This window comes from Leptonotus elevatus, chromosome 12 (genome assembly GCF_054856555.1).
Source record: "Leptonotus elevatus isolate MCC_2025b chromosome 12, RoL_Lele_1.0, whole genome shotgun sequence".
Classification (NCBI taxonomy): domain Eukaryota; kingdom Metazoa; phylum Chordata; class Actinopteri; order Syngnathiformes; family Syngnathidae; genus Leptonotus; species Leptonotus elevatus.
Window position 1 is genome coordinate 11228574 of NC_141250.1, and position 141846 is coordinate 11370419.

Consider the following 141846-nt stretch of genomic DNA (forward strand, 5'->3'; position numbering starts at 1 on the left):
TTAAGTGGATACTGCATCATCTAGAGTTTAGATACAGCGGCAGGGTAAGCAAACAGCATGTAGCTATGTTTGTGTTTGTCAATTGGTGATTACATTTGAGAGCAGACTGAAGGTCACTGCAACAAAGTGGAGACTATGGCTTATAATGTTTCAGCATCCAAAGCCATGCCTATAGCAATGGGGTAATAATATGCTGGTATGTGTGTTTAGTTTGGTCATTTTGGATTTTTATTCAAGAGGAGATTGAGGGCAAGACAACGGAGCGCTGCAGCAAAGTAGAGAACGTGGTGTGTAAATACGACGACGTCCAGAAGTAAGGCACAGTAATGTTATATAGCTGTTGATAAGGAGACATTTCCTTCAAGAAGAGACACATATCATAGCAACTGGGTAAGCAAACATTAGCATATGTTTATTTTCCATTATTTTGACTTTGATTGGAGAGGAGACTGAGGGCAACAAGGAATCGGAATGCTGCAGCAAAGTGGAGACAACGGAGTGCAATACTGCACAGAGGAGAATGGGGGTGTTAAGAAAAAGGACCACTTCAGTAAAAGGGAGACTGTGGAGTATCATAAGCGAAGTGCGCATCTCAGACCGCACAGTGCATTGTGGGTAGGGGGCGGGGGGCGTTACCCTGCTACCAAACAGTAGTCATGGAAAGCCATGGAGACGATTTCAACCGCTTGAAAGTTGATGATTTAAAGCGTTTTTTGTAGTCGCCGTGGATTGCCTGTTACAACGAGGACTGCGTTCGGCAACAGACAGAAACGGAACGACGAATGGCTGCCCTTGCGTATACTGCGTCGATCCAAAACCTACTGGTCTTTCTGACAAAGGAGGAAGAGAGAGACGCTGTAAAAAATGACTACATCATTGTTAATCGTTGGAGACAAAGTACTTTCTGAAGACAAGTGACGGACGGCTGGTCGGCCCATGGTTTGAAACTATGGCCACCTTGCATGTCAGCCGATATTTAGCTGAATGTGTGCACGTTACCGGGAGTTGGATCAAGCACACAACACCGGGACACGTTCAAGAGACGGGTAGGATCTTTCTTCACTGAAGGGGTCAATTGGGGCTAGAAGCAGGTTCTTAAATGACCGTCACTCCGTTAGTTTAGTCACATGTGCGTCCGCTGGCAAGCTTCGTGATGCTTCCGTCTGCTCCCTCGATTTCAGGGTATTGACCAAATAAATGTGTGAAAGAAATTTTCCATTTTAGCTTCTTTTACGTTCATTTGGATCTTTCTTTTCTGTCTGTGAACGGAGGTTTACAAACGTACACTTCCGTCCTCTCGAGCTCTCGTGGTTTTTTTTTTGCCTATAAACTCCATTAGGACAGTTAAAAATGGCACTCCATTCGCCACCATTCAAATGACGGCTTTGTTTGGTAGCCAGTTTTTTTTTTTTAACTTGATTTTCATGCATGCGCAAACGTAATGTGGACTTCGCTTATAATGTAGTGTGCACAGCTAAGGCGCAGCAACTTGGCAACCTTATGTTAGCATGTGTTTTTATTTTTGTCTTTTAATCGAGATGCTTTTTCTCAAGAGGACACTAAGGGCGCCAAGGAATCTAAGTGCTACAGCAAAGTGGAGACTGTGGGGAGTATAATACATTATTTTGATTTGTTGTTTTAGTTTTTATTTGAGAGGAGATTAAGGGCTACAATAAGACTGTGCAGACTATTAGGTTCAATACTGCACATTGTTGATATGTGGGAGAAAGTACCCCAAACCTCCGAACAGTGAGGCAGATTTGCTAACCACTAGTCCACCGTGCTCTCACCGCCAGTAACAATGTTAGTTCCGCTGTCTTGCCTTTTTGTGCGGAAACGATTACAGCTGGAGTGCGTTAAGGTTGCAGGAGATTCTCAATTTGGGTGTCAGCAACCTAAATATGAAAATATGTTTTTCCATGCTTGTGTCCATGGCGGCATTTGGGAACGAAGCCAGAGTGGAGGAGGAGGAATCCTGCATGATCTGCTCGCTGCATTCCTCCTGACGTAAAGGAGGGGTGGGGGGCGAGAATAGCTAAAAAGCAACAGGCTACTGGTTGTCTCACATACACACACACCACACACTTAAAACAATAACAACCCCTGCCAGGGACAAAACACACACGCAGACAAGACACCCACACATATAATAATAATAATGACTAGGCACACATAAACACACGCACGCACACACACGATCCAGATGCATGCAAACAATTCACACTGCAGGACCACTTCGGGTTTCATCATCTTCTTTCCCTTTTTTTCTTCCTCGGTTGCTTTCTTTCTCTTGAGAGATGGGGAAGGGAAAAGGGGGAGTAGAGAGGAGTGGAAAGGGGAGGGGAGGGGAGGGGAGGAGGGGTGTCTCATTCCCCATCTTTTGTTGCTTCTCGAGAGGGAGAGAGGACATATCCACACACTCTCTCCAGCCCCCCATTCTCACTCACACACACATACACGTTTGCGCCACACACACTCTTCAACGTTTCTCTTGTGGAACCCCCGCCCCCCTTCGCCGGGCCACACTTGGTACGCTCCGAGCATTCCTGCCAAGTAGCTTTCACACACAGAGGCAAAAAGCTTGTCTCAGGCAATTGCTGACAAGCTACAAACAAGGAGAGCCGCCTTTCCTCCCCTCTCACCCTCGGCGACCCGTATGTGTGCAACCCATCCTCGCTTTTTATATATATATATATTTTTTTAACCCTAACCACCCCACCGCCGCCTCCTCCCCCATCCTGTTCCTCCTCCTTCCTACTGAGAATGTGGGGGCCCCAGCAGCATAAATTGTCAGCTGTTCCTGGGCGTACTCGCTGTAAGCCCACATATGCAGGCGCTAGTGCTGCGGGGGTAACCCGAGTAAGCAAGACCCTGCTGGTTTCCGAGACTTGAAAAAGTAGACGGAGGCCCCCCAATAATGCGCCAGTGTGAAGGCACTACTTGCACTTGGAGTTAATGGTGCCATTGACTGTCGTTGAGCAGTTCGTGCAACAACAACAAAAAACACATTAAAATACTGACTACAATGATGAATACAGTATATCACAATACTTGCATCTTAAAAACTCTGTGCAAACTGAAATGGAATGCCATTATAATGCACTAGCCCCTCAAAGAACAAAAACAAACACATCTTTATAGCAGTCTACAGGAGGGCGGAACGTTTTTGAAAAATAATCTAATTGCAATGTCTATTTGAATTTATTTGTTCATTTCTACATTGTACGTTATGAAAACACACAATAACAATTATAACTTAAATAATTCAACACTTTTTGTATAATATTTAATGCTTCAATTAAATGGACATTTGTGCTGCTCCTTGTAGTGTGCGCACATTGGCCACAAGAGTGCAGTATAATACTTCCGTAAGTAAACGATTCGTCGTCCCACAGAGGGTAACTAAATGTGACCGAGTATTGTTATATGGTTGGTGCTGATGCACCGTTTGTGTTTGAATATCAGTTTTTTTTTTAGGATTCTAAGTAACGTGATGTTGATGCTAGTTTTGTTAGTTTTTTAGTTTTAATTTTGACTTGACTTGAAAAATGAAGTAACATGGTACATTAGCATCTGTAGGCAAAGTCAACCTCATCAGTAAAAAATGTAAAACTAAATAAACCACTGTATCATACATTTAATTTATTTTAGGCTTTTTATTAACTTGACTAATTTATCCATTTTCAGCAGTAAAAAGAGACTCTTGTCTATAATTTATTCGCTTACTTCAGTATTTTTTGTACAATAGCTTAAAAAATAACATTTTGCTACTTGCTGTTGACGGAAAATGACATCACAGGTGCTCAGTAAACAAGTAACGACCAATCACGGCTCAGCTGTTTTCCGGGTTTGGTAATGTGACTTTAGCAAACTGCACCATGATTGGTCGTTACCCGTTTCCTGAGCAAGCGTGATGTCATCTTCAGTCAATAATATGTGGCAAAATGTGTTTTTAAAGCAGGTAATAATTGCACATGACAAATAATGGTTATCACATTAATTATAGACAAAATGTCTTCTTACTGCTAAAAATGGATAAATGAGTCAAGTATCCCTTTAATGATTCACTCTGTGATGACGAACGGCCATAAAGAAGATGACATATTCACAGTTAACATGTTTAACTGTTATGGAAGTTTAAAGTTTAGTTGAGTAACCTAACCAAACAAGCAAACCATTGTGCAATAATAAAACAAAAATCCACTGGCTCACTTGCACTTTGAAACTATAAGAGAGCGCAATCATGAAGGTGTTTACAAAGCGATACTGCCACCTAGTGGCGTTTCACAGAGATGGCTCTATTTACATTGTAAAAATTCTTCACGTGAAATATTGGATTGCCAACCAACAGCTAAGGAGGACCAAATTTCCCAATAACAGGAGGTAATGCAAAGTGAATTATTTCTTTCCAGCGCCATCATACAATTGAAACAGTATAATTTAGCAAACATTTTAACTCCATTCAAAATAAAACCATGCTAACTATAGTCTAATAAAACAAAGTAAAACTACTCACTCCTTGATGACAGATGCAATGGGTGGCACACTGAAGGAAGTTGACCTCTTGCATTCACTTTTATTGTTCTTAGCTGTCATACAAATGCAAAATCATTAACCACTGAATAGTAAAACAGAAAACAAAAGTCAAATTATTCACCTCTTGACGAGTTATTTGCAGCATGACAGTGCAGCATGGATGTGACTTGTAAAGGAAGGAGTTCAGTTTAACTGTAACATCCTTAGAAGCCTAAAAATAAGTTAGCCACTGTATAGTAAAACTAAACTCACCTTTCGAAAGAGCCTGGCTGAAGTGTACAAGAGCGCAAACAGGAAGGTGTCTGCAGAGTGATACTGTCGTCATGTGGTGTTAAGCCAGGTATTATTTGAATTTGAACGCGTTTGGTAAAGGAATTAAGGTATATTTAATGAATTGTATTCATTGTAGTGTTCTGTGCATCCAGACTTCTATTGCAAGTTATTATTGCAACGTCACTGAAACAAACCACTACACGGATTTTGAGATGTTCGTGACTTCGTTTGTCCACATTCATTTCACAATTCTGTATTATTTTATTTTAAATTAAATTCATGATTGGAAAGAGAAACAAATTGGCCACATTGCAATCTGATGGTCGCGAAGCACCTTCTTCCAAGCAATGCCATGACATCATTTTCAATACCATTGACAATATGCCTGGCGTGGAACGATTGGCTCAATAGTTCCACACCAGGTATAGGCTTAACGTTTTTGTTTTTCTTTAATTCCACTCTAGATTAAGACCTGATTGGTCAGGGGAATCTGACGTGATGAACGATTTATTATTCACGTGAGCCTCATTGTATGGCCATTGAGGACCGACAGCAAACACCGCCATTGGCCATTGAGGACCAACAGCAAACACCGCCATCAAGTGTACGTTTTAGGTACTGCTTTGATCAATGACGTTAGGACATCTTAGTGCCTTCAAACAGAGTACAGAAGTATTGTTTCTATTTTTAAGATTCTGGGTTTCAGTCTCAGCTCTGGAATCCTGTATGTGCGTGGCATGTCCGTGATTCCTTCCACATTCCAAAAACATGCACGTAAGGTTCAATGACAAACTATTACAAGGGTCACCTGACCTGTATCCACTCTTGGGTGCACACTCTAGGATCCAACTCACCTGCAAACCTAAAGACAACTACTGGTATAAAACATGGATGGATATTGTTTAATAAAAATATCCAACAGGATCAAACAAATCAAGACTTTTTGCTTTACAAAGGCAAAACTTTTGAGACGCTCAATGTTATATACTCAGATTTATTGATCAAATTAGAACATCCCGGAGCAAACATGTAACCCTTCCCATCACAAAAAGCACAGGAATGCATTATTTTAAAATCTCAATTTCAATAAAACTCGCAATCACTTACTTGCCCGACAATAACACGTTAAAGGTCCCAGCATTTTATATAAATACTCTCGTATTTTTGTTAAATATCCTATCATTTGTCATGCTGGCTCAACACGTGAGGTCAAGACTATAACAAAAAGAAAAAAAAGGTAATTAAAGCAAGTGTAACAATATAAAATTCAAAAATGTATTCAGTCTTTACAGACAGTACGATTTTTCAAAATCAATTTGTGAACCATAAACATCTCTATGTGCACACATTGCATTTATTCAGTAGGAAGGAAAAGGGTTTGGATTAAGGTGGTGGACGGGATGGATCAAATTGCCATCATGAAGCAGTCACGTTGCGAAAAATCCATGTACGTACTGCACATATACATGCAGTGTTGTCGAAACAATCGCGCACCCATCCCCATCTCCCCTACGCACAGATTATTATTATGTGAGACGAGCAGATCAGAACAAAGGGCGGCGAGTGAAGTTATTACGAAGTTGAGCACATCAAAACGGACACTGAATCACCCAAAGGACCGCCTCGACTACACTACCCACCCAACAAAACACTTCAAGTATTCCCACCCTTGGCTTCAAGTATTCCCGCCCGACCTTCAAATTCATCACCAGCTCTTCGGTTTACAACATAGGCTAAAGATAAACCAACTCCAAATTCAGCTATACACATAGGATTGATGACACCATGTAACGGTAACCAGTTAAAACAATCCCGTGTTTCATTTTTTATATACAAGCATGTTGATGATGTGGGATCGACGTTGCACGGCGGCGTCATGTTCCCCCGCCCCCTGAGTGTAATATTCAAGTTTTTTCGATTTTGGGGGGAAAACGGACACACGCCGCCCTTGGTTTGGTTTTTAAATACAACCGGGATTAGATTAGAATCAAAAGAACAGTCACTTGTCCTTACAGACCCCGTTGTGCTTGAGGGTGACGGCTCCATTATGTACAAGCTTCTGATTGCTCGTGTGACTTCCTCGTCACTTGCTCTGTCGGACTCTAAGGGGAAGTAAAAATAAATAAAACAAAGAAGATATTATTCCACTTGGGTGTAGATGACCACAATGTAATCCAATTGATTCTAATACCGTTAACTGCATATGTACAGGGAACTCCTCAGTTTTACGACAAATACGTAAACTTGTAGCCGAGCAGGACAAGGAGGAATTCAACAAACATTAGGGAAAAATTGTCCAACAAAGTCACACAAAACAGGTTGAATTGCCAAGGATTGGAGCACAGCGTTATCCCACATCAAAATAGTAAAGCAATAATCACATTCAATCTATATGAGGGGGGGGAAATCAAAGACGCAGTGTAACATTTTGGGTTTACGTTTATATCTTAAGTGGTACTTTACAGTCCAGAAGAAACTCCATAATATTCAGCTGCATCTCAGCCACCCACCTCAACCTTGATTCAGCAGACGCTTTGGCCTCAGGAGCCAGCGACAATGCAGCTCCTGCATTTGTACAACTTGGGGTCATGGGTGCGGATGTGGTTCCGTACATTCCTCAGTCGAAAGAATGTCTTGCTGCAAAGCTGCAGAGCAGAAGGGGTCAGACAACATATATCAAGCAAACAGTAAAAAATACTATTTTAATTATACCCTACTACAGTGGACCTTTGGAATTGATGAATTGATTTTTTTACCCGGATTGCAAATGTACTCGATTGGAAGTAATTTCAATCTATGGGTAGTGATTAGCAGGCCACCATTCTTACGGGAGACACTCAAAATCAGTGGTCCCCAACCACCGGGCTAAGTACCAGTCCTGGGCCGCAGAGTACTGTACTTCCGGTTAATTGATTAGCCAAGGCTTAAAAATATTTTATTTTGAAACATGATTGGATTCTCTCGACGGACTCTTGACGCATGTCAAGATGCTAATTATCTCAGTGGCGTACGGCTGATGCCAATCAACAAGTTGGCAAAATGAGTAAAAAACAGAGATATTTGGAAAGTTTCTTTGCAACGGAGAAAGACGTGGACTTTTATGAACCGGTCCGTGGTGGGAAAAAGATCGGGGACCACTCCTCTAAATGATCATCAATTTTGATCCCATGCTCGGCCCTCGTGTTAAGTAGGGATGGACATAATTGATTAACAGATAATTAGGAATTCTGTCAATTCACGACGGTTGTGAAGGGACCAATATATTAGCCTTGTAGAGGTGCAATGTTTAACTGACAACAATTATTAAACTAAATGAATAATTATTTTGATATCCAATTTCTGAGGGTCCAATATACATCCCTGGTTGAGGATGAAGTGGGCCTGGACTTACCAGACACGGCCAGTGCTTGCCCTCGATGTGCCGCAGGCGATGCATGATGAGAGCATCGCAGTCCCGGTAGGAGGAGGAGCATTGCGTGCAAGAGTGGGCCACCTTCGGGGCTTTGGGGGCCTGGCTGCGTGGGCCCCGCAGCTGCTTTAGCCTTGCTCGGCGAACAGAGTCCAATACGACACAGCCCCTGCTGCTCAAGGGGATGGCGGTAGGCTCTTGCTGATGGGTTTCAAGACAAAAACAAAGATTGTTTGTGGTGAGGTTTCACTCAAGCAAGATTGTACATACGCAAGACTCAAACGAGGGCTAAACCATTTTAGGAAAAGGTTATTTGCAATTTTTCTGACAGATATTGTGATTTTGATTCAATTCACAATTTTCTTAATAGGATAGGCCTCAAGTAAATGTTCACTATGTAAAGTAACACTTACAACAATGACAGAAAATTACATCCTATTATCAAAACTAACAGCTATTACTCTAAACATGCACGGATACTGCAAGACCTACTGTTAGCTCTCAAACATAGAGATATGCAATTATGTGGAATACTGTACATAAAAATAAAATATTAGAACAAAAAAAAATTGGTTAATGTACATGTTCTTTGTACACAGATTTAAGATGATATAAAATATTTTTCCGTATATTTGTCAGAGGCTTAACTGCTTCAAACGAAGTCTGAAGACTGAAATTCGGTAGGGGTGTGAATTGCCTAGTATTTCGATTCGATCTGTATCACGATTCATAGGTCACGATTTGATTCGATTCCAATTAATACATATACGAATCTATAAGTCAATTATTGTGATTTAAAAAAAAAACAAAACTCAAATTTCAAAAATACTAATCAGTAATCTTGTACATTTGTATAAAAAATGTACTTCAGGTTTATAACTGTGAGCCACTGTATGTAACAAACAGGTCTGTTTTATGTTTGAACAGCATTGAAATCAAATTTTAAGGCTTAATGTTCCATTAATATAACATTCTTCCATGCTTAAAGTGTGAACCCTAACCCTAATTAAGACATTTTGTTGAATATTTCTATAAAAAATTGATCTTGGCTGCATATTGAATCGATACGAGAATTGTGCGCTGTAATATCGCGATATATAGCCGAATCCATTATTTTTTTTTTAACACCCCTATACGGTATAAAGTGAATTCCTTCATCGTAATGGTGAGTGTAAAAATGTTTTCATAATGGAAGCCTCTGATTTTTCACATTTCATGTGAAAGGTAAATATTTCATGTTAAGTTTGGCTCCGCTGAGCCGTCCAAGATCCTAATACTATATAAAAGTATTGATCTGAACCAACGGCAACCTCCCCACCCCCCACCCCCCACCTACCTTTGGTATGATCTGCGTAGCCTTTGTCCCTCTGGATCTGGCCAAAGGAGTGTTGTTTCGGGAGCTGGACCTGAGTCTCTGAACACTAGCCTGGCTCACACTCCTCTCCACCTTCTCTTTCTTGACCACCGACAAGGTGGGTGGCGGTCCTCTGGCTCTCAGTTCCCTGTGGTTGGACTGACCCATTCCAAATTTCTCGCCGACTTGTGACACAGAGCGCGTCAAACAGATATCCACACTCTCTTCCTCTTTCTTGATGGCCGCCATGGGTGCCCCGGATGGCCGGCAGAAGCTGAACAAAAAGCCTGAGTCCAGTAGTTTGATGGGGGGCTTGCTCTGGCGCTTACCCAGGTCTGGTGAGGGCGGATCCAAGAAAGGGCTGCCAACTGGCACAGGATCTGCCGGTTCCTCTTTGATGACTTTGTACAAAGGATGGTTGTAGATGGCCGGGGCAGGAGAGTTCTCGGAGAACTGGAACCCATCACCGGGTTGATCGCCTTTTACTTGTCTGTCAGTGTTCATCTCCTCCTTCAACACTTTCCTGGGCCTGCCCCGTGGCTTTGCCTCCTCTTTTGTGCCACCCGGCCTGGGCTTTGTTTTTGTCCCCGGACGGCTGCTGTTGTAGCGAAGTGTCTTGACGGTAATGTTATTCCTGGCCTGTGCTCTCTGAGAAGGTTGATTGATTGATGCAAGAGAGAGACCTGAGACTGAGTATTCAGTTGGTTCTGATTTGATCCTGACTTTGTTCCTCACTGGAGTTTTGTTGGAGATACGTCGCAGGGGCTGGTGGACAGGAGGATGGACACGAGCACCGTTCCTCACAGACCGTCGCAGCTCTCTCCCACTGAAGCCAGGCCGGGATCCCGCTCGGAACATATCAGGTAAGACTCCTTTACTTCGCATGCTCCTGTCGCTAGGAGGGACTTGTTTATTAGGCTTATGTTTCTTTCGAATTCCTTCAGGGACAGGTGGGCCACTGGACTTGGCTTTCCCCCCCTTGTTGAGTACGAGACTGTTAACAGGGTCACATATGGGAAGAGACAATGTCACAGCACTGCATGGTTGCACTGGGGGAGTGCTACGGGGTTTCCGCCTCTTGGTTAGCGAGTAGTTGTTGGCTTTAAGCTTCCTGAGTCGTTTCTTCTGCCTCCAGCCAATCAGATCCTCCGGTCGGGGCAGAAGGGCTGTCCTCTGGAGGCCGAGAACCAGCATCAGTTTGTACTTCTCCTGGGCTCTTGCATAGTCCTCCTCATCCACTCCCAGCTCTTCCACTTCCTGTTTCACCCTGACAGGGCTACAAACCGGACTGGATCTGGAGGCGGACGACTTGCGGTTTTGTCGAGGGCTATCCGGCATGGGCAGTAATCTCTGAACCTTCTGAGCAGCACCAGGACTTGAGCGGAGAAGGCGGGTGTTAGATGGTGCTATGGGGGAGTAATTTTTGGACTGTGGGTTACCAATATTTCTGGATACAGCGCTCTTCTTGGAGGAAGGCGATTTGAAGTCCATGAGCTTCATCCGGTGTGAAGGACTCATGGGGAGTCCGTTATGAACTTTGGAATTTGGCGTCCTACGCAAATTGCAACTCGGACTCCCTTCCAAAGACTCATCCGATGTATCCAGTTTTAAGTGGAAGCCACCAATGTTATCCTCCAATTCCCTTTTCCTTTTGGTTTTGGTTTCCGCCTGTTGGTGATGGCGCTGACTGCAAACACCATCGTAGTCCAATTTTAAGTCCCGGCTAGGTTGAACAATGTTGTGGTGTTCTTTCATAAGAGCAGAGCAGGCCTCCACAGCAGGCCACATGCCGAGGTGGCGGGCCATGGTGATGACTTCGGGGAGGTCCTCCCAGCGCACACACAAAGTGGAGGAGTAGGAGAAGTCCAGCAGAGACAAAAGGCTGTCCTCGCTGAAGCCTGAGTGGAGGAGACAGAACCTTCAGTTAGATACGTGGAGCGTGGGGTTGACCGGTGCGCAAGACAACAAACACGCTTTGTCTAAATTAGAGAACAGAGAGCTAATGGAGGGCAACGCTAGCAAGAACATTGAAAACGGCTTTCAACTGCCGCTCCTTTATGACCTCACCCCTTGCTAACTCCCAAAAGAACATTAACGGAGCGCTACAAATTTCTGGCAAGTACGGGTTCTAAGATGGAAGCCTTTTCTTCCTAGGATAATGAACGAAACGTTTTGAGCAGATAAACAAAAAAAAATAAAAGGTCAACTTGCGCTGAATTAAGTTCCATTGGCGAGTGACTGAATCAAACAATAATAAAATTGTGAATGACCCTGATTCCAAAGTAAATATGAATGAAACGCTTTATGATGACGTCATGAGCTTTGTGAAAATGTCATTTTACTTTATTAAACCATGTTACATGCTGAGGAACATGAATGATGGTGCATCAAATTCATCATAGAAAGTGACTATTATATTTACAGTAATCCTCCAGTTTACCAATTTGCTTTTCTTTTTCTTTTCTTTTTTACTGTGGAACCCTCAGAGACAAAATTGAATGAAAAGCAGAAATCATTTTTGTGTGTGAATTGAGTAAAACTATTACAGTAAAATATTTGTTTTCATTTGTTTCCAGGTCAAAGCTAATTCTTCTTCTTTTTTTATTTAGAGTATTTTAAATGTAGGAGACCCCGGGGACGACCCAGAACACGCTGGAGAGACTTTGTCTCGGCTGGCCTGGGAACGTCTTGGGATCCCGCTAGAGGAGCTGGACGAAGTGGCTGGGGAGAGGGAAGTCTGGTTTCCCTGCTAAAGCTGCTGCCCCCGCCACCCAACCTTGGATAAGCGCCAGAAAATGGATGGATGTGGAAAAAGGGGTTTATATTGCTAATTGAAAACAAAATCAAATTTTTGACTCTTTCTAAATCCAAGTCCAAAATGTAGGCAAAACTATAACTGAAATTTAAGTATCATGCTTTGTGAATAAAAATAACAGGTGAGTGTGCTAGAACCACAATCACTTGGCAGTTCCTGCAATTAAACCTTTATTTTCTACAAATGTCAATAATAGTAGTTTAAACTGACCTATTAGTATATTGTTGGCGTTCTCTTTTCGTTCGCCCTAAGATGCCACCAGAGCCCTGGCTAATAGGAAGGTATCGTAGTAATTCCACTATTGACCTATGTACGTATAGGAGATGCTGAGTTCCATCTAGGTTGTGAACAGAAGTTACAGCTGCATGTGTATGTTTTTTTTTCTTAGCTGAATAGTTAAAAAGCTAAAGCTAAGTAACAAACAAGCTAAGTCCTCATTATTGCTTGACAACTGGTAATGAATGTGAAGCAAATGCACATGCACTTCCGCTGCATTTTTTTCCGTGATCTTGAAATGTTATTGAAGGCTTTTGGCATCACAAATTGGAGTACGTTTCTAGTTTACACAAATAATATCAGCAACAGTAAACATTTTTAAGGGGGGTGCCAATTACTCCAGGATTTTTGCAATTCGCAGCAGCTTTACTGCCTATATGCTCCTTGAATAGTGTCGATCTCCTACATTACATTTACACAAACCTACTCAGACACAGACATTCTGGGCAGGTCTGTCTGAACATTTCAAACCGTTACAACACAGTAACTTTTGTGAAAAAAACTTACATGTGGTGTGTGTGTTTTCATGAAATACTTGATTGTAAATCTGTGAATGTGACATATGCTGACTCTTATGTTGACTTACCACTGAGATCTATGTCTGCTTTCATACTGGAATCCATCTCTGTAAAGATTTCCTGGAAGTGGTCGCTGACGGCTGCCAGCACTGCTCTGTGTGCGGCGTAGGACTGCCTGTTAGTGCGCACAGTGATGTCACAGAACATCCCTGCCTCCCGCTGACTCCTCAGCTTTTTGAGCAGGTCAGAGCTGTGCGACACCATCGTCTTCGTGACGCATCCTCGGACGCCGAGCTCCTAGGAAGAGAGGTGGATTTTAAGGAAAGGAAAGAAAAAAAGGGCTCCGCTGCGGAAATGACACAAATAAGGCGCTGTCGGAGACAACCAAGTGTGAGAGAAGATGAGAATGAACAAGTGTAAACTCCAAATGTGTGAGGTTGAAGGAAAAGGAGGATTCTGAACTTCTTCTCAATATTGCAACTGCTGCTCACCTCTGTCTTCTTGTGTTGCTGGCTCTGACACTCAGAACAGTCCAGGACGAAATCTCTGATGTGGAAGTACATCCCTGCAACAACAACAAAGGTCAACAAAGGTTTTTTTTTTTTTTTAGAGGGGTGGGCACAACTTTTGCACCTCTCATTTAAAATAACAAAATATTAAACATATTTTTCGCTATGATCCTTGTAGGTTTGAAAGCTACAGTAATAATAATAAGCACATTGAAACTTAGAAAATTTGAAACCAGTCAGTGAAATACGCCAAGAATAGTAGGTGACTAATGTACAACAAAGGGCTCTTTTAGCAAATACTTCTGTCTGTGTTTCCACTTTGAAATGAGCGTTTGACAAGATGCCAGTTGGGTCACTTTATTTAGCTACAAAGACAAAACATTTATACTGTACTTGATAATACTGTGCAGTTGTACACTCGTAACTACAAACTACAGAGGCCATGTCCACAAAAGGCTGAGGCCAAACGGGCATTGGTCCACCACCAGAGCTTAAAATGTGGCTACTGATTATAATGAAATTTGTGTCACTGCATGGTGACCTGTGAGGGAGCACGTCTGTGTCGCAGTTCAGGGTTCGAATCCCGGCTCCCGCCTTCATGTGTGGAGTTTGTGTTCTCCCTGTATTTGTGTGGCTTCTTCACATATACTCAAAAAAAAACCATGCAATTTTAGACTCTAAATTGTCCATAGGTGTAAATGTGAGTGTGAATGATTGCCTTTATGTCCGCGGCTAAAAAACTGCCAACCAGTTCGGGGCATACTCTGCTTCTCGCCCCAAATCAGTTGGGATATAATCTAGCTCACGCAGATCCGAATGAGGATAAGCGTCATTACTGTCAACCAAAATACACAGAAGAGACTGCATACAGTAGCACATACCTTAAGGAACTATATTTGGTTCGCTAGGAGTTGTTGCTTGGTAACCTCACAGCCACAACGACTTTACCAGCAATTAGGGCTAGCCAACAAATCGAATGTATTCGATACATCGTTATTTTAAAAATCTCATCGTTGAAAATTTGCTAAATCGTGAAATCGAATTTTGTCTTCTGGATTATTAAAATATGTTGTTCTTATGTTCTGTTACATTAAATTTTTTTGTGAGTTGCAATTTTGCACAAGTGGCAGAGAATGCTGGATGGGTGGTTTACAAGACATGTTTACAATAACTGCAAATTACTTAATTGTGGAAATTAAGCACAAACTATGAATGTTACATTTATGTTAAAACAAATTTAGAATCAGTATACATTATTGTTGTCTTAACATTTTGCACAGGAATTATTTTTGAATAAATGAAACCTTGAAATAAATATTTGTTGGGTTTATTAGATTAAAATCGATTAAAATCGCCCAGCCCTACCATCAATTACAAATTGATGACTGGATGAGAATATAATCTGATTGAGGTGTTATTGGCCATTTTAACCACAGTTACGCATACATTCCTTGTTGCCGTTTAGAACTATGGTTTGCAACCAGGTTTGGCCTCATTCCATATCCTGACGTGACACCACTGACAAACTGAAAAGGAAAAATTTGGTTTATGGTGGCCCCGAATCCCGATGCATAAGAAGCAACTAAATGTTGCCTTGTGCATCATAGCTTTGGTATTAGGAATATAAATCCTCCGCCTCCCTGTCCCCTCTCCCTCGTCGCCCTTCCTCCTCCTCTCCCCCTCTCCTTGCGTCCCTGCCGCTGCCCCCTGCCCTTCTTGTCGTCCCCTTCCCTCCTCCCTTCCCCTTCCCCGGTACGCCTTCCTTCCCCTCCCCTGGGCCGGGGGCTCCATCCATGGCCCGGGTCTCGGTGCTATGGGGGCCGGCGGGGGTGGCTGGGGTTTGGTGTCGTGCCCGCCCCGCTCCGGTGGGCGTCCTGACACCTCGGGCGGGACCCAGTATCCGGGGGGCGAGCCCTATCGCCCCGCCGGACGGGTCCCATATGCCCGCCGGGGTCCTGGTGGGGTGGGTGGGGGCTTGGTGGGCCGGTGCACCTCCTGCCCCCGCCCGGTTGGGGGGGGCCCCGCTGGTCACACCTCTTAACTCACTACACTAGGTTTGCACAATACACTTTTATAGACACATAGGGCACATAACACACTTTGGGGGGTGGGGTAGGGTGGAAACACCGTCTTCACCCTACAACTCCCCTCCAATTTTAATACACCACACAACTTGTGGGTGGGGGGGGGGGCTTGTGGGGGTGCCATCGGTTGGGGGCCGCAGTATAGAGCAGTGCTGCGGTCCCCTGTCCGTGTCGCCACCCGCCCCCCCCCCCCCCCCGCCCTATCTATTTTTTTTAATGCACCACATACACTCAGCAACATGCTTGGGTGGCGGGTGGATCGGAGCGTGGGAATATCATTTCCATCGGCTCCGGTTCACCTGCTCCTAATTTTAATGCACCACACACACACACTTGTATATACACTGGGTGGGGTCACATTCACGGTTTAGGGGTAGAGTTCGCCAGTCCGCGAGCTGGCGGACTCAGTAACAGGGGTTAATTTTCACAAAGAACGCTGGGGTGACGACCGGGGCCTTCCCCCGCTGGGCCTGGGGTTCGGGGGTGTCGGCCGCCCTCCGGTGCCCCCATCTCCCCCTTCTGCCCCCGGTGTTCCGTCCTTCCACACGGCGGGGGGTGGGGTGGGCGCGGCTGCCCTCTCCGCTCCGCTGTCCGGCCCCTCTTCGGCGCCGGTGCCTGGGTGCGGGTGGTCCCCGGGGGCTGGGGGTCGGGGGTTGGGGGGCTGCCGGTTGGTCGGGGTGGGGTCGGGGGGGGGGCGGCTTTGTTGGGGGGGGGCGGTGGTGGGGGTTGCGGGGTGGGGGGGTGCTGGGGGTGGGGGGTGTCTGGGGGATTGGGGGCATGGGGGCTGGGGCTGGGTTGGGGTGGGTGGCGGGGGGTGGATGGGGGGCGGGGGGTGGTGGGGGGCGGGGGTTGGGGGCCGGTGGGGTGCCTGGTGGGCCTGCAGTGCCCCGTCCTGCTGCGTTGGGCCGGGGGCGCGGGCCGTGTTGGGGCGGGGGGCGCTCCTGCTCCTGGGTTTGCTCTCCGGCCGGTGGCCCTGGTGGGGCCCGGGGGTCGTCCTTTGGCGCTGCCGCGGCCTGGGGGGCCCTGAGGTGTTGCGCTTGCTCTGTTCCGGCGGGGGTCGACGGCTCCCCTCTTTGGTGGAGATTTTCATGCATGCCAGATCCACCACACCAGCATCTACCGAAACTCAGACACAATCTGTTTCCTCCTCAGGTTATTGAATCGGTGGAGGCTGGTGTCTCGGATCTCACGCGGCTTCGTCTGTCCTTCCTTCCTTTTCTCGGTCTCTCCGTTGGTCTCTTGAGGCCTCCCTGACTTTATGTTTTTTGGATTTGTTGGGGTCTGGATGTTTCTTGGGCTGGGGAGGAGTTCTGGTGGGGGGTGTCTGGTCGGTGCTGGATTTCACCTTCCTTGGTTTTCTTCGGTCCCCTCGGGTCTCCTGGTGTTCGATTTAGGTGAACGGTATGAGATTTTTTTTTCTAATAGGTTTTCTGGTGAGCTAACAAACACACGCACGCACGCACGCACACACACATACTCACCCACACACACAAAAAAAAAAAAAAAAAAAAAAAAAAGGTATGTATGTATGTATGTATATATGTATATATGTATGTATATATGTGTATATATATATATATATATATTAAAAAAAAAAAAAAAAAAAAAAAGAGCAATGATGATGACATTTCCGAATGAACAATACTGAGCTCTTAAAAAAAAAAAAAAAAAAAAAGGAATATAAATCTAAACTCAAACATTTTAATCAATTCATCAATCTAGGGTGACCTAGTGGTTAGCAAATTTGGGGTTCAATCCTGGCTCTGGCTTTCTTGTGTTACTAGTTTGTATGTTCTCCCTGCATCTGTGAGAATTTTCTCAAGTACTAAAGATGCCCTTGCGATTGACTGGCGACCAGTCCTGGGTGTATCCTACTGGTAAAGGCTCCAGCTCACCTATGACCTAAATGAGGACAAATACTACAGAAAATGGATGGATGTGTGTCTGGGTCAATGAAAATGTACATTTCTCTATCCACAATTGTGTGATCACTACAACCAAAATATATTTATTAACGTTTATATCACGTGACGATAAGCCTTGAAATACTTCTGAGATAAATCCAAGGTTGTAAGATGACGTTCTTACCCTCCCACCAGTAGTTCTCGGCCACGCATTTGTAGGTCTCCTCCAGGGTGAGATGACGCTTGCCGGGTGGTCGCCGGTGAAAGGAAGCGACTGAGTCCAGTCTCCGATCCTCGTCCAAAACCTGCCGGTAGTTGAGGAAACCCCTCTCCAACTTCCTTCGGTAGAGCAGCCCATTGATCCATTCAAAGTTCGGCGACCAGTTCATTTCGCCAGTCACACTCGACCACGTCTTGGAGCGGCAATTCGTCCCCTTCACGGCCATCGTTACTTGTCTGAGTCTTGTATACCCTGATAGAACTTTGCTCGTTTTGAATAGGCCAGTCAAAACACCCTAAAGTCCAACTTAAAATACTTAGAGACACCCTGATAACACATCGGTTGTCTATTCAGCTAACTCGTTAAAAAATATTGGAAAATCTCTTCTAAAGCTCATCAAAGGTTAGTGGCGAAAGTGCCAAAAGCCACTTCAGTGGATGCTCCTGATTTGTAGCCTAGTTGTTATCGAGAGCATCACTCACCCTCGTCCAAACATGTAACATTTATATGGCTGTAGTTCATGTTTAACAAATGGTACGGTCACATCGTTGTTGTGGCGACAGACTTGTTTTGGGGGTACTGTTCGCTCGAGTGGAGATAACAAATGTACCCCAGGAATCGCGCCAATAATGCCAAGTGATGTAAAGTCAGCCGCCTCGCTCGGTCCCCGGCCGTTAGCAAGCTTTCCCCCCGGGCGGCGGTCCGCGTTGCATTTAACTCAGGTGGTCGGGAGTGGCCCCCGGAGCAGGATCAATGCGAACGGCGTTAACTTGAGATTTCTTTCGACCAACTCGAGTCGGAAGCAACATGATGACGCAGCTATCAGCTCACCATCGCCACCTCCAACGACCTAAAAAAAAAAAAAAAAAGCGAGGTTGCCCTCCGCTATTAGCGCTCACAAATGTTGCAAATAGCCACCTGGCCTCGCCGAAAAGCGTGCCGACAGGACTCGGTATAACACGGATGCGAGTTCATACCGCTCCGGTGGCGGAAAAATCCTATCCAGTGGTCAAATAATCCAAATGTTAAACTCGCAAGCTTCTGTTTGTTGCTAATCAGCCTAAACGAACCAACTCCTCCCCGCCTTCACATCGTGCACATAACGTTAAAAGACAGAGAGCGTCGTTATGATTGGCTGACCGACATGTCAATCTTTTAGTTTCCGTTCCTCGTGTGAATCATGTTCGGTTGACGGATACCAATAGCAAGTGGGTGACTTTACTAAAAAAGCGAAGTTTAACGTTACGCAAATAATGTTTTCCAAGTATACGTTTAAGTTATGTTGTGGTATTTTTGTTTAAATATTTTTATAATTATTTCACGATTGAAATGCATCTAAATGTCTTTGTCTTAACACTTAAAATAAGAAACGGTTAACTCGAGCAATTACATGACATTTGTTCTTGTGTTAGTAATACACGTTCACATTTTTACTCGCAGTTATCCTACTGTAGAATATATTTACATATGTGTATAGGATGAAAAACATACACATATATTTTTAACTTGTTACATATTTGATCTTAAATGAGTTTTTATTTACATTTTAATTGTGAAGTTATGTATCACAAAAATCTATAAAATAATACACTCACCAATAACGCTTTTTCACATTGCTAAAAAAAAACACTTTTAAAGTTGAATGAAGGGGTTGGCAGAAGCTGACTAGAATGGTTACCAAGGCTGTTGTAACAGTTCTGAGGTTTATGGTTATAATCTGGGATCCAGGCTTTTTGTGTATGAGTGGTTAACACATTCCAAAAAAACATGCATTTTTTTCCAGGGGGTCAATTGAAGACTCTTAATAGTCCACAGATGTGAATGGCTATCTGTCTATATACAGTATGTGCGCCCTGTGTTTGCTGGCGATCAGTCCAGAGTGTACCCTACCACTCACTCAATCAGATGGGATAGGCTCCAGCGATCCACAATTCTTCTTTTCTTTAAAATTCGTTAGAAAATGAATAGATAAAAAAATATTGAAGTCCCCCCCCCCCCCCCCCCCAAAAAAAATCTGATTTGGTTGGCTATTTTTTGAATGAAGAAATTCATTATACACTAAACCTCTGACTAGAGTGGATAAATCACTTTTACATTACAATTTGTGAATTCAAACCTCATTCGCAAAGCAGATAAACAAAATAAGACTCAGGAAATACAGTACGATATATTCCAAGTTCATATAGCACTAAATCTTCAAGTACTTGTTTATTACTAACAGAATTAAGAATTTAAAGATCAAAATGTTATGTGCTAATTGAAGACATGCCACAGTATAAAATTATCATACAGTAATCCTTAAAGTCATTCACTCAAAGCATTAATGATAACATTTGAGTGCATCATGCGTGAATGCGTTACCATCTCAATAGCAATGGCACTGCAATATTACACACAGGATGATTTCATCATGACGTCAGTAACAATCATGTTTATATGATGGGCGACACTAAGGCAGAGTGACGCTGCTTGTCGCAATGACATCGTCGTCCGTCTTGGGCCGCTTGGACTCCGGAGGTTGGCAGAGGGGATCAGTGGGAGGAGAAGGGCGTCCTGGAGGAGGAAGGTAAGTGGAAAATTTAAGAGTAACAGTACACATGGCTAGTCTACAAGCCATTTTGATCAGTTATTAACATCTACAGGGGGTCTTTGGCTTATGAAATAGTTAGATTCCTACAGCAACCAACCTAATTTATATTTTGGTAGCCTGTCACTCACCAACACTAATGCAGTAGTAAAGAAATTGCAGCAAATATTTTTATGAAACATTTCTCAGTCAAATACAAAACAATCCAATTGAGAATGCGTATGTGTGTAACTATGACAACTTGCGTCGTGTGAAGTTTGTAGCCACGAAATGTCGCATGTCAGGGCTGTTGTAAACAGAGAGCCTCCTGCAATACTTTCCTGATTCCAGTGAAACATTGTGGAGGTGTTACGCATGAGCAAAGGAAGAAACAGGATTTAAGTAACAAATAGGACCTTTTGCAACATATTCATAATTTGTCTTTGAAAACGGAATGAATGAGAATGACATACTATAATTCAGGGAAATGGTACTGGTGGGTATTTACGAAGGTGGTTCAAATTGTTATTGATTCTGCTCTCTATTAAGTTCAGGGTGTCCTTGGTTTATGACTATCCTGGTACAAGGTACCCATTACAAGGTTTTGAGGTTACGTACAGCAATGAGCTACGTTGCATAAGAATACATTGTTATGCAGCACAAGGGTGCTGTGGCACACTATTGTTAACCAAATTAACTTTATTTCCCCCAAATTATTATTTATTAATTACAAACAAACACAAATGTGTTCATCCATCTATACCAGTGATGTATATTGAAAAGGTACAACTATTAACTAGATTAAACTATTTAAAAGTCACATCCAAAAACCAAACAAAAAAAGAGGGAGCAGCCATAACTCAGACTAACCATGTTTAGCTTTCTCAGTAGATGCTGGAGAGCTGAACTGCGAACTGACCGTATGCGACCCAACGGGAGTCAAAGAAACTCGCCTGGAAATAAAGATAAATGAATTAATTGCAAGAAGTCAATTCATGCTATTCATAGTGTTGTTCAGTTATTCATTGTCTAGTGGCAAAACTAGCCATGGTCAGCTGTGAAAGAGCAGTTTCAAGTTACACATTTAAATACAAAAGCTTGCACAGACTCTCCATTGTCTGTGAGGAGCCCCAGTGATTATTTGATAATCAACAGGGGGTCCAACGAACACTCTAAAACCAGACAAGGCTTTTGTTCTGAGTTGAGCACTTCCAACAGCAACCAAAACAAAGCAATTGACGTCAAGTCCCACTATTTTGACAACACAGATTACTATTTCACACATTTTACAATCATTTCCACGTGTATTTATGTTCAGAAGGTACATTTAAAGACACATTCTGAATGCAGATGTTTCAACGCGGAGTAAAATAAATGACGATGACTCGATGTTTATTCTGAGCCAGTAGATCCACGTTTAATAAATGTATGGGACTGATGATCAAAACACCAAATGAGAGTGCTCATCCTTTCTATTGGAGGTCCAGAGACTTGTAAAATCTCATCAACCTTTGTATTTACTGTAACCTGCAAATTTGGGGGTAATCTGATTAACTTTACTTCCCTCAATATAGGGGGGGAGGAGGTGTAATGTGTGCAATTCCCTTCTGTAGATTTTTTTTATCATTGTGGATCGGCAGTGTAGGTCACGCCAGTGTTCTAATATATTCTGTCCATATACTTTATATGCCTTTTCACAGTCTAATGAGATCCAGTAAGAACGCGGAAAAGATTAAACCTTTCTAAAAATCATATTACTAATCTATTGAGTGAACTGGCTAGAGTGGTCATTAACTTAAAATTGCTTTGTTGTGGATGTAATATGCAGAACTGTGTAGAATTGCATCACATCATACTGAGAGCTGTTTCAAATATTTTGTTTCCCTTATTTAGCTACATGAGGACAACATTTTAGAAGTATCTCAGTAGAATGCCCTACAATACTATACATGTTCAAAGCCTCCATAGCCAAAGTCATAATCCACATATTGTAGACCTTGACACTGTAGCATTTCTGAATCTTTTCATGACTTTAATTGAGACTAAGAGGATCTTAAAAGGAATCTCGACTGTAATGATAAGTTTGATCTATATTATTTATTTGGTGAGATATGAGATTAGTTTTTCAAAAATCATTTCCAGTTGTATACATTTTGTAGAAACTTTATTTGGACGTATTATTTGTTATTTACGTCGCAACGCATTCAGTGCGAATGAATAGAATGGCGGTAGGCTCTCTGCCGAGCAATGTGAAACGCCTATAAAGAAAGCAAGGTAAGCCTCGTAGCGTTCCTAACGGGACGCTCAAAACTCTTGAACGCATCTGGTGAATGACGAGAGCACGGTGTGGGGGAGGGTGATTCTCCCGAGCGCATGTTTCTTAAGGAACGCTACGAGGCTTAACTTGCTTTCTATGTAGGCATTTCACATTGCTCGGCAGAGAGTCGCCGCTATTCTACGTCACTACGCACTGAATGCGTTGTGATGTAAAAAAAAACACAATGGCGGCGTATGTCCAAATAAAGTTTCTACAAAATTACTTAAACTGGAAATAATTCTTGAAAAATTAATCACATCGTTATGTTAGTAACAACCAAATACATAATTTAGAGCAAACTTGTCATGACAGTCAGGGTTCCTTTTAATAAAGTAATATAATAGACTCATGGTTTCACTCTCATATTCACCTTGGAGTGGGTCCTTTTGACGCCGTGACACCTTTGGGAGTGGTGGGCAAGTTGGTGCTGTTGAGGACTTTGGGTGTAGTAGGAGTGAGCGGGGTGAGGCGGGGGACCTTCTTCGAGGAGCTGGGTGTGAGCGGGTTGACGTGAGGTTGAGGAGTTGACGGTGCACTGGTGCTTCCAGACATTGGCGTCTGAGGGGCAGAGGGAGGCTTGTTTTTTGGAGTGGTGGGCTTCCCCCAGGCCTCCAGTGTGTTGAGGGTGATCTTTCGAGGCCTAGGCTTGGATTTTGTCTTCTCATCCGGGGTCCTGACAAAGGAGCTGCCGTCTCTGCCCGGTGTGGTCTGGGATGTGGGAGTCGAAGCCAAGCTCGGTGGCTGGGACACGGGGGATGAGGTTCGGGCTGCTGGCGTCTTTTTACCCTTTTTCTCTGCAGCGCTGGTAGGGGTGAATACTTCCAGAGTGGGCGGCTCCTTCAGTGGAGTTCCCAGCTCTCCTGGAGAGAAGGACAGGAAGGAGCAGTAGCCATCTGTGGAGGACACTGCCAGGAAGGAGCCATCTCGAGACCTAAGACAAAATGGAAGCAATTGATAGAATTACAGGTACAATATGCATTCCCCATTTACGTCACAGACCCCATGAACAACCAACATGTTCTTGGATCACAAATTGATGGTCTTCTTGGATTCCTGAACCCCTAAAAACATTGTGTTGGTAAGCGGCATAGCATGGAATAATATGTAACCCTTGGTTTTAAGTGTTCTTAATACATTTAATAAACCAAGGCTGACTGGTCGCAGGTCATTACAGGGCACACATGCTGCTTGTTCAATTCCCCACCAATGCCCCAACACCCAACTATGGCCGGTCCCCCCAAAAAAAGTTTAACTTGTATGAGCTTGAGGCTATGATGGTTGTTTTGATTAGTTGAGTTTTGGTAGTTGAATACCAAAACCGGTCTAAGCCAAGATTCGAACCTCTCAACTGTGATGCAAACGTGTTAACCTGCAGTCCAAAATGTAAACTTTATTCAACACAAATTATCTTACAAAATTCTATATTAGTTCTTCCATTTCTGTGCAAAACTTAATTATGATGCTATACCTTATAACGTTCTGGACATTAGCCCGAGGAAAAATTCTGTAGAGAATAGATATCATTTTATAGTAAAATGTGTAACAAATAAGTCACTCATTACACTTTAAGACCAGTTTAACTAAATATGTATTTTCCTATATCTTTGGTACCAATTATTATGCATAAGATCGTTCCATTACCATGTGAGGTCGCTGAGTGTGTGGTAATGAATGTTGGACACCAGGCCAAACGGAAGTGGCTGCTGCGTGTCGTACAGGAAAATGGAATCCTCGGAGGCCACTGCAAACACCATGCGGTACGGCAGCTTAAACAGATTGGGAAGAGTCTCGATCGAACCGTCTGTGATAGGAAACGGAGAAGCATTTATTAGACAAAATGGGAGAATCCAAATAAAAGTTTAAAGCTACAGCTAGGGAAGTATTCTTACCGTCTGTTTTCTTGGTTCTCAGCTCAAAGTAAACTGGACAACAGCGCACAGCCAACGTGGCCTTAGTTGGACATGGCAAGTGGGCAACTGGCCTAAAAGACGACAACAATTTCAATAACAAGTACATTAGATACAGTAAATATATATAAAAAAAATACTCAACAATATCAATTGGCACATTTTACCTCTTGAGGCTCTTTCTGGAAAATATGTAGGTAGTATTTGTGATTGTTTCCCCAACCTCCACACAACCGGCTAAGAAGAAGTGAGGACAGTGAAAATATTTCAATAAACACCTCAAATCCACAAAATAACCATTGTCACAATGTCCCTAAAGAACACGCTGCACAAATACCTGGAGCGAGTAAGAAGGAGCCGTCTGGTGTGAAGGAAAGTCGTCGAAAGAAAGACCTCATACTGTCGTCATGGAAGATGCGGTGCTGCTTGACCTGCAAAGATGCAAATGGCATGTGAAATGTGTTCATATACCTTTCTCCAAAGTTTATCAAAGCACTTATGCACCTCCAAGGTCTAAGGCTTCGCTGGCACTTTAGAACTGCAGTTACAATAATTACATATTTGTATTATGAACGTACATTCTTATACCTAATTAGATTAACCGTCACCATAATTCCTCAAGAGTGACCAAGGGCAGTAGTTAAATCTGAAAGATGCACTTACGAGGGGTCATCTTTTTACATAGATAAATATATGCCTGATTTCAAGGTTATGATCAGTGCAGTATATGAATATGTTGTCACGCTGCACAAGAATGCTCAGTTAACATACTTACTGGCATCATTTGTTTGTATTTGCACTTATGGGTAAGCTACTTTCTTACATTACAATTACGGTCTAAAAGTGTAGATATATACTGCAGTTATGATATTTCGAGGTTACAACGGCACACAAACGTATTCTTGCAATTTGAGAAGTTTTACATTTACAAGACAGCACAGTGAAGCATTGATTACAGATCCCTCAAAACTGTGAGGCAGATTAGCTAACCATCACTCTACCATGCTGCCCGTGTTTATTTTTATCACAGTAAAATAAAAGCACAAAAGATGGCATTAGGGCTGAATAATTAGTTGCATTTGCAATATAATCACTATTTCATAAAATTTGATTTGCTAATCGCAAAGGCTGCAAGTTTAGTGGTTACAATCAACTGAGCAGAGGAGGTCAGAGCAGGCAGAGATGTCAGCATTGTAATTAAAGCCTCTCTGCTGTATGTGCGGCCACTCAATTGTTACTGTACCTTCAAAGTGTAGCTCACGGATGCTGTAAAACCACCAGCACAATGCAGGATTTGAGAGATGAAAATTCGAAGAAGCACTGGCTTCATTTAAATCTCCAGTGTAAATTATTGTCAATTTCATTGTTGAATTCAATGACCAGAGTAAAAGGAGAGTAAACGCTTTCGACAAGTACAGTCTGCGAGTGTGGCGTGAAAGCTGTCCTGTAGTTTAAAGGAAACAAGAGGAACATGACCACAGTCCTCTCTTTGTTCCTGTTCCTGATTAATACTTACTGGAAACACCTGCAGAGGGAGCATTGTTGCTTAAGATTTTCAGCCCTTTTCTGTGGTTGAAAATGTATCGTGGTTCGACATTACATGAAAATGTTCCTTCCATGTTATATTAATTAAACTTGGGTGTACCCTCCTCGGCAGTTACTCAAGCGTGGTTCGATCGTTGCACAAGTAGTGTTTTTTTGTTACGTATACATTTTTGCCTATTTTGTTCTACGTATTTTTAATTACTGGACTGTAGGGAGTATACAATTAGTAAAAAGGCAGTTTACCATTCAAAAGAGTTGTTAAAATATTCTGTACTCTATGATAAAACAGTTTCTGCTGACAAACAAAATGAAGACAATTTGGAGAGATATATATTGTTTTATCTTTATGTACAAGACGTACCAAAAATGTAACAAACAGTGGCCTTAAAAGTGAGACATGGACGGTACTGTTGGTTGCCTTCACTGACCCGCACCCTTTCCACCTCAAAATAACCAAACTCTGAATCTGGGTTATTTCAGCGCACAATGAGAATTGGTGCTGGCCTCTCCTAAGTTTTAAACACAAATGTTACGCATGCTAGGCAGTGGGCAGATCCATCCAATAACTTTGCACACTGGACAAGTTGCAACAAATCAAACAAAAGATGACTTTTATGCGGTTGCTCGCCTCCGCAAAATGTTGTGAGCAATTAACTTTCTTTCTGTAAATCAGTAACGTTTGTTTCTCTTCAACTAACACAGTTCTATTACGCCGAACTGTGTAAATGATAGTAGTCGAGGGTAAAAACCCATCAGTGCTACCTAAAGTACAAAATCCTCTTTAAATTCAACAGTATCAGTCTACACCACTTTTGCACAATTAGCCAGCAGGTGCAATCTGTTATTCGTGAGCGAACTATTTGCAATCTTATTAAATCAGTGCTTAAGAGTTTGATAAAAACAAAGCCTCATCATTTTAGCATCATCAAAAAAGTGTCTAATATATTAAGTTAATTTATATGACAAATTCAAATAGGTAACTAACACCTCTATGTATAATTGTAACAAAGTTGATAAGTGACTAAAGCATGCCCTCTGTGTACTAACCTCTCCATCTGTAGATGAGCCCGAGCTCATTTTGCTTACAAAGAAGGCTTTCTTCTTTGTGTGAGTGCTGTACACACGCATTACTCTGAAAAGGAGGATTATCAAAAAAATATTACACAGCTGTCAATTAAATGGACTAAGCCTTTGTGGTTAATAACGGGTACCTGTCACAACTGAGAGTGGCAACATACTGCCCCAATGGATCCCAGGTCACACCCTGCACGTAACTCTTGTGATCATTCAGGATGCACAGTTTTTGTCCTGAAAGAAAACATTTGGTAAATTAAATTACAGGATCAAATTTTGGAATATATGCTCACTTGTTTTGATGCTTTCACAGCAAACCTTTGTTGATGTCCCACATGATAGCTGTGTTGTCTACAGAACCAGACACCATGCAGTTACCATCGCGGGTCCAGCAAATGTCATACACATCCTCAATGTGGCCCCTAAAATCATGGCGCGCAGAGTTAAGTGGGCCATCAAATTGATATAACATTGTTTTAGTGGTTGAGATCTTAAAAATGTGTACAAACAAAGCAGGATTTAATGGTGGTAATTAATGCCATTATTGTTGTTCTGTACCTCAGTGTCTTGACGACAGACCAGCTCTCTTTGTTTAGTTGAGCGTCTTCTTCCTCCTGGAACACGGGTGCCTGTTCCGGCTCCTTGTTGTCATTGAGCTTCCATAGCAGAACGGCTGCATCTGAACCAAACAACAAATAGATGGAGGTCATATGTTAATTCAATAGCACTTTTGTTGTGAGCAATGTTGATTTAATTTGTCAACAAGCTTTTTTTCCCCCCGATGACATGAAAACTAATAAAAAACAGATGCACAGTTTGCACATTGACAAAAATGACGATGTATTGAACTGACACTTTTATCAACAAATAAAAACCAGACAGAACTGTTTGACAGAGATAAAATCCAGTCACATCCATTTTTGTCTTGCAGAAGGTGAGGAACCAGCTACTTAATATGTTTCTGCTTACCATTTTACTGCTTTTATTCATGCTGAGAGAACATTAACAAGTTGTTTTAATTGTAAAGCGTGCTTTGACTATTTTTGAGGATTTCAGGTCGAATGAATAAAATGATTGATTATTGACAGTTGATTATTCATGAAGAGCAGGCCTACTATTTGTGGCGAATCCCCTTGTAATAAGAAAAGTTACATGTTTATCTGTGTGTTTAAACATTTAAACTGGACCAAGGGCTCATTACACAAAGGTACTTGAAAACAAAAACAAAACATTCATATTAAAGCAAAAGCAAAATTCCTGCTGAATTTCCTACATTTGATATTTGTTACATCAGTGGACATATATACTGTAGTCTAGTGTTAGACGTACCATCTCCTCCTGAGGCGAGATGCTCTCCACTGGGGCTAAAGCGTACCACATTGACGGCTTTTGTGTGTCTGGCCAGGTTAGATAGAAACTCCACCACTGCCTTTCCATCTGAGCCCATGTCGACTTTCCACAGCTGTATGAACACGGTATAAACAAGGCATGAACGTCCACATAAATTCACAGTGCATGCTTTCTATACAGCTGAATGTAATTGGGTCATTATTTGATTTAAGCAATTGATTCAAGTTTATTTGCTAGGACTATTCTTTTTGGCAGATTCCATGGTTAAAAGCTTGTCTGTGCTGATGTGCACTGCTTCCACTAACAACATAGCTGTGAGCAAAAAAAGCAGTTTCCATATGCACAGTCGGTAATGCCAACTAAGCCATTTGGTTATATTTAAAGACTTTCCTGACTCCTATACTGAAAATAAAATAAATTTAAAAAAAGCTAGAAAGAAAGTAAACTTAATTCCAATTGACAACGATTATGCGAATCATTATCACTTTTTTGTTGTTGTTGTTGTATGACAAGAAAGGAGCCCAGAAGGACAAAATAACTGTGTCTTATGTTGCAAAAGCAGGTCTTTTTTTTTTACCATGCTGAAAACTTTAAACAGTAAATATTTTGTACAGGTTATCTTGTGTCACATGCACAACTCACGACTGTGTCATGTTGCGGCACATGTTTGGTAGCTTTGCAACCAGTATCATGTATGGACAAGCTTGTGCCCGGTTTGTGCTGTCCTGCACCTTGCCCTGCAGTGAATGCCACAAAAACCAAGTGCAATGTGAAAAGGGCTTTACACTTCCCACCCATGTACGATTGGCAGAATGATGCTGTTAAATTGCTGAGCATTTAAAACGTGAATTTAAATAGGACCCTGTTTACATTGTTTTGAGCAAATTGGATTGTTTTTCTCCTAAGAGAAATAACTCATTTTCAAATTGTTTTTAAGAAAAACACATGTAGGCTACTTTCGTTATATCTGTAAAAGTTGATGACAGCTAATACTGGAAAAACTTTGTATCAAGACAAATAAAATGGCAGGAGAATAAGAATAATTTGGATAATGTCAGTGTCATTTGCTATTTCTTTAATCAAAATCGTACTTTTCTGTAAAAAATAACATGGAATATTAAGGGCCATATCGACTAGCCGTTGTGCAATATTAAAAGGGAAAATTGTCTTCCACTCACCCTGACCGTAGTGTCCACGCCAGCAGTGGCCAAACGGTGAGTGCGTCCATCAGAGCTGTGCTGGAAGTCCAGACTGTAGACTGGCTCCTTGTTGTGCCAGGCGATCTCACAAGTTACAACCTTCATCTTGTTTCAATCCAACACTGACCTTCGAGGGAAGCCATTTTACTGTCATTGTTATGATTACGGTTTTAAAAAGACGACGAACGTCAATTAAAATCCCACCGCCACTTGGGCGACAATAGTAGCGTACATTAGATGCTTTACACTAAGACATGGATGAATGTACACTTTTTATGACAATTCGAATACACGCACTGTAATAAATACAAACGTTTTAATATGGTTACTCGGTAGAATTCGGTATTTTACCTTTGCTGTCCTCCGGCTGTAGAATGTGAGCACTGAGCAACTTCCCGCGTTTAGGCTGTTCAAAACTTCCGGTCCAACACTCGTCGATGATTGGATAACAATGCGGAAAAGGCGGTGTTAGGACACATTCACGAAGGCGAGTTATTCCGACAAACACAGCACTAATCGGTTGTAGTTTGGATAATAATGAAGATAGTTTAGTTTATAAATGAGTCATGACTAATAAATAAATATAAATTAGACATTGAGCTGCTTTTCTAGTACCCAGGGTTGAAAACTGCAGTACCACATTGAAGCTTGAAGGGCGCTGTAGTCAGCGCACAACATAAACCTAGTGATGATAATAATAATTAATAATAATAATAATTATTATTATTATAATGGATCCGATTTATATAGAGCTTTTTTGGACACTCAAAGACGCTTCACAATGGATACATTATTCGTGTGCTCACACATTCACACTCTGGTGGCGGTGGTGATAAAAATGTGTGTCTGTCTCACAATTTTGACATTCTGGATTCGATTCTTGTCCTGCCTGTGCAATTTTTTTTTACATGCTCTCTCTGCCCTTAAGTGGGTTGTTTTCCTGGCCACTCCAACTTCTGGCCACACTCCAAACACTTGCAAGTCAAGCTGTCAAGGTGGTCATGAAAGGTGGGTTGAATGTGCATCGCTTCACCTGTGATAGACTCCAGAGTCCAGCTTACTGGCTGTGACCCTCATTAGGACAAGTACTATGGAAACTAGATGAATGGATGAAATTACTACAGCATAGCCTTTAAGTGACAAGACAACAAGTCACCTGCTTGTGGTGTAAAGTTGTTTAATTTTTGTGCTGTTTTGAGGCAAAACTGTTGCAATAAGCAAAATGCCAACATGACATTCCTGGAAACAAAAAATTCTGATCATAAATAGAAAACATTTTAAATAATATTATCAAACGTCACACGAAAAAATCAACTAAATTCGTAAGAAAATACAAACATCGCCAGACGTTTAGCACATTTGTGTAACAGGCTGGGCACACACTGCCCATTATGCCATGGAAATAAACAGAAGCAATTACTTTTACTGTGAGTACAGTTGTCAGAGTAAAAGTAAGAAAGATGACAACTTTTATTACGAACGGAAATACTCATCTCTATGAATCAATTAACTGATTGTTAAGAATTGTATTGATGGTGTGAAATTGATTGATCGTGTCTTAGGCCAAAATGGATTCCTGGATGACGAGGTCATCATTGGTTTCTTCACTGTCAGTTATGGTAGTTGGGCTACTCAGTAGTCTCCCCCTACACAAATGAAAATAACATATTTCCTGTAAAAATTGCGGCGAAGAAAACAATAACAATCAATCACCACCCCTAAAACCATACCTTCTGGGGTCTGACAGGGAGAACACATCTATAATAACTGGAAGCCAACTGCTAGTAGAGTCTTTGCAGGCTAGTGAGAAAAATCATCCTTTAAGCGGGGTGCACACACACACAGAGACAGAAATCGGGTCGATATTGAGCCTAATCCCTCCCTTCCGATCAAAATCAATCAAGATTATCAGATGGTTATCCTTTGGCGTAGGTTGTCTTGAGTGTTTTCCCCCCTCCCCAATTTTATTACACCAGGGCTCACATTATGTACTCAAAGTGGAAGTCAAGTCAAAAATGGTCTTTACAATAATATGTTCTGACGGTGGGGTGAATTTATTTGTGAGGTCTTGCAATCGACTCTCGACATGGCAACCATGCTCAAGGATGAACTAGCCAGCATTATTGGTCCCCCAAATAATCGGCCTGGAACAAGGAATGGATAAACATTGCATGGCGCAAGATTGAGCTTGGGCTGCTTTTGTTTTTATTTTGTCCAGATCAATGAAGATGCCGTCTCAACCCAGACTGGATGAACGCCACATCAACAACGAACAAATCTATTTAACTAGCTCCTGGAACTCCCTCTAAAATCAGAATTTTTTGACATATTTGAAGGTTAAAAAATAAAAAAGTGCCAAAAAAATAGCTTTTCCTGTTAACTAAATGCATTCTTCAAGCAGTAGCCTATTCCAGTAACTACAGTAATTGAATTACTTGGGGGGGGGGGGGGTAATTAAAAACTATATTAACTACTAATTTACACAATGCTGAGTTGGTCAGGTATACCACACACTATACACACCATTTCCACTCACATAAAAAAAAATCAGGTAAGATGTTAAAAATCAGTTGGTGTGTATCCCACTTCAGTTATTTGATTGATATTCTAACACTCTCATATGCTCACATCAACACTTCTTCCATACCAGATGATGAAAGGATGTCAGACATCAGCTTCTTTTTGCCATGTCGAACACTTGGAGGTGAGGGGGAATGGAATGTTTGTCGACTGGTCTGTGGAAAGAGTGGATGTCAGTTGGCTGTCCTTAGAGAACTGTGAAAAATAAGCTAGCTGATTAGCGTCCCCTAATGCAAGTCAGAGGTAAGCAATTGATTTTTCGAACGAGCCCTGCAACTCAATTGTGATAAATACTAAATTTATATATTTTTATAAAACAGTCAATTGTATTGTTTTAATAAAGTCCCATTGTGTCACCCTGAAATGAAAACAGAGGGGATTTATTTATTTTTTGTTAAAGGTTTTGCAGTTATAATTGACATATCTACACTGACAACACATATTAACAATAACCTTGTTCAGTTGCGCCTTAAGTCTTTAAGTTCATCCATGGTTCGGGGAAAAAATTAGCACCAAACAATAACCTCTAATGCTTATGATTCTGAGTGATGGATGTGTCTGCATTAACATTTGTCCGTGGAAAAAAATGAGCCCCACAAAAGGTTCAAGGCAGAAGTCGTTTTTTTGTTATCAAATTATCCTAGTAATTCGATGAATTGTGTACTTAAAATTGTCTGTACGGTTAGGAAATGTTTTATGAGAGCAAAGGCTTGAGTACGGTACTCAGTACTGTCTAGCGGATATTTAGTCATTTTCCACCATCCCAGAACATATTGTGTTCTACCTTGCACTTGGTGCCACCATACCTTTTTAGATGGAGAATGCAAGGGAGCGTCTGTATTCTCTGTAATGCTGGAAAAACTCACTGGTGCAGGTGTTTCTGCCATCTAAGAAAACAAAACGTCAACATTTCAGATGTGGTTTATTCTGTATACACTTAGGAACATTATTTGCAGCTTCACCTGTTTCCGCGCTCTGCATAGTACTTTTCTATGCCTGTCACTGTTGCACTTTGACAGAAGCCTGACTTCATTTGTTTTCTGAGGAATTATATAGTCATGGCCATAGATGGCCGGCTTTTGCTGAGCATCATCAGCGTTGTTAGAGGGTGCATCTCCATGTAACTGTAACGTAAAATAATACACATGATCTTTTTCAATACACAGTTCTGAACCAACATCCTTAGCCACCTTAGTTAGGTACCTGCTGTGACTGCATTCTTCTCCTCTGATGTCGAAGCTTTGCAGCTCGAGAGCGTTTTCCCTTGCGTGGCATCTTGGCCTCACTTTCCTCCAAAGATAACAAAAATTAATACCAAGTGTAACTGGTTAAAAAAAGAAAAAGAAAGAAAGAAAATCTGGGGCAGCATTTCACCATGGCAAATTCAGATTCGGGATTGAACAACTAAAGTTTATTGATTATCATGTGATAAATTGTGTCAAAATTAATTAATCTATGACATCACTGATATTTTTTCAGTACAGCGTGACATTCTGTTTTTCATTTCACTTTGCTTCTATTATTTGGGGCTCGACACGCTACACGTCTTTTTTGGTAAAATATTTTCACATGCTTGTAGTATCCATACGGCCATATATAATGCGGAGTCAGTGTCATAAAAATGACACAACTATCACAATGTTTGTGTGTTGTATCTTATTTCTATGATGAATGAAGTTTTTGTTTGAACACAGTTGTTGTCTGTGCATTAGTTTGTCTCTTTATCAGCATACATATTTCTCCCGAGGACACGAGAATTACTAATTGAGCACACAAACAACAGAGTGAACTGTGCATAGTAACACCAAACCAAAACAAAACAAAAAAGGTCTAATAATAACAAGATAACATCTTTAAATTGAATGCCAACAATGCTTGGTCTGTTTTAATCTTCCTCAATTTCCTTTCAATCACATAAAATGCCAACTCAAACTTAAGAATGTTATGTTTCCCCCACCCCCCAGGCACTTATGAATATAACTTAGAATAGAAATGGTAAATTTATTCGGATATTCATTTTGATAAGAAGCTAGCGAAGCTAACCGCAATGCTCTTCCACAAGATTCAAGTAAGTTCTGGCACATATTTTAGCCTATACACATTTTGCTGCTAGTTTTACTAGTCTTAATTGGATCTGACTGGAAGACGAGATGGCAAAAACATGTGCTTAGTCTAAAAATGTCACGCCTAATGTCACTGTGGAGTAGTGTAGTCCACCTGTCGACTAATCGGTTCAAATGATGACACAAATGTTTTTTTGTGGAAAGGTTACAAAGTCATGACGACAGACTCTGACGATAATTATTTTTCTCCACCAAAATAGAACAAGATGCTAGGTACGAAAAAGAAGCTTTGTTGTGGTCTTACCTGTCTAAAGAATAACAATTATTTGAGCACGTGTCAGTAGGCTACCACAAAGTTTATTGGCACCAACTTGATTTCAGCGTCGTGTCACGTTCTGCCCCCACATCAGGTTAAGCACCGCCCACTGCGCGACTGGTCTACTCAAATTTATATTAGAGGGTCTGTACCACAATTGTGATTATAACCACAATTCCTCTTCCAGGAGACGCTATAAGGTCCACTGAGCTGCAGGATCGGAATACCTTCTTTTGTATAAGTGCAAAGATAAAATTAGACCAAACATTAATTAAATATTTATATATTCACATTTTTAAGAGACCAGTGCCAATCAATCGCCAGATTCTCAATTAAAATTTTATAATATTCGTAAAACTATTTCCCACGTAAAATTATTCCTTATTCCCATCATATTATTATTTTAATCCCGTAGTAATTTTTATTTTCAGTGTGTATGTCTCACCGAGTTTTACCCTATTTCTTATATTTGATGTTCGAAATGCATACAGTATCAATTTAATAGATATGAAAAGATGACAAAAGTTAAACGCTTAAAAAAAACTACACTCAAGATTCGGTTAAAAAGAACGGCTCACAAATATATATATATATATATATATATATATATATATATATATATATATATATATATATATATATATATATATATATATATATATATATATATATATATATATTAAAACGGCTCACAAATATCTAACAGCTCGGTGAGAGGTTTGTAAACACTTCACATCCTGGAATGTACCATATCCGCGAGATGGGTGAGTGATGACGTTTTCTTCCTCAATTTAAGGCTGCGCCCTTATACGCCGGTTTATTTCTAAGCAAAAAGATTGAATAAAGTGTAACATATTGGTGGTGTTACATTTTATGCTGTGTTTTTAAAGCCAGATTTTGTTTACTACTGGTCAGCTCCTCACTCCACCCCTTATTGTCTCGAGTATGGAACAGTCTGCTCGTCCACTGCGCATCAGCTGAGTTGAAGAATACCACCCAGTCATGACTGTCCTGATAGGAGCACTTGAGGAACACTTGATTTTGATGCGCTCATCTACTGAAGGAAACAAGTAATATCTAGTTATCTACTACTTATGTGCTAAAACAAAGTAATATTTTGAGGTGGAAACGAAAAAATGTCACGTCTTCCTGCTTGGCTTCTTCGAAACGACTGAGCTTGCGCACATCTCGCCTTTTATCTGGTGAGTCATTTTATTGGTGCACCTGATACACGGCTATCTTAGCTTAGCTTATTTTACCACTGCTGTTTTACGATACGAACGCTCACACACAAATGAAATGTTTTACCATGCTAGCTAAACCCTACTTCCACTGCACGTTCCAATGGTTCTATTCTCTTAGGGGAGTGGCTTTTTTCCTTCAATGTAATCCACATTGCAGTTACATAATAGACTCAACTGATGCTGCCATCAGGCCAAAAGCTGCCTCATCATAATGAATGCTGTGCACAACTGTGATGGGAATATGGTGTCAGTCAGGTGATATTGTCCGCTGCGTGATGGTGTGGTCATTGATTGTGTTCAGAAACACTCAGCCAGTTTTAGATATGACAGTTTGCTTGCGTTGGCCAGACAAAAGCATCCAAAATTGGGTTCTTGAAGGATTAAAAAAAATATATATATTATCTTAACATCCATTCCTATATACTCATTAGGATCTCTGTTGAGCTGAGGCCTGACTTTAATTGAGACACGGAATGGTTGCCAGCAGGTTGCAGGGCACGTATAGACAAACAACAATCCATACTCTCAGTCACACCTATGGACAATTTATGGTTTTACACAAACCAAACAGGCCGTACGTGCAAACTTTACACACACATTTGAGCTCAAACCTCAAGAGGCAGACATGCTAACCACTTGTCCAACCACCGTGCTGCCCATTATTATACCCTCAATGATCCATCTATTCATTTTCCATATTGTGTATTCTCCTTAGTATTTATTGTTGGTTAGCTAGAGTGTATCTCAGCTGTCTTTGGGTGAGAGGCAGAGCACACCATCCACAGGTTGGCAGCCAATCGTAGGGAACATATTGACAAACTGCAAATTCACACTTACATATTTTGCTAATCACATCAGGCTTGGTTCCTTCATAGTTGTTCACTGTATTGACGTTCTTATAAGTGTTATTGGACACATTTTCGTCCATTTCTGTTTATCAATATCATTCTCATGATCCTGTCCTCCACACTCCAACAATGACACCGTGATTTGTTTCTGTCTTTGCTGTTTATTACTCTCTATCAAACATTCCATGTAATTCGATTAGGTTAGTTTTACTGTCACATAAAATTTTCAGCCATGGTCCCCTGAAAAAAGTTCCCCATTGTAAATAAAACGTTAAAGTCTTTGCAAGGGGAAGTGACGTTAATGATTAATTTTTTTTTAGTAGACTAAATGACATTCTGAGTCTTATTTCTGAAGTTTGGCATGTTTTGAACTTTGAAGAAAACAAGGAACCTTGTGATTCGCCTCTCTCTCGAGCTGGGATAGACTGGAGCTCACTTGCGAGTTGCGACCCAAATGAGGCCAGGGGCTATACAAAATGGATGGTTGGTGGTTTTTGCTCTGACCCAGCCAGGCCTTGACCTAAACCCAATTGAAAATGTGCATGCGGTGACCTAATGGAGGCTGTGTAGAAAAAGGGCCGTCACAATGGCCCCTTTTGGAAAATGTATTCTCGGATGAGTGAGCAAATGAAGATTTTTCTCTTTTCCACATGAATTCCACTAATATTTTCAAAACAAGTTTTTAAACTATTTCTCCTGGTGCCATTTTTAACAAAAACAAAAACACTTAGTGTTTCAATTTTCTGTAGACACAAAATGTTAAGAATGTGCCAGTCAGAGAAAAACATCTCATGAGTGTCTTTTAATGACATTTCCCAATTACTGTACAGTGTTCCTTCGTTTATCGCTGGTAATAACCGCATTTATGATGTTTTAAGGCTGTAAAACCCCTCACCAGTCACTATACACTTTCCTCAGTGAGGCATTCAAAAACATTTCTCCACATTTTTCTTGTTTAAATAAATATAAGTTCTGTTAAAAATGTGTTCAAACTTTCATACATGTTAAACAAACCATCAAACAAATGTTTGCTGTTGTATATTTTGAGCATTTGTGGGTTAAATGTTTTGGAGGTTTTTACAACAGATCTTCTGAGGTTTTAGAATTGCATGAGGGGCTGGATGAAATGCTCTTGTTGTTGTCCGTAATTGTCCCACGCGGTGCTGCCCGTCCGAAAGAATGTTGGCAATACAACAAGCATAATAAGCGGCATTGAATGATCCCATCAGTGAAACAATTCTGCCATGTCTAAATTAAGGTGAAAGTGGCATGTCCTCCTCCTGTATAGCTCATCTCTGATAAGCCAAAGAGTCCAGATGCCGCCCACCAACCCTTTCCTCTATAATCTTAGACACACACGCTCTCACTCACATGCACTGCATAATTCTATTTACCATAAACAAGCCCCAGAGGGATGGAGGCTACCCAGGGAGACAACATGAGAAGTAAATTTTCATCCACGCCTATTGCCTAAAAAAAAACCCATTTTGTTTGGCTGTGCTGTTTTTTTTTAGACACATTATAAGAACATGCTGCCGCCTGACTGACTTGTGACATGGATCCCGAGGAGGTCGAACTGCAAAACGACTACCGCTATCGTAACTATGCAGCAGTCATCGAGAAGGCGTTGCGGAACTTTGAATCGTCGAGCGAATGGGCGGATCTCATCTCCTCCTTGGGCAAGCTCAACAAGGTAACTGCGGGAGTCGTACTACTGAAGGCCTGTCACATACCCCATTTTTTAGGGTGATATATTTTCCCAGAAACTCATGATAAATAATAGTATTTTTGAGTTTTTTTTAATGCCACTAATATGATATTTTAGCATAATAATTGATGTACAGTACATTCTTTAAAATAGCAATTAACTCTTATTTCTCTCAGTATATTCAACATTGGCATGCAGGTGTGTCATACATTTAAGACAAATGGATGTCTTCCCTTTACAAACTGGAAAAAACATATGGCGACAGTCGGGCCCATAGTATGTGTTCAGACTTCAGGTATAATATTTTTGGGAATCATGGCTTTTGCTTATTTCTTCTGGCCCGCCTCTAGGCCCTGCAGAGTAACCTCCGCTACTCCCTCCTTCCCAAGAGGCTCGTCATCGGCAAGCGTCTGGCCCAGTGCATGCACCCGGCTTTACCCAGTGGGGTCCACCTCAAGGCTCTGGAGACCTACGAGGTGATTTTCAAAATCATTGGGACAAAATGGCTGGCCAAGGATTTGTTCATTTACAGGTAAAAAGAAAATTACTGAAGCAAGAGACGACGCTGAGTTCCTATGTGCGTTTTGCCGTGACACATTTGTTTATGCATTTTTAGCTCAGGCTTGTTCCCGCTGTTAGGCCACGCAGCCATGGCAGTGAAGCCTGTCCTGCTCACACTGTACGAGCGTTACTATCTGCCACTGCAGAGGGCTTTACTGCCAAGTCTTCAGGCCTTCATAACGGGACTACTGCCAGGCCTGGAGGAAGGACTGGAGGTCAATGACAGGTATGCTAGATTTAAGGCTTGGTGATATGGCCTTAAAATGAAAATCTCCAAATTTATTCCCCAAAATGACCAGCAAATAAAATGATTAATCAATACAATTATTAATCGCCCAAACTAGTTTTAGATGTACTTGTTAAAAGTATTTTGCTGACATTTTATAGATTTTTATTTTTATAAAAAATTTTTTTGACCCATGTCTCTTTCTATGTCCAGGACCGATGCCCTGCTGGTTAAGTTGTCCCTGCTGGTGGGTCAGCGGGTGTTCTATGGAGCCCTATGGGGTTGTATATCGGTCAGTCCCCAAGTGCGACTGCCTGCCACCGTCTTTATAGTCACACACTTTGACCGCATCTTGCCACTGCAACAACAGAAGCACATGCTCGGCTATGACCATCGCATGGCGGTGAACATTCCCCTTCTTGGATATGAATTCATTTATCTTCAATGAAGTCAGCTAATTTTTTAAAACTCGTCATCCATCTGTCTTTGTGCAGATTAAGTCTGTGTGTCTTTCCCTGCAAGACTCAAATGTGCTGGTGCAGAGGAACATGTTGGAAATCCTGCTCTTCTTTTTCCCTTTGGCCACATCCCTGGTAAGCAAACTAAACCACATTTTCCGTAATTCAACCTTTTAAGCACTATGTTTTAAAGGAGACAGACACTATGAAAGTGGCTCTGGATCTTCACCTAGCTGATCATGTCATGGGTGGAGATACAATCATTGCAAGGTGCGATTATTATGTAAATTTTTCGTGAATAGGCAGACAACAGAAGATTTACTTTTGTTGATTTCATTTTACACTCCTGCAGTTTACTTGTATTTCAAATTACAGCCGCAACAATAAACAGACATAGTAAGGATCTCATTTTTGGTAGAGCTTTTATGATGGATCTTTTTACCCATGCTTAGTACCAAGTCCGCTTGCAGCTTTTCCACTGCCAAAAGCCAACAGTGCTGAGCAAATTCTATATGGGTGATCACTGCTGGCTGCCAAATGAACGAGCCGATTTGCCGTAATTGTGTCATTATAATGTTTAACAGAAAAATGACACGACTGGATATATTAGATTCCTCCGTCTTCACCAAGCTGCAGTGATCTGTTTTGTTGTTGCCCTCAGTCTCCTCTTAAATGAATCTTCACTCCTTACTTTGCCAAAACCCACACACTGAGAAATGAATATAGTACGCCTTCAGCTCTATTGAGTTGAGTAGAACTGAGTAAACCAAGCTGGTATTGTGCAATGAAAACGTGGCATAATTGGACTTGGCAAATGCTTATTTTCTCCTCTGTCTTTTTCTTTTGTTGGTTCAGGACCCAGCGGAGGCCAGCATCGTAATGAGCATTGATGACATGACCGCAGTGGTTTCTGCTGCTTCCCTTACATTACTCCGCAGAGACATGTCCCTCAACAGGCGCCTCTATGCATGGCTCCTAGGTAACTGATCATGAGAAAGTGTCAAAGTGATGACTCATTCCCTCCGTGGCAGTGTTTGGTCAATTTCTGGTTTTCTCACTTTGCTGCACTGTTTATTTGTATGTGCCATTTCTTTTTAGGCACAAACATCAAAGGGGAAATGGTTGCGCCGCATCCAACCATGTCTTCTTCAGCAGAGGAACATATGTTGTTTTACTTCAACACATACTCCAAAGATCTTATTGTGCAGGTACCTCACATATGTTTACTTACAAATATATACAAGTGCATCTAAATTAGAGTATTGGTGAAAAGCTATCTTTTAAATGTTTCAATGTATAATTATATAATTCCATATAATTGGACAGTTTCAGAAGGTCAATTCCTTCCCAGTTTCAAAAAACAAAAAAACTAATAATTTTTATTTCTTATTTAATTTAGTATTTTCTTGTAATGGTGAATTTGTTTTTAATCCTAGTTATTAATAATCAAAATTATAGTAATATATTTTAAATAAATTGTTCACTTAGTTTAAAGTGAGCTTTTATAAATTTAACTTTTTATATTGTACTACAGTAATGAAATACATTTCCACAGTATTCTAACCTAGTGAGTTGCACCAAAAAAACAAAACAAAACAAAGCGACACATGCTGTCTCATGTTGCTAGTTGACTCGTTACTGCAATAGACAAAAGGTAAACAACGTAACTTTTCTTTTTAAATAACTATAACATTTATTAACTACCGTGAAATTTGTCAATTTCATTCCTTGCTCTCACAAAAGCATTTACTATCAAAACTGAATAAAACCAAAATAAAGTAAAAGTACTCACCCTTTGAAGACACCTGACTGTCAGTGTGACTGAGATGTGGAACAGGAAGGTATGTGCAGAGCAATATTGTCGCCTAGTGGTGTTTTATATGTATTGCTAGAGTATGTATTTCAGAGGTCGGTAGGAACAAGCTTCATTTACCCCGTTAGATTAATGCAAGTAACTTTTTGAGCAATTGTACTTTTCGTAAAATTGTTGGGCAATTTTAGAATTTGTATATTCCCATTTTATACTTTTGGCTGTTTCTCATGAGTGCCCTATTTAAAAATAAATTACTCATTAGTTAGGACATATTTAGTTGTTTTGTCACTGAATACTTACATTGGGGAAAAAAACTTAAGAAATGAACACTTAAGAAATAAACAAAAGGCAACGGAATACTTAACATATTAGTCACATGTGCTGTGTTTGCATAGTGTTTTACTTATGTTTGTTTCTCACCTGTTACTCTCCTTCCCATCTGTTGGGTCCTTTGCTTCAGGGTCTGATTAACATCCTCAAACAGAAGGATGTGCAGAGCAAGCCAGAGAATGTGATTGGCTACCTCAGGCCTTTTCGTATCATTATTAGCCTGCTGGATAAACCGGAGTTAGGTAAGTCCAGCATATAAAGCTCATCAAAATATAAAATTATCTTGACCTTGTTTTTGAGAGTACTTATTGTGGTATCTGTATCCAGGTCCAGTGATTCTGAGCAGTGTGCTGTTGGAGGTAGTGCGAGCCTTTCACAGCTACTGTCGAGAGATGCTGGGTGAGGATACTATCACCAGCTCAAGGCTCTCAGGCAACCAATTAGCCAGGTGAGGGCAGCAGAGACTGACAACTATCATCTAGTTTGTTTAGTCACCTGTTACCTGTATGGTGACCAACCATAGTCAACATTGTGGGCTCTTAATATGCATTATGACCTGTTCATGTTTGGTGCACATTGATTTGCAGCTATAAAAATAATTATTTTTATTGCAAAAAAAACAACAACTCTATGGCAGCGAGTGTTTTTGCGCTAATTTGTACGTCAAGCAAGAGTTGGGGAATTTTTGTCATTTTCAAGGATTTTTTTGTTATTGTGTGAATGAGGGCATAATGACAAAATGTTGCTATATCTGGAAAACCCAAATTTAATATTTTAAAATACGGTACAACTCAATGGGGTTCATTCCATGCAGATTTTTTTGGTGCTTTGCCATGTGTCAAAATGGACTTTTAGGACTCCACCTAAATGTCACTTAGCCCTTAAAAAAATGTAATGACAAAATAATAGATCTAGAAAGCCCACATCTAATGCTTTAATATGAGGCACTACTCGATGGAGTTTGTTCCACATTGATCTGTGTTTGACCTTGTTGAATTTTCACAGCATGATAAAAGAGAACAAGAACGCTTCGGAGATCATAAAGACAATGAATATGCTTGTGAGCTCAATAAACAGTGAATTTGTGTGGGATTACATGATGCAATGCTTCTGCAAATCTCTCAGGTGAGTTTAATTATCACGTATTTTTGGAATTGGCTCTCCAAGACAGTCATCATTATGTTTTAAAACTAACAAATTCCATATAGAATTTGAATTGTATCTGTTTTGCCACACATGGGAATATAATTTGTTGTTGTTGTTTCTTTTCTTTTTTTTAATACTTATAGTGACGACGACGATTCACCAAAGCGTCAGCATGACAGAAGTTGTCCTCTCTCTGTCACAGAAATATCAAATCTAATAATTTTTCTGCTTGATGTTCTTCCACTGGTAATTAATCTCAAATTATGAATGGAAACATGATCTGTACACAAATACAGTATTTTCTTAATCCTTGTGGCCTTTTGCAGGAGCTACATGCTGATATCCAGGCCCATTTCCTTCCTGAGATGCTGGGCACAATGCTGCGGACTTTGCACAGCCGCATGGACTCTGTTCGCTTGGAAGATGTCACACAGGGCCTACGTGCATGCTTTAAGGTCCTGAGTAAGATCCAGATGCCTGTGGCATTCATGGACTTGGAGGCAAGACCCTACACAGAAGGGATGGCGGTACAAGCACAAAAAGAGGATGAAAGGATTGTCCAGGTAGAAAAAAGATATTTAAGCAAAAATTCGGAAATAAGCAAATCTGCAGGTGCCGAACCGCAAGTATGAAGGGGTCGACAGTAATAATTTTCAGACAAATTAAGTGAAATAGGATCATTTACTACAGTATGCCTGGTGAGCTCTCATGGCACACTAATTCCCTTTTCACAGTGCACTTATTTTTGGTAACAGTAGCTACAAAAACCACATGCATTTATTGCATAGCAGGATACAGGACGGTGCAGGGACAGAAGGCGCTTTGGCGCAAGTGTGTCCATATATGGCACTGATTGCTGAAGCACGAATCTGGTGTATTTTTCTGCTCGTCTGCATGTAGAGTTAGCTAGCTGGCTTTGCTTATAGTGAGCAGGAGGAGACGTGAAGCGCTTGTGGCAGTGCTATATTTTAATCTTAGCTAACATATTTTTATTGTTGAAAATGTTAAAATCTCTATACATTTAACCAACCTGGCATGTTCAATGTATCTATCCATCACTAAGCCTTCTTTACACATTTGTCTTGGTTTCTAGAGCTCGGGACACTGGGACAACCATATTGTTTTATCTTCATTCCATTTACTCTTATTTTAGCCTCACTGTAAATTATATTCTTCTCCAGGATCTACAGAAGGAAGGAGAGCGAGATGACAGTGTTGCCGATGGTAATGGTCTCCACGGAGATGACGAGCTGAACAGAGATGTGGATGAGGCTGAGCCTGCAGACGGAGTCTACCCGACACTCAGATCAGAGGACAGCGGGCTGGGCATCAGCGCCTCACCATCAGAGCAGCAGCTGCCACCCGGCGCGGGTTCCAGGGGAAATGGAATGTGCAAAAATGGTTATGGAGTGTGGGGAAGGGGTGGCAGTGTCCACACCACAACACAATATATGCAGGGCATCCTCGCTTTCATAGCCACAAGGTAAAATACCCATTATTTGACAACAGATCAAACACTGGTTAAACCATAATTTCTTAATCTAAAAATTAGACCATAATAAAGAATTCAAAGGATATTTCCATACATGAATTGTTTTTAGCCCTTATCCTCCATGTAGATTGAGGGTGAGCCAAACTTACTTAAAGCAAGAGGCAGAGTACCCCCGGGGACCGTTCGCCAGCCGATCACAGGGCACATGTAGACAAATAATGATTCATATTCACACCTTGTTTAACTGAAGACTCTAAATTCCATAACATGCATGATTGTGAAATCTGGGAGAAAGCCCACAGTACGGTGAGAGCATACAAACCTCACACAGGAAGGCAAGACATAACCACCAGAGCATGTGCTGCCAACAAAGATGTTATTAACAAACATAATTCATTAATAAACGGATACAATTGACCCATATTGAATCATTTTTAGGGGTGCTCGAGCATAGCAGTAAATATTATTTATGAATGAGTTAAGGCAGGCTTCCCCAATCCTGTTCCTCAAGGGCCACAAAGTCCTGCAAGTTTTAGATGATTCCATTCTCAAACACACCCGATTCTAAAGATCAGGATCGTCATCAGGCTTCTGCCGAGCTTGCTGATGAGCTGATTATGTGAATCAGGTGTGTAGCAGGACGGAAACATCTCAAACTTGAAGGACTCTGGCCCTTGAGGACCAGGAATTGAGGAAGCTAGCATTAAGACCTTTTTATCCCGCACTTGCTCAGTGTGAAAGGTCCACATTGCTAAATGCAGTGCGAAAAGGCCTTTTGTGAGTTGTCAGCATCTGATGATAGATGGGGTCCTGCCTAAAACTGTTTATTTTTAGACGCGTTAACCATCATTGATTTTAAAAGTAAGATTCGTAATGTGTATCGCATTGAATGAATCATTCTAAATGAATTATTTCTCTCCTGTGTTTTAGACACCTGCTGGTACAGGTGGAGGATGTTGATGCACAGGAGGAAAAGCCCAAGACTGATGTCACAACTGCACCTGTGGATAACAAGACTTTATTATTAAGCATAGGCAGAATGGAAATTAAAGATAAACTGACAGAGCTGTTCACTCCAAACAAGTTAAAACATCAGCCCACATCTGAGGTTCAACAAGCCGAAAAGAAAAAAGAGCACGGACATTGTCTGGACTGGGCATCTGGTTATCGACCGCGAAGCAGGGCAGAGATCTCCGAGGCGTGTCGACAGGCCTTTGCTGCTACCTGCCACCTGCTTCTGGAGTGTACCACCTTCCCTGTTTACCTAAACGAAGAGGAGGCCCTGGCTCTTCACACGGACATGTTTGGCCAAGCAGGTCAGGTGTTTGTTTTCCTTTACTTCTTCCACTTGGCTTCTAGCCAGACATGTACAGCGGAATCCTCAATATCAAGAGCCTCGAAGCTTGTGAAATATGCCTTAAAGGAGAGATACTATCTTTATTATTCCTCAATTTAAAAAATTTCCTGGGTGTCAATAACATGTCTGTGATATGCTTTTGTTGAAATACCCCAAGTATCACAAATGATCAGTTTACAAACCCTATTTCTTGTCTTGCTCAAATTAGCTAATTTAAGACAGAATCAAATGAACATTTCAACACACTAAAAATGGATGCTGCATCACTGGCAACTTCGACTATATTCATATGTGTTTATCCTCACAGGAGGTGATGAGAGCTTACCTATGTGGCTGAGGTCGTTGATGACACTGTGCTGCATGTCAAGGGACTACAAAATTCAGCATACTGCAGTGGCCTCTTTGTTGGAGCTCATCAACCACTCCCAGTCTTTAGCGCTGGTCATCCAGGACAAGAGGAGGCGTTACCAGACATCCGACTCCAACCCGCTGAGCGGGAAGTTGCAGATGATCACCGTGCCCCCCATTTATCCCGCTTTGCTTTCCGTCATAGAAGAAGACACAGACTTTTACCAGGTTTAGGAAAATCTTTTTGCGACCCCAAAATTTCATTAAACATGTTACTGAAGATATTTTCATTTTGTGTTTTGATTCAGCGAGTCGCTGTGTTGCTTTGGAGCCAGCTGGACACAGATCGTCGAGAGCAGCACACTGCCGGCGTGGAGCTCTTTTACCACCTTCACTGTTTGGCTCCATCAGCGACAATCTGCGAAGACATAATCTGCCAGGCGCTGTCGCACAAGGAGAAGGTGGAAATACCCGTTGAAGCGCTATTTATGCTTTTGATGACATGGCAAATAATACAAACAATAAACACCAGCTCTTTTGATTGTGTAATCCAGGCTGTTCGGCTTGAAGCCCTACACCGCTTCTCGATCCTCTGGCACTTGACCCGTGAGATCCACTCGAACAGGAACTGCCGCTCATTTGACAGGTTAGTGTAGACATTATTTGTACACAATCGCAAACAAATACTGTACCCATCAATTTTCTATAGCGCTTTACCTTCTTGGAGTCGTGGGCGAGCTGGAGCCTATCCATGCTAACTTTAAGCAAGAGGCAGTCCCGGACTGGACTGGTTGCCAGTAAATGGCCAGGCACGCATAGACAAACAAGCCTGTGATATTTATTCGACAATTTAGAATCTTCCATCAATAAAAAGACAACGCATGTTAGGTTAATTGGATACTCTAAATTGTGAAGTGACAACAGCGACGTTTCAAAAACGTATTGTATTGGTATCATAATTATGAATATTTCATTCAAATATTTACTCTAATTATGACTTTACAACTGCATTGGCCATATAGCATATGTGATTGACTCCAGCATCTTACTTGCAAATTTGGGTTACATTGCTGCCGTAGCAATGGAACTCCTTTGTAAACCGTGGACCCCCTGTATTCTTTCCAAATTGACTTTAATTACAAATGCGGTTCTCTTTCTTTCAGGTCGCTGTGTGTTGTGGTGGAGAGTCTAAGATGCACGGATAGCTCAATGAGTGCAGCAGCGCAGTGCTGGCTGGCTCGAGCTCTGTCCCTCAACGATGTGATCCGGATCCTAGAGCCCATCCTGCTCTTGCTGCTTCACCCGTCCACTCAGCGCCGCTCCATACAGGCCATCAAACAAAATGTCACAGCTGGTTAGTTTCTCTGTCAGCCTTTGTTTTGTTAACAGAAGGCCATTTTTTTTCATGCTGTAACAGTAAACCTCAGCATATTTGCGGTTTGCTGTCCAAAAATTTATCTATTTCTGTTTTTTATGTGGATTCTATACTCAGTTCAATTTCCCCCCCACCTATTTGCAGTTTGCTACGCACAAAGTTACCTATTATGTTGGAGTCAAAACCCGCATTATTGGATGAAAAACTCCCCTATTTGCTGTCTCTGTGCTCTTTCCGGAAGTTCTATACTGCCACAAGATTTTGACAAAGCCCTGTCTAATATAAAAGTAGTGCTGCCTAGACCTACCTTTCTGTAAGACAGGGCTTGGGCGCATGTGCATGTACACGCACACACTTTTCAGTGCATTTGGTCACAAATCAAATCCTGGCAGGAATTCATTTTACAGGGTAATTTAGGATTATATTTGAAATGGTAGTTTGGGATCTATAACTGAGACTACAATGAACATTTTTAAACATTTCTTTCATGCGCTTCAATTACTTAAATAACTGTGGTTTACTATGTTTTTCTCTGTTTTAAAGGTAACCTCAAGGTTCTAAACAACATAAATCGCTGGTCTGCCAAAGCAGTGGATGCCATGGCTGATGAGAGCAACATCTTGAATCTCCGGAATGTCATAGACCGGGAATCCCTGTGGCTACAATTAGACAGCGGTCCCGAGTTGTCGAGTCTAGGCGACGCTTTGGCAGCATCCGGGAGCGAGAGCGAAGTGACGGAAGAGGAGGACAGAGAGGAGGATGAAGAGGAGGCCGTCAAGAGCGAGCACACGGAATCAGCTGACACCAGCGGTGCCCAAGTGTCCACAGAGAATTCCGGCTCTGGCACTGAGGAGGTAGGACTGGTCCACGGCCTGCAAAGAGTGGAGTCTGAGCATACGCAGGCGTCCGATTCGCTGTCAAGCGAGGATGATGAGGATTTGGAGTTGGAGGCTATGGCCAGATCTCGTCTGTTAAAACAGGAGCGTGAAAAAAAAGAGGCCATTGGCTCACTGTTCCATCATGTGCTTCTGTATCACATGGCGGGCGGATGGCGCCATCTGCTCCAAGGCTTGGCGCTGCTCGATAGCCTACTGAGGAGCAGCGCTGAGTGCCCTCTAGTGGAGGCGTTCTCCTCCACCTCTCTGGACACCAGCTCTGCCTCACACTTAAACCTTGTTTGCAACCTCTTGCAGCGTCACCAGCAAGCTCAGGATGGCATGAGCTTCTACGGCGGTTTGCTTTCCCCTTCATCCTCCCCCTCCATACCGCCTTCTCTTCTTATCGAGCTGCTGATGAACTTGTGCCTGCGATTTCTCTGCTCTCATTACTCGTCCTATCAGAACCTTGGGCCTCTTGACTTGCAGGGCAATAGAGACGTACAGGTTAAGAGCGTGGAAGTGCTGACGCGTATGGTGAACCAGCTCACCTGCATGGCACAAGGACAGGAGGGCAGCCTGGAGCACATTCGCAAACTCCTCTCTGGATGTAAAGTGCAGCAATATGCTTTACTTACACTTTCAGCCTCTATGTATATAAGCCAAAGGGGAACTGGCAAGGGAACAGTCAAGGGTCTTGAGCTGCTGGATGAAGATGGTGGACTATCAGAGGAGAGTCTTGTGAACTTTGGGAAGGGGGAAGGACAGGAGCAATATCCCTTACAGATGGAATTACTCAAACTCCTCCAGGCTCTCATAGTCTTGGAATACCACGTTTGGCCCAGTGGGGCTGGATCTGGCGGGGCTTCCGGTCAACCTGCGGAATCCCCAACTGGCAGTAACCCCCTCACCCGGGGTTGGCAAACAGCCGTCCTGTTCCAGCAGTCCATCAAGGCAGCCCAGTATGTCCAAAGCCACCCCATCACCGCCCAGGGAATGTTTGTTTCCGCCGCCGCCAGGGCTCTGCAGCCGCAGTATGGCTATGCCATGCATCCCCACTGGGTGGCGCTGCTGTGCTCCTCTCTGCCTTACTTGGGACGCTCATTGAGCATCATTGTGGCTCCGCTCATCAGTCAGATTTGCAGGAACTTGGATGAACTGGTGAAGATTTATGAGCATGAAGGAGGAAGAACAAATTTAAGGTAAAGAGACTCCAGCACACGTGACCCTAATGAACACAAGAACTACATAAAATGGACAGACAAATTCATTATTTTAACATTATACAACCTCTCTGACTTAACCATACCTTATTGAATCGATTCGTAGCCCCACTGAGTCAAACTTAATTGAATTGTTCCACTTTCAAATCGAACCATCCTTGAATCGTTTCGGATCCCACATATCGAAAACCGTTGTTCAAAATTGTATCTTTTGTGGAGAGATGCACAGTGCACGCCCCTAAAAACGAATAATCTCTTTAAAGTCACTGATAGACATACAATGGAGAGGGAACGGGAAGGTTTGCCATTTTGTTGTTCATGGGGAATAAGGGCTAAGTCCTGCCATAAATGGTGAAATACTGCAAATAATTGACGCCCACCCAAAAAAAGTTTGGTTGTCCATTTGATGGACAAAAGCTTTGCCTATGGCTTTACTGAAAAAATCTCCTGCCCTCAGTTAAACATAGTGATTTGGCACAGATGGCAGGAAAGTAATATTTTTAGATCTTTGCCGTCAATAGTGCATCTTGAGTTAAGTCATGATTTGGTTTGAACTGTATGATTTGTTTGACTTCCGGGACATAATTAATGTCCAACTCTTGGGAGATTGGACTTTGGAGGTTCCACTGAATGGTAGATTTATTTTTCTGCTTTGTTTTGTGTAAATGGCAGGCGGGAGAACATTGCGCCAGACTACTTGTTGACCCTTCTAGAAGGCCTAACCACCATTACACACTACTGTCTGCTGGACAACAAGAGGGTGAGTCTCACGCACACTGCACAAAACAGTACACACACTCAAGCAGATATGTCCAGGACCTCGTGTTAATGTGCTATTTTTTTATGTCTGTCTCATCAGACCTTGGTTTCGTGCGATTCTGTTGACATCCGGAACGCACGCAGCGCCGTGCTGGAGGCGCTGCCGCACATGCTTAACAGCATGGCGTTGCTATGGGCCGTGGTTATGAAGGAAGAGTTCCATAAGCGGGCACCTGACTCTGCACAAAGCAGCAAACAAAGTTCATCTGTCTTCTTTAAAAGCACCAAGGTTTGCTGTTGCTTCACACATTTATACCATTGTTACCATTTTGACCTCTCATGTTTTTTTTTTGGTTTTTTTAAGTATGAGCTCACGCTGTCTCTAATTGTTCACATTTTAAAATCAAATCTACATGCATTGAAGCATTCGACAACTGTAACGTTTCATGTACCTAACATCTGTGCTAGCCTAGCACTGTCAATTTCATTCCCATTGAATAATGGTGTGAATGTGAGAATGAAAATTGTCAATCTACATATGTGCCCTGTGATTCACTAGTGACCAATCCAGGGTGGTTGCCTCTTATATACACCAACATGCTCAATAGATCAAAATTAACAATATTTTTCAACACAGTTTCACAAGTTAAATGCAGTAGAAAACTTCACGCAATATTGCCATACTGCTTGCTTAGATTCTACGGCAGCGGATATTACAGTTCCTTATTCCTCTGACTGGCCAATATGGAATTCCGCTCATGGCTTCACTGGGAGCAGCCTGGGGCAGCAAGAAGAGTAAAAGGAGACACACAAACAATGTAAGAACTGCAATGTATCTACGCACACAGTCACCTGTAAGAATTGGTAGGGTTGAGAACCCTTTTTTCTTCTTTAGGTCTTACCTGTGGTCAGTGAGTCCCATCTAACCATTGTAGAGCTGGTGAAATCATTGAACACCTTGCACACGGACACGATTCTACAGTTGGTCAAGGAAGTGGTGAAAAAGCCACACCAGCTCAAAGGAGATCAGGTACCAAAAGAACCTATTGCATACAATTTGCGTTATCACCAACCTTTTTGTTAGAAACCTTCTTCTGTGTCCCCTGAATTTTAGAAGTCAACCTTGGTAGACATCCCCATGCTGCAGTTTACTTACACTTACATCAAGAGGTAAGTAGTGTAGGACATATCTGGACATTCAACTTCAACCAACGGTTCATTCTGGCTTAAATCACGGTTTCTTTCTCAAGCAAATGCCTCAAGTATATGTTGCATGCAACAAAATGATCTTGGCAACAAGTTGATGGATTAAGCAACCTTTCCAACCTTTCTGACAATCATCATCTTATATTTTTGTACTTTTTATTTTTGACTTATCTCATTAAATAAGTGGTTAATTGATTAATTTTAAATAATAGCGTTACAGCACAAGCGTTGCAGGAGAACATCGCCCCTCTTCTCAGTCTGCTACGGGAGTCTGTCCCACTCAACCTGGCTCCCCCTGGTCACTTCTTACTCCTGGGGTTAGTTTTTGCACAGATATTTAATATTAACTTTCTCCTCGAGCTATTTCCGATTTGGATTAAAATTGCCTTGTGCTTGAATGGCATATGTCACTTGCAGCATCCTCAATGAAGTTGTCAATCGCCTCCCCAACTTGGACAACAAGAAGGATACGCGAGATCTGCAGGTTTGAAGACGACTCACGTTCAAGCATTTGATTGACAAACAAGGAGGAAGTGGGGGACTGATGCTTTTGATAACAATGATTGGTGCAGGAGGTTACGCAGCGCATCCTGGAGGCTGTGGGTGGAATCGCGGGTTCGTCTCTCGAACAGACCAGTTGGCTGAGCCGCAGCCTGGAGGTCAAAGTTCAGCCGCAGGTGTGCCCTGAAATGAACGAGGCCGACGACGTGGATATGGATGGCGATCACTGTGGTAACTAAACATTTATCTGCCTGATTTAGAGCCATAAAGGCTTTGTCTGATTAGTCTGCCTCAAACTTGAAAACCTTATTTTCCGTGTGAAAAGGAGCTAATTGTTTTTTCTCTCGACAGAGTCGATGGCTCAAGCCAGCACCATGGTTTCATCCTCGGCTCCGTCAGTTTACAGCGTGCAGGCTCTTGTGCTCCTGGCTGAGGTATGTTTTATATCGTGTGTGTAGATATGAGTCCACAAAATTGTTGGCCCTCTTCAGGTAAAGTAAGAGGAAAACTCACAATTTTACACTGAAATAACGTGATACTGACAGAAGTAGTAATGAATTTTAAAAATACTGAAAGTTAATTAATAAAAATCAGTCTTTTCTTTATATTTTTTGTTTGCCTAAAAGCAATGGTTTCCTTAAAAGGGCTTTGGGCCATTTAAAAAGGTAATATTAACGCTTTTTCTACATCATACATGCTCCACCCATGCCCAGATGAGTACAAAGAGCCCTGACTGTTTTACTCTGACTGCACCTGTCAGCTTTTATCTTCCCTTTATAGTACAGTTTCTTTGGGGAGGGGAAGGGTGGAGGGTGACATCATGCTCGTCCCTGCGGGGTAGCAGACATGTGGCGGGCATTTAAGATTGTGCACGTACTCGCAACGAGTCTAACACAGATGCTGCAGTTACACTTTGGGCCAGAGGTGACAGTTGTGAGTAAAAAAAACTGACAAACTGCACAAAGATCCTTCAATATTTTGTTGAATAATCATTTTAGGCACTTGCTGCCATCAAACGATTGATTCCATTGATGTAACTCTCAATGAGACTTGATTATTTTTTTAAATGATAGTCCACTGTCGCTGGTAGCTTTGTCTTGTAGATGGGGCATCCACTTTTCATCGAGGGGACATAAAGCTATCCCACTGAGAGGGCAAACTTTTGTAAATATTTGTGAAGGTACTGAATGGTGATTTGTCATCAGGGTTCGTTCGAGGTCGGCAACAATTTAGTTATTTCTTGTTGCAAGGAAATTTTAAACATGTTCGCCAAAAGATTTAAAGTGGCAGCCAAGAGACTTGAAAGATTTATAGGCTATAAAAAGATGAGTGGCCCAAAGTCTTTGCAAACCTAACCTTTTTTTTTTTTTTTATGTATTTGGATGGATATTCTGTCAATTACCAAAATCAATAAACAACCATAAACATTTTAGACTTTAGTTTCTGTGTAAATAAGTAGACTTAAAAATGGGATCAAATAATTATCCCTCACCCCATATTGATCATAACACATTTATCTCTCGCTGTGTAGGTCTTGGCACCACTTCTTGATATGGTGTACCGCAGTGACGAGAAGGAGAAAGCGGTGCCTCTTATTTCTCGTCTCATGTACTATGTTTTCCCCTACTTGAAGAATCACAGGTAGCTACTGTCTTGTTTTTACCCCCATCAACGTACAAGTACCGATACATCAGGATTAGATCCTAAAATGAAGTTCTCTTCTCTTTTGTAGTGCCTACAACATGCCCAGCTTTGAGGCAGGAGCCCAGCTGTTGAGCAACCTCAGTGGTTATGCCTACACCAAGAGAGCCTGGAGGAAAGAGGTCTTTGAGCTCTTCATGGATCCCCTTTTCTTCACAATGGATGCCTCCTGTGCACCCAGGTTAGTGTGATCATTGATATAATATTTTGATGCCTTATCTAGAGAGGCTAAAGTATTGATCAAATGTACAATGGAGCCTACAAATTCAGCATCTTAGAAGTTTTTTAATTCACATTGTACACTTTTAATGTCTGTTAATATTACTCTACATCAATGAAGGACGCTCGATGATTGTCTTAAAGAATCTTTGTGTTGTGTCTTCTACCCAGTTGGAAAGCCATAATTGACCATTTGCTGACTCACGAAAAGACCATGTTTAAAGACCTCATGAGTGAGTACACGGACTTTGATGACATGGTAGATGCCAGAGAAGGGGCAATTGTATGAATACGACACTTGAATTTGATCTATTGTAGGCATGCAGAGTGGCTCCCTGAAGATGTTTGCCAATGTGGACCAGAAACCCATGCTCCTTAAGCGCCAGGCATTTGCAATGTTCAGTGGAGAACTCGATCAGTATCATCTCTATTTACCCCTCATCCAAGGTGTGACATTGTTTCCGCATATTACGTACAGTGAGAGAAGTTATGATTTAATAGTCTACTGTATTTATGTTTACTCACAGAGTAACAGTCCCCAATTTTTATGGATATTAATTATTATAATAGAATATTAGTCATGCTGACATACAATGGAGCAGACAGGGTAACAACGAGCTCATCTATTTGTTGATGTTTTTCTTAAGTATGTTATATAGTGCTATTTTTCTTATGGGGAAAAAAAACACATAATTTTTCTTTTTTTTGTGGGAGGATGAAACCGATTAATGCCATTTCCATTCATTGTAATGTAGAAAGATGATTTGAGTTTTGAGTATTATAGTTCCGAGTATGGTCAAGGAACGAAGGAACCACTGTACTACAGAAACTTATGTTTAGCTTGAGAATCAAATATTTACTTCACAAGCACACATTTATACTATTTTGGGGTTTTTAAAAACGCATTTTTAGCTTATTTTCAGAATTCAACCATAAGAATTGGAGACTGTTTATTTCTTTGTAAGTGAGCAAACTTACCCCCTTTACATTCCAAATAATGGGGTGTGATAATCACAAAAATCTTTCCTAATAGAACGCCTCACAGAGGCTTTACGAATGAATCCCAGCCCCGCAGTTTCCGCTCAGATATTCCTGATGTTCCGTGTTCTCTTGCTGCGTATTTCATCCCAGCACCTGACATCTCTTTGGCCGATCATGGTCACAGAGCTGGTGAATATTTTAAACATCTTCACCCACAGCCCATACAGATTTGTAATAACTGCTTGATTTTTTTGTTTACAGATTCGCGTATTTGTGCGTCTTGAGAAAGCTCTCCTGGTAGATAAAGATGTCTCAAAGTGAGCTCACAATTTTTTATTCCTGAATTCTGACCATGTCATTATAGATGACTGTTATAAATGTCTGTGCTCCCAGGCTGGCTAAAGTCGTACGCGGAGCCCAGGACAGAAATACTCCTGTGAATTTCTCCCAGGCAGAGTTGGATATGTACCTGTCAGCTTGCAAGTTTCTGGATACATCCTTAGCTTTCCCCCCGGAGAAGATACCACTCTTTCAGATGTAAGCAGCCTCCTTTGGGAAAAGCGATGTCATCATTTTAAGATGTGGTCCTAGATTGGTTGTTCAAGCAGTGGCCTATATTCAGTGTCTGTAGATCCTCAATTAAAAGTTAAAGGGTTTCAGGGGAATTTCAAAGCGAACATCTGAAACATCATCTGACAGCATCATGCATAGTCAAAAAAGTAAATTATAAGCATAGCTCCAACATCCAGTATTTTCTGATGATTTGATAGAACAGAGGGAAGGAAAGTGATTTGTTTTATATATTGTGATGTACCAGTAGTGACTGATATGAAACAAAAATAATCACAGTAGGATTTTTTTCCTTCCTAACATCACATTTTCAGCCCTAATTATTTGTGTGCGTGTGTGTGTGATATAAATAAATAAATACTTGGGACCTCTTTTTTTTTTTTTTTTTTTTTTTTTTAATCAATCACAAAATGCTACAGTAATTCTTAATTCAGGCATGGGTACTTTTATGAGATCAAACACTTATAGAAAATCCCCCCAAAAAAGATTGATAAAAAGCCAATAATAAAGACACCACATTCTGTGTACAGGTATCGCTGGGCGTTTGTTCCAGAAGTAGACGTGAACCACTACAGTGGTCCAGAGAGTGCGCTAATAGAAGGCGAACAGGATTGCAAGCCCCACGTTGTCCAAATACTGGAAGGAATACAGCAGCGTTACGGGGTAAAATCAGATATTGATAGCCATTTGTTGATAAATTGCCAAACACTTAACGGAATTTTGCACACCTATTTTGCAGACGCTCAACGGACTGAGTGAGGAATCTGCTACGGAGCACCTGGAATTCCCCCTTCTCACCCAGTGTTCCTTGTCCTCCATCACCCACTTGTTGCCTTTCCTTTTTACCCTGTGCTGTTCCTTCCAGGGGATGTCCACTCACAGCCACTCACAAGCTCAGGTAGCAGACTACCCTGCAGCCAGCCCGGACGCTGTATTGGACAGGCTTGAGCATATCATTGAGAATGAGTTCCTGGACGACATGGAAAATTGAAAGGAATGGAACTCACTCACAGCGCGTTTTTGTTAACTGCAACATATGAAACTTGTGTTGCAATTTATTTTAAGTGTTTTAACAGATCTGCTCATAAATACACTGAATCTGTATTTAAAAAGCAGAGAGGCTGTGGGGGACAACTGTTCCATTGTGCTTTTTTTGTATTTATTTATTCAGTGTATGTCACAAATGACCGTCTGAAATGTTGTCCTCTGTAATTATTATTATTATTTTTTAAAGGACCCAGGAAGGATTTAGTTTTGCAAATAATTTTGCATAGTTGTGTTTTGGCCATCCACACCTAAAATGGCGGTGTTGGAGCACACAGATCTTTCAAATATTCTCTATCTGTGTACTTGAATGCAAATATTGACAGCCACCAGTTTTCTTGACTAAATTGTTTGTGTTCTGTCCGACCGTGAGAATGTTCCGTTCTGTCTTGAGGAATATGTTCTTGATTGTTATTGGACCTCACAGCTCCCTTGTTCAGATTTTATGTTGTTTACATGCCATTTTGGGTATTAAGGGAAATGTAAGTGTTCTAAGATAGCTTTTACAAATTCCTGCTCTCTTTTACCTTTGTCAATGTTAAAATGTTCATGCCATTGTTAAATTATTCCAAATGTTAAAGTTGCAATAAAATAAAAAAAAGCCAATACATGAAGTTGTTAAATTATGTTATTTTATCCAGCTTGATTTCACTATGCAGTGCAACACAATTGGCAAGTTACAACATTTACCATATGTAAGGGATGTTTTAAACAGAAACCTCACACATATATATATATATAATCCTACAGTCCCGTATTGGAAAGATGAATATGAGACAAAAGTTTGGAATTCCAGCTTTTCACTTATCAAGTGAGCAGAGGTATTGGAACATGTGCCTGTTTCTAGAAGGTGTTGCCTTTTAGATGAATGCTTAACATTAGATTGAATTCATAAATTATTAATTACATTTGTATTAATTTAATGTATTAATACATAATTGTTGGTAAATTCTCTTCCCCTGTTCAGTGACCTCTTAACCATGGTACAGAGATTGAACAGGCATGTTCTCTTTTCGTTGCTTTCGCACAAACTTTAATTCAGCTTTTCCACCAAAGTACAGTGCGCTGAGAGCAAGCTCCACAGCTTTATGGAGGTAAATATGGTGCAAAACTAACTTGTAAAAAAAAATTGTACCTGTAAAAAAAAAAAAAAAGAAAGTACCTGTAAAAACAAATTTGTACCTGTAAAAATCATGATTTGTACCTGTACACATTTTTTTTTTTGTACCTGTACAAAAAGTGTAAATTTGTATCTGTAAAAGTTGTGATTTGTACCTGTAGAAATGACAACTTGTAGTCAAAGAAGTCGCCACTAGGAGTCACTAGTGGTTTTTCTGCTGCTGTTCAGTCACGTGAGTTTTGCACCATTGGACGTCCTCTTCTTTCAAAATGACGTGTAAACTGGTGCGGCTACTCTGTTTGTTTGAAATTGCGGACTTGTGCATGGGTGTCATTTGAGTTCAACCCACGGTCGTTAGCTCAACCAATGAAGTTGAGCTTTAGCCCGCCCAAATCCTCCAGAGCCCGCCCTCTTCTTCTACGAGTACAAATCACGGCGCTCTACAAGTACGAATCAGTTTTGCACCTTTTGTAGCGAGATATATGGTGCAAAACTCACGTGACTGGACAGCAGCAGAAAAACCACTTGTGACTCATAGTGGTGACTTCTTTGACTACATGTTGTCATTTCTACAGGTACAAATCACAACTTTTACAGATACAAATTTACACTTTTTGTACAGGTACAAATCATGACTTTTACAGGTACAAATTTGTTTTTACAGATACAAATTTGTTTTACAGGTACAATTTTTTTTTACAGGCACACATTTTTTTTTACATGTACAAATCACGACTTTTACAGATACAAATTTAGACTTTTTTTCTACAGGTAATTTTTTTTTTTACAAGTTAGTTTTGCACCATATTTACCTCCATACAGCTTCCATTCACTCCATTCGCTCCCCTGTGCCAAAGTGCGGCACTGTAACACTATCCCCCATAATAGTTACTCTTTAATTAAACTGCCATGCTTGGCCTGTAACATTATAATAAAATCAATTACTAATTTATTATAATTAATCTCATTCAATTCATAATTATTATTAAACACGGAAGCTGAAAGGAGTAGCCTTCCTTCCAAGGATCAAGCCTGCAAATGCTCATTCGTTCAAGACGTAGCAACAGAGTTCACAATAAAACAATAAAAAAGGAATGAAATTTGTTCGTAAAAAAAGTAAGTAAAAATCGTGTATAAAAACTTGCAAAAGTCAGTGCTATTTTGATTAACACGGTGCAGCAATGCGGTTTCGCTATATTAATGTGTTTTGAAATGCTCTTATTTAATGACATTTGTACGTAAAAAGTAAGTAAAAATGGATCGTGTATAAAAACACGCAAAAGTCAGTGTTTATTTTTGATTAACACGGTGCAGCAATGCGGTTTCGCTATATTAATGTGTTTTGAAATGCTCTTATTTCATGACATTTGTACGTAAAAAGTAAGTAAAAAAGGATCGTGTATAAAAACACGCAAAAGTCAGTGTTTATTTTTGATTAACACGGTGCAGCAATGCGGTTTCACTATATTAATGTGTTTTGAAAGGCTCTTATTTGCCAAAAGCAAGGAACTAGCGCGTCACTTCCGCGTCCGCGAACTGCAATGGCTGAACAACGGGACCGCGGTGTTCCTCTGAGTACTGTAAGTAGTCTAAAAACAAGGTTTTTTTTCACCTACCCTTTTGTATTCACGATGGTTTCACTACATATCGCCGTTCTTCAACATCCAAGTTCCTTTCGATGTGTTTAGAACGGGCAGCACGTCTAAGTTAGCATTAGCAGTAAGATAAGGAGCGCCACAGGAGATGTATGCTTTTCTTTCCAACCGATCCACTGGCATCCTATAATGGCGATTATAGGATGTATAACTATTGCTACTATGTATTGCTATTATTTTGTGAATTATTAATAAACGTAGGCTACCGCAACAGCAAGAAGCAAGATCTTGAGTAGTGTTCTTTAGATCTGCATTATACATTAGGTCTAACAACATTTCTATATGCCGCCTTTAACAAAGGTTACTACTGTTGTGACCAAACTTTACGAAAGGATATATCCACAATTTACAACAGCAACATTTAAAGCAACGGGGCAGCGACGTAGTTGAGAGACTATGCATGCATAAACGATCGAGTTTCACGCTCAACTCAAGACATTAAAAGTATTAATTTAATAAAAATAGTTTTAAAAGATAACAACTTTTTTTCCTAAGTCAATGAAACCGAGAAATGTATGTTCAAAGTAAAAGGGACAACTGAAATGATAGGCACCCAGGAAACCCTGCACACCATTGCATTATTTATTTGAGCATGTGCAGTTTCAAAATCAATGGAAAACATCATCATAGATCCTTCACAAAAACAACAATTAATATCTGTATTTTTTTTCTATTTCGTTTTTAAAGTCCGTAAGCAAAAGACTTAAATCAACAATACTCGGATGTTCCACCATGACGTCAGTTGTTAGGAAAATTGGTGTCGAATTTGTGTGAAAGTGTGCTGTTCTCTCCTATGTTCGAAAGGAGGCACCTTTTTAATTTCTCTTTGACCCGATGGTGTAATCCAACAAAGGTTGAAGAAAGGTGCAGCCATTGATCTTATGAAATGTGCTGTTCCATCTTGTGGCAACGATTTGTTGGAACTTGTGGGTATTTGTAGTAACTTGGTTGGTCCTGTAATTTTTCCAAGGCGATGGATGTGACTAGGGCGTGCTTAAAGCAGGCGTCGCCAACCTTTTTGAAAGTGAGTTACTTCTTGCTACTACTTAGTGCGGACTCTGCAAAAGGGCTATCACTCGGTTTGATACACACTTTTGAAATGACAAATTTGCTCAAATTAGTCAGTGTGGACGGAGAGGAGACCACGTCATGTTTTGCTCGCAAACATTGATCAGAAAGGTAGCGGTGACTTGGAAGTACAAACCGTCGCGCCAAGTGGTTTATTGGCTGACAGAAGCCAATGAAGGTACAGGGTTAGTCGTCAAGCACCATCATTTCCATAATCACATATCGTTTTAGCCCTCGGGCCATGTCTTGTAAAAAGTTTTTCACTTTCACAATGCAGCGGCCCTGTGTGTCTTGTCCACTAAACCGCTGTCATCATTGTATTTGCTTCACTTGCAGCTTTCTCCCAAGTACCTTCATACCAATTCTACCAGTCACACCTGGCCTTTCAGTGCCATTGCTGAGCTCATAGGTGAGTCATCTTGACCAAAGTCTAATTACAAGATTTTTTTTTATTATCTCAAGACAGTTTGTTTATTAAATAATAAATACTGTAATTTATTGAGTATAAGACACATTTAAAAAGTGAATAAATAAAAATCGAAGGGGATTGCTTATGGGTTCGGGAAAATGGGAAAACTCATCATATAGTACAGATGTTTACCTGGTATCTATAGGTTTTGAAAAAAGCGACTACAACGCCATCGCAAGTAGCAGTTCCTTGAAATAAGGCCACGTATCGGCCCGACACTGATAGTATCGGTACTCACCCATCCCTAATGTTCAATAAAGTGTTGTCCTACGACTCCCTTTTCAGCTCCACAGTTACATTATGGACTCTAAGCATGCACCATTTCTCCGTTTGTGGTTAGGAATCACTGTTTTAAAGGCATGCACTTTGTCACCACACTGAATTGTGTCAAATGCCTCGAAGCACTGAACCATTTCAACACAATTGCTTCAGTGGTACAGAAAGCAGTGGTGAAGCAGTGTCACGACTCATCACACTGATTCATGGCAAATGCTTCATAACACTGAACCATTTCAACACAATTGTTTCATATTGATTCACTGCTTCAGAAAGCTTCGGTTTCTCCACCTCTAGTGTCCGCACACGGCTCTTGTTTAAGTTCAAAATCGAGAATGCTCGTCTTCTCACACAAATACGTCGATCCAAACAAGCTCTTGACATTGAACTCTTTAAAAACATCCACAGTCTCCTTGCAAATGAGGCAGACAGTTGTTGCGGGTTTATGTGAAAAAAATAGTTCAATTTTCACCTCTCCTTGAATTGTCACCCCTTGTTGTCAACTTTCTTTCTTTTTTTCTTTTTCTTTTATAAAGTTTTTGTCACCGTGATTTTACCTTGCCTGCAAGCTAAATTGTGGGTTCACAAACCCCTGAGAAGCAATCTTGTCCGGAGCTCACTGATTTGCTCCGAGCCGTGTGTTTTTGACCAATCACAAAGCAACAGTGTGTTTGGGGGCGGGATATGCGACTGTGACGAAAACAATCAGCACCGAGGCCAGTGCAAACAACTTTTCTCAGTTGACAATCGGCTCGATTAAAATATCTTTGTGTTATTCAAGACGCTGTTTGTCCGCATATTTACATAGCAAAAGGTCAGCTGTCAGTACCCCATCCTTCCCATGCGCGATAAAGAAGCGCATGTATGCGCATAATCAATCGGGATGCGCAAATGGCGTCATGGAGCTGGATAGAGTGCTGCTGCCCTCTTTTGGGTAGATATGAAATTGCAATCAGCTTGTATTTTATAGCAGTTCTACAGGACTCTATTAATTTTACGATAGAGGCTGCGGGCCAGATACAATTTGGCCTACTTTAGGTACATGTTAACTCTCGTAGTAATATCGATACCGCTATATTCAACAACTATATTGCATATTGCATGTTTTTCCAATATCGTGCAGCCATAAATCACAGTATAAGTGTGTACGTACTTAATTCCATTCATATGAAGTTCAGAGGTTAAATGGGTACGTTTCAAAGGCACCTACTGTATATGGTGATAATGACTCTGCCGTAGTACCAAGACGAGCCTATAAGAGGCAGCATCATTCCACAGGGCATCCAGACTGCTTGAAAATACAAAAAGAAAAGTAATAGTAGAAGTACAAGGACAAATAGAAAAATAATCTGCCTCTGTTGACTTTAATCAGAAGAGAGAACATTTTTCTCAAATTAGGTCACTGTCCAATTATCATTTGCATGTAACCTTATTGATTGGCCTCCCTTTTGAATTTGTTGTTGAGTTGTTCAGTAACACTGAATCATCAGAGAACACTCTTTTGCTCACACACTTAAATATGTGGGTTTTGCGAAATGCTGTGGTGCCCTGTACGACGTTGACATTCCAAGTTGACTTGAATCACAGACCACAGTGTACCGCTGCCCTCAGCAAACACATCATTTGCACAGCAATACAACCGTTACATAACAAGCGTGTTGCAATATCCCCACACACTTGTGTCCGTTTGACACTCATCCAGACATTCCCTTTTATTCCCCCTACTCTGCTGTTAACAAGAAAACAAACAACTGCTCTCATTCATTTTGACAGACAATGCCTGCGATCCAGATGTCATGGCCAGTGCGTTCTGGATCGATAAGACTTTTGTCAAAGGACAAGACTGCCTCAGTTTTATGGATAATGGGAATGGTCTGGACCATGCGGCCATGCATAAAATGCTCAGGTACACACACTTTTAGTTAGCTGATTGTGTATGTTTGTAAAACTGCAAGTTGTTTTGAATGTACGTCTTTCTATATTTTTAAGCTTCGGCTACAGTGACAAGGTTCCCGTAGATGGTTTGTTGCCCATCGGGATGTACGGCAACGGTTTCAAATCTGGATCCATGCGTCTCGGGAGAGACGCCATAGTCTTTTCCAGATGCGAGAATGCATCGTGTGTCGGGATGCTCTCTCAAACATACCTGGAAGAGATCAAAGCTCAGCAGATAATTGTGCCCATTGTCTGCTTTGAGCACACAGACCGCAACTATATCCTTTGCTGTAGTAGTACAAAGTTGTCTCTTTCCACAGTACACGTGCATCTCATTTTATTTAGAATATCGCACAAAAATTAATTTAATTCTAATTTTCTAGGGATTAATAAACACTGCAAAATACTTTTCATAAGGCCAATTTCTATTTTCTATTTTATTTTATATATTCTATATATATTTTATATTCTATTTAAAATTTTAAATTGAAAATCATTTGATGTGTTTCATTTCGTATTCAAATTTCTTGAAATGATGAATTTTGGCTTTTAGTTAGCTTTAAATTAAAATCATAACAAAAAAAGATGTAATATTTTTGCAATTTGTAGTAAACCAATTTCATATTTGATTTTCACTTTTGGAACTGAACTACTGACAAAGTTTTACCTAGCTTACTGTATTTTATTGAGATGAAACTGTATATTAGAGAAGTCATATTTCTACTCAGTTTTGTCTATAATGCAATATATGTTTAGTCCTTTACATGCACTGTACTGTGTGTAAAAGAGGAGCACAAAGCCAGTCTGCAGGACATACTGCAGTACTCTCCCTTCAAGACGGAGACGGACCTGCTCACTGAGATCAGCGCCATCACATCTACCTGCTCCAACATGACGACCGGCACACGCATCATCATCTGGAACCTACGCAGGTTTTACAATTCATATGATTTCTTCTAAAAGGTGGAGTGCGATAATCAGGTTGCAGTAATCATGGTGAATAATTTGTCATTTATGTATCGGTATGTCAACTACCCATTTATTTAATGGATGGATGAATTTAAATTAGCTTGTTATAGGATCATGTCTCATGCAAGGGAATGACTGTATGCCCTGCCTCGTATACTGCTGGGCCAATGGTCCAGCTTCTATGAAAATGACGACGGTGCAGAGCCTGTGCCTATACAGGGCTTCACTCTTGACAAGTTAATGTACCATATTTAAATCATAATTAAATATGCTTTTGATGGAGGTTTGATTGGGTGTTTGGTTTTGTTTTTATATCACAATGTTAGGCTCTCGGTCAGCATCCAAACCACCAAAAGAATGACTGAGGGGAATGAGAAGAAAATGTATTTTTCCTAGTGAAAATATGTCATTATGTTGATTATAATGCTGATACAAATCTTTTATTTCTGTCAGGACATCCACTGGGGCGTTGGAGTTTGATTTTCAGGCAGACCGTTATGATATTCAAATTCCGTCCGATGTCTACGAGGAGTTGAACCGGCCTAGTGAGAGAATCCCCTCACATGTACCTGAGAGTATATACTCACTACAGGTAAGAAACGTTTCCTCACACATTGCCTTTTGTGAATGATAAATGTATCGCATGACATCAAAAACTAATATATAGCATGATTAAATGCAACGCACATTATGTCATGTCATAACATTTCATGTTATTTATGTATAATTTATTTTGCAACGGGGCCACGTGAAAAATTGGGTCTCTTGCCAAGTGCTAAACATGGTAACTTTTAACTTTGTCTATTATTTTTACTGTATTTTGAAAAAGCATATTGTCTTGGTTCAATAAATTGCTATGCGTTATGATGTATGTATTGTTATAATAATGAAATATAGATATTTTTTGTAAAAAAAAAAGAAGGTAATTAAAATTACATTTTACACTTTAAAAATTAGAACAATTTGGTGCACAAACCACCCACTTATATTAGCTGCTTCCTAGTCAGGACTCCCAAGTATATGGATAAGTGGGAAGTATATTATTGACAGTGATGTATGATGATACAGTGATAACTTCTTCTAATACACCCAATATGTACCGTATATCATTTGTAGCTGTAAATTTGCATACGAAATTATCAGGCCAAATCCTCTTGGCCTTCTTCCCTCCACTAGGGAAAATAAGAATCTTGCTAACGTTGAGACCACTGTTGTCCTTTTTGCTAGTCTCTTAATAGTTGCGAGGGAGGTTGGAAAAATCGCTAAAAATAGCGAAAACGTCACTAGTTTTCATTTGAACTGCAGACACAAGTTGTAGCTCTTGCTCGCTGCCTTGCTTGTACCGCCCACACATGTGTACATAAAACAAAGCACTTTTAAAATGAAAGGGTTGCATAATTTTGTTTTACTTTGTCACCATGAGGGCCGGTCAGAAACTGTGGATGTGGTCCCCCCCCCTGGCCGTAATTTATCCACATCTGGTATACACATGTATCTAACTATATATCTTTTGTTGTTGTTGTTTTCCATGCGTACAGGCGTACTGCAGTATATTGTACCTGAAGCCTCGCATGCACGTTGTTGTGCGGGGTCAGAAGGTGAAAACACAGCTGATTGCCAAGAGTCTGGCTAAGAGCAAAACAGACCACTACAAGCCCGTGTCTCTCGTATCCTCTTATTGTAATTATGCTGTTTCCCTCGTTTTATTTTATGTTTTAGCATATCATCACCTTCTTAAAATAGTGGATATATAATCATGTTGTAAGCCACCTCTGCTAAAACTGGCTTCATCTTTAGTTAAACAGGTCATTCTATTCTACCACTGAATTAAAATGATTAATAACTATATTAAAATCACTACATATATGTGAGAAAGTCAGCTGTGTTGGTTTTGTTTTCCTTAAATTGTATGACAGACTAAAAGAGTTCCCATTATTTTTGGTTACAACACCAAAAGCAAAGACCACTACGGCATCATGATGTATCACAAGAATCGTCTAATAAAGGCCTATGAGCGTATTGGCTGTCAACTCAAGGTGAGTTTTTGCAACATCAGAACATTTTGCACAATTAACTGAAAGTAGCAGGAAATTAAACATTTTTATGTTTTTGTTTGTCTAATCAAGTTGTCCGTTGACACTCACTGTAATGGATGATGATTCAAACCTATATTAACTGTATCACTTTGAGGCACTACACATAAGTTAACTACAGTAATAGTTCCTAAAATACTCTAAAATTGTTTGTGGGGTAATCACGGTAAAATCAATTAAATGCTTCTGATTTGTGTATGTTTGTGTAATTATTGTGCGTTCAGCACTGTTTGTTAGTGAGTCTTGAGTGCTGGCAAAGATTCCACTTAAAGCAACACAGAGGAACTTTCAGTTTATGTTGATTATGGAGACGCCATATGGACAAAAGCGGTAATGTTATGCCTGAAGGAAGACTACATTTCTCATTAGGACAAGCGCATTGCGTCGTTTTTGAGCTCACCCCAGCGCGCGTTGATATTCATTGACTTCCATCTTTGTAATGAATGGGGAAAGAGGGAAGCGATAATATGCCATAAAGCAGTCAGCACATTTGTATTTTTTTTGTGTGGCAGTGTTCCTACCATCCTCCTCAAAGTTGCTTAGTGCCAGTAAATATGATACCGACCCCCTCAGGCCATGGCAAAGATACCATTCAACTAGTTTTAAGTTGATGTTTCATCAGAAGTTATGAAAATATTTTTATTAAGATTGAAAAGTTCCTAAGTGCTACTTTAAGTGAAGACTTTAGTCCTTAAACTCTTTATTGACATGCCTGTTGACATCTAAAAGCCCAACAGCAAAGGTGTTGGTGTCATCGGGGTCATGGAGTGCAACTTCCTGGAGCCTATGCACAACAAGCAAAGCTTTATTGAGAACGACAAGTACAGGTAAATAGCGCCTCCGATATATTGAAATGTAGCCATTGTGTGCTACTCTTAAAATATGCTTAATTTGTATTTTATTATTTATTTATTTTTGACAGAAAAACTATGAGCAGTTTGACTATCAAACTGGACGAATATTGCAATGAAATCCGCTACAGCCTGACCGGAGGCAACTCGAGCAGAAATGTGGAAGTGGACGACATTAGGTTCGTATTGACAAAAATATGTGTATAGCCAGAATAACGGAATTAGATTATTTTTTTGTTTTGTTTTATAATTTAGTCATCGCATTGTCAGTTTTAGCTTCTTCTTTTTTTTTGGTCTGTACTGTGCTCATCTATTATGATTTTTTTATTAGAATGATAGAGCACTTTACTTCACTATTTTTTAATGAGGCTAGCCTGTTTTTAGGGTCCGTGCCTACTAGCTTTCGGAGGCAGCACTTCATACACTATGCAGTATATGTGGTGCATGGACTCCATCACCAAATATAAACACCCTTTCCCCACCACTGCGTCATTATCTTCATCATGAAAAAAATTGATAAGGGTGGATTATCATTTTCAATTCTTCTGAATGTCCCCTTTAAATACTGATGGTATTTGAAATGTTTGATGACCACAAGTGATTCCAATCACTAGCTGATGCAAACGTAGCATTAAGGAAACATCTTCGAAAACAGCAGCTTGCTTGAGTCACTGTTCTTCTTTTGTTTCCAGCAAGCGTCCGGATCAGAACTGGGTGATGTGTGACCTTTGCAGGAAATGGCGCAAACTGCCTGATGGGATCGACTGCAGCAGGCTGCCAGATAGTTGGTTCTGTCGTATGAATCCTGATCCGCAGTTCAGGTATTCACAGTTTTATCAGTATGGGTCCAGTCAATATATCAAAAACGAAATACATTCCCAAGCCACAACTTCTAAAGCGTATTAGGACCACACTGAAAACAAAATAATACTACAAGGCCTAGGTCATACATTGTAATATGAGAATAAAGTTGCAAAAGGAAATAAATCTCCATTTTATGAGAATAAAGTCTGTATTAACGGAATAAAGTTTTTTGTTACAGTATAGCTATGTTACTAGAATAAAGTTCTAGTTTTATGTGAACATAAATATATATATTTTTTTAGAGTCTTAAATTTAAGAGAATAAAGTAGTAAAACCTTTGTGGACTTGATGGCTGAAAATAGAGCTTTCATTGCTATTGTCCTCATTGGTCCTATATTTGTAAACATTTTCTCTTGGTAACTTATCCAATGGCTGTTTCATGTCAATGGCCATCTGAAGGTGACAAGGCTTTCTGAATCACTGAACTGTTAAACCTCCCGACCTTCAGCTGCCCTGCTGTAAATTCCTTCCATTCACTTTACCCTGAATTATGGGTGTGTTGGCCCCCCCCCCCCAAAAGGAACACAAATTAGACTCAAGTCTTTAATCCTATGATTTCAGTATTTTTTATGTGCTTGGCCAGGAATTGTGAGGCCGAAGAAGAGGCTCAGGATTCTGATGATGACCAACCGTCATACAAAAAAACCTACAAGCAAAAGTATACATGTTTTATTTTTTGTTTGAATCATTAATGAATAAAATACTACATTTTGAGCATTGTGTTATATGCATTACAGAGAGAGGGAGGACAAAAAGAAGTTACAAATTAAGCAGAAGGTAAGAGCAACCCTAGTTATCAAAGTTGATTTAACTGACGTCCCAAGACTTTGTGTGTTTGCTTAACAGTTTTTGCATTGCTTTTATATGCATCTTTACTTTAGGTGGATGAAGTTCAACTGTGGAGCCTGAAACAGCTGTCACAGAAAAGTCATATTCTTGAAAAGAAAGAGGATAAAATCAAACGCCAGCTACGTGAAAAAGTGAGTATTCAGTTCACTTTTATATAGTGAATCCTTCTCTGTATGATCTGTGCTTACATAGTCCTGACACACAATAAATGCTGATTATTTGAAGCAATATTTTTTACGGGTTCTTACAGTATACAATTCACATCACGTGCCCTAATGTCATCGAAAATTACTTTGGTTAACACACTTTTTGATTTGTGGACAGTCTTGTCATGGATGTACGTCACGCACCACTCGGCGGGGCTTTACTGTAGGCTTATTTACTATTATGTAACCATTCAGTTATGCTCCAGAATATGGCTATGCTAGTAGGCAAATAGCAAATTATTTATTTGGTTGTTTAAATTTTACACCTGATGAATTGTTGGCAGACGTTGAAGAGAAAAAACTATTTTCTTCACATCCAATGTACATTTTCCAGAATGTTCCCTTTAATGTCTTTTTATTTTTTTATTTTATCTACAGACTGTCCATTCCTCATCTTCTCCCACTCCCTGGAGTATGGCATCAGTACAGGAGGCTTCCTCCTCTCCAGAGATTACCATCCTGTGTGAGTTGTAATAATAATAAAAACATATAAGGATAATAATTTTAAATCATGTCCTTATTTTTATTATTGGACCAAAAGTCACAACCTGATTGTATGGGCATGGCACTTAAGAAGAGGAAGCTGAGATTTGAACCCCAAACCACAACACTCTGAGGCAAGCACCAGCCCCCTGATATGAACAAGTAGCAATGGAAACACTTGTTCACACTTGCACTAGAAAGAGGTTTATGCTCGCCATCACATCACAGATCAATGCTGATTTTTAAGAAATCTAAATCTAAATAATTAAATTTGGGGGAAAAAATATAATTTAAATAGATGACAATACTTACAACTAATCTATACGATGATTCATTTTTCTAACTGAAGGTGTTCCTTGTGTTGATTAGACCATATTATCAAATTTAAAACCCATGTCAATCATGTAATGGAATTTCTGTCAAGCAAAGCGTTTTCTCTTTTTTAGGTAAAGTAGATTAGGCGTTTGGATCCAACTTGTCAAGTCATGTTCTTGATTAGAAAGCAATTGTGACGTTTTGTGTGTCAAAATGCCAAATCTTAGATCCAAAAATGCTGGCTGATAACTTGACTATGCTTAATTCACATTTCAACTGAAGCCTGCTCTACAACAGTCCTCAGTCCGCTTGTTTGGTGCTCCTTTGAGTTTCTTACAATAACATTCACACGTGACCAAGCAAAACACACAGAGCAATTGCACAAGACTTTGTTTTAGCCAAAACAGAATGCCAAAAAGTGTGAACACAGTCTTCCTTTCTCTATCTAGGTGACAGCCAGCCCAGGAGCAATGGTTTACCAGTTATTTCAAGTGTTTACTCCATGTCAGGTTCAGGGTAGGTATCCTTAGTTGTGGTCTTGCTATTTTCATGTACTTCATCAAATAAGTATGCTTCTGTGATTTTATGTGTTCAACAGGAAAAAGAGAAGTATGTCCAGCAAATCAGAAAGCACACCAAAAAGTCAGAGACAAAACATTTTACATCAAATTGCCTCGGATGCTTCGTCATCGGAAAATGTGAGCCCACTCAGAAATGAGGCCTTTGAACCAAATAAGGCTGGGGCAGGCTTTATGGAGCCGGTCGATGAAGGAAGCAGTTCCTCCCCTGCGTCACCTCCTGTTATCAGACAGACAGAAGCGTCAAAAATAAAGATTGAAAAAGAGGATGATGTCACAATTATCAACAATCCAGAACAAACAAAAGGTGGGGCTGTTGCAACCGCCGAACGCGGTACTCAGTTTTCAAGAAGGGTTAAGAAAGAAAACAATGGTGACATTAAGGCGACAAATGACTCCAATGAAATTGTGTATATAGTTAGCGATGATGATGATGATGATGATATCTATGAATCAACACATCGGCCTACAGAGGCATCGAAACAAGAAGATATTACAGAGGGAGTACAGGACCATATGCCATTTTCTTTAAATTGTTTCCACCAATCAAGCCAGACAGAGGAGACATGGCTGGATAAAGACTATAAAAGCTTGTTTGAGAAGGCTGAAGAAAAAATTCATCGACTTTTGAGCAACAGAGCTGATTTATTGGAAGCTGCACAAACGAAACCTGGTCCTGCCCAGGCCGAGAAGGATTTGGGTGACATCACTTGGCAAGTTGACTCTATCGTCCAGGAATTGGATCAAAGAACCAGAGAGAGGAATCAACTGCGCTCTCAGGTCAGTGTTCTAACTTGATGCTGGACGTACTTGTACATTTGTATTCACAGTTGATTTAGGGACATACATACTGATGTTGGTTGAAACTTCACACTTGATGAGGAAAGAAGCACCATGTGGTTGTTTACAGAGTCTGACATTTATGATGGATTAGGGCGCCAGTATGGCACTGTGGAGGGCCACCATGTGCCTTACAGAACCTAGAGGAAGTTTTCCAGTACTAAACCACAACACACACACAGTTGGATGGAGTTATGATGTCATGGGAATTTTTTTTTTAATAGTGGATATTTGTGTGTGTGTGTGTGTGTGATGATATCTATGAATCAACACATCGGCCAACCCCATTTTACATCGATTTTGTAATTTTTAATTTTTGCATTTTAACTTTCCCCAAATTGCATTTTAATTGCCGCCCGTCAATTATATGCAGATTTTCACCATTCAGGGGCCAACCCGGTCTTTATCTCCTGCGAAATGCTGCATATTGAAATAATTAAATGTTAAAATAAATACTGGGGAAAAAATACATTGGCACATTTAATTATATAATTGTGTTAGATTAACTTTGGCACTCTTGGTCCTCTATAAAGCCCTTTTCAACACAATTATTTGAGCACCCATGCTTCCTAATTGGCGATTGTCTTTTACTCAGCACAGTGCTTTATACACAAAATAGTGTGTTGAAATTGATAGTGTATTTTAGAGAATCGAATGGCTTGATATTGTTTTTAATTCATTTGAGTGGAAGTTTTTTTTTATATATATATACTGCACAGTATGTAATTAGAGCTACTGTATGAGCTTTGTCACAATCGAATTAACCTCGCAGGTCAAAGTGCCAATATAGTTTGTACACTTGAGTGCTAATCGGTATTACCAGGCGTACCAGGTTTTTTGTTTTTGTTGATTTTTTTGCCATGTCTGTCGCTTGCCATGTCCTGCCCCTTCCGCCTGTCCTCTGGGGGATCTATCAGTTGAAGAATCTGAAGGAGGAAAAGGCAAACCTGTCAAGCCAGTGTGAGGAGCTCAGGATGAGGCTACAACAAGCAGACAAAAACACACTGGAGAGTGGAAGCAGAGCGCCGCTGCAGAATGGAGATTGTTCCCAAAAATCAACAAACACCGCTTTAAATTCAGATAACTTCAAAAGGTTGGTGGGATAAAATAACATTTATTCTTTAGTGGCTGGAATGACCACGTTGCTTGCAATACACCTTATCTTTGCTTCTGTTCTTTCTCTCAGGCTGATTGAGCTGCGTTACAACATTGGACGCCTTCTTGTCAACCGTGTGCCTTATCTGGACCTGGGCCAAGTCAATTATGAATGTGATGTCATTGATGAGATTCTGGAACAATATCTCACTGACAACTCCTCAGACAGAAGTAACTCACCATGCCCTAACGGGAAGTAATACACGTTTACAGAGGTGGACGTGTCAATGAATTTTGATCGACCGTCATTCGTCAACAGTCAGGACACCCTTCCATCATCGTCAACCGGTCGATACTTCAAGCCAAACTGTATTGCAGTTGTCAAGCCGCCATTCGTCATTCCTCTGCGAAATGGCCATCTGTCATTGTTTCCGTCATTCGTCAGCAAAATGGCCATTCCGTCATTGACAGATTGCTCAGGAATGCCCACCTCTGCAGATTAATTAATCTGAGGGATTCGTATTCCTCTGTCCGTTCATTCATCCATTTTCTGTTTTATATATACTTTCATTGTCAATTCATTACTGGAGCCAATCACAGAACACATTGTGACAATTATTTACACCTCTGGGCATTAAAGCCTTCAATGGACTTGACATTCATGTTTTTGGGCGAGAAAGCCGGAGGAAGTACTTGAAGACAACTCGCGGGGGAGCATGCAATCTACACTCATGATGAAGGCCAATGGCAAAATTCGAACCCAGTGTGCACATGTGCTGATCAAAAAGAAACTCAACTTTACCCAAAAGGTGCTGCTCTTGTGCTTTTTTATTGATTTGATTTTTTAATCCAAATCTATGGAGTGTTTCTTAAAAATATATATTTTTTACTTGTTCCATCATATTGTATTCTTTATTTTTTTTTCCTTTCAGATAAAATTTTATAGATGCCGTGTTATGCAGCCTGTGCACATTTCCCATTCTATTTGCCGCACCAAGGAACATAAGCTCCACTTGCTCAGACTGCAACCTTTTTATACACTCGATGAGATATTGCGCTAACTAATGGAAAGTATGCCTAACAATAGAATATAGTAAAACCTTGTTGGGATGTACCTTGCCTCTGCGCTCTAAAAGTGGGGCTGCAATAAGCCTGTTATTTTTGTATTAGTCTACAGTGCATCCAGTAATCCTGTCTAGCATTAACAGAAATAGCATTACAAATGATGTCGCTTTTGAAAATTGTCCTTTAGAGCCAACATAGTCTTCAGTACACTGGTAGAAAAGTTTTGCGTTCATGATATGAACAATTCAATTACGTTGGGTTTTCTTGCTAAATACCCCGCGAAAGGAAAAAAAAAGCGAAGCGCTGCTTTGGTGATATATTTTGTGATCTACCTGCCTCATGTACTGCAGACATTGCCACTAAGCTTGTTTGAACCCCCCCCCCCCCCCCCCCCCCGGGCTTCCTTCCACAAGTGTAGCCAACAAGAGCAGCGTTTTCACATCAGCCACATATTTAGCAGTACGCTATACTAATACTGCTAATTACCACATCATTATTACAATTAGCACACTACACTTTCCTTATTCCTGCGGTATTCCCTATATCCTATCACTTCTTTCGAGAATCGGTGCTATATTGTATATAAATTATATTTTTGAACAGGACTTGAATGTGACGGCATTTACACATTAGTAATGCTGTTGTTTACTCAATAGATGGCACTGCAGCTACACATTGCTTGGAATAATCAACTTCTAATTGCATAATTCACCCTGATATTCCCAATATTTGTTAACACAAAATGTATGAATACCGAAACAATTATGATCTTCTCTCTATATACTCACAATTTGGTGTGACATCTAGGCCTGCTTAGTTGAACGCAAAGCACAGGTTACATGTAATTGTACCTTCTGCCATCTAGTGGTAGAGTTTTCAATTAATGTGTGTCAAACTCAAGCCCGGGGGGCCAGGTCCGGACCACCACATAATTTGTGCAAATCTTGTGCATCAACTTCAACGATTGTTAAAATCTACCAACATTTCTAATTGCCACTTCAAGTATTGCACCATTTTTTTTAGTACTAACGCTCTTTTTCCAAAAACTTAACAATTATTATGCTTGACTTAGGGGATTTTAAAAGGAGTTCCTGTATCTATCAATTTGTGGTGTATAATGAAATGGCAATCAAACATTTATATAGTTTCACAGTCATAACAGCCCTTTGAGGGAAACAAACGGCAATATGATCCGTGACAACATTTTTTACTAAATAAGTAAAATTAGGTAACTTCAAAGCACACCAAACGATCTCTCATGGCACACTAAAATATGACACAACAGTGGATGGGAATCACTGGCTTAGTCAATCCCCAGAAGTTACTATTTCAATTTAATTAATATTGTCTTGCCTCATCGAGATCCTCAGTGCCTTGCTACCTTTAGTCAATATGTGCTTTGTGGTCGTGTTTAAATGTGGGGGATGGGAGTGGTGTTTTTTGTGTATTTATTACTATTTGTCCATAAATGTATCCAAAGGATTTGGTGTTGCATTTTTAGATTGAGAAAATTACTACCAGTTTCTCAATAAAATGTGACATTTAACTACAGAAGTGTACTTTTGCTATGATACGATTTGCTCCTTTGCCATTAGGTGACAGCCAGGCATCGTAGAAGAGTGAATAGGTTTACGCTTTTGCTTTTGATTATCCCCAGCAGTGACTTCTTAAATCGAGATGGAACCACGATCATGTGCACATACAAAAATAGCTGAGGCCACGCTGATGTTTCTCATCGGCCAAAGCCAAGTTGAACCACTGGGAGTTAGGAAACAATGGTTTCATTGTTACCACCTCCAAGGCGCTTGTTTTCCTGCTTGCTGTTGTCACTGTTTGTCTGTTACCTGAAAGGATATTTAACAGACCTCAGTGAAGCGCAAAGAGCAACCGTTTGCACTTTTGTGTGACTTGAGCTGCAGCTGTTGTGTGTGTGTGAGTGTGTGTGTGTGTGTGGGTGTGTGCGGGTGACATGTGCTGCACAGTTTTAGAGGGCGGTTTTTAAATGTGGTTGCCCACAAGTAGTTGGCTAGTTGTGAATGTAGCCCACTTGAGTCCCAATGCAATAGAAGTATGCTGTGTACATGCAACCACATGCATCTGCTTCAAGTCGGTGAAACTGCATTCCAAGGGGCCGCGCATGTAAGGGCTCATCAACTCATTCTGCTGGCCCACAGCGGGTGTCGAACTCCGGCCCTCGAGGGCCACTATACTGCATGTTCCGGCGTATTAGAGGGAGTTACGGCCGTAATTGGTTCCACATCAAAGCCCTGAGCAGTAAAGTGGATGCATTACAGACAATCAAGTGGATTATATGTCCCTTTATTATACTACACTTCTGCAACAAATTATCACAGTGAAATGGTGATGAAATTCCGCCTTTTCACTGCTCAACGGGAGCTAAATTGTTATTAGTGAAGCCATCCAAAGTGTGCCAACTAGCTTAGTTGGCATGCAGTGTGCACGTTTGGCTTTGTGGGCATTTTGTCATGTGGAAAGTTTGGCAAATTGTTCATTCAATCGCTGTGTGAAAAGAGTCCGTGTCCAAAACTGCGATCAGGCCGGCCGACACTTGAAATGATGAGGTCATGCCAGCCTTCATTTCGATTTTCAATATGTTTATCGGTGGCGTGCCGTCAGGGCCTTCAAGACTTTCTCTGCTGACCCAAACGCTATCGGAGGCATTGAGCCAAATTTACAACGTAGATGAATTTAATTCATTCATTCATTTCATTTTTATTTCATAGCGTATGTCGTCGCTTCCATACATGTACAGTAAATGTTCGTTTTTTTTGTCCAAGCTGACAAACGTTTGCTGGCTATCTTTTGTTTCAACCTGAAAATGTATTATTATTTTGTTTTATTTTATTTTTGGCACTTCAAGAGCAAACATGTATGAGCACTACAGCTACCTTACATTGGCGGGAACAAAGAAAGGAGGTATACATCAGTATCTCTGGTGAGTATAAAGTATTTAATGTCATCTTATATTTTTGTCATTATTGGATAAATATTGATTGTAAACTGCTATATTGTAGTGTAGCGCTTTGGATTATTTGCTTCATTGGGCCATAAAAATGAATGTGGCTCGCCGGATCTGGCCCTTGGACTTTCGTGGCTCTCAGACTGTTTACAACAAGTACCACCATTATGAGTAATAGTAAAATACTGGTGCATGGTAGGCCTAAAACTTGAAACACTACACTTAAATGAAGGGGTGAAAAACTACTCTATTAAAATTTCACGTCAAAGATAAATAAAGATTACACGTACACAAGTTCGGAAAACAAACGGTTCTAAAAGAACAAAGGCAAATGTATTGTACTTATACATTAAATGCAACTTAACTATACTTAAAAAAATGTACTGCACTGGATTAACGGGGGATAAAGCGACACTGTTATGCCCAGTTTGAACATTGAATTCAGTTATTCTTAGGCGTACCACTAGAGGGAGCCCGCACACCACCAGTGAGAACCACCGATTTAGAGAACCACCGTACTGTAACACGTGTTTTTGGAAGATGGGATAAAAACCCAAAAATGTAAACTGCACACATGGTGGATCTGCGATTAAATCCCAGAACCTCAGAAATGTGAAGCAGACGTGCCAACCCCAAGGCAATCATACTCCACCAAACTAATTCATTTGTCATTCATTCCCATGAGAACAAACAAACTGTGTTGCCAGTTGCATACATAAGTTGGAGAACTTATGCGCAGAGAACACTGACCATAGACTCTAATTAAAAGTTTAATATGCGCAGTCGGTCCTAAGGATATTGCTGAGGTAGGGAATTGAATTTCAGCCCCCGGAGTTACAATTAAATCCTCCCTCTGAGCCGAATTAGCTGAAGTCAGTTCTAGTCCAGGTTCTCGTGCCTGAGCCAAGTCAACTGAAGTCAGTTCTGTTCCCATTCTCCCACAATCAGCCAGTCAAGTCTGCAGATGTTAAAAATGGCAGGACTCAGACACAAATCAACACTGTTGATTTCAAAGCAATTTTGAAGGTTTGCATCTAAGCTTAGACACGCTTTATTAAATTGTTGCCTGCACTCACTGTAAAAGCAGACCTCACTTATTGGCTGGTTTAAGAAAGGTGTTTGTTCTATCCCAGATAACATTGTGTTTACTTTTGGCTTTTTTTGTTGTTGTTGGGACATGCTTTTCATAATTCAAAGGTTATGGTATAATTCGGTTAAAATTGAAAACTGAACTCTATATCGCAATGTAACAACTGTAGATGCAACAAAGTGCTGTACATAAAACAATAATTAAAATAATACAATCATTCACCATCTATTCTCTGAAATGCTTATCTTCCCGAGCCTTACCCACCTGACTTTTGGCAATAATTCAATCATAAATAACTAAAAAAGGTTTATTTCAAAGTAAAATATACAAGCTCCCTATGCCATATACAGCATACAGGAGGTTTCACACCTCTTGTTGCATACTGTGTAAAAATACTACTATTACTACTAATAAAAGTATAGTTTAAAAATCAAGTTACTAGTTAATGATGGTTTGACTGGATAGATCAATATTTATTTATAGCGCCCCCAAGCGAAAATTCCACCAGTCACAACTGGTATTTATTACGTTTCCTGATGAAACTATTTAAAATACATTCAACGATGTGATGAATGAAACTTTGTAACATTGTATTTGTTTCGAGGAGCGCGTCAAAGACTCAAAACGTGTACATTTAGCGTGAGGTCTTCCTACATTCCAAGCGGTAGACTCGTTCGGTGGTCGCGCGAAAAAGTGACTGACATATATACATACACGTCACTATCACGCAAAGCTCGCTGGGAAACGTAGTTTTCTTCGAAATGGAAATTTACAACGTATCGGACCAGAAGAGCCAGTGGAAATTTACTCGGCTTCCCTCCCCCTGTAATATGCAGAGCCATGTCTGCCGTTGCAGGATGTTTTGATGAAAGTCAATCGTTCTGCTGGCCTTCTTATCTCACACTTACACTACGTTTTTTTAATGATTGGATGACTGTCACCAAGATAGTCTCTTTATCACATGCACAATGACTGTATGAGGTTGTTATTTAAAATATATCATGTAAACAGTGGAATTTTCCACTAAAGGCAGAGTAATGTAGCAACCACATACAAAGATGACTCAATAACTTTGGCGTTGGTCAGTTTCGGGACAATAATATGAATGTCACGTTTCATCCTGGTGCATTAGTGTGCTTTTTAAAATATGATACAGCCGGTAAAAATGCCTTGTTGCAACAATTCACGTTTTGTTTTAAAATGCAAATAAAACAATGACATGAAAACTCCCTTTTTTTATTTTATTGTTAAGACCCTGGGTGGGAATTCATTCATGAGACCAACCCACTATGCAATTTGAAAAAACAAGTCCTTGCAAGAACATCAAACCCATCCATTAATTTTCTATAGCACTTGTACTAATTAGGGATGCAAGTAAAACATAGACCATCCCTTCTTGAGCAAAAGGTGGGGTGCACCCCGGAATGGTTGTAGCCGTAATATTTACACAAGTACAGGGAGAACTTGCAAAATCCACAGATGAAGGCAGTGCTTTGAACCCCCTGAATATCAGAACTGTGTTAGCAGACATGCTAACCACTCGGGCAGTGATCCTATATCATCAAGTGTGCCGCAGGATTATTCAATTTCACTAAATTTGTAAGGTTGGGAAACACTTCACTAGGCCATGCTGCTAACATGTAACCCCAATGTATAGAAATAAACATATTGTTAAATCTAGAATGTTCTCCAGGCTTGATCCTAGAGTATTCGCCACCTAATCAGATCACAAGTTCTCTAATCACTCAGTTGCATGGGGAGTTATAGTATTTTCCATGATTTGATCAAAGCCAAATTATTTTATGAAAATTCTAAGTGATAGAGGTGGTGGTATATGTACGTTACACGGCCTTTAGTTCGTTTTACAACCAATGTTTGTGCTAACCAATGTTAAAAAACACACGCACACAAAAAAAATAAACAAGTGAGAGATGTTGCATTCAGGGGTGTGTCTTGGAGAGAAATGGGGAAGAAAATGCATTTGCCAAGTTCTAAAAACACAAGTGCTGAGATAACTGGTTTTGTATTTAATTATTATTGTATTTTATTTTATTTATGGAGGGGGGTTTACAGCCTGACGCGTCACGGGTGAGCCACACGTGTGGGGCGTGGCGGTAGAAATACGTCCGCTCGCTATAAGGAGAGGCAGCAGAGCAGCTTCGACTTGTACAAGGCAAGCCCGTCATTCAGAAAACATCGCATCCAGGGAGACACAGAGGGACCACTTCTAACGGGGCAATGAAACGAGACAACCTGGGCTTCTCCTCCGCCTCTTCTTCATCTTGCTGTTGACTTGTGCATCCTCCTCTCCGGGGGGTGTTGCCGTTGCATAGCTGGCGCTAGCTTGAAAGGTATATGTTGTTTTGCTCGTCACTATCAGCCTATCCACGAATTTTACTTATGCGTGTCGATGTGTCTATATATTTAAGATTTTTATTTTAAAAGAAGCGTGTTGAAAAATATTCGCTCGTAATGTAAAGCTTTAATTTCCCGTTTCGTGGTGCCTTCACATGTCTTGTTAAATTTCCAAAATTCGGACTTCCCTATTCATTGTATGTAAAAAAAAAAAAAAAAAAAAAAAAATAATTAATTATATATATATATATATATATATATATATATATATATATATATATATATATTTATGACATTAAAAATGCGTTGAGATGTCCGTTTTATTTTTGTAAAGATACGGATACTCGTGAGATACGCAGCAGGAGAAGACACGCGAGTGATCGCTCTCGACATTTCTCACCTACTACGCAGGTTGCCAAACTCAGGGGCCCAGAAACAAACTGCATCGCGAGTCCCTTTTTTTATTAGGGCACATTCATAATTTTACACAAAGAGAAGCCCGTTTACCCATACTCACTTTGACAAATTTTCACAGTTTTGTTGAAAATGCAATGTGTAGACTGGAGTTACTGCAAAAAAAAGCCTTCTGTCACTCAATCTGTTCTCATAGGCCGCATGATGCACTAGTGGTTAGCACATCAGCCTCACATCTCTGAGGTTCTGGTTTGGCATTCCTGCGTGCAGCCAAGACTTCTCATCTTGTATGATGATGACTACAAAAAAAATGCTTTCAATGTATAGACACATGTGGCTGTTAGAGAAAGTTCTCACTACACGGGTTCCCAAACTTAGGAGCCCATAGCCAAAATGGGAGTCACTTTTTATTGCATCAGTGTAATAATTTGTCAAACAATTTTTTAAAATCATCTTTACGTTTTGATTAATTTGTTGCATTAAGCAACCCATGGATTAGTGTTTAGCATGTCTGCTTCACAGTTAAAAGTTCTAGGAATTTCTCACCTTCTGCAGATTCCCAACCTTTGGGGACCTTGAGCCGAAATGGGTTGCAAGGTAATTTATTGGATTAGAGTAATTAATTAATTTTTTTAAGACTAAAAAAAACAAAAAAAAAACTATTTTTTGGCATTTTTATCCTTGACTCATTCATTTGCTGTGGGCCTAGTGGTTGGCTTTTCTGCCCCACAGTCTTGAGGTTCTGCGTTCAAATCTCAACTACATTATAGGGCCATTTTTCTCCACTCCAAAATGTATGTTTCTTTATAACATAAAATGTATAGACACAAATAACTTCTAGGAATGTGTGTATGACTTAAAAAATGCCTGTAATGTACACGAGTGACTCCCCTTCGTCTACAGAGGTTCCCAACCTAATGCTGCATTTACACCAAAACCGGTGGGAGGCGTTTCGGTGGCGCGTTTGGCATTGTGGTCAACGTACTTCGCGCGGACCAGAACAAAAGTGCGTGGGGCGGCGCGGCGGACGCGTTTGGAGCGCTGGGCGGCGCAGCGAAATCCGCACATTCCTGACGAAAATCTGCACACTCGCATGTTCGCCAAAGTTGAAAAATGTGAACTTTTTTCACGTTTCGCCTCGCGGTAGCCAATCGGCTTCGAGTACCGGCTACATCACACACAGCGTCCTGTTGTCACCCCGAGCGCAACAACACGGCCAACCGGGACCGAGTGGTGAGCAAGGAAGTAGCATACAAGTGCTGGTAAGTGTATTTACTTGCTGTTGAACTGTACCGAGGTAGCAGCAGTGTTTATATCATCCATGTCAAAGTTATTTAGCACAACTGCTGGCCGCCGGAGTGCTGTCCCGTACCACAAAAACCTCTCGCTGCTATAATACCCAGGAAAGAAGTGGAAGTAGTTGGCGATGCTCTCTTTTTGACTGGTAAAGTGTTCACCAAGGGACACACCTCCTCCTCTCCGGCGTACGCGAATGCATGAATGAGCGGCAATCGCTCTAAAAAAAAAAAAAAAAAGCAAGCGTTCCAGTTCGCATTTTCGGTTTTGGTGTGAATGTAGCATAAAGGGCCTGGAGCCAAAATAAGTCATGAATAACTTTGTATTTATTTTGTATCTTTTTATTGATACATCGCTTGCATTGCATGTTTTTTATCTTGTGGCTGGTCAATGTGTATGCTATGGTAGTGCATGATGCTTAAAAAAGTTTGCGAGACCCTTTTAACAGGGTGACCTTTATACAAATTGCTAAGTCAGTCCGTCACTTTGCACAGTGAATTTAAGCAGCATTGTTCCATCGCAGTTGCCTTGCAACCTTGCGAGCCTTTCTGACTCTTTGATTGCTGACTTGTGTCAGCTTTATTATGCACTGCAGGTAGCCAGGGAGAAGGTGAGGGATTGAGTCGCCATTAGAGAATAAAGTGTGGGCATATGCATTGTTGTACCACTAGGTCTAATCCCCGGGGTTTAGCTAATTGACTTCTGTCAGCTTTGTGCAGACTGGTTTTGGTGTCTTATTGCAGCAGAAAAACAATAATACCTGGCCCGTCTCCAGTTTCATTGCTCCTGCGGGGAGTTGGTTGCCGGATACACCTGACTTTGTACATCCTGTCGCTAAAAGATAAGGGCAATACTAATTGATTAGCCAGCTGAACTTGAAGTTGGTCAGTTTTGTCTCGAGGTTAGTGCCAGATGTAGTTGGAAAACCGTATGAACTTGTGCGAGCTGGGCTCTTTTCAAAATCTAAAAAAAGTGGAGCAATATTTTTTAAAACTGTTCAGGAATACAAAAAGATTCAGCCAGAAAAAAATGCCTCCGTGCATGGTATCTCAAATGAAATCCTCTTAAATTCTCAAAACAGGCTAATGTAATGGTGTAACCTATACAAACACTATTGCTTAAGATCTTTCAATGTAGTCAAGAATTCAAGTCCTGATTTTTTTTGTTAAAAATCTAACCAATTTTAAGTGATAAAGGGTTTTTTAGAACACCACTAAGTCAGTCATTTAAATAAAAAATCATTCATTAATAAAAAAAAAGTTCAAGGAATACTTAGATTATTTTTCATAATATTCACAGTCAAAGGTGAAAAAAGAAAGTGCTTTGGTTTTACAAAAGTACATCACTGACAATAATTCAATACAAAAAAAATACTATGCTCCTTCGACTCAGCTCTAACTTAAAAACTCAGTGGCTATGACTGCTCTACACAACAATCTCTTCTTTTTTCCTTTTTTTCAATTTTAATGCTGCAGCCTGCAGGACACACAAAATGGCAAGCTTGATAACTCAAGTTTACAACTTGATTAGAATATATCAGGAGCAGATCCGCTTGTGTTGTGACTTGGGAAAAGCAATTGTCATGTAATTTTTTGCTGATTAGTTTTTTTTGTTCATAACCTTTGACTAAGATTGTTTTCAGAGGTTTCATCCTTTTTAACATAACATGCAGGCATACTTCACATTTTTTTGGGCAAGCGAGGCTCATTCAAGAACCGTTGCACATTTGCGTTTCCAGTTTGACTCCTTGATTGCTTACATAATGTTATTAAGCTTCTTGACACGTTTACAGTGGCCGTGCTTAATCTGTTAGTTTTTGCGCCAAAAAGATTAATCTGCGAAGATGGACCAATTTAAATGTTCCCCCCCCATGTTCACCTCACAATTTGCCATGTGTTGTCTATTTGTTTTGATATTAAAATGCTGAAGCTTATTTCATGTTTATATAAACGTTTAGCCTTTCCACCTTAAATACGATCTCTAATGAGGTGTTTTTCTTTGCCTTTGCTGTCTTGCAGGAACAAAAACTCAAAAAGTAGGATAACCTGAGTGCTGGTGGATAAGTCCATCCGAAGCACAGCTAGCGAATTAGACCTGACCGTGGATACTACAGCTTCCATCCAGACAGCAAACCAAAGCAGAGCATTTTTGCAGTTTTGTTTTTGGTGTTAAATAACTGACACTTTCTATTTCTGGCAAGAAATTGTTATTTTCACGTCATCTGTGAAAATGGGTCCTGGAATGGAAACGGCCGACGTTGCTGTGGTTGCGCTCTACTTCGTCCTAGTGCTGGTCATCGGCTTTTTCGCCATGTGGAAATCCAACCGCAGCACTGTGAGCGGCTACTTCCTGGCCGGACGCTCCATGACGTGGATAGTGATCGGCGCCTCGCTCTTCGTGAGCAACATCGGCAGCGAGCATTTCATCGGACTGGCCGGGTCGGGAGCGGCGGGCGGCTTTGCTGTTGGCGCTTGGGAATTCAACGCCATTCTGCTTCTGCAGCTGCTCGGCTGGGTCTTCATTCCCGTGTACATCCACTCGGGTGTGTTCACCATGCCCGAGTACCTGTCAAAACGCTATGGGGGAACTCGGCTGAAGGTCTACTTTGCCTTCCTGTCAATTCTCCTCTACATTTTCACCAAGCTGTCTGTGGACTTGTACGCCGGCGCTCTCTTCATCCAGGAGTCCCTCGGGTGGAACCTTTACCTGTCTATAGTCCTGCTCATTAGCATGACCGCCATACTCACCATCACCGGTGGGCTGGTGGCCGTTCTGTACACGGATGCCCTTCAGGCCGTGTTGATGATCAGTGGCGCTTTAACGTTAACCATCATCAGCCTCGTTAAAGTGGGTGGGCTACAAGGTGTCAGAGATAAGTACATGGAAGCTGTCCCCAATGTTACCGCCATCTTGGCCTCGGGGAACTATACCTATTCTCCCTCCTGCCGCATCCATCCCAAGCCCAACTCCCTGCGCATCCTCCACGGCCCCTTGGATGAAGACATCCCGTGGCCGGGTTTCATTCTCGGCCAAACCACCGCCTCCATTTGGTACTGGTGTGCTGACCAGGTCATAGTTCAGAGAGTGCTCGCCGCAAAGAACATCGCTCACGCGAAATGCTCGACACTCATGGCGGGAATCCTTAAGATCCTTCCCATGTTTGTAATCGTCATCCCGGGTATGATCTCCCGCATCTTGTTCACAGACGAGATCGCCTGCATCGGACCCGAGCACTGCATGGCCGTGTGCGGCTCCCACGCCGGCTGCTCCAACATCGCGTACCCGCGCCTGGTCATGGCCGTGATGCCCGTGGGACTGCGCGGTCTGATGATGGCGGTCATGATCGCCGCCCTGATGAGTGATCTGGACTCCATCTTCAACAGCGCGAGCACAATCTTCACCCTGGATATCTACCAAACCGTTCAAAAGAAGGCGTCCCAACGCGAGCTGCTCATCGTGGGGCGCCTTTTTGTGGTGCTCATGGTGGTCATCAGTATCGCTTGGGTTCCCGTCATCATCGAGATGCAAGGCGGGCAGACGTACCTTTACATCCAGGAGGTTGCCGGCTATCTCACCCCGCCCATCGCCGCTCTCTTCCTGCTTGGCGTGTTCTGGAAGAGGTGTAATGAGAAAGGGGCCTTCTGGGGAGGCATGACGGGTTTCACGCTGGGTACGATCCGACTGGTCTTGGCGTTTATTTACCGCCAGCCTCACTGCGACCAACCGGACACCCGACCTGCTTTCATCGTCCACGTCCACTACATGTACGTGGCAGCCGGTCTATTCTGGATCTCGGGCTTTGTGGCCGTGGTGGTGAGTCTTCTCACCCCTCCGCTGGATGAGCATCAAATTCGCACTACCACGTTGTGGGGACTTCGTCATGTTGAAAAGTTGCCTGACAACAAAAAGGACAGAGAGCTAATGAACACACTGACTGAGAAGAACCACTGCAGCGGCGATGCAAGCTTGCACAAAGGTTTGCCGGCAGATGTCAGAAAGGAAAGATGTCTGGACGGTGCCGATATCAAACTCCTGGTCCCGTCCACGGACCACGACCCGGCCACCCCCAGCGCAGAGCCGTCCCCCGCCACCAGCCCCGCAGACAGGTTCGCCAAACTGGATGAGGGAGAACGCCACGAGGCCAGCCGCTGCATTCGCTTGCTGGACTGGTTTTGCGGCTTCAAGGAGCCGTCGAAGGACGCTCAGCCCAGAGCGCCGCAGGACAACGCGAGGGTGATCGCGGAGATGCTGCACGAGCCGCCGCGAGTCAAACTCTTCCTCAACCTCGGCCTGCTGCTCGTCTGCTCCGTGGGCATCTTCATGTTTGTCATTTTCTCGCTGTAGTCGACCCTCGCAATCAGCGAACTGGTACCGACTGGTGGGGAGGCTTTTACCAAGGTGGACGTCGCCGTCGTCGCAGGGGGGGCCTGTTACAAACAGAGGAATTTATAAAGCTTTGAGAAGATCTGTCTGTAATATTTACAGTTGTCTTTTGTAGCATCTCTAACAGGAATCTAAGCTTATTCTAATCATTTTTTTTGGAATGATCAAAGCTTCCCCACCAACAAAATGTGCTCCTTTTCAAGACTTTTTCATGCTTATCTGGCACTTGCCTGTCCATTTTGTACAGAGCTTGTTGTTAATCCTGCACTCTGAATATCTTGTTGGCTATTGAGGATCATTTTACTCCAAATGAATTTGAATATTGGCCTTATTTGACATATGCACTCATCTTATTGTTGTTGTTTTTTTGTATCGTGACAAATTTTGTGATTCATTTTTTTTCTGTACTGTTGACTGTGACTGTAAGCTTAGTTACTCCTGTAGCATTCATGTGTTTTGTGGGTAGAGTTTATTTAAAATCGTAGACCACGAGAAGTTTTGTTCTAAAGCTCATGCTTCTTAGATGTTAAATTTGATGTGTGTCTGTTAATCTTTTTTTATTTTTATTTTTTTTATTTTTTTTGGGCCTGGAAATACAATTAGCATACTTCATGAAATAAATCCTAACCAAGCCTCTCTTCTTTATGGGGGACCATTTTGACGTTTTGTCATTTAATCTTATAAAGCTTTGCCTTTTTACTGGGGACACAATTATGAAGCACAAATTTGACAGATTGTTTAGTATGGTACTTAACCGTGTGTGTGTGTGTGTCGTTAAAATGTGTTATTTTCTGTTGTACTTTGATGTTAAATTTGAAAACTATAAAAAAAAAAAAAGTTTTTCATGCACTACTATAGCATAATAACAAAAAAAGTACTAACGATTTTGTATCCATCTCTGTTTTATGCATATCTCATGTTACGTTCAAGAAGTGCGTCAAGTCTGTTGCATTTGATTAAAATGGCTTATTTTGTAGTTGTGTCCAACAAATAGCATTCTCAAGTGTATCTACTGTGTCCACATGTACGCACTGCACTGCTAAATAATCATTTTTTTGTTTTCCAAATGCAACTTTTGTATAACCTTTTACCAAATGTGTCTTAGTGTGAGTTTTTAGACTGGAAAAAAAAGTCAAGTAACAGACAAAAAAGTTTTCACACTCCAACTTGTGTGCTGTGCCATTAAATCCATCTGCTAAATCAGCTTTGTTGTGTCGTAGCGTTTCAGTTAACTCCATCTGAATAACTATTGGTCACTGTTGGATTGGGTTTAATTGAACAAGGGTTCATTGTCTGTAGATAGCAACAAAGAAAAACAACAACAAACCATGATGTATTTAATTGTGTTGTATCAATGTCGGGTGCGAATGATGGAAGATTGATTGTGACTGTTATAGTGATGATTACTGGGAAAGAGCTTTAAACTTTTCATTTTTTAAAATTTGTTTTTATTTTTTAGAGAAAGATGCATTGTTATTTTTATGGAGTTTGTTTGAAGAGATTTTAAATAAAGGATTTTGTGGAAACCAAAAAAACATGATTGCTGTTCTGAATAATTGAGCAATTGTTACAAATATGGTAGCCCATGTGTAATATGAGATTCTACAATCTTGTAAAAAAAAAAAAAATTGTTAATTGATTCATTTAATTAATTACTGTAAACCGCTGTTTGAAGAAGTCAACCCCAAAATTTTCTTTACAATATTGTACTATGCATCCCCACTATTCTAAACACAGTAGTCTGATTAATATTACATTTGTGGAATATGAGTTGAAGGGATACTTGACTCATTGAGCCATTTTCAGCAGTAAAAAGTTGATTTGTCCAGAATTAATTTGATAACTTCATTAATTTTCATGTACAATTAATACCTTTAAAAACTTAAAGCAGCAAAATCCCCCCACTTTTATCCATCTTAGGGGCAACCATTTTGCCACTTGCTGTCAACTAAAGATGACATCACAGTTGCTAAGGGCTCAGGCGCTAACCAATCACTGCTCACCTGTTTTCTGAAGCTGCTTTCTGATTGGTTGTTGCCTGAGCAACTGTGATGTAATTTTCAGTCAACGGCAGGTGGCAAAAAGGCCGCCCCTTGAGTTGGATAAAAATGATGGGTGTATAATTCCATAAATGTAGTATTAATAAGAATGCCGTGTTTAGACTGGTGGGGGCCCAATGAAACATGAAACGTTTTCAGAAAAATTCTTAAAGATTAAATGCATAATGCACTAAAAAGTTAAATAATCACCGCAGATGTACTTTCTTTACCATGTATTTGTTCAAAGTACCTGGGAACTAGCCTATTCTAGCTAAACTGACATTAGGCGAAAAGCAGACTGGTCGCCTGCTGTAAATCACAATGTAACATATAGAGACAAACACAATCCCTGCAGATTTTTTCATGGATCATGTGGTCTGTAAAGCATGAGAAGACCAAGCATCTGTTTGTAGATATCCTTGAACAACTTCTAATTTGAACCAGATGAGACAACTTTCACCTGAGGGAAATAACTCATTTTGTTGCCATGCGACATCCAACGATATATTTAGTAGTTGTTTCGTTTCTGTTGCTTTTGACAAGGATTGCATAATGCCTTGGCGAGGTTTTATTAATCTGTCCAGTTGCAGAAGAGGATTGGCTGATTGCGCCAATCTTTACTCTGGATGCAGCCAACCGAGAAGTCAAGTTTATGGCCTCACTTGATCTATTAGAGATGCTGTACTTCTTTGATACCATGAATTTGTTGTTTTCAGTCTTAAGGTGACATTTTAAGAAGAAGCATGATTGGCATTTAAATGGTGACTCGTCATAACACTGTCCTGTGACCTATGGCAACAAGTTGACCCAATGTAGCATGTGCTTTTTCAGGAACACAAGGAACATGTTATTTATATCGTGTTATTTTTATTTATTAATTATTTTTTTTGACACTTTAGCCCTCTTTTTTTCCTGAAATAAAAAGCAGCAGTTACAGAGGATTTCAACCCCCCCCCCCCCCTGAACCCTCCACTTCCTCATTTTCAGTGAGGAAGTCTGCAGACTCGTCTTGCACGTGTTAACGTGACCGCATGATCCGTTACACTGTGCATCATTCTTAAAATCATGGGCTTTTCAAAAACATTCACATACAGACAATTGAGAGGTAATAATGTGTCAGTATTATTTAGTGCAATTAACACATAGCTGTTGACTACAACTACAATAATAAATGTTAAACAATGACCTTATGACGTGCATGTGTGCATTTGATGACATTTGTATCGGATTTCATTATAGTGTGCTAGTGTATCTGATGTTTTGAATTAAGTGAATGTTGATAAAAGAGGTATGCCTCAGTTGATGGACAAATACAACTTTTAGGTGCATTAGGTTTTCTAAAAAATATATTGATTAGTAAGCATGTTACAACCTGTTAAATGGAATACAATTCACCGATGATATGTTCATTTTCAAAACAAAACATGCCATCAGACATAAATAAATTGAAACAATCCATGAAAACACACGAAACCCATTAATGGAGTTAATCCCACAAAATGAGCACCATTATTCCCTTTTTAAAAGACAAGTTGTTCCTTGCACAGATATTGTGGTGTATAACATCGTAGATTGTTTGCATTGATTATCCCTTAAGCCCTCAAGGCATGCCACATTCGCAATGTACAAAGCCTTCTGCGAAACACAGAGGAGGCTCGATTATGTTCTGGGGCCGCTTTGCTACAGCCGGCAAGTCGTGCAACTGGACAAGGACCCCAAAATTCACAGTAAAAATACATGTTGGCAATACAGTACATCAGACTGAGAACCTTGAATCGAGATTCTATTGAACATGCCTTATATATTCAGAATAGTATTTTCTATGCATGTATTTTTTGGCCACAAATGGGCATTTATTTATTTATTGCAATTTATTTATTTTTACTACGTCATGTTTCGGATAGTTGATCACTACTTGTATACGTATGTACTGTCAGTATACATGGTAAAATGCGTAGAAACAATCATTTGCAGCTTGATGACATGAACTTGAACTCGTACGAGGATACATTTCAAGGTGTATTTTTTTCTTTTTTTCCAAAATGTTGGCTGAGATGCATGGCATTGTTTTGGAGAGGGTCAGAACGCGTTCTCCAGCGTAAAAATCTTATCGTCGACAATGCCCTATTGTAGCGCTTCGATTATGTTTAATATCCCTCAGGAGGATAGGGTGTGCTAGTATTCCCGCATGCAGTACTTTATCTTGTTTTGACGGACTTTCATTTTGACTCAATTCACATAGTCACTCAGCCCAGCACCTCTCCTACGCGTTTTAACCTCCGCCCTCCCTCTCTCTCTCTCTCTCTCTCTCTCTCTCTCTCTCTCTCTCTCTCTCTCTCTCTCTCTCTCTCTCTCTCTCTCTCTCTCTCAGTCTCTGTGTCTCTCTCAAGAGGAAACCCCATGATATTGTCCTGGTGGAAAACTACTGGCATCCAGGGCCAAGCTTTGTTCATTGTCTCATGTTGGACGGGCCCAAAAACACCAAGCGTTTTCTGTAACGAATGCTGCGAAGGACTTCATGCTCTTGTACAACATCATTTGTCAGGGTTTGTAATCAAGCAGTATCAACTTAAGAAATAGCATGGATAAAAGCAAAAAACACCCAAAATGAGTGTGGCGATTGCTATCGGCTTACAGAGTAAACTCAAGGCGACCCGTTTCCTTGCCTGAAGGCTTACTGAGTGACTTTTTCATCACAGGGGCTGCTGATCTTTCTGTTCATACATTCTGAGGCACTGCTTCCCGTCATGCCGCATTACCAATAACATGGTTTATAAATGGATTGATAGATTGATGATTAAGATCGTGTTACCATTTGGGTTCAGGTCTGTGAACAAAAGTGGGCCGCACACACCACATTTGGTGGCTTCTTTTGCACCGCGTGGTTCGAATAAAAACAGCAACAGGAAACACGAGCATGACGGTGGTTAAAATGGCAAATAACTCCTCATACAGATTATGTTCCCAATCATGAATTTTTTATGTGGCGGGGAAATCTTTGTGGTGATTAGGTTACCAAGCAACAGCTCCAGATTCTCAAAGGAACCACGTGGTTCCCAAAGGTATATGAGCTACTGTACACTGGTCTCCTCTGTGTATTCTGTCTTTACAGCAACATTCACCCGTCCATTTTCTTAAGTGCTTGTCGTCATTAAGGTCACGGCCAGGTGAGCGAGGCCCTGGTCTGAACATATTTATAGGACTGTATATGGAGAAAACCCACGCAAGCATGGCAAACGCATTCTAACCACTAAGACAACGTGCTGAGGTTGATTTAGATATGTTGTGACGGATTTCAAATCACATTCAGTAGAATCCCCTCTGGGAATATTTCAAAGGAATTGTAACCGCATTATTTTTAGAAAAAGGAAGTATCAGCTGGGACACAAATTAATTTCGAAATCATTGATTTGTAACAGGGTTTGAAAAGGAAGCAGGCTAATTAGTCGTCACATGGTAGTGTTAAGTGGTCTGATTCATTGGGTTTGTGCTCGGGCTTCTCACGGATCTTGGATGTCAGTCAAGAGTGTGGCAACGAGAGGACAGGACATCTTTCTTCTTTCATAAACACTCTATATGTAATTATGCAGGCAAGCACAGAATTATTCCCAAAAAACACCTATGGACGAAGTGTGGTGGAATTCCTTAAATTGTGGCCGTAAATCCATTTAATAGCCCCTTGATGACACAAGAGAAGCTGTTAATATAAAATAAGCGGGGATGCTGCATATTGTTTTCAATCTGAGCATTTTGTTGATATGGCAAAAATGTTATGAATCTGGTCAGTTGCAATGTACACAAAGCAAAACAAGCCTGTAAGTCTTTATGGCATCGGGACTTTGAACTCATAACGAGAGAATGTAGGTGAAGGTGAATGGAAAACTTAAAGACACGTGAGCGATGCCTCAGGTTACAACAAAAAGTCTGTTTATGTTTCAGCTGTGTGATGTTTGGACCCTTATTTGATCATTTTCTTTTGTCTTTTTCAGCCATCTGATTGGCCCTGAATGCCTGCGCCTGATGCTAATGATGAGCTTAGCATGGCTAGTCAAGTCAAGTCAATTTTACATGGACAGCGTCAATTCAAAACACAAGTTATTGTAGAATACATTCTCCTCAAGTACCGAAGCCCAGAGGACAGCGGAAAGGTAAAACTCCCTCTCCGAAAGAAACTTCCAACAGACCCAAGACTCTGAGAGGGATTATTGTCTGCCTTGACTGGTTGAGTTGAGATGGAGCGATAGCGTAGCGAAAGATAGGATATAATAAAAAGGGATAACAAGAAAGAAGCAGGTCACCTGCAACTAAGGGGGATAAAGAAAAAGGTTAGTGATATCATGGCAGTCAAATTAATAGATTGGTCATCACAGTGAAACAGAAGAACATAAAAGTGTCCTTATCACGGAGACAGACATTTGATCTGAAAAACAACATGGCAAGTAGTCGAACTGGAATCTGTGTTCAAATAGAAATTAAACGGTAAATTACACACAATGTGGATGAGTAGGAAGAAGAGTAAATAAATAGCTTGTATAATGCAAATATCCATCCCAAACATTTTTTTTTTTTGTAATTGTCCATCAACACCAACATCAAATAAAACCAGTGTCATACTTTATTTGTAAGTGAACATCACTGCAGTATGGCAACTTGACTATAATAAACTAAGCTTGATTATCAGCTTTAGCAAAGAGGAAGGTTTTAAGTTTGCTCTTAGAAACCTAGTTTGCCATTGACAATAAAATGTAGATAGGCAACAGTCATAAGTGCTCAAATTTAGCCTTCGGGTCTTGACAAACACATATTTAGGATATGTGTTTGTTAGGTACATTTTTGATGTCAGTGTTTTGTTGACTTTGTAAGGGGGAAGGAGCATGACAAATAGTCTAATGAAAAATACAAATATAAATGTATTTAGTTGAACTAACTTTGCTCATTTTAATTTGTTGTTTTGGTTTTACAGCGATCAGACTATTCCAGAATGTTGTCTCCCATAGCTAAAGATTAGCATAGCGTAGCTAGTTAGCTTGCTATAGATGATAAAATTGACAATTATCATCATACACGCAATGATTTAAAAAAATATAAATAAAATATTGATACCTTGTTTATATGTACTAGAAATATACACACTTTAGGGACTATTTGTAATTCAGAAAACGTGCAGAAATGATCCGATTTAGCCAAGTCCTTTACGTGACTGACATGGTCGTATTGTTTAAAGTGAATGTGCGTAGAATATACAAAAATATTAGCTTAGCACAGTTAGTTAGTTTGCCAAAAGTGATCAAATGTACAATTCCCAATTTTGATGAAGTTGATACATTGTGTAAATCTCAGCTAAAAACACAATAAAATAATTTTAAAATATCCTTTTCAAGGCTTGATAAGACTTGGGGACCAAACAAGATCTTAAGAGATGCTACAGCCCTGTTCATTGCCACGCAAGCAATCGAAGTTCGGGGATTGGGGGGCATATCATTTAAGGTGTGGTTTTCGGCTGACGACCCTGTTAGCTAACACTCCCCCCCCCCCCCCCCCCCGCCTTGTTATATTGTCAGGCAAGTGGACGCCCCTGCTTTGCATAGCTTGTTTTTGGAAATGCAGTCAGGTCTAAGTCAATATTCACAAGATACACAAAATATATCATGTTCAAACTGAAAAAAAAAAGGCGGGAACGAGGCATGTTTACCACTGTGTCACATTACCCTTTCTTTTAACAATGCACAGTAAATTGTGGGTCGAATTATTTTCTTATACGTTCTTCATATACCATATTTCAAATTCAATTCTGCTGTTTTGTGTGCGTGTTCCGCAATTTTCCAGTATTCTAAGTAACCATAGTGTCTCTTTTCAGGTGTGTTCACCCTCATTTAAAAGGTAAAAGGCGGAGCTGGATGAGGGGGCGTGGGAGCCTGTGTGGAAAAGTACAGGGAGGGGAGGCAACCCCAGCTTAAGTCAAGAAAGTGATGGATCACCGCATTGCCTTCCTGGTTAAGCGCTTGCCCTTCCCAAATAAGCAGTTGCACAAACAAGGGAGAAACAAAGTGCATGTTGTCGCCATTTGTATAGTTGTAATATGTGGCATTTACAGCTAATGCGTTGATTAATGCACGTGTTATGTTACGAATGCATGTGAAGGTAACGTTTATGTAATACGCCACTTGATGAACCATCAGCTCATCAGCCCCCCCCCCCCCCCACACAAATGTCAGCTTTGCCTCGGCGGTTGCGTTTTTGTCGTCTTGTCTGACGACCGCCGTTCAAATGGGCCTCGCGTGTTAGGTCATAGTGCCGCCGGTTTGTTGAGCCCTTAAGTGTGTTTGCTTGACACGCCACACCACACCAATGCTGACTTGGCAGTGCATCACATGACACATTTGCAGTCTTTTGAGTTTGCCGTTAAAACATATTGAATGAGCAGCGATATAGAGGTCACACAACTGCAATCTCATCCCTTGATTTGTTCATATCTGCAAACTAATTACAAGTTTTATTAATTTTAATATAACAAATATTTTTGGAAATAATATTAAGTATAATGATGGCGGCGAGATATTTTAAAATTCCTAACAGTCATGCATTTGTAAATTATTATTATTCAGTTTTGCCTAAGCAATATTGAATTAAAGCTGCTGAACACAGAAAATTGAATTTCGAATTGCTACACCCCCCCCTTCTTCACGCACACAATGCACACATGACGTCACATCCACAGACAGGGGGCGGGAAATTCGAACCCTTATCCAATCCGAAAACTATTAGCCAGAGTACCCAGCTAGGGAAGATGTTTCGATCATAAATGGTCAAATAAAAGATATTTTTGGGCAAATTGTTATCCACAACATCATTTTAACGAACCATAATCCTAGTTACAGATGTCTATAAGTCATTTCACCTTAATTTAAGATAAGTGAAATGTGACATTGAGATATATTGAATTGAGGTGAATTAAAGATATATTGTATTAAAATTATGATTAGTCTTCTTTGTCATATTTTACACTTCATAACGCACCACACATTTTCAATAGGAGACGGGTCTGGACTGCTGGCACTTTTTTTTTTTTTTTTTTACCACAAAGCCATGCAGTTTTAACGTGTGCAGAATGTGACCTGGTATTGTCTTGTTGAAATAAACTGAGACATCCCTGGAAAAAACACTTCTTGGATGGCAGCGTGTTTCTCCAAAACCTGGTTGTACCTTTCACCATTAATGGTCATGTCATGCCATATAGGAACCAACACGCCCACATACTGTCACAGATGTTGGCTTTTGAACTTTGCGCTGCCTTCTTTTGTGGAGTCAGTGCTTTTGCCTGTTTAAGCGTTTCAAGAATTATTCCAAATATTCCGGACTTGATCCCCTGGTGTCCTTTCAGCAGGCATTGTGTCGTAACATCGTTTTGGTACGTGGGAGCAAACAGCAAATTCCTGAGGTTAAAAACAGACAGATTCCTAATACTATTAAGATGCCATGACACTGGAATGAGCAGACCTGAAAAAAGTTGACCAGAAATCAGAGGTAGTAAGCTCTGTTTGAGTTCTTGTGCCAATGTTATGATTAGTTGGCACCGACGCACTCGGTCATGTTTGATTTAACATTACAAGAACAATGCCGCGTGCCAAATAAGTCACATTTCTTTGCTGCGTTTTTATTGGCTCTGGTCAGCCGGTCACCACTCCTTTAGAATGTGGAAATTTCCAAGCTGCAAGCTCATTTCCACTTTCAGTTCTACTCCCTGTGTGTTTATGTTACAAATGGTAAATTTCCCATTTGCCCACAAATCTACGTATACTATTAGTCCACATGTGTTGGTGTTAATGTTTTTGACCCATCTAAAGTGTTGAAAATGGCTAGGGCTCATTGACGAGGTACAAGGAATCCGCCCGACACCCGCATACACCCAGAAACAAATGAATCTAGCCTTCTTTGGGTGTGGATTGACTCCAGGGCGCATCTCATGGCCAACACTAATATTGCACAATGACAAACCAAGGCCTCGTTGTCAACAAGGTCCCTTAACTGAACATGTATGAAAGTCATGCAACAGTGCGAGGTCATTTGTTTGCACCTTTTGCCAGGAGAAACTTCACGAGTTGAGTGCAAGAAGGACAAATGTCAACATTCTCTTGTCTTGGGCTCCCCCTATCGGTTGCTATTAAGCGGCAAAAGAATTCCAAGACTTTTAATGAATAATAATGAAATAATTTGTCATGCTGCTCACGTAATATATCCGTTTATGTAATAATTATTTAATTCAACAAATTATTTTATGTATACACTTTATTCACACATTTACTGATACTTATGAATTATAGTTTGGTATTGCTATTACATGTTTTTTTATTTATTGAAAATTTTGACTTGATTAAATTTTAACTTTATATACCATATATTCATATTTTATTTACTTAACAGTCACATAGAGAATTTATTCATTGTAGTAATTTACCAATCAGCACTCTGCTTTAAAAATGAATAGGTTTTTATTATTTATCTACAGTACCTATTTGTTTTATCATCATCTACTTAATATTTGTTTTTACTATACAGTGTAGAAATTTACCGTTTTTTGGTGTGTTTTAATTGATTTTTATATACTATTTTATATACTTTATTTCAGTAAATACACATGCAGCATTTTATTGAAATTTTGTTCCATATTTATGCACATTATTTATATTATTCATATTCATATACATTTTGTTCTATATTTTATTATTCATTATTATTTTTTGCCTTTATGTCATTTATTTTATTGATTTATTTATTTACTTGAATGAATTTTATTAAATCTATTTTCCAGATTTTATTTATTTTCATACAGACTTGATTGATTTATGATCTAATGCTTTTGTCCCAAATTTGAATATATCATTCGTGCATTTTTACGGATGATTTATGATTTTTTTTCATATTTTACTTATTCCTTAATGTCCTCAACTTACAGTGTGCCCTTTAACTTACCAATAATGTTGTTATCTGTACACCCAGCATAAAAGTATCAATCTACAGTGTGTTGAAAAACTTTCCTTTATTGTCGCCCAGATAGCTGTATCAACTTGACTGCTCTTCTGGAAGACCCCCACCAACCCTTAGTGGTGTTTTGGATCATCACCATGACAACGGGAGGTGCAATGGGACAGCCGGATGTGACCCAGACGGAGGAGATCCTCCTAAGCGTCATTAGGTATTTGTTATTCGGGATCACATGTTTGGCGAATGACGCCTAATGCGAGAACTGCGCTGCGCCTTACAGACAAACTCAAAAAAGTTGGCTTCAAAGCATATTTCAGATGTGCAGGTGTACCTAATGTTGTGACCATGGAGTGGAGGTCAGTCTGTGATCTTTTTCGGAATCGTGCCGTTTCTTGAGAGGACACATCAAGCTGAAACAGAGACACTTAATGTTGTTAGTCCCTCTAAGTGAAAACGCCTGCTGTGGAAAAACAGAGCAATACATCAGCCTCGCATTGCTCGCTTTGCTTTCCTTCTTTGGACTCAAGTGTCGCTTGCTGCTTGTTTTGGTGTCTTGTTGCCTTCACTTTTGTCTTGTTGTGACTCTTGTGACCTTCACTTTTGTTTTTTGTTTTCTGTTCCCTGTTTATTTGTGGGAACTGTTGTCCTCTTTTTTTTTTTCATCTTAGGTATCTTGATCTTCTTGTTTTGAGGTCATGTTACCTTCAATTTTGTCTCCAATATTGTCTATATGGCCTTGTAGCCTTTGCTTTTTTTGATGGGTCTTAGTGCATTCATTTTTGTCTTGACTATAATGGCTTGATTTATTTTATTTTTTTTTTACCTCCACTTTCATCCACTACTGCTGGTTTGTATGGGTTTTATACTTTCATTTCTGTCTTCAGTATAGTTCTTGGTTTTTATTTTTGCTTTTCTGTTGGCCTTGATGCCTTCAATTTGGTCTTCAATATCATTTGTTGGTCTTTTTGCATTCTCTTTCATCTTCAGTATTTCCCCCCTTTTTGTGGGTCTTGTTGCCCTTTTGTTGTTGTTTGTTTCCCATAATCCTTTTCTGCTTGATTGTGGATGCCTTCACTTTTGTCTTGCATATTTTTTTACACCTTGTTTAGTCTTCCTTTGGCCAATCAGTCTTCAGTATTGTCATCAATATTTCTTTTTTCTTTTTTTTACTTCTTTGTGGGTCTTGTTGCCTTCACCTTTGTTGCTGTTGTTTTCTGGGACTTTTTTTGCCTTCAGTTTCACAGTATTTATTTTTCTGTTTGTTTGTGAATCTTTTTGTCTTCACTTTTGTCATCAGTATTTTTTCTTCTTATTTTGGGGTTTTAATGCCATCACGTTTACCATGAGTAGTTTTTTCTTCTTGGGTATGCTTCCTACTTTCACTTTCATCTTTAATATTACTTTTCTGGTTGTGAGTCTTTTTGCCTTCACTTTTATGTTAGGTTCATCAGTTAATGCTGGGTTTTTTTCAAGGTTATGTGGCTTCTTGCTTTCACTTTCATCTTTAGTCTTCTTTTTTTTCTTGCTTGTTTGTTTTGTCACCTTAACATTTTCTTTAGTATTTTTTGTGTCTTGTTTGTTGCCTTCATTTCAGTCTTCAGCCTTAATTTTCTACCTGTTTATGTGTTTTAAATGGTATTCATGTGTGTGTGTTGTTTTTTTGTTTTTGCCTTCGCTTTTGTCTCCGGTGAGTGGAAAGGACGCTCTCTCGGGTTGGGAGGTGGGGATTGACTTGACGGTTGAAGAACATTCCATCCCCTTGCCTTCTAAAAGTCCTGACTTTCTTTCACAGTATGCTTATAGTCAGTATCTGTCTGTCCTATCAGTTTTGTAGCAGTCACATCATCAGTTAACATCAGCGAGCCCCTTGCTTGAGCATCCATATATATTTGTCGTGACCTAATGTATTATTCAACAACATTCGTGGCTTTTTAAGACATTTTGTTGCAAAATTCTTTCCACACTGTGCCCCAAACTAATAACAAAAGGCTCGTAAGTGTTCAAGTTGCCCTTTTGCACACACCTGTTGACAGATATGAGCCGTCACCTAAAATACTCTGCCGTTATCTCCTCAAAGCACTAAATCACACATCTACTTTGTTTTTGGTCGTCTCCCAAAATAACCAAACCCCCTAAAGCTCGACATCACGGCCATCCAACCGTCCAGCCCCCGTAAGATGCCTCTCTTTCTCACTCGGACGTTTATTTTTAGCTGTTAAACAACTGCTCTCCTAAAAATGGGCCTACCCGTTACGGGTGGAGGTGGAGCGCTGCTATGTATGGCTTTCCTTCTCCCCGGTCAGCCCCCTTCGCAGGCCGGTCCGTGTGCTCCTCTGTCGAGGCGCGAAGGAGCGAGAGGAGCAGGGGGACGTAAGGGATGCAAGGAAAAGTGTGATTTCTGGGGATAACTCGGGACCGCTGATGGACGCTTTTCTTGAATCTTCACATTTCCTCTTGTAACCTCTCCCAGGGCCTGCGTGACCTTTGCCACTAACAACTCAAAGCACACTTGTGGGACCTTTTGGAGCTTGTGGACGCCTTAGCTGAGGATCATGCTTTCCCTCTGGTTGTTCCTGCTCCCGTGCCTGGGCCTGGTGCCCGTGGCCCCGGCCGAGAAGGGCCTGGAGTTCCCGCAGTACGACGGCAAAGACCGCGTCCTGGACATCAACGACAAGAACTACAAGAAGGCCTTGAAGCAGTACAACATGCTGTGCCTGTTCTACCACGAGCCCGTGGCCGACAGCAAGGAGCAGCAGAAACAACACCAGATGACCGAGCTGGTGCTGGAGGTTCGGAGAAGGAAGCATGATGGGAGATAGAGTCTATTTAAATTGCATTGCAAATCATAGGTTTCCATGTATGACTGTACTGTAGATGGACAGTCCCAAGGTTTGTGGGTAATGAAGTTGTTTATCACAATCAAATGAAAAATTCAAACTGTAATCCGGCACGGCTGCTCAATTATTTATTTTCAAGTACACTCTGACACCTGAAGGCCACGTTCTTCCTTGAGGAGGAGTCATGTTGCAGCTAGGTTCAAACAGACCACTAGATGGCACACTACCAATAACAGTAGCGTTAAATTGTTTCACAATGTCGGCGCTGACTGACAACATCACAACCATTGGAAAGGGTAAGCAGAATACAGTGATAATAGTAAAGAGGATTATTGTGATAACGTACATTCAGTACATAAATAACTATCCACATTTAACTTCTTTAAGTCTTTATATTATATTTTCAATAGCAGTAGCTTTAATTGCTAAAACAAAATTTATTCATAATTTGATTATTTCATTTCCTTTTATTTACATTCCAGATTAATTTGATTTTACTTGCATTTCAGTTCTGTAAACCTGAAGAGTTTATGAACATGTAATTGTACTTATTTATATTATAACATGTATATTATTTATATTAATTAAAGTATGCATTTATTTCAGTTTTACCAATGGGATTATATGAACATGTAATTTTATTATTACATGTTACTTAGTTTTACTACACTTAATTAAATTTTACATTTAAATAATATTTTATGTTACTGCATTTTCAAATTTCTGTAAATTCCTGGATTAGGGCTCAATATATGAAGAGGTTATTTAATTTGTCTTAATATATAATTTAATAATAATTCATCTAACTTTCTATTATTATTTTTAATTTAATTTAATGTTTTAAATCAATTTTGTCTGCATTTTATTTTTGAAGTCTTAGAGCAGGGCAGGCCACAAAGTCCACATAATTAGCCTGCGAGCCGCTTCTAAAAACAACTCAGCAGTGATGGGACATTGTGACTTCCTGGGAATGTTTTACAAGTGATCATTTGAGAATGCAAACACCAGCAGAGATTTATGAAGAGCAATGTGCTGCATATCGACATTTAGGTCAATCATGAGAGAAATGTGAGAAATAATTTAATCAGTCATTTTTTTGACTATCCAGTTTTGCCCTGCACTGAATAATATTACATTGAATAATATCACATTTTTTACTCGTGATAATGATGATCTTATCAAGCCATATGTATTTCCAATTCAAGATCATTTACCACGTGGAATAGCGTAAAGAAGATTAAAGTCAATCTCCTTTTGAATCACACACAGTTGGAAACAATGTGCACAATGCAGCTCGTGTTACACACAGAACAGTCGTGACCTCTCGCTTCAGGTTGACTTTAATCCCATGCCAGCAATGCACACTTGATATTTGCTAGTGTACTTGAACATGATATAACTCCGTAAAAAACAAAAAGTATTTATATCGGCCTAAAGTAGTCATTCAAATTGGAAAAACTTTAAATAGTATTTTCTAAACATTTATGGATTTTTTTTTTTAATTTAGCACAACAAAGCAAGCAAATTGTTTAATCCAAAAATAACAACAGCTCGGTACAGTCATTTTGTCGTTCCACAGTGAGTAAGTAGCACATGGATGTAGAATAACTGAGGGACAGACATGCGGCCCTACTGTGCCTCCGTTTGTCATCCAAAAGCATTGTGAGCCAAATATAAATCACCATGTCAGAGCGTTTGCATCAGAACAACTGCCATACTCATACTTCAGTGCTATTTTTAGAACAATCTTGCTAATTATGTAACTATGTCTCTGTGCCCTCCAGGGTACGATAATCTTCCCCTTCATCTTCCCACTAAGTGGCTGCATCAAGTCATTAAAAGACTATAAAATGCCATTGACAATTCATCTCATATATATACATATTTTTTTGTGTTTAACGTGCAGCTAGTGGCCCAGGTCATGGAAGACAAAGATGTCGGCTTTGGAATGGTCGACTCCCAAAAAGATGCCAAGGTGTCGAAGAAACTAGGCGAGTATGCTGTACAGCACGAGGGATGGTCTCATAAATAGGATGCAGATTTATGTTAATTGTTTCACTCGCCTCACTGACTATACGGCAGTGTTAGGAAAGGGTTAATAACTGTAGAATAGGATAATAACAATGATGGCTAAAAATCATATGATCAAGAACTTATTTACTTTGAAACTTTTTAAATAATGGTTGTTCTGTTGTTGTCAATCAATTTTCTATTGAATTGCATTAAAAAGCAATTCTAATCATTTAATTAACTTAGATGAATGTAATTCTACTTTATTTATTTTTTATTTTTCTGAGTTCTCCAAGTCATGAGAATGTCATTTGTCATCATTTTGTTTGATTTGATTGGTTTTTCCGTTGTTTTGATTTGATTTGCGTTTGCTGTGTCAGGCCTGGAGGAGGAAGGCAGCGTGTACGTGTTCAAGGCCGATCGTGTGATTGAGTTTGACGGCTGGCTCTCGGCCAACACTCTCGTGGAGTTTTTGCTGGATGTGAGTTCAACCACTCGCAACCACTCGCAAACTAACATCGAACCCCATTCGCATCTTGAAACCCTCATTTGAAATCCCCGACACAGGCTTGAAAACCTACTTTGATAGTGAAACTGGGGTTTGGAACCCTGACGCTTTTTTAAAGGCTAGGCTTCAAATCCTAATTTGAAACTTTGCCTTGAAACCATAATCATGACTTGAACCCATTTGAAAGCATAACCATGGCTTGGAACCCTAGTTTTAATTCATAGGCCTACTTTGTAACCCTAGCCCAGTTCTTGTCATCCAACTTTGAAACCTTAACCTTGTCTTAAAACCTTGACCCAGGTTTCAAACCTAATTTAAAGCCTAAATCCGGTATTAAATGATTGATTAATTTAGAAAACAAATTTTGAATTATAATCGTGTTTTTTTAAATCCCTAATCCCGATTTGAAAGCCTAATTCTGTTTTGAAAAACTCATTTAAAACCCTAGCCCATTTCTTGAAAGTATACATTGAAACCCTAACCCTAACATGAACCCTAATTTGAGACCCTATTCCCCAATCTCTAAAACTAACTTTAAAGCTGTTTCGGAGCCCTAATTTTAAACCCCTATTCTGTTTTAAAACCCCAATTTAAAATTTTGAAACCCTAGCCCAGTTCTTGAAACCCAAATTTGAAACCTAAATTGTTAACCCTAATGTAGACATGTAACCAAATTTGAAACCCTAACCCTGACTTGAAACTCGACATTAAAAAACCCTTACCTTGTTTTAGTTAAAACCTTAATCCAGGGTTTAAAATGTAATTTGAAACCCTAATTTAAAGGTATAATCCTAGTATGAAACCCTAATTTAGAACCAAAATAAAAAATTGGAACCCTGTTTTTAATCCTGATTTGAAACCCTATTTTGCTTTACCCTGTCTTGGAGTCATAATTTAAAACCCAAACTGGCTTTGATTTGAAAACTTAATCCTACTTTGAACCTTTCATCTGAAACCATTACCCTGTCTTGTTACGCTAATGTGAAACCATAACACTGGTTAGAAAACCAAATTTGAAACTCGAACCATGACTTGAAACCATACTTTGAAAAACCTCACAAGTATTTCAGAATAACCATAATCCTGGTTTGAAACCCTAATCTAGAACCCAATTTAAAAATCACAATCCTGTCTTGAAACTGTATTTTAAAACCACACCTATGTGCTAACCACTACGCTGCTGTGCTGTCAAATGCCTTTACTATATTCAATTGTCCCCCCCCCCCTTTTTTTTCTTCTTCCTGTAAACAATTTTATGATTGATGCTATAAATCGCTCACATAACCAACAAAAGCATCATGTCGTAGCTTCAACCATCCACAACGGCAAGCACCCCCAAAATGTTTGTCCTCTCTGCAGCTTTTGGATGACCCCGTGGAAGTAATCGACAACGCTCTGGAGCTGAGGGCCTTTGACAGGATGGAGGAGGACATCCGCGTCATCGGCTACTTCAAGGGCGAGGACTCGGAGCGTAAGTGACAAGAACGAGACGTTTTTAGATGTGAAAAAAAAACAGGCGGAGTTGTCGCAGTTGTTCATAGTGCTCAATTTTAATCAGCCCAAATACCGCTAAAGAACACAACGTTGCAACATGCTTGCCAGGCCAGTAGCTGTACAGCATGCCTTAACATTGTCTAATAGAAAAACATGCTTTGCTGCCATCCTGTGGCATCTGTAGCCAATTACACCGTAAAAGAACAACTTGTATTTTTGGGCCTAAAACAGTAATTAAGGTGGAAAAATGTTAATCTAAAATTGTTTTTATTTTGTTGTTGTTGTTGTTATTATTATTATTATTATGCCCACCTCAGGTGGGCCAGCACCTCCTTTGCTCGCCACTGTCCCACTATAATAATAATATAAAGGAACACAGTGCTACCTCATCAGTGCAATTTCGCCGCCTCATCTCAGTGGATTTGCAGCTCCATTTTTATCCCATCCGCACGATGCAGCTGCTGTGACCCGGAAAGTTCATCTATTTCCGAATGTCACACGTGTGGTGAGATAACATTCCTCCTCCCCCCCCCCCCCCCCCCGTTAGATTACGACGCTTTCAAGGAGGCAGCCGAGCAGTTTCAACCCTACATCAAGTTCTTTGCCACCTTTGACAAATCTGTACGTGAGCACTCCGCGCAAGTGTGGTCTCCCTTGCAGCCAACCATGTTTTGAATGCATTGGTCACTTCAGGTGGCCAAAGAGCTGACCCTGAAGCTGAACGAGGTGGATTTCTACGAGCCCTTCATGGAGGAGCCTGTCACCATCCCGGGAAAACCTCATTCTGAGGACGACCTGGTCGACTTCATCCATGAGCACAGACGGTAAACAGCCAACCATGCGGAAACAGGAAACGCCCCCTAACATGTGTACAGCGTTTTCACTCGCTTCATACATAAATACACCTCCATCTTGTTGACAACTTTACTGAGCAATCAAATATGTTCTGCTTATCAGAAGCTAACTGTGAACGAAAGCTAACCTTTGCATTTAAGTGGAAGTCAACCTTGTACATTTCTTGACAATAATATGTTATATGTGACCTCACTAGTCTGCTCTAAACATGACATTCTGATTAATATTACACTTGTGGAATATTAGTTATGAAGCAAAATCCAGCCGTTTTTATCCATCTCAGGAGGCGGCCATTTTGCCACTTGCTGTCGACTGAGGATGATATCAATGTTACTCAGGGCTCAGGCAACGACCAATCACAGCTCAGCTTTTTTCTGAAGCTGAGTTGTGATTGCTGCTTAACTCATATTTCACTAGCGCAATATTAACCAGAATACCGTATTTAGACAAGTGGGGCGGCATAGAACATATTATTGTCAAGAATTTTTTTTGGGGGGGGTTGATGCCCCCTTTCAACAATAATCAGTGCAGCTCTGCTTAACACCTTTCTTTCTTTTTAAAATGTATTTATTTGTATGTCATTTGAAATTACATTGTATGGCCTGTGTTAACCTGCATTTTCTTAAATTTGGTCAGAATTATAGTAAAAATAAATAATAAGAATAGTGAGGGATTTGTTCATAAATAATACATACATTTTTGTTAACTGTGGTAATATTTTTTAATCATTCAGATTTCTTTCAATTTTTTAAAGGTAAAAAACATTTTAAACATAGTTGTATGGAAAATTTATAAATTCTATCACCAACGTGAAACTTTGTATATTATGATCACTTTAGGATCATAATAATAATATTCATCCATCACAATTTATCACAACAATGCGGCGCGTTACCATGGATACCGTCATGGTGTTGTATCGTCACACGTGTCTTGTGTATCTTCAGGCCTACTTTGAGAAAGTTGCGTGCAGAAGACATGTTCGAGACATGGGTAAGCCTCAATGGAAAGCAAACTTTATCAACAACTTTGTGTATGTCTGCGCATTTCCTTTTGCTTTTTCTTGACACGCTTGCTTCGTTTTCAGGAGGACGACATCGAGGGCATCCATATTGTGGCTTTTGCAGAGGAGGAGGACCCGGGTAAGCGAGACCGCGTCATTGGCTTAAACAGCTATCATGTCTTTCAGCATAATAACTAGCTACATGATAATCAGATAAGGGCCAATTATGTTGTACAGTGGTTCTTAACCTGGGTTCGATCGAGGGGTTCAGCGGTGGTCAAGACACACACCCGATGTAATGACTCATGATTATACGCCCCGCTTGGCCATCATTGGCCGCAGGTGATTAAGCTACAGCTGCAGGGAATTTGGTGCGCTCGTTAATCGTCTTGTTGGCTGTTGTGATGGTACGTCGTGTGATTTCTTTATTATTATAATCCCTTCATGGTAACTATGTAAGTGATTGGATGAATATGTGCTATAAATAACCCAAGAAATGTGATCTATTTTTGTGGCCACAAATGTCTAATTTGCGAGCATGTTAGATCTTTATTTTGTGGCTACAATTTCATGTGTTACGTCTCGGGCTGTATAATTAGCAGTTCTCAGAATGCAGCAAGTTTAACGCCTCTGCCCGACAGCAACAAATAATACTGAAAAACAGTTGCATAAGAAAACTTTGATGGCTCGCTGCCATCACTATTAAAATAAGTCAAAGGACTTCCTGTTTGGACAAATGCAGATGTTCATCATTATGGCGGGTGTCCCCCTTGAGCATACTAGATTTAGTGGAAGTGGTATACTTGGAGAAAAAATTGTCTTCCACGAACAATGTGACTCTAAATGTTTTTATTTGTGTTTATCTGAAGAAACAAAGCAGACGTTATACCATTTAGCAATCGATCAATTTTTAATGGTGAGGGCGTATTATATGATATCATGTGGTATTTGATATTGTCATATCATACGGAGGATAAAGAATAAAAGCACACTTGTGTCTCATGCGAAAGCTAGCTTTTGTTACTATGGCAACTGGGTGCCGGAGATGGCAACTCTAAAAGCTAAAAGCATTGAGCAACATATCTTTTTTGTAGCGTTACCAGAGAAGGAGATGTTCGCTCTTTTGCGTCCAGAATGCAAACGAGCGGCGCTTACACAAAACCCGCCACGGACTGATTTGGTCTTCCTTTCAGATGGTTTCGAGTTCTTGGAGATCTTGAAGGAGGTGGCCCGGGACAACACACACGTGCCTGAGCTCAGCATCGTTTGGATTGATCCTGACGACTTTCCCCTGGTGAGGATTCCTTCGTACGTTTGACATGTCAACAACAATTGGACGATCCGTTCAATCAATAATTTGAATGTCTCTAGTTGATCCCCTACTGGGAGAAGACCTTCAAGGTGGATCTCTTCAGACCGCAGATCGGAGTCGTCAACGTTACAGATGTGAGTTCATCAAGATATGGCGTGCGTGTATGTGTCTGCTTTACTAACGTAGCACCGTGTGTGTGCGCGCGCGCGCGTGTGTGTGTGTGTGTGTGTGTGTGTGTGTAGGCCGACAGCGTGTGGATGCTGATGGACGAAGTGGAGGATCTGCCCTCAGCTCAGGAGCTGGAAGACTGGATCGAAGACGTACTCTCTGGAAAAGTTAACACCGAGGATGATGATGATGATGAGGATGATGACGACGACGACGATGACGACGACGATGATGACGACGACGATGACGATGATGACTAATTTGAACCAGTACATTTTCGTAACCCCAACATCAGCAATTGCACTTCAGAACATGTGAACAGTTACTGTAAATTACGTGTATTTAATAAGCATACATGTATTTTTTAATACAGTATATTGACTTTTGTGATTGATCATGGCAGTCATACGTAAAATCTATCTGTTAATAAAAATACAGTAAACATGTTTTGCACTCACTGGTAATAAACCAACCGGGGTGCTTCATGTGTATTTGTCTTTTCTCTACATTTTCGTTTTTCAGTATTTTAATATTTACGCACAGACTGGATTCTCGTCGGCCACTCCGTATATAATATAATGCTCATTTTTTATTGACTCTGTCCACCAGGTATACATTTTGTGATTAGAAATTAGTAGCCTCTTCTTAATTAGATGCCATGCCTTAATTAATGCTGTAAGTACGTTAATGCCACACCTCAAATGGGCACAACGCTGTATTCCCTGCAACATAAATTCAATTAGGCATAATTTACTTAAGGAAACATTCCTTTATAAAGTATTCATGTATTAAAAATGTCCTCAAATTAATTCAAATTGGTATACAGGTGCATCGAAGTAAATTAGAATAATGTGGAAGATATGTTTCAGTAGTTCAATTAAAAACTTAACACAGTAAAATATTTATTCTTTTTTTTTTAAACTAGGATTTTTTTTTGTAATTATACCTTTTACAATTACAATTGTTGTACAACTAACACACACTCAACATTCACCATCTCAAGTAATTTGAATATTATGTACGGTAATATAAAAATTAAGTAGGAATTGGCCTTAAGCGTTTAATAAATCTGTATGAGTTTCACTTTTTGAATTGATGTTTTTAACCATACTGTACAGCCATTTCTACAAACAAATACCTTATAAAGGAAAAATAATTATTCAAAAAAGATACAATACTTGGAAATATCAATACAAATGCTTTTTATTTCGCCTTTTTTTTTTTTTTTTTTATACAAAAGCAACTTGGACAAATCTTGTGTGACGTCATGTTCTGTCGTACAAAAGAGGCATCATAACAAATGTAGGACACACATACAGTACACACAGTTTGAGATAAATGTTTTAAGTCAAGACAAAGTATGTATAGTCGTCAACATTATAAAACACTACCCTACATCAGTGACAATAGTACGTAACTAAATGCCAGTATTATATTTCAAAATATAATATCTGTGATCCAAAACTGCAAAATTAAATTAAATTCATATATCTTATTACAGAAGCATATTTGCATTCACTTGAGGAAAAAAATTGCTTTTTTTTGGAGCTTTGTGGTGTTTTTTCTTTTTTTTCCTGAATAATTTTTCCCATTTTTTTGAATATTTATATATTTTTTTTAAACTGTCGTAAAAAATATTCGGAAATACAGGAATCAAATATTCAGAAAAAACAATAAAAAAAAGAAAAACAAGAAAAAAATATTTAGAAAAACAATCATTTAGAATATACAGGAAAAAAATACTCAAAAAACAAAGCTGCCCCCCCAAAAAAAAATTACTCAGAAAAAACAGATTTTTTTTCCTAGTGAATGCAATACGCTTCCCGTAGCTTAGATTAAAAAAAAAAACACACAACAAAACTTTTTTTTTTTTAAGAAATGTTCCCTGTAATCACTCAATATTCATATATAATATGTAAAGTCCCATGCTGCTGAGAAGTGTTGTAATACTTTGTGATATAAAAATGTCATTTAAAAAAACGCATAGTAAACACTCAGACATATGAAACATCGACTGTGGTGATTCCAGTGTTTGATGTCATAGACAAATTCACAATCTTTGCCTGCACAAAGGAAAATTAAAAAAAAGTTTAAATTCAAGCAATTGACAGTATTAATATAAAAAGTATGCAGGTAATAAAACACATTGACGTATAAATACTGTACATACCGTATACCAACAGCTAATTCAAAACTAGCAGTCAGGTTTTTATGATTGGCAAACGTGCCCCACAATAACACATTTTTTTGTATCCTAAAAAGTCACACGCTCGTCCACATGCAAACACAACAATGAGTCTTTTTTATAGTGCATACAGAATGTCAAGATAGAAAATCCAGATATCTTCCTTTAATCTGTCAGATTATGTAAACAAAAGACAAAAACAAACAGAGCCTTTTTGAGAAGGTAAATGCAGTAGTTGTAAGAGTCCCGTAGGTCCAGACGAGCGACCATCCGCTACACGGAAGTTTCCGACTGGAGCAGAAGCACGAACTTGTGCGATTTGGGGTCCACGTACTCCTCGCTTACTCGGATGTACGGGATGCTCTTGACGGTGACGGCGAGATTGAAGTCGAGGCACCTGAGCACAAATTCGCTGCCGTCTTTCACGCCGCTGGTGACCGACGCCTCGCTCACCAGCGTCCACTGGTCGGCCATCCAGCGCTCGGGGCCGTACTGCAGGGTGGGGCCAGGCGACAGGTATGTCTCCAGGAAGGCCTGGCGACAAGGAAGCAAACAAAACATGCAATGGATGTGAATTTGGGAGTGAACCAGGTGAGACAGCCACGATGTGAGGAGATGAAAAAGCAACACGTTTACCTTGGGGCTCATGTTATTGATGAGGCAGAAGGCCAGGTGCTTCTGGATGCTCTCCATGCTGTGACACTGCTGCCTCCTAGTGGTGCGGAGGTACTTCTGCAGGGCGCGGGCCATCGAGGGGAAAATGGCCAGAGCCGCTTCCCGCACATCCATGATGTCGGACGGGGTGGCGCGTTCGTCCTCCTTCTTCATGCGCCGCACGTGAGTAAAAGCCTCCTCCACCGCCACCACCAGCCTAACCAAAGATGTGTATTTGGGGATTACAGTGGTGCCTTCGACTTCAATTCGTTCATTGTTTTTGTTTGAGGATAAAGAATTTATGCATTTGAGAATTGTGGTCGTATCTGTCTACGGGTTTTGTTACATGGTTTGAAGCATGTGGGATCGGTAAAACTACAAAATGTCTCCCTAAAACGGGGGTCTGCAACCTGCGGCTCTGGAGCCACATGTGGCTCACTGTGGATCTTTAAAAAAATATATATATATATATTTTACATACAGTAGTTATTTTTTAATGAAAATATTATTCAAATGAATTAATGATTAAAGGTGCATTGTGGCGTTTAAAAAAGTAATATTAAAGCTTTTTCTACATCATGCATGCGCCACCAATGCCCCGATGAGTACGAAGAGCCATGAATGTTTTACTCTGACTGCACTGACGGACCCCGCACACTTCACACTTTCTTTGGGGAGGGGTGGAGTGGTGGAGGGTGACGTCATGTGCGTCATGTTTGCGGAGTAGCGGACATGTGGCGTTGTGCTAACATTAGCCTGTGATGTTAGCTAGCGTACGACACTGCACGCATGAGCTGCTAACTTTCCACAGTTGGGATGCTGCAGTTATGCTTTGGGCCAGAGGTGGCAGTAAAAAAAAAAAGTGACTGCACAAAGGTTCTTTAAATAAAAAATTAATCATTAAAACACAAAAAAGAGTCAAAATGTTTAAGTTGGTGGAAAAAAACACGAAGGGTAGATGAAAGTTAGTTAGCAAATTACCATAAAATATCCATTAAAAAAAGCCAGAAAAAAATGTCAAAAAAAGGAAGAAGTAAGGCAAAAAAATTACCATAATATGTCCATAAAATTGCCAAAAAAGCCAGAAATTTTACAGAAAGGCAGACATTTATAGTATAAAGTATAGTATAAAATGTTTAAAAAAAAATCTAAAAATCTAAAAACAGAAGCCGAAAAGTTAGAAGAAAATGAAAATCAAAGTATTTGATTTTGCATATTTTTCTGTTATGGTGCAGCTCTAGTGAGCTTCAGACAATTTTGGGTTATTTATCTGACCTAAAATGGCTCTTTTAACAGGAAAGTGTGCCGACCCCTGCCCCTCTAGTGCCAGTTTCATGACCGAGGTCCGCATACAAGCGTCGTCTTTGGCTTACCTGGCTTTCCGTTTGCGTACTCGTCTCTCGTAGTCGGCCTCCTCGTAGTACAGCTCGTTATGGGCGCTGTCTTTGCGTTTGGCGGCGGCTGCGATCATGGCCTGGGACTGCTTTCCATTAGCAGGCTGCGCCCCCGCCGCGCTCCCCGGAGCTGCGCTCAAAAAGAAGAGCCAGGACGAGGGCTGAATTGATGATATCACCTTGAGCGCGAGGAAGCGAACTCTCGCACATTAATCGACCGTGGCTCCATGTGGAGAACAAAGGGTGGAGAGTGGAAGGAGAAAATCGACCTTCGCACTGATACGTTAAAAAAATCTTGTGCGATGTCGTGATTTGAAAAGGTTGATTTCTATTTGATAACTTTGTCCAAGATGTACATTTGACAAGTCTACTCTAGACTGTAGTTTCTCTGGTACAACTTTTGAATGACAAATGTATTCAAGTAAAAATTTTCTTTACAACAATATGTTATATAAAGACAATATTCTGAATAATATTGTGTTTGTGGAATATGAATTAAGCAGCAAAATCCACTTTTTTTTGTTTTTATCCATCTCAGCCATGCACTTACCATCGACTCAAAATGACATCACAGTGCAGCTTGCATTTAAAATAAATGATAAATTATTAAATATTTTATTTTAAAGAAAATTACAGTCAGGTAAATTACATTACATTGGATGTGATGTTTTACAAATAAAATATATCTAAGACAGTCCGTCTGTTTGTTGTTGTTTTTTTGCCTTACCAGAATAAAGTGTAATTGCACATCCGCCACAGTAGGTGGCAGTGCTGGTCTCATCATCAGAGTGTCCATAGGGAGCAGTCGCTCCTCTACAGATGTGTAATTACAACGTAGAATATTTTTTAAGTACTGATCTAAACTTATATTGTTGTAATTAATAAAAATAAAAAAATAATTAGTATGCTTGACATTTCATTCACTAACATCTTACATGAAATTACATAAAATATATTCGTATATTATTATAATCAATAATCTGTAAGAAATAAAATATACATTATATTAATTTATTAGGAATCAAAATTTAGTTAAAACACATTTAAAATAGCACTTTTTATTACCTTATAATACATTTTAAATGTATTTTTTCATGGGTAGAGTATATATTGACTAATTAATTCATTGACTATTCATAGAAATAAAAACATGAATTACTAATGCATATTTAAATACAATATATACATTTAAATGATAGATTACAAGGAAGGAGAGGAGGCTTCCCTTGACGCCAAAATCTTTTTATGGCCACGCAGATGAAACATTCATGGCCGTGCACTTCATCCAACATTAAGACAGATCTGTTACTTTGCAGCTTTGCACCACATGAGCTCATGCAGTGGAGCAGTGGAGCTCATCATTATGAGGGTGATAAGCACAGGAGCATGTTTGGGGGGGAGGTGTGTAAAAGTGGGGTAAAACCGGTAGTTTAATTAGATGCGAATCGTGAACCTGATTTGCATTTGTGCAGGTGAGAAAGAGGGTAAATCTAAAAAAAAAAAAAGTTAAAAATGGGAAGCAAGAGGAACTGAAGTGGGAGTATGTGAGGAATGAGCGCTTCTCTGATGAATTATTTAAGGCTTCAAATGCCGCCACCCCCTAGAGGCCTTTCTGTTGAAAAGGGGGGGAGGGCGCCGATCTTGGATGCGAGCATCAAGAAAGCTTTTGTAGCATTTGTGGCGTGATAGACAACAGTGCAACATTGTACTAATTGCAGGAGCTGATACAAATTAGGGCTTGACCAATCAGCTGACATTTTCCAGATGTTTTAATTTTTTTTATGAATATGTGAATGTCATGATCTCAGAATCAGAATCATCTTTACACACATGAAATTTGCCTTCACAGTCGCAACCAGTCCAAGAAACGTAAACACAACAATGACCAACAGAGGGAGACAGAACGGGAAGCCTGAGGGGTCGCTATAAGCGTCCTGAGTTCCTTAAATAAGAAAAAAAAACATGACAAAGTGGGTAGGGAAAAAAACAAAGCTCAACCTCTGGTCCTTTAAACGGGAGGGGGCACAGCATGAACCTGGAAAGTCAGATTTTTTTTGCCGATTTAAAAAGCACTAATATCATCCGATTACTCGGTCAGGCCTTAATACAAAGACTTTTTAAAGTGCCTTGCAAAGTAAGTACTTACTCTCCCGCAGCAACCTTCTCAGCCTGCTTCTCAAAGCTGCTCACAAAGGAAGCGGACAAGGAAAGCACAAAATCACAACAATTTTTTTTAATTGTGTTTAATATGTTGCAGTCCACAGTGGACTAGTGTTTCGTACTTCTGCCTCAGGGTAAGTAACCTGGCTCGGCCTGTCTAATTAGTACTGGTGTTATTATTGTGAGAGTTGGCAAGAGCCAACCAGCAAATCAATTGTTCTTTATTATGGATGAGCTGTGCTTACCGTCAACGTTGTAGACTTTTAATCCGGCCAGGTGCTTGGCGGCGCGGTGCTTGGAGGCCGAGAGGAGCGCCGGGTTGTGAAGCGGGAAGTCTCGATAGTAATACTCCAAAACGGTGAGAGCTGCGTTCTGAACGCTGCGTGACACAAAAGAGACGCAGGTGCCGTTGATTCACATCATAAAATGTAACGACCTCCGTCGACGGTCCCTGCTTACTGCCCAGCTACTCATTTGTTTTTAATGCTTAGACTGGCCTTGCACTCACCTCTGAATCACTTCATGAATCATTACAGAGCAGGGTTACATTTTTTCCGCCCACTACTTAAATTCTACTTCAAGCTTTTATTTTATCAAGACAATTGGACAATTGTATGCTTTGTGGGAAAGCTCTTTTAAGCTACATGCTATAAATAAAATTTTAATAAATGCTATAAATATAAAATATATTTTTATTAAACTTAATTAACAAAATAATCAATTATTTTTTGATTAATTATTAATGATTTTTTACATAATAATAATAAATATTATTATTAATAATAATATAATTATTAATATTATTATTATTAATAATAATTTTAATAAAAATACATTTAAATAAATTATTTTAGTGTAGTTCTTGCATATAGCTGTATGCTTCCAACGTTGGAATGCTTTAAATACATTTTTAATAAATGTTATAAATATAAAATATATTTTAATTAAAAAACTAAATAATAAATGAATTTTGATTGATTATTAATGACAATTTTTAAATTTTACATAATAATAATAATAATAATAATAAAATTAATAATAATAATAATAATATTATTATTTTAATTAATTTGAATTAAAAATACATTTAAATAAATTATTTTAGTGTAATATTCTTGCATATAGCTGTATGCTTCCAACGTTGGAGGGACTCTTTGGAAATCACTTTTTTCTTCTTTTCCGCAGTGGAAAAAGCATATGTGTAGCAAAACCTTTACTCATATAATATATCTCATGCCCTCATTTGTTTTCTCCCACTCATGTCGCCACACTTGATCAAATGAGAAACACAAGTCTGACAGCTGTGTCTCCTTCTAGAATGTCCCACCTGAGGCAAACTAGACAAGGAGACTGACTGACTCTAGTTACGAGTTATGCCACTTTCATCTTTCTGATAAAGGCCACCAAATTCACAAACATGCTAGACTAGACTTGCCCTGGCACGTGTTTACACCGTAGACAGGTGCCCGTGCACCTGTCTACGAAAATAAGGCCCAAGATGTTTTGAAAAGTGCACACAGTTTCTATGTACCTGAGCTGTCCCATGTTGTAGTGACGCGTCTCTCCGTCCGTGGATCGGATGACGCACACGCTGTAGCACGGGCGCAGGTGGCGAAGCTCCAGCAGCACCACCGCCAGATAGTGGACAAAGAGTTGTGAGTCCACCAGGGAGACGGCGAACTGGACCACACCGTGGTAGTCCTCGTCCTGCAGTGGAGAACACGCACAGCACATGTCCACACGACTCAGAGAGATATCTTGTTACAAAGCAGTTAGCATATGCTAACATAAGCAGGGTAGCCTCTGCCTTCACTTATGGTTTTTCTTCAAAATGTTCTTGCGACAAGAAAAGTCAATACAACTCTTTGGAGAACCATTAAAACGGTTTAGAGAACATTTGCGACCTGGAGCTAACTATGACATGAAATGAATTTGCTAGCCTGTAGCCTGCTAGTCCTGTAATCACATAATGTTGGTCATTACCTTCTCTGGTTGAGAGTCCTATCAACCTAACTAAAATTTAACAATGCTAAACATTAACAGAAGCAACAGAACATGTCACTTTTAAAGACGATTACCAAATCCCCCCCCCCCCCCAATTTGCCTTAATAATGTCCACTTAGCTTAATGCTAACACACAATGCAAAACACTGAAGACAAGAGAACAAATAGCATAAAGCATCGATGTTGTGGCTCTACAACCCTTAAAGTAGCGGCTTTGGAGAAATGACAATACTCCATGGTATATTCCTTAACTTTTGCGGAAAATGATTACTATTACTGCAACTTACTGAGTTTCTTCTTCATGTGTGATTCTATGTCTGTGTTTTACTGCCCCCTGGTGGCCAAGGCGCACACACCAGCAGGAGCGGCCAATGTCCATTTAATTGAAGCAAAAAAGTAAAAAACTGTTTTATTCTTTACTATTTGTTTTATCTATTTGAGTGCTAATTTCATAAAAAAAAAACACTTTTTAAAATGTATTAATAGCATTTCTATTGATTTGAATGGTTGAAAGATGATTTGAGATACAAAAATTGACGTTGGTGCGGCATATTGCGTTCACCTGTGCATCGAGTATCCTGACGCCGTAGAAGAGCCAGTAGGACATGGTGAGCAATAGTGTGAGCGTGGTGAGGAAGGCCCGGCACGCGCACACTCTCGGCAGGCCGGCACGGGCTGGCCGGAGAAACAGCGCCCAGATGGCCGTGAGGAGCATGAGGAGCTTGAAGGAGAGCGACAGGAAGAGACCCTCGCAGGCGGCGCCGCAAGGTTGCAGTCTTTCGGGCCACATTATTACGGGCAGGAGCAGGAAGACCAACGGGGTGGCCAGCACCAGCAGACCCCCACACAGGCCCACAGCTAAGGGGAGGTAGCGGCGGAAGCTTCGGGTGCGGTCCTGTATGCCCTTGCCCAAGCCCACCACTTCCTCCTGGGAAATGCTTAGCTCGGAGGTGCCGGTCACTGCGGTGGTGGTTTCCCCCCAGTTATCATCCTAGAGGTGAGCAAGACATCTTCATTTGAGTATTCAAACATCTCTGCTGTGAAATTCTGCCATTTTATCATTGTATCATACAGTGTTTAATAATTCATGGGGGATACGGATCGAGTTCTACTTTGAACGAAATGTTTTAGAATGAGCAAAAATGGTGAATTACAAGTTTGGTAACTTTCAATAAGACATATTTGGTGCTCTTTATCACTATAAAAAAAAAAATCTTCCGTTGCATTTACCATTGCATTGCATTGACCAAATACCAGTAGAATTCGCAGATGAGGCTTAGCAAGCTGGACTACAGATGCCAAAAGATGGCGGCAACGCGCTATATAAATAAAGATGACTTGACTTGACTTAAATGAATCTCTTCAACTCATTTTAACGTAGGCCCTTGGCAACAAAAGGCCACAAAATGGTGACGAATCACTACATGAAGCTCTTAACTCATTAAAACCCCAAAACGTCTAAATACATTTTTAATACTTTGTCCGCCATTCCCAAAAACGTATTTATACGTTTTTATGTTATTTTTTTTATGCAAGAGCATACAAAGGGCTTTGATGTGGCTTCTGACATGAAGAGGTGGCTTAAAGCAATGGTAGTTATTACAAAAAACGACCAGCCGGTGGAAGCAGAGTATAAGAGATCAACCAGGGCCATGTTGCAACAAGCTCTTTTTGCGAGTGTTTTCAACAGGTTTGTGAATAATGATGAAATTTAGCTATATTATAATGCCAATTGCTGCAAAACGGAAACTGATACAAATATACTTTTTTTTTCCCCTGATGAAAGAAGAGACTCCAATCTTCCATGTTTTTATAGCAATAGAACACAATATTCGGTGAGACTTGCAAAATCCAGTAAAACAGCCGGGAGCGAAGGGGGGTTGCTTCATGGAAATGGCTGGGAGTGAATGAGTTAAGGGTAGTAGATGCAATTCTGCCCTAAATGTGATACTGGCTTGCGTGCTGTCACATAAAATAACTTCATCAGTCATTTGTAAACACAGGTACATTTTAATTTAGGTTAGCAAAAGTATTGGAACATGTGGCTAATGGATGTTGCTAGTTGCTCAGGTGTTGCCTTTTAGATTGTTTTCTTAAATATTACAGTAAATAGTGATGTTTATTTGTTTGTTTATTTATTGGACATTTTGGACATTAACAATGAGAAGTCTTCAAACAATGCTTTGATGTAATGTCGGCTGACACGCACACAGGGAGACACACTCGCTGACACAATGTACAAAACACACACAAAATATAGATTAACCCTTCCCTCACACGTCATAATATATTAGTCATATTCCTCTTCTTCATCATCTTATCACATCTGCACCACAAACACTTTCAGATTGTCACTCATTCTCATTAGCTATTCGCTGTCCCTTCCGTGTGAAGAAGCGGAGCATAAATCTCCCAACATGTGAGCGCAGGATAAAAACAAGATATGATGACTGGGGTGTCAGTTTTGAGTCTGGGCTGTGAGATGTTGGATGAAAGCCTTCCCGCCATTTAGGCCTATGCTTAATGAATTCCACTATGGTGCTGCGAATGGGGGCAGGGGGGGGGGGGGGGGAAATGGAGATTTCACGCGTGAATGTGAAGGTCGACGACTGTATGCATGTCGCTTTTAATGCTCATTTCATTCCATTAATTGTAGCGTTTTAAACAACGTAGCTATGACGATACCCGATCATGTCATTAGCGATGCAAAACTTAGCAGTATTGCTATTATATCACGATAACCTATCATGTCATTAATACGACAGCGTCCGACCGGGAGCAATCAATCCACCAGCATTCCTCAACCAAAGTGTTCACAAAAACAAGCGTTCATGTGACCAGGTCATGAAGCTGCTAAACAATAACCCTCTGACAGAGCTAATACACGGTCGCCATTAACCCTCCGAGGATTAATCCTCAAGATTATCGCCGCACTAATCAGGCCGCCGGATCGCTACGTTAATGCAAAGAGTGGACAGAAAGGCTCAAGAAGGAATTACTGCAGTGTCAAGTCCAGTCAGACGCTCCACTCGGGCAACTTGCATACATTCACAAAGACAAGCCATAAACCTCACTGGTGACCTTAGAGGTCAACACGGTATCAGTCACCGCACCTGGCAGACAAAAGGCCTCCTATAGTTAATGTACACTTTATTGGTATGACATGCTTAATATATAGAAAATGCTACATTGGGATATATAGGACTTTCTTTGAAATGATCTGTCATTGTGTTTTGGGGATATTTAATGTACTTCAGACCCGCATTTTTTTCTGCTGGGCAAAATGTATTTATTTTTGCTGATTTGGACCCTTTTCCCGCATAAGAACAACATGGAAATGCTTTTTGGGGGTTATCTCGTGTTTTTTGTTGTTATAGTGGACGCCAGGAGAATATGGCTGCAACGTGTAGTCAACCTATAAGCTTAGTTCTATGCAACATTTTGAACATGAACATCATGCAAATCAACTTGCGATTGTGATTGGTTCTAAGAGCCAATCATTAACCAGAAGTGTTGCCATCATCCAAATCACGCGTTTGATTGGTTTAGGCATGTGAATATGTTACGTCCACTGGCTTTTATAATAGTGTACATGGTATACGCAAATGAGCAGGGCATGAGAGTCCGCAGTCAAAAAGAGATGACTGTATGTGCTTTGAGTTGAGTTGGAGCCAGGAAACCCAATCTGCTGCCCTCTGGCATCAAGTCACAACATCCAAAAGCTCACAAAGCGCTGCTGGCCTCGTGTCAGTGACGCGCGTGTGAACATGGCGGATTATTCTTCTCAGCTTTCCTCAAAGTGCCGAAAACTGATCTAAGGCAGTAAGAATGCGCGACTCCCTCTTTGCGCAGGAGCTCGAATGTGAAGAACCGGTGAACGACCTGCCGAAGGTGATGGAAGGCCTGCCGGTGTCGCGCCAACTCACTGCGAGCACGGATTAGCTTACGAAGCACACAAAGGACGGAAGCTACGAGCTGGCTATGGCTATGAGTCACATGACATCCTGGAATGTGTGTTTTGTCTCGGAGGAGGCAGGAGAAGGAAAAATAGGTCGAGCATTAGAATTCTTCACAAAATCTTGATGGATACTTTTTTTTTTTTTTTCCCAGGGATGCTATTATCTCATTGGTAGACCTGTGCCGTCGCCATCCAGCTGTTTCATGTTTCGGTTGACACCATAGGGTATTACTTTTATTACTATTGTATTTTGTGAACATTTCCTCCCTATAGTGTTTGTATACAGTGACATCACAACATCTCAACCTCATTCTCTGTATATATGGTTGTGATATACGGGTCAAGCTGCACAAGAGCAACAATAATCCTCCGTGATCCTTTGACACTATTGTATATGTTGCTGAAAAGTAATACAGGGATTAAGCATTGTGACTGAAGCTCACTTTGATGCACTCGTGTCTAATACCTGGCCATCGTCTCCAGGATCTGCCCCCGGCGAGGGCTCCCCCGGCAACGGCTCGCCGTTGTGCACCGGCGAATCCTGGGAAGACGTCTCCGGGGGATTGATGATGACCGACTTCTCGGAACGGCTGCTGTCTTTACTGCCGCTGGCCTTGTGACGTTCGCGGCCTCGCTCGCTGGATGCAGGATGAAAAAGATGGCGGGAGGTCAAGGGAATGTTGTTATGTCCCTTTAGAATATTATGTATTAAAAAACAGGAGTTGTATATGGAAATGTATTCATTTCATCCTGCAGGGTGAACTAAAGATTAAACCCAAATAGTCGTCTCATTTGCAAACCAGACCAAGAGCATAAGTGATTCGCGCCGCTGAGCTGTGACGCTCCCAAATCACATGACTGTCTATCTACCCCCTCCCGCCAACTCATCAAAGTTATCAGGAGGCCCAACTAAGCACCAGAGGTGACGCGGAGCTCACCCGTGTCGGTTTGACCTCCCCGAACGGCTGGAGTAGCCCGAGTGGGTCGACTCGGTGTCCATTCCGCTGGCGTTCACGGGGTCACTTTCTCTTTGTGGAGGGAAGTAGGTGAGACGTTTGGTGGCGGTCCTCGGGAGGACTGTGGAGGTTGCTATGGAAACAGGCCTATAAAAGACCTCAGCGATCCACAGCCACTGACTACAACTTTGTACAACTTCCGTGGCAACCGCACTGACCTGAAATACGGACACACACACACACACACACTGCTGCACCAACACAAGCTGCAATAAAACAAGAAACAGTTGCACAACTGCATTTCGTTAACTTAAACCAAGTCATTTTTAGCTTACATTCAAAATATCAATAACAAAAAGTTTAAAAAAATATATATATATATAATCATACAGGTCATGCATTGACTTTTTTTTTTAACATGGATGAACTTATAAAAATAAATAATCTGTCACACCTGATAGGCTATTTGAACTTTGACTTAATAACGGGTTTTTTTTTTTACTTACAGAAAATAATCCTCCGAAACCCTGGTTTCAATTCATACCCAAATTTGAAACCTTAACTTAAAACCCGGACATTCTTTCCCTAAAATTGTCTTGAAATCCTACCTTGAAACATGAGCCCTGCCTTCAAATCTTAGCTCATTCACTGCCATTGACGGCTATAGACGCCAAAAATTCAAACTATTTCTATTAGTTTCACATTTTTTTCCACCTTTCCTAACAAGAGTATGAAAACCTAGAAAAAAATATATTGTAAATTTAGAACAGATATAAAATTTGTGATTAATCGTTAGTTAACTAGTGAAGTCATGTGATTAAATACAATTGGAAATTTGTATCGCCTAATGGGCCTAATAAAAAAGATATATATTAAAAATAAGGGCCGTTTAATCATAATTAATCACATGATAATTTTATATCTCTTATAAATGTACAATAAAAAAATTCTAGGTTTTCATAAAAAATTAAATGAAATGATTTTTTTTTTTTAAACTGTTCATATGATTTTTTTTACGTCGTCAATGGCAGTGAATGAGTTAATTAGAAACTGAAAACCTAAAATCTAACTCAGGCTTGAAATCATAAACCTGTCTAGAAAACCTAATTTGAAACCATAAGCTGTCAGAAAACATTAGCTTGAAAATTCCTTTAAAATGCTAAGCTTCACTTGAAACCTTAATCCTAGCGAGTGATGCAAAACCCAACTTCAAGCTCTAACCTAGGCTTCTTGCTAGTAGCACCGATGACTATAATATTTACATTAAGTTCCACTCTGACTTTTTGTCGATACAAAATAAATCAATTCAATTTAAAATACAAAAAAAAAGGCGCAGATGTTCAACTGCGGCAGGCATGAGGTTCAAGTGTGCGTTTAATGACACTCATGTTTTATTCATCTCATGTGGACACGCAGCCGAGTCATTTCCAATAATCTGTCCAGACTCCCGCCCGTCGTCCTTTCCATTTGCACACGCTGATGGCCCGTTGCTCGGCCATCCACGACCATTCATTACGCTGTCCGTCTCTACGTCGTTGCCATGGCAACTGCCTGTCTATCACCATTACAAGCCCAGTCTTGTACATATAGAGATTATTGTCTAAACAGATTTACAAGATGTTTGTCATCTCTGATTTTAGAGTTAGTCTGTCTTTAGACTTGCTTTACAAAATGATTCAAGTGATCATTTTGAAAAAGTAAACTCATATTGTGTTCTGTGGCTTGTGCAACAATGTCGGCTCATGAATTTATGGTACCTGGGCGATCCAATTTTTAATCCACATCTTAATACCACCAATATCATGTTGTATTGGAAACCATCAATACTGTACAAAAACACAGTTTAGCAGCACACAACTGTGCCGCAGACATTAAATGCTAATGTTTGAAAATCGCTACAGATGTGTTTTGCTAGACGCCCAATCATAGGGCAGAAAAATTCCGACATCATTGTAGGCTAGCTAGCTGGCCCTGTGAGATGAATTTAAAATTTAAGAATGATTACAATCGCTAATATAGTTTATATGGCGACTGATTCTGAAGGGCAGATTAGATTGACATGGCAACAGATCTGATTGGATGAAAAAGCACATCCACATATAGCAGGGCAGCCAATAGAAACACTACAAGATGAAGAGAAAAGAATGCTGGGAATAAATAAATTACATTTCATTGACCGAATATTAGCTTGCAAATGTTTCGATAACGTTTATGCAGGTGTACCGCTTGCACCGTATTAAAAATCTTATGTGGCGCCATTTGATTACATTTAGTGTCTTATTTGGGCTGACATCTGGAGCGTCCGCTGTTGCCGTGGCGACGCCGCAAGCAGGGGGCCCCAATTAAGCAATAACAATCAATCAGACTGGGAGATGTGCAAGATCAACTTGCTGAATGGGACAGCGCTCACAATGGCCTCGTATCACACCCAGTAGCCGCCCGCACGCTTAGATGAATAAGCTGATGATTTGATTAAAAAGTGTTAAACCCCCCTGCGGTCACCGACCTCTGGGCCAGAGGAAGCGGAATGTGGGCCAAGGAAAGAGGTGGCACTGAACCAGGCCATGCGGAAAAAATGGCCGCCACAGGGAAAGAAAAACGATCGCTTACAAACGGACAGATTAATATTAACAATAATGCCAAGTGGGACTCGTGATGCACTTCCTGGTCTCTCAATGTCAAATCTCTCTCTCTCTCTCTCTCTCTCTCTCTCTCTCTCTCTCTCTCTCCAAAAACCTAAAATGCTAGTTTTCCTTTGAGACATGTACAGTAGTACACAGCATGATGTCCAGTGACGCATGAGTGCGGATGCGTGCGGTCGAGTGCGCCTGGATGAGAGTGAGGAGCGCGAAAGTGACACTAATGTAAAACAAACACTCATTAGTGTGTTTATTTAGCGGCTGAGGAGCTACCGTCGTCACGCATGAGCACATCCTCTCGTCAGGCGGCTTTCCAAAAGACAAAATGCATATTATTTGCGTACTATTGTACTAATATTAGGCGCAACAAGATCCAGATTTGTAAGGTCACATCTCCGTAAGCTGTGGATATATTTGACAGCAAACCATGTGAGGCGAACATACAAACTCCACACTGGAAAAGAAAAGCACAACATTTCTGTTTGTGTGGCAGAAGCACTAACCAAATATAAATGCAACAGCAATAAGAACGGCAACAGGGTTCTTCGGCTCTAGTAACATTTAGCCTCCAAACAGTGCCAAGAGAGAGTCAGAGTGAGGTTTGGAATGTGAGATTCCATTAATGCAATTCCGGCACCTGAAATGACCCGGATCAGCCTCACACTTCATCACATGCTGGAGCCTGGTTGCCATGGCACCTGTACATCCCCCACCCACCCCGCACCCCAACCTTTCATACTTATGAGCTGCCTACTTTCCTTCCTGGAGCTTTTATTATTATTATTATTATTATTATTATTATTATTATTATTATTATTATTATTATTATTATTATTATTATTATTATTATTATTATTTCCTCAAAATAATAATAATACAAATATTTTTTTAAAGTGTGCCATGGGCCATGCTGATCATGGATTAAGTTAAGATTTTTTTGTTTTAATGTATAACAAGTTGAACAACAACATTTAAAAAAATCAGTGAGAATTGTATTATTAATTATTTTTAATCAATTGCCCAAAATAACAATATGTCCAATACCTTCTCTTTTTACACTCATATATGTTACTTGTTTTTATAATTTACACTAAATCAACTAACCAAACATTCAATTAAATAAGTGAATGAAAAAAAAAGACAATTTAATTTACATTTCAAAAGGAATCAAAATGGCCGCTCTTTGGATCTGACCTGGGTCGGCTTAAAGGGGAAGTCAATTACACCCCCCCCCCCCTCACCTTTTATATATATATATATATATATATATATTTTTTTTTAACAATAATATGTTCTATGCAGCCCAACTGGTCTAAATATGGCATTCTGGTTAATATTGCGTTAGTGGAATATGAGTTACGCAGCAAAATCCAGCCATTTGTTATCCATCTCATGGGGCGGCCATTTTGCCACTTGCTGTCAACTGAAGATGACACCATTGTTGCTCAGGTCTCAGGTAGCCAAATACAGCGCAGCTTCGGAAAACAGGTGAGCTGTGATTGGTCGTTGTCTGAGCCCTGATCAACATTGATATCATCTTCAGTTGACAGCAAGTGGCAAAATGGCCGCCCCCTGAGATAGCTAAAAACGGCTGGATTTTGCTTAAATATTAATTAGAATGTCATGTTTAGACTAGTGAATTCACATATAACATATTACTGTCAAGAAATCTTTAAAGTTGACTTCCACTTTAAAGACTGGAACTTGCTGTACGTGGCCCGCCGGCCATACTTTGCCCCACAAAATGCATGCTCCCTCTATTTATCCACAAGTCAACTGTACAGTCAGATATAGTTCTTATAGAATCGGATTTTCTGTTAAATAATAAAGATTTAGGGGTGACGTGTTTTAAAATAATTTTAATAAAAGTACATGGCACATCGGGCGGGTGAGGGGAGTGACCGATGATTGCATCGGTCTATTCTCCAGTACACTACACCAGTCCGCTCTTCATGAACACCTGCAGTACAAATCCTGTCAAGAGATGACAATCGCGGTGATCCGATTGACCGCTCTGATCAATAACCCACGCGCGGAGCATGTGCATGCAGGCCGTGTAAAGCAAGGCTACATCCAGCTGTGCACAGCGGTGTAGACGGACGGAGCGGAGGCACCCTGCCCTTTTCTTTTAGCCATTGACGGACTGCACCGGATCCTCTATTATCACACTACAATCTTTGTGTGTCTATTTAAAATGGCATTTTTGCACTGTGTCACGTGATCAGAGTCCTGATTTCACACGCGTTGATCTTGTCGCAGGTAAAAAGACAGCCGTGGCCGCGTTCAACTTGAACGAATCGCCTCGCGTGGATTACTGGAAGCATGAATTGATGAAAAGATGACTGTTGATGATCGGGCGCCTACCTTTCCTCCTCATCGTTCCTTCCGCGGCGGGGCGAAGTCTCTTCCCTTACTCGAGCCTGGCCATTGTGCTGCTGACAGGAGCGCAAGGCACCATGGAAGAAGCACCGTACATACACGCACACACGCACACGCACGCGCACACACACTCAGTGTATTCAATTAGGGGGGTGGGGGGTGTAGTTTGGTGCCGCCAGAGGGCGCCCTTTAAAGATGGTACAGTTGGGTCATTGGACGTTGCCCGAGACGCATACGGAAGTCTGTCTGCACTCATGGACGTACTGCGCATGCGCTTGGCATCGCCGTTTCAAAACTGTTCGATATATATATATATACATTTATTACTGCCCTATAGGCATATAAGACTTGTTAAAACAAAAAAACTAAACAAAAAATTGTTATAAATAAAATAACAAATGCTGTAATTAGGCTACATGAAAAATAGTTGTATAAGCCTATTTAAATAAAGTAAGTTTTCTCATCCTTTATTTATCCAGGAATTGTGTTATTTAATTGCAAGATCTCCTCTTCAAGTTTTCAACATAAAAACCAGGGCTTCCATATATGATGCTTAATAAATGGAACAAAGACATTTTTTCCCCTCAAAATCAACCAAACATAAACACACAAGGATATTGTGTGATGGCAAGACACATCAGGTAAAACAGTTGCATGTTTCCTGTAAGAAACTGTACTTGTAGCATACCAATGAAGACAGTCACAGTAGAGAGTGCTTTTAAACAAATTTCATTATATATATATTTAAAAAAAAAATGGTGGTTCAAAGAATGGATGTCGTATTGGTAAGTAAATATTTCAACCCAATAAACAAGGAAGATTTACAAATAGCAAAAAATAAAACCAATATTTACTGGTAAAAAACAAAAGGGTAAAACTTATGAAATTAAACCCTCCCACATGAAAAATATAAAGAGTACGTTGACAGCAAAATAAACAACTCAATACTTGATAAATTGTGGTGGGGATGATGTGAATTCTGACAATTAAAGTGGGTCAACTGTACATAGGATTGAAGTGGAAAGAAAAATAAAATACATAAATTCCATCGGACGGTTTAAATAGGAAAGGTAGTTTGGAAATAGGGAATTTCTAAATTTTAGATTTGAAAAGTGGGCGGAATCAAATTTTCCTAACATTCACTGATCGTTCATCCCACAATTTAGTCCACTTCATTGACATTTTAATGTTGTTCTCACATGCATTCAGAGTTTTCTGAAATAACAAGTAAACATTTTTTAAATAAATAATTTGTTTGCCAATGTTATGATGATCTTTTATCATCTCTTCTTTTTATTATTCCAAAAAGGTTTAGAGAAATCGACTTGGGTTTAAGCTAATTTTTGTTGTTGTCAAACTGATTCAAACATTTAAACTAAATCACCCTTCGATGTCCTTCATAACCTCCACTGTCATCTCTGATGTGGTAGCATGCCGCCCCCCCTGCAGCCAGCCTACTTCGTGTACAGCGTGTAGACAAAGCGCACATCGTTACTCTTTTTCTTCTTCTTCTGCTGCTGCTGCTGCTGAGAACATGAAGAATGCCCCCGGCCCCCCAGGCCACATCACACAGCAGAGATGCACACGATAAAAGCACACGAGGAGGAGCAGTGTATAATGCCTGAGACTAATGGAGAAGGTCAACAGTGAGTTCACATCCACAGCCTGATCCTCAGATAAAAGACCCAAGCGGAAGTGAATGATTCTACGCTAACTTGTCAAGTATGTACATTTTATAAAATGGCAATGTAATGTCCGATGGAGTTTTGAATTATAGGCTTTTCTGTCGGCATTGTGAGTCTTTGGGCTCATTAGAGTGCATGTAGGCCTACATCTGTGTTTGTGTCTCCAGAGAGAAGCTATAGATGGATGGTGGTCATCTGGAGAAACACCTGCCACCCCACTTTATGCCCCCCCCCCCCCCCTATAAAATCCTAAGAATTATTTGACAGAACGTCGCAATGGAGTGGAATAAATCACACGGGCCGTTTGACTGCTAATAGGCTCCATTTAAAAACGAAAACCCAGAAGCTCTAGTTTTGGTCTGGCGCTCACGGTCACAACTACAATAAATACTGTAGAAGGGGTGGATAGACCAATTGAGATGTTCTGGGTTTGAATCTCATTGAATCATCATCTGGCAACGGGGACCAACAATACTACTAATAAATTGGTCTTTTATACTGTAGAGCTTTTCCAGACATCGTTCAAAGTTGCAAATTAACTGAAATAGTAAAACAATTTCTCTATAAAACACTGAAAAAAAAAATCATTTTCAAAAGCAAAAATGGTTTCCTCAACTTTCTGCAACATGTCAAGTTTCAATTTTTGAGCATGTCACATTAATAATCATCAAGTAACTGCCTTTAAAATGGGGTTACAATGGGGTCAGTTTACTACAGATCGCTCTTGCTTTTGCTTGCTTTGGTTTTGAATTTGCATTCTTAAATTAGCCACCAGAGGGTGCTGGAACTGTACAAACAAAAAACAACGAGGCCTTTTTGACACATAATGTATTTCCCCCCCTATTAGACAAGATACACATTTTCATTCCAGTGAAATGTTGATGCAAACAAGCAGCAAACTGCACATTAATATGGCATGCGGGAATACTAAATTAGGAAGGACTTTAATAGTGATGTGAAGTTTAAAGCAATTAACTTGCATATGTACATTCTCGACAATTTGAAATGGAACACAATGAACACCTAGGTTAACAAATCTGATATATAGGTTTAAAAAAAGTGAATAGCATTTTGATTAGGAAAAAGTGCTAAATAGCTATAGCCATAAATAAACACAACAAATAATAACACAGTCGATTAGAGTTGATTATGCTAATAAAGAAAACTAATCTCTCCAACTATCCGCTGTTATAGTGCCCTTGAAGTGCACTAAACCCTAACTTGCTTCCATGTTGCCATTGTAAATGATAAACTGTTATAAACTGCCTTACCTGGTTAAACAAAGGAAATTATTACAACCTAATTATTATAAATAATCTGTAGGCCTAACAATTACAACCAATATTATGTTTCCGGGGATTTCAAAATTAAGAATGGGTGCTTAAACTAAAGAACAAATGATACCAAATTTAGATTGGTTTAATAACATAATTAGCAAAGAATCAACATTATGCATCTAACACGTACACACAATAAAGAACAACCCCCCCCCCCCCCCCCCCAACACACACACGCGTACACGCACAGAGCTTCACTTTGGAATTTACACACAACAATAGAAGTGCACGAGCTATGATTATGCTTGAGAGGAGAACAAAAAAAACCCTCTTTGACTTTACTTTGTGTTTTGCCTCTCACTACTAGGTTCTAAACCGGCAGTCAAAATAGGACATTCGAAATTCACACCGCTAAATAAATAAACACAATTTAACAATGCCAACGTGCATACAAACAATTTTAAGCGTTAATAGCATATTTTTTAATATATTGAATGTACCCCACACGCGTACACACACACACGCACGCACACGCGCACGCACGCACGTTTTGTGACGCTCCCTGGAGGCACTTCAAAGGGCAAGGTTACTTCCTTGATTTCTTCTTTCCTGCGGCGACGGCAGGTAATCGATCCACGGTCACCATGTCCGTAAATGTTTGGAAGTATATCCTCATCATCCTCACCCTGTTTGGAATCATCTTCCTGCAGCGCAACATCAACTTTGGGGAGGTGAGAGAAGTTTGTCACAACTTTTTTTCCCCCTTTACAGCCTGCTATAATTTATAATCTGATAGAATTTGTAAAATGTTTTAAAGATAACATGACACATTAGACAACACTTAAAAAAAATGGAATTCAAATAAGGCATTTCAAATAAGGCATTTCCTTTCCCCCCCAATCACTCACGCTTACTGATCATAAACACATAATTTCCTTTCACATTGTCTTTAAACTATTGTGAGCTATTTCCTATCAAATGTATTGGATTGCAACCCAAATAAATACAATACAGCAACAGCAAGAACAAAACACAAATCTTGCAGTGCAGCACAAATGAATACAAACTCAAAAGAACTTAATTTACATCAATTATATTCCCACTATGATAGCTTTCTTTCTTGGTAAAAAATTATTTTGTTAATGGACTGATTCATTTGAAAGGATCCCCTTTAGCTGAATGCCAACTGATATGTTCCAGGATCTTGAAAAACTTTATCAAAATATATTTTTTAATAACACATCAAGTCACACGGACATCACAATATAAGGCATGTTTACAACAATACATTTGTGCTGTGAAACCTTACATTTCTGCTTTACAATGAAATGTAAATGTAAAGTTATTTGTCTCCATAACAATCAACCCAAGATAACAGTGATAAGACATAGCCTACTTGTCCGTCGTCACAATAGACGACTGCTCAGCTGTAAAACAAAACATTTTTAAATGACATAGGAATTTAAAAGTGTTGTTGTTAGATGGTCTATTTAGATGGCACACTAGATAACTACTTACAGGCGTGAGATTTGGGCCATGTTAACCTTATTTAGCCCATCATCTGCTAATCTAATGGAATGACTGGTGGATTCAACTAAATCTTACTTTGATTGAGTTTTTTTTTTGTATTCTACAAACAATCGATTTCTATTTCCTGTCTCACATAAATGTTCAGTGTGGCTACCACTCGCAGCACGAGCAACAACAGTGCAACAAAAGAAATTCCTCCGAGATGCGTATCAGCATGAGACGACTCATGGAGGTGGTTGCTGTTAGTCAATGTTTCAGATCATATAAAAAAAAAAATTTTATGAGAAAAAATACAGTGAAAGTTGAAGATTAATTGAAATATTTTAAGTCATAAAAAATTAACAAATTTAACGCACCTATAGATATAGATATATATGTACAGTTGAGTTTGACAGTTGAACATTATATATATATATATATATATATATATATATATATGCTTATTTGCGTTTACAAGTTACTTGTCCTCATTCATTATTTATATATATATATAAAAAAAGGACTATATGATACACCCCAGGAGTTATTGTTCAGTATGACCGTCTATATCTCATTGTCATGTAAAAGATCCTTGCTGATCTCAATTTATTAGAGATGTGAATATATTGTCGGTTTATCAAGTTAATTATGACGTGTAATAATATGTGAGATGTATAAAGATTGTTGATGTGAAATTTGGAATTGTTGATGTGAAAACTAAATGAAAAAAAAAGATCTCAACTTTAAATCCAATGTGGCCACCAGGCTTCTCAGTCAGTTAAAAATGTGTTCCCCAACCTTTATTTGACCAAGGCACATAGTTGACTTTACTCCACTCAACTTCATGTATAGAGCACTTTAAAGACAAACATAGATGTATACAAAATGCTGTACATAAAATAAAAATCAGTCATATAAAAACAAAAACAGTTAAAACAATAAAATAATAATAAAAATAATAATACAAACAGTAAACACAATAAACTACTAAAACAATGGCAAGTCTCATGCCGAGTCAAAATGTGTTTTAAAAATGTGTTTTAAAATGAACTCTAAAGTAGGAGCCAGCAAAGGGAATATGCTCACAAATATACTTAAGGTGACATAAGTGTACATAAAGGTCTGTTTAGGTGAACACGTGCACAGCAGATTTTATAAATGGCAACACTTTAATTGTACCTTCTGAATGACATTTTACTGCCTATCACTAATACATCACCGGTACAGATAAATGAACAAAGGATGGATTATTATTCACATTTTCTGACCAATTCAGTGAAATTGCATAATTTGCTGCGGCACATCTGATGACCTCTGATGATCGCATATCTTGTCACTCCCTCAGAACTGGAAGTACGACATTGTGTCAGCACTGTACAAGGTCCAGAACTGGAACCAGTCATCAAATCTGTCTGAAAGCCTCCCACAAGTTCACCACAATCCCAACAACTGTTCACATCTGGGCAAGCCGTCGTCACCCGAAGAGGAGCTTGAGGAACGCGACTTGTTGGACTCCATCGCCTGGCCGCAGTCGCCCTCTGGCTCCGCACCGCCCAACCTGTCCCAGACAAGTGACCCGGCCCACAGTTTGTTTAAAATCATTCCCTCCCAAAACAACCAGCATTGGTACGTGGGCGACCAGCTCGAAGTGCAGGTCCAACTGCGCGACTTCAAAGAACGACCCAAGCGATATGGAGGCGATTTGCTGTTGGCTCGTTTACACTCCTCAAAATACAGGGCGGGTGTGGCCGGACAGGTGTTGGACCACGAGAACGGCCTTTATTCCGTTCGATTCCCGTTACTGTGGGCGGGCTCGGCTCGGGTAAGCATCCTGATGGTGCACTCGAGCGAGGCCATCGGCGTGTTGCGGCGGCTGAGGGACAAACGGCCCGATCGGGTGTACTTCTCCAGCGTCTTTCGCCGAGGCAATCATTCCGAGAGGACGGTGTGCAACATGTGTCTGCCACGAGACCAGGGGCCGCTGTGCAACTACACGGACCTTCACACCGGCGAGCCGTGGTATTGCTACAAGCCCAAAATGCTCGGCTGCGACACCAGATACAACCACATCACGGGAGGTTACATCAAAAAACTCATCACCAAAAAGGAAGCATTACTCTTTAAGAGGTTGGTACACTCAGTGATTGTTTGACATTCCAAAAGTATTTTGAACAGAACAAGCCGTTGATCCCAAAATCACTTTAGGGTATTGGAAAATAAAAAAATAAAAACTATAATTAATTATTAATTAATTACATAAGTTCGAACTAAAATGAGCAATTACCTCATTCACTACGAGCTATTTTCACTGAAGCAACCCCCTTCGCTCTCGACTGTTTTACTGTATTTTGACTAATTTTGCAAGGTCCACAGAATATTCTGTTTTATTGCTATAAAAACATGGAACCTTCCAAAAGAAAGATTAGAGGCTCTTCTTTCATCATGGAAAAAAAAAGTACATTTGTATCTGCTTCCGTTTTGCAGCAATTAGCATTAGAATATAGCTAAGTTTCATCATTATTCACAAAACTGTTGAAAACACTGGCAAAAAGAGCTTGTTGCAACATGGCCCTGGCTGATCTCTTGTACTCTGCTGCCACCTGCTGCCCTCTTTATGGCCCATTGCTTGAAGCGACCTCTTCACGTCAGAAGCTAAGCCTTCTGTATGCTATAGCATAAAAAAAAACACATACGAATTATAAAAATACATTTTTGGGAGTGAAGGACAAAGTATTAAAAAACGTATTTACATGTTTTTGGGTTCACATTAGTTAGTTCAAACTAAATTTTTCGATGTCAACATCAGTTTCACTGAATACAGTAACTTCATTTTTTTTCTTATTTAGGTTCAGAAAATTACATTTCAGTCAAATTTTCCCTTCCTTCAGACAGATCTGAGAAGACTGGACCGAGTCATCTTTTGATGTGAGTGGTATATCTACCTGTATTATTATATCGTCATCAAAACAGTGAAAGGAAATTATGATATTTTTCTAAAAATTTTACCAATTGGCAACATATATAAGGAAAACAAAGCCAGATCTAGTATAGAGCTTTGGGGCACTCCACATGTAAGGCGTCATGGAACCCTGAAAAACCTGTGGCCAATCCCTATGAAGATTGTATCTTATTTTCTGCCTCAAAAGTTATCTACAGTATTTTACTACTCACACAAAAGTTGATGGTTCTTCCTTGTTCATGGATGATACGTGCGATTTTCATCTCTTATTGTTGTAGCGCATTGTTGTTACTTCTGTTTAATATCTACTTTTTTTTATGTCAGTGGCAAGAACGTCAAAGTTCCTATCCACGCTTCCGCAACGGATACCATCAATGTACTACCATCCAGGAAAGGTACTACAGTATAGACCTTCAGACGAACAATAAATTTTTGGGGGAGTTGGCAATTTATTCACATTATTGTGCCTGTCGTCAATTTAGAAAGCAGCAGTCAAAAACCGGATCCCGTGAAGCTGGCGACATCTGGGTATTATTACCAGGACTCGTGGAGGTCACTGGGCGACATTCCCATGCGCACGTTTGTTGGGACGTCTGCCATCACTCAGTGTTTGACCAACAAGTTGGTCTATATGTACGGTGACTCCACTATGCGCCAGTGGTTCGAGTACCTCGTCTCTGTGCTTCCAGGTGAGCGCTTCTGACTCATAACCCACTGAGCAGCTTTCTATCTTAAGTAGGCACAAGATAATGCTTTGCATATACAGTACAGTAGTATAATGGCAAAGAGTTATATTTGCTGCCATCTTGTGGCAAAACATAGAAATTACATGTCTTTATTTTATGACAAAATGGATGGATGGATTTAATAAACAAGTGGGCTTGCGCTTGCACACATTCAATTCAAAATCGCCTTCAAGACCGATCACAAACCCCCAGCCCCCAAGCCCCCCCTGCTCCCTCAGATCATTTCCCTCCTTTCATGTCTGTCCCCTCCAACCGTCTCACCAGCATTCGGCTGCTCAGATTCTTTTCTTTGAAACTCACTACCACCTCAACGCAGAATAGATTGACCACCCTGCCCCCCATTTCAAATCACAACTCAAAACACATCTGTTTACAACTGCCTATCCAACTAAAACCATTTGCTCTAGCGCCCTCTGCTGGTCACCCACTAACATAACATTGCATAGCAATATTCCTCTTTAAAAAAATATCCCTCTATTAAAAGTATATGACTCACACTGTCATAAACATCAAAATACATTTTTGACATTTAAATTTTTATTTATGATGACATTTGAACTTCAAACTGTTTTGATCTGATGCTCAGTTTTTGTCGGCACATTACATGTTTCCATCCTCACATCCGTAACTTGTCTTTCGGAAAGTATTCTTGATCAGAAGGTTGCGATGGTTCTCTGCGAGCACATGTGCTTCATAGGATCATGGTTCAACCCCCTGAAGAACAGTAGGCCGACCTTCTGTTCATTTTGGTCGTAGATTCTCACAACATGCATGTGCTTCCAGAGCTTTAGTTGACTTGTCATAGTAGTGTTGTTGTTTCCATTTCCATTATATCTCGATTCTTACTCTGCTATTAGGGCAGTCTTGCAGTTAGCTTCCTACTTATCAATAGTTCTGCTGAGGGTAATCCAGTTAAAAGAAGAAGTCCTGTATAGCTCAGCAGAACTAATATAAGGATCCGTTTTAGTGAGAACAATAATCCCATTGAAGTTTGAGGAATAATCTATCATCAACAGATATTTTGTTTCCATTACAATGAAACAAATCGGGTTCCATTTTCTTCCAATGGGGAGTGGGAAGACTGGGAATCATCCTGGGCTCCCTTGCCTGTTTATTTGGTATTTAGCATGGGACACATTTTTCATGTCTTCAATGCCTTTATTGATACCTGATCAGTAAACAGTGTAGCTCTTGTATTTTATGTAGTCTTTGGAGTATGTCAAGTCTCTGTCTGTGTGGAATTATTTCCTATCGTTTATCAATAACAATAATAACATACCAGCCATGCTCAATGGCAATGCTCTGGTCACACATGGATCACTGCTTCATTTTATGCACAGAGATCTCTTGAGCCAAGGAAATGGCAAGAACCAATTGAGTCTGCTGAATTCACACCCACAATGGAGCAAATTACCCTTTTTTGTTTTTGTTTTTCAATACGCAAAATTATGAACGTCCGGTATAAACTGCCACTCATAGCACAATTCTGCCAAGTGACGCACTGGATTTGCGTTAATCATGAAAATAGAGCCCAAATACTCAATGCCTGTCAGATATCAAAACACTTAGACAACAGAGAGGCTATTTTTATTGATCTATTTTTTTTTAATATTGATAAATAATGAAAAGGAATGTCTCCAGGCAAACTTGGAAAAACCTAGTAAAGTTTTTGAGTACATTTTATTCTACTAGTATAAAAAAAAAGTAACTCAAGCACTGAGGAACAAATTCATGACCTTCAACTTGGGAGACAGCCACTCTACCACCTGAGGCTGAGCCATGCCACTCTTGCTGTTTCCCACTATACTGCATTGCTGGTGTGTCCAAAATGAGACCAAAAACTGGAATTACAAGGATTCTACCTGACACCATCAATATACTAACACACTCCAGGACCGGCATGGTTCAGGTGGTAGAGTGGCCGTCTCCCAACCTGAAGTTTGTGGGTTCCTTCCTCAACCCTTGTGTTGTAGCCAATTTACACAAGCACTGTGTTGTGTGCTTGTGTGAGTGTTTGGTGAGGCACTAATTGGTTTCTAAGGACACCTGTACACCTGTGGCTTGTGAAGCAATCAGCCAGTCCATTATATAGGGCAGTCACAGGTGTGCAGTGTTTTTGTTGTTGTTTTTTTAAACCACAGGAAGCCGAACAGTTTTTCAACCGTCAGTGCATGTATGTATGTGACCATTTGAAAGCATTTTTAGCATTTTTTGTGTGACCCTTTTAGTCATTGGACACCCGCCTTTTTTGTTGGTATTTTTTTTTAAACCTCTTCAACTGACTATAAATAAATTGTTCACAAATGTATTTCCATGGCAGATATCATTTTTACATAGCGCAACGCGTTGGAAACGTCTTCAAGACCCTCATGCAGCACTTTTTCAGTAGATTGCCGCTACGCCTTGTATTTTTTTCTTTTTTAAATAAACTGGTAAACTGTACTCAAACTCTTCTTGTAACATTTATTTATAATTTTTGAGTGAAAAAACTAAACTTTTTTTCGAAAGTGAACATTACTTTTTTCTTTTCTTTTAAATTTTTTTATTATAATTATTATTTATTCAAAAATTTTGAGAGTGAAAAAGTGAAAATGCCTGTTGTTGAAGCACATCTATTAAGTGGATATTTGTGACCTTTATATATGCCCTAAAGTGACTATGGATGACAATGTTATTATTTTTTTTGTGTGTGCTTGTGACCACACAAAGTGTTTTTGTGAAAAATACTGCACCCCCAGTCATTGTATTCTGCCCTTGCAGAATTAAAGAATCTCACCCTGGAGAATCCCAAAAAGCCTGGGCCTTTTATGGCAGTGGACAGCAGCCACAACATTCTGCTCAACTACCGCTTCCACGGCCCACCCGTCCGCATCCAGCCCGTCATGATCAGCGAGTTGCGCTACATCGCCAACGAGCTGGACAGCCTGACCGGCGGTCCCAACACGGTGGTGACAATCGGCATCTGGGCTCACTTCGGCACCTTCCCCGTGCAGGTGTACATACAGCGCCTCCGGCACATCCGCAAGGCGGTGGTGCGACTCCTGGACCGGGCCCCGGAGACAGTGGTGGTGGTCCGTACGGCCAATCCTCAGGCCTTGAAAGGGAACATCAGCCTGTACAAAAGCGACTGGTTGATGCTGCAGCAGGACGTCGTGCTCCGCGCCATGTTCAAGGGTCTCAATGTTAAGCTGGTGGATGCTTGGCAGATGTGCTTGGCGCACCGGGAACCTCACAACCTGCATCCTCCCAGGGCCATTGTCAAAACCATGGTAGAAATGATGTTGTCCTATATTTGCTGTAAAAACAACAGGACAAATGTATGATTCAATCGCTCACTCAAAAGAAGAGAAACTTGTGTGATTTGTGAGAATTTACATAAAGTGTGTGTGTGTGTGTGAGGGGGGACATGTATTAATGTAAATTTTTGCCGATTTAAAGATCAAATCTGGGCTCTGTCCTTCCTGGCTGGAGTTTGCATGTACTCCCTGTGCCTGCGTAGATTTTCTCTGGGTACTCCAGTTTCCTCACACATAAAAAAAACAAAAAACAAACATGCATTATAGGTTAATTGAACACTGAATGGTCCCTATAGTTGTGAATGATTATTTGTCTTTTTGTGCACTGTGATTGGCTGGCAACCAGTTTAGGGTATACCCCGCCTACTGCCCGAAGCCACCGAGGCCCATTGTCAAGACTATGGTAGACATGATGTTGTCCTACGTTTGCCGTAATGGGAACAGAAACAAGTTGAAAGCATGAAAGGGAGAAAGAGTATTAGATGCCTGCAGTTGCCTAATTAGTGACAATTTCACTGTCTTTATTTAGCGTTTTTTACAACCTCTGGTGCAACAATTTTTCTATTTGTACAGCTCAGCATTTATCACTGTCTACAAATGTGACGTTTATAACGATTTTTGTTTTATTTTCAATTAAAGCTTTCCTATTTTTGAAATCAGTGACATGTATTTAATTTTTTTTAACATGATTGTCCTCCTTTTTTCAGTGTCCTTTTTGTCCAATTAATTATTAAATCAACAATAAATTGAAGGAGACTCAAATTTAATATTTAAATTAATTTTGAATCATAACCTCGAAGCACCGGCGCCGAAGAGGGGCCGGACAGCGGAGCGGAGAGGGCAGCCGCGCCCACCCCACCCCCCGCCGTGTGGAGGGACGGAACACCGGGGGCAGAAGGGGGGAGATGGGGGCACCGGAGGACGGCCGACACCCCCGAACCCCAGGCCCAGCGTGGGAAGGCCCCGGTCGTCACCCCAGCGTTCTTTGTGAAAGTTAACCCCTGTTACTGAGTCCGCCAGCTCGCCGACTGGCGAACTCTACCCCTAAACCGTGAATGTGACCCCACCCAGTGTATATACAAGTGTGTGTGTGTGTGTGTGTGGGTGTGGGGTGCATTAAAATTAGGAGCAGGTGAACCGGAGCCGAGGGAAATGATATTCCCACGCTCCGATCCACCCGCCTCCCAAGCATGTTACTGAGTGTATGTGGTGCATTAAAAAAAATTGATAGGGTGGGGGGGGGCACGGACAGGAGACCGCAGCACTGCTCTATACTGCGGCCCCCAACCGATGGCGCCCCCCCCACCCCCCCATTTGTGTGGTGCATTAAAATTGGAGGGGAGTTGTAGGGTGAAGACTCATTTTTAAAAGTGCATTGATTCAATATTTTCAGCATAAATACATTACACACGAATACTACATCAATGTTCCATTTTCTTGAGCGTAGGGTGGTGTGAAAGATCTTTTTGCATACTGCAGACATATATCAGTCGTCACTTAATTTGCCTGGAAACACACACACACACACACACACACACACGCACACACACACCCACACACACACACACACCCCCCCCCCCCCACACACACACACACCCACACACACACACACACACACACACACCCACACACGCACACACGTCGCTCTTCACTGACAGGTGTACCAACAACAAATGGGATAAAAAATGAACATTGGCATTTACACGCAACAATAAACGTGAGGAGCTACAGATAAAAGCTCGCTAGAGAGGAAAAAGCAAAACATTGGACTTTTGTTTGTTTTTGCCTCATACAAGATGCATTCAGAACCACCAGCAAAAGTAGGACATTTAAAACTCAGATGCCCCCCGAAGAATTAAACATAATGCCAACAAGCATGCAAACAATGTGGGCTTTACAATGTTTGCATATATCATTGTAAAAGTCTATAGTAATAATCTTTCGTTTATTTTATGGCTCTCCCCGTGGAGGCAGTCCCTTAAGGCCTATATACATCAATCCGACGTCGGCTAAATGTGACCGACGTCGGATTGGTGTATATAGGCCTTAACTGACAAGCTGGACCTTGTACTCAGGTTACTTCCTCGTTATCATACTGCAGTGACGGCAGGTAACCAACACGATCCAGTCATGCCTCTAAATGCTTGGAAATATGTGCTCATTATTCTCACCTTGTTCGGGATCATCTTCTTGCTGTACAACATCACCATTGGGGAGGTGAGAGACATTTATTCCATCGTATTTTACATGCTTGAGTTGTTGTCATTAGTTTACATAGGCTGGCAGAATTTGTGAGATGTGTACCATTATAAAGAAAATGGATCAAGCAAAGCACATTTCTTTGATTAAAAAAAAAAGAAGATTTAAATTAAAAAGCATTTTAGAGTGTGAGATGTTCAGTGAAACTCTTTTTCCCTACCCCCAAACACACACCTAATGGGACTATAACATCTGAGTGGACCTTATTTCTTCTTGCCTTTTTCTATATTAAATTATTTTTTATTAAACATACAGTATTGGACAACAATCATAATTTGAATTTAGTACTGAGAACAAAATTATAAACTCAAGAGAACCTACTTTCATCAATTATATTCCCAGTATGAAAACTTTCCTTTATGATAAAAATCGGATTGTTGATTGATTGATTTACCCTTTAGCTGAATGCACCAGAAAGTTTAAATCAAAAGATTATGTTTTTCAACATCACGTCAGTCAATTAGACATCTTAATATACATCAAATTTACAATAGCACTAACAATACATTTGTGCTAAGAAACCTTGCATTTATAGCTTACAATTTTTTTTTACGACAGTTATATGTATTGAAAGCAATCATCCATTCAGCTGAACAGAAGAGTACAGCAATTATACATACATACTTGTCAGACCACATAATTGCTCTTCCGATGGGCTCACCACCTGTAGGAGGGGCCAAAGAGGTCGAGTGCGTAGCAAGCTGGGTGGCAGCCAAAGGCGGGAACTTTGGTGGTCCGATCCCCGACGACAGAAGCTAGCGCTTGGGACATGCAATGTTACCTCTAGGGAGGTGGGGGAGCCCAAGCTGGTGTGTGATTCAGAGAAATTCTGACTAGATATAGTCTGACTCTCTTCCACACACGGCGTGGGCTCTGGTACCAATCCTCTCGAGAGGGGCTGGACTCTCTTCCACTCTGGAGTTGCCCACGGTGAGAGGCGCAGAGCAGGTGTGGGCATACTGATGCCCCCGGCTTGGTGCCTGTACGTTGGGGTTCACCCTGGTAGATGAGAGGGTAGCCTCCCTCTGCCTTGGGGTGGGGGGGACGGTTCCTGACTGTTTGTGCATATGCACCAAACAGCAGTTCAGAGTACCCACCCTTTTTGGAATCCTTGGAGGGTGTGTAGTTATAATGCACCAAATTTATACAGCACTTTTTTTTAGGCACGCACTCTTTTTGGATACATTATTCATACACTCTCAGATTCACACTCACAGCTGCCCTGGGGCCGTAATGGAACACTCATTATTATTTTTTTCTTCTTTTTTTTTTCTTTCTTTTCTTTCCTTTTTTTTCTTCTTTTTTTCTCTTCTTTTTAAAGAGCTCAGTATTGTTCATTCAGAAATGTCATCATCATTGCTCCACTCATGATCCTGCATAAAAATATAAAGGTGAAGTAGTGTTTTCCACAAAACACCACCCTTTTTGGAGTCCTTGCTGGAGAGCGCTCCCTCTGGGGACTCCCTTGTTCTGCTGGGGGACTTCAACGCTCACGTGGGCAATGACATTAAGACCTGGAGGGGCGTGATTGGGAGGAACGGCCCTCCCGATCAGAACCCGAGTGGTGTTTTGTTATTGGACTTCTGTGCTCATCACGGTTTGTCTATAACGAACACCATGTTCAAACATACTGGTGTCCATATGTGCACTTGGCACCAGGACACCCTAGGCCGCAGTTCTATGATCGACTTCGTAGTCGTGTGATCGGATTTGCGGGCGCATGTTTTGGACACTTGGGTGAAGAGAGGGTCAGAGCTGTCAACTGATCACCACCTGGAGGTGTGTTGGCTCCGATGGTGGGGGAAGATGCTTGTCAGACCTGACAGACCAGAACGTACTGTGAGGGTTTGCTGGGAACGTCTGGCGGAATCCCCTGTCAGAAAGAGTTTCAATGCTCACCTCCGGCAGAACTTCTCCCTTGTCCCGGGGGAGGCGGGGGACATTGAGCCCGAGTGGGCCATGTTTCGCGCCTCCAATGTTGAGGCGGCCAATCGGATCTGTAGTCGTAAGATGGTCGGTGCCTGTCGTGGCGACAATCCTCGAAGGGGATGCCGTAAAGCTGAAGAAGGAGTCCTATCGGGCCTTTTTGGCCTGTGAATTTCTAGGCGCAGCAGTGGCGTTGAGGGGGTCCAGTTTGGTGGCCTGGCATTGCATCTCTGCTTTTTGCAGATCATGTGGTGCTGCTGTTGGCTTCATCAAGCTGTGATCTCCAACTCTCACTGGAGCGGTTCTTAGCCGAGTGTGAAGCAGTTGGGATGAAGATCAGCACCTCCAAATCCGAGACCATGGTCCTCAGTCGGAAACGGGTGACGTGCCCTTTCCGGGTCGGGGATAAGATCCTGCCCCAAGTGGAGGAGTTCAAGTATCTAAGGGTCTTGTTCATGAGTGAGGGCAGGATAGAGCGGGAGATCGACAGGCGGATCGGTACAGCGTCTGCAGTGATGCGGACTCTGTATCGGTCCGTTGTGGTGAAGAAGGAGCTGAGCCGAAAGGCAAAGCTCTCGATTTACTGGTCAATCTACAGTCCTA

General features: G+C 40.5%; 10 protein-coding genes across 18 annotated transcripts in view; 6 read left to right on the forward strand and 4 right to left on the reverse strand.

Annotated features, from left to right (window-relative positions):
- Positions 1-5783: 5783 nt before the first annotated feature.
- Positions 5784-19037, reverse strand: LOC147164556 (uncharacterized). 3 transcript variants are annotated; one of them, XM_086091647.1, is made up of 8 exons: positions 18876-19037; positions 17863-18748; positions 13673-13746; positions 13250-13478; positions 9555-11470; positions 8201-8419; positions 7320-7454; positions 5784-6911 (listed from the first exon to the last, which is right to left on the reverse strand). In XM_086091647.1, exons 2-7 carry the CDS (start codon positions 18122-18124, stop codon positions 7350-7352), a joined length of 2805 nt encoding a protein of 934 aa, XP_085947773.1. In that variant the 5' UTR covers positions 18125-18748; positions 18876-19037; the 3' UTR covers positions 5784-6911; positions 7320-7349. The 3 variants fall into 3 exon arrangements, with proteins under 3 accessions (XP_085947773.1, XP_085947774.1, XP_085947775.1); XM_086091648.1 differs by having other exon boundaries at positions 18817-19001; XM_086091649.1 differs by lacking the exons at positions 13250-13478; positions 13673-13746 and having other exon boundaries at positions 17863-19000.
- A 1031-nt stretch (positions 19038-20068) lies between these two features.
- Positions 20069-30311, reverse strand: chaf1b (chromatin assembly factor 1, subunit B). Its single transcript, XM_086092093.1, has 14 exons — positions 30208-30311; positions 29836-29983; positions 28637-28769; positions 27866-27986; positions 27626-27729; positions 27445-27541; positions 27281-27365; positions 25026-25119; positions 24856-24925; positions 24671-24762; positions 24423-24582; positions 23152-23712; positions 21335-21417; positions 20069-20451 (listed from the first exon to the last, which is right to left on the reverse strand). The coding sequence occupies exons 2-14, from the start codon at positions 29959-29961 to the stop codon at positions 20348-20350; spliced, it is 1830 nt and encodes a 609-aa protein (XP_085948219.1). The 5' UTR covers positions 29962-29983; positions 30208-30311; the 3' UTR covers positions 20069-20347.
- A 718-nt stretch (positions 30312-31029) lies between these two features.
- Positions 31030-35338, reverse strand: LOC147164558 (uncharacterized). Of its 2 annotated transcripts, none has more exons than XM_086091663.1 (7): positions 34804-35338; positions 33640-33721; positions 33399-33560; positions 33243-33323; positions 32504-32591; positions 31587-31656; positions 31030-31502 (listed from the first exon to the last, which is right to left on the reverse strand). In XM_086091663.1, exons 2-7 carry the CDS (start codon positions 33709-33711, stop codon positions 31415-31417), a joined length of 561 nt encoding a protein of 186 aa, XP_085947789.1. In that variant the 5' UTR covers positions 33712-33721; positions 34804-35338; the 3' UTR covers positions 31030-31414. The 2 variants fall into 2 exon arrangements, with proteins under 2 accessions (XP_085947789.1, XP_085947788.1); XM_086091662.1 differs by having other exon boundaries at positions 33640-33726.
- A 459-nt stretch (positions 35339-35797) lies between these two features.
- dop1b (DOP1 leucine zipper like protein B) lies at positions 35798-57410 on the forward strand. 3 transcript variants are annotated; one of them, XM_086091166.1, is made up of 38 exons: positions 35798-36017; positions 38422-38600; positions 38966-39147; positions 39232-39402; positions 39616-39805; positions 39897-39995; positions 40716-40839; positions 40959-41068; positions 42134-42245; positions 42331-42451; positions 43009-43128; positions 43293-43395; positions 43476-43712; positions 44331-44632; positions 45572-45957; positions 46306-46574; positions 46655-46807; positions 46901-46992; positions 47510-47700; positions 48265-49798; positions 50492-50579; positions 50679-50867; positions 51274-51396; positions 51474-51608; positions 51693-51748; positions 51997-52101; positions 52202-52268; positions 52357-52516; positions 52637-52719; positions 53817-53926; positions 54018-54167; positions 54377-54438; positions 54524-54652; positions 55239-55375; positions 55448-55503; positions 55580-55723; positions 56287-56419; positions 56496-57410. In XM_086091166.1, exons 2-38 carry the CDS (start codon positions 38463-38465, stop codon positions 56745-56747), a joined length of 6813 nt encoding a protein of 2270 aa, XP_085947292.1. In that variant the 5' UTR covers positions 35798-36017; positions 38422-38462; the 3' UTR covers positions 56748-57410. The 3 variants fall into 3 exon arrangements, with proteins under 3 accessions (XP_085947292.1, XP_085947294.1, XP_085947295.1); XM_086091168.1 differs by having other exon boundaries at positions 43476-43649; XM_086091169.1 differs by lacking the exons at positions 55239-55375; positions 56287-56419; positions 56496-57410 and having other exon boundaries at positions 55580-55722.
- Positions 57411-59440: 2030 nt separating this feature from the next.
- Positions 59441-73367, forward strand: morc3a (MORC family CW-type zinc finger 3a). Its single transcript, XM_086091935.1, has 19 exons — positions 59441-59500; positions 60980-61052; positions 63162-63294; positions 63378-63601; positions 64099-64255; positions 64746-64884; positions 65831-65959; positions 66209-66328; positions 67115-67212; positions 67308-67415; positions 67929-68057; positions 68684-68758; positions 68838-68877; positions 68982-69080; positions 69534-69618; positions 70403-70469; positions 70552-71311; positions 72289-72464; positions 72558-73367. The coding sequence occupies exons 1-19, from the start codon at positions 59462-59464 to the stop codon at positions 72724-72726; spliced, it is 2820 nt and encodes a 939-aa protein (XP_085948061.1). The 5' UTR covers positions 59441-59461; the 3' UTR covers positions 72727-73367.
- Positions 73368-79803: 6436 nt separating this feature from the next.
- Positions 79804-97133, forward strand: slc5a3b (solute carrier family 5 member 3b). Of its 3 annotated transcripts, XR_015096720.1 has the most exons (3): positions 79805-79952; positions 92078-92236; positions 93946-97133. XR_015096720.1 is itself a non-coding variant. In XM_086091665.1 (2 exons), exon 2 carries the CDS (start codon positions 83896-83898, stop codon positions 86008-86010), a length of 2115 nt encoding a protein of 704 aa, XP_085947791.1. In that variant the 5' UTR covers positions 79804-79952; positions 83867-83895; the 3' UTR covers positions 86011-87599. The 3 variants fall into 3 exon arrangements, 2 of the variants coding, with proteins under 2 accessions (XP_085947791.1, XP_085947790.1); XM_086091665.1 differs by lacking the exons at positions 92078-92236; positions 93946-97133 and adding an exon at positions 83867-87599 and having other exon boundaries at positions 79804-79952; XM_086091664.1 differs by lacking the exons at positions 92078-92236; positions 93946-97133 and adding an exon at positions 83685-87599.
- Positions 92088-107742, forward strand: casq2 (calsequestrin 2). 2 transcript variants are annotated; one of them, XM_086091668.1, is made up of 13 exons: positions 92088-92236; positions 97140-97281; positions 99541-99859; positions 101814-101898; positions 102298-102398; positions 103785-103896; positions 104467-104540; positions 104613-104743; positions 105722-105767; positions 105862-105916; positions 106971-107071; positions 107149-107223; positions 107332-107742. In XM_086091668.1, the coding sequence occupies exons 3-13, from the start codon at positions 99623-99625 to the stop codon at positions 107515-107517; spliced, it is 1203 nt and encodes a 400-aa protein (XP_085947794.1). In that variant the 5' UTR covers positions 92088-92236; positions 97140-97281; positions 99541-99622; the 3' UTR covers positions 107518-107742. The 2 variants fall into 2 exon arrangements, with proteins under 2 accessions (XP_085947794.1, XP_085947793.1); XM_086091667.1 differs by lacking the exons at positions 92088-92236; positions 97140-97281 and having other exon boundaries at positions 99338-99859.
- A 719-nt stretch (positions 107743-108461) lies between these two features.
- LOC147164563 (vang-like protein 1) lies at positions 108462-125803 on the reverse strand. The gene is made up of 9 exons (XM_086091666.1): positions 125572-125803; positions 120551-120786; positions 120079-120250; positions 116217-116645; positions 115182-115357; positions 113896-114029; positions 111470-111620; positions 110079-110313; positions 108462-109976 (listed from the first exon to the last, which is right to left on the reverse strand). Exons 2-9 carry the CDS (start codon positions 120610-120612, stop codon positions 109716-109718), a joined length of 1620 nt encoding a protein of 539 aa, XP_085947792.1. The 5' UTR covers positions 120613-120786; positions 125572-125803; the 3' UTR covers positions 108462-109715.
- A 3342-nt stretch (positions 125804-129145) lies between these two features.
- LOC147164564 (NXPE family member 3-like) lies at positions 129146-137692 on the forward strand. The gene is made up of 5 exons (XM_086091366.1): positions 129146-129279; positions 131403-132184; positions 133341-133411; positions 133499-133705; positions 136523-137692. Exons 1-5 carry the CDS (start codon positions 129193-129195, stop codon positions 137083-137085), a joined length of 1710 nt encoding a protein of 569 aa, XP_085947492.1. The 5' UTR covers positions 129146-129192; the 3' UTR covers positions 137086-137692.
- A 3910-nt stretch (positions 137693-141602) lies between these two features.
- Positions 141603-141846, forward strand: part of LOC147164565 (NXPE family member 3-like) — a 3583-nt gene continuing 3339 nt past the window's right edge. The window contains exon 1 of the mRNA XM_086091250.1: positions 141603-141665. Coding sequence (XP_085947376.1) covers positions 141603-141665 — 63 coding nt within the window. The remainder of the gene's footprint in view (positions 141666-141846) is intronic.

What these genes read in the sequence shown, in the direction of transcription:
- casq2 (XM_086091668.1), top strand. Translation starts at nt 99,623, where the DNA reads ATGCTTTCCCTCTGGTTGTTCCTGCTCCCGTGCCTGGGCCTGGTGCCC. An exon ending in TGACCGAGCTGGTGCTGGAG is followed by an intron (nt 99,860 to 101,813) that starts GTTCGGAGAAGG and finishes TTTAACGTGCAG; the next exon opens with CTAGTGGCCCAGGTCATGGA. An exon ending in CAAGGTGTCGAAGAAACTAG is followed by an intron (nt 101,899 to 102,297) that starts GCGAGTATGCTG and finishes TTGCTGTGTCAG; the next exon opens with GCCTGGAGGAGGAAGGCAGC.
- chaf1b (XM_086092093.1), bottom strand. Translation starts at nt 29,961, where the DNA reads ATGAAGGTTGTAACTTGTGAGATCGCCTGGCACAACAAGGAGCCAGTC. An exon ending in TCCAGAAAGAGCCTCAAGAG is followed by an intron (nt 24,763 to 24,855) that starts GTAAAATGTGCC and finishes GTCGTCTTTTAG; the next exon opens with GCCAGTTGCCCACTTGCCAT. An exon ending in ACACTCAGCGACCTCACATG is followed by an intron (nt 23,713 to 24,422) that starts GTAATGGAACGA and finishes ATTTTGTCTTAG; the next exon opens with GTCTCGAGATGGCTCCTTCC.
- dop1b (XM_086091166.1), top strand. Translation starts at nt 38,463, where the DNA reads ATGGATCCCGAGGAGGTCGAACTGCAAAACGACTACCGCTATCGTAAC. An exon ending in ACTTACACTTACATCAAGAG is followed by an intron (nt 51,749 to 51,996) that starts GTAAGTAGTGTA and finishes TTTAAATAATAG; the next exon opens with CGTTACAGCACAAGCGTTGC. An exon ending in GTAGATAAAGATGTCTCAAA is followed by an intron (nt 55,504 to 55,579) that starts GTGAGCTCACAA and finishes CTGTGCTCCCAG; the next exon opens with GCTGGCTAAAGTCGTACGCG.
- LOC147164564 (XM_086091366.1), top strand. Translation starts at nt 129,193, where the DNA reads ATGTCCGTAAATGTTTGGAAGTATATCCTCATCATCCTCACCCTGTTT. An exon ending in GCAACATCAACTTTGGGGAG is followed by an intron (nt 129,280 to 131,402) that starts GTGAGAGAAGTT and finishes TCACTCCCTCAG; the next exon opens with AACTGGAAGTACGACATTGT. An exon ending in TGTACTACCATCCAGGAAAG is followed by an intron (nt 133,412 to 133,498) that starts GTACTACAGTAT and finishes TCGTCAATTTAG; the next exon opens with AAAGCAGCAGTCAAAAACCG.
- LOC147164558 (XM_086091663.1), bottom strand. Translation starts at nt 33,711, where the DNA reads ATGCCACGCAAGGGAAAACGCTCTCGAGCTGCAAAGCTTCGACATCAG. An exon ending in GAAGAATGCAGTCACAGCAG is followed by an intron (nt 33,561 to 33,639) that starts GTACCTAACTAA and finishes TTTACGTTACAG; the next exon opens with TTACATGGAGATGCACCCTC. An exon ending in TGACATCCTTTCATCATCTG is followed by an intron (nt 31,657 to 32,503) that starts GTATGGAAGAAG and finishes TTTTCTCACTAG; the next exon opens with CCTGCAAAGACTCTACTAGC.
- LOC147164563 (XM_086091666.1), bottom strand. Translation starts at nt 120,612, where the DNA reads ATGGACACCGAGTCGACCCACTCGGGCTACTCCAGCCGTTCGGGGAGG. An exon ending in GGGAGGTCAAACCGACACGG is followed by an intron (nt 120,251 to 120,550) that starts GTGAGCTCCGCG and finishes TCCTGCATCCAG; the next exon opens with CGAGCGAGGCCGCGAACGTC. An exon ending in GTACGCAAACGGAAAGCCAG is followed by an intron (nt 110,314 to 111,469) that starts GTAAGCCAAAGA and finishes ATCTTTGGTTAG; the next exon opens with GCTGGTGGTGGCGGTGGAGG.
- LOC147164556 (XM_086091647.1), bottom strand. Translation starts at nt 18,124, where the DNA reads ATGGCCGTGAAGGGGACGAATTGCCGCTCCAAGACGTGGTCGAGTGTG. An exon ending in CTACGCAGATCATACCAAAG is followed by an intron (nt 8,420 to 9,554) that starts GTAGGTGGGGGG and finishes GAAACCCATCAG; the next exon opens with CAAGAGCCTACCGCCATCCC. An exon ending in GCAAGCACTGGCCGTGTCTG is followed by an intron (nt 7,455 to 8,200) that starts GTAAGTCCAGGC and finishes TCTGCTCTGCAG; the next exon opens with CTTTGCAGCAAGACATTCTT.
- morc3a (XM_086091935.1), top strand. Translation starts at nt 59,462, where the DNA reads ATGGCTGAACAACGGGACCGCGGTGTTCCTCTGAGTACT. An exon ending in GCGGTGTTCCTCTGAGTACT is followed by an intron (nt 59,501 to 60,979) that starts GTAAGTAGTCTA and finishes CTTCACTTGCAG; the next exon opens with CTTTCTCCCAAGTACCTTCA. An exon ending in AATTCAGATAACTTCAAAAG is followed by an intron (nt 72,465 to 72,557) that starts GTTGGTGGGATA and finishes TCTTTCTCTCAG; the next exon opens with GCTGATTGAGCTGCGTTACA.
- slc5a3b (XM_086091665.1), top strand. Translation starts at nt 83,896, where the DNA reads ATGGGTCCTGGAATGGAAACGGCCGACGTTGCTGTGGTTGCGCTCTAC.